Source organism: Rattus norvegicus, chromosome 1 (genome assembly GCF_036323735.1).
Source record: "Rattus norvegicus strain BN/NHsdMcwi chromosome 1, GRCr8, whole genome shotgun sequence".
NCBI lineage: Eukaryota > Metazoa > Chordata > Mammalia > Rodentia > Muridae > Rattus > Rattus norvegicus.
The window spans coordinates 52930609-53074787 of NC_086019.1; the positions used below are offsets into that span (position 1 = coordinate 52930609).

General features: G+C 38.1%; 1 protein-coding gene and 1 long non-coding RNA gene across 11 annotated transcripts; one reads left to right on the forward strand and one right to left on the reverse strand.

Annotated features, from left to right (window-relative positions):
* Positions 1 to 2903: 2903 nt before the first annotated feature.
* On the reverse strand, positions 2904 to 4060 carry Cahm (colon adenocarcinoma hypermethylated). Its single transcript, NR_132441.1, has one exon. It is a non-coding gene; the product is annotated as a colon adenocarcinoma hypermethylated (long non-coding RNA).
* Positions 4061 to 4748: 688 nt separating this feature from the next.
* Positions 4749 to 116730, forward strand: Qki (QKI, KH domain containing RNA binding). Of its 10 annotated transcripts, none has more exons than XM_017589896.3 (8): positions 4749 to 5383; positions 41195 to 41337; positions 54719 to 54835; positions 84645 to 84788; positions 105622 to 105709; positions 106797 to 107072; positions 109811 to 109885; positions 113661 to 116730. In XM_017589896.3, exons 1-8 carry the CDS (start codon positions 5242 to 5244, stop codon positions 113675 to 113677), a joined length of 1002 nt encoding a protein of 333 aa, XP_017445385.2. In that variant the 5' UTR covers positions 4749 to 5241; the 3' UTR covers positions 113678 to 116730.
* The last annotated feature ends 27449 nt before the right edge of the window (positions 116731 to 144179 follow it).

Here is a 144179-nt window from a genome sequence, read left to right on the forward strand (position 1 = left end):
CGGATAAGAGACAATACTGAGGGGGGAAAAAAAGACCACAGTTCCCGGGGAATTCTAATTTAACTTACGTTAAGCATCAGGTCTAGGCACTGACTTTGAAGGTCCGATGTGAATCCTGTCTCTAGGGTTGACTGACTCAGGGACCAGTCGCATTACTCTGTGAACCTCACTGTCTCCATTGTAAAATGGAGGTAATTATCAACTCAGGGCGCCAGTGTGGACTGAAATAACCGAAGTGCCTGGCTCCCCAGAGGACTTCTGTGAAGTCTCACACTGACCTTCTGGAAACTCAGTTTAGAAGTCACATATGCCACAATTACCAGGAAAACACATTCAGCCTCTAAGTTGTAGTACCGATAATGGCATTTGATTAAATGTCTGGGGATGACATAAGTAGTCATATCCTTTGCTTATAAAATGTTTACCCACATAGCTGTTTAAAATTAACACACTGAACCAAATGGTATCTGTTGAACATAGTAAAATAACCTAATCACTCACTCGTTCTGAGGTGTCTAGATCCTGAGGAGAAAAAAACAAAAGCAAAACAAAACAAAACAGAACAAAACATGAAATTACCCCAATCCAGAGGAGCGCTACTGAAATTAATGCTATGAGTCAGTATGGAAATTGGTCAAAACAGAGTGCATCTGAAGCTCAGTGTCGGAGTCCTATAATTAATAGTTATTTTTTACTTGAAGATCTGTCTAAATGTGGAATGAGAAGGTTAAATTACATGGCACAAGGGCCTGCATCCTGCTCTGAGTGTTTCTACCTCTCCAGTTTCATTTAGGGTCAAATGAGCAGAAACCTTACACTACCGGTTAATATTTAACTGCTGGGCAGGGGTTGAAGCTGGATGCTGGTGCTACATCTGGAAAGAACACATTAGCCCTCTAAAGGCAGCACAAATCACAGCCCAGCAGCCCAGGGAGCTGGGCTCCTCACCTTTAGAGATCTAAACACGCTTTAGCGAGAGGACTACTGGACCGAACTCTTGCATTAAAAACGAACAAAAGACAACAGTGCAGCATACACATGCTTGCACCCACACAGACACACACCAAAAAAAAAAAAAAAATAACAACTCTCCGGGGTCCAATCTACAAACATCCAAGTTTCCCATTTGAAGATGACCAGAATCCCCAGATCATTTCCAATGCTTTGATGATAAACCATTTTACCATTTAGGAAGATACTCAAACGTTTTGTGGAGTTAATTACACAAACATACCTAGATTTCTCCCATCCCTCCTTAAAGAAATTTTATAACTTAAATTATTTCTTTAAAAGAGTATTGGAACAAGGAAACCACTAAATACCGAATGTGAAGTTTTAGTTCATGTAGAAACTCTATGATGATAAAAGCGGAAGTGCTTGGAATACTGTAAGTTTTTATTCTAAATGTCAAGAGATGCAGTAAACTCCTAGAGCCAATGAAATTGAACAGGAAGTCCATTTCCACTCCTAGCTAATTAATGTGAGAGAGAAGAGCCGGTTTTATTGTTAATAGATGATAGGAGTTTTCACTGAAAGAGCTATTACAAGGATCTTCATATACCCGGTGTATATATCTTCATGTATACTTATCCTACTCATTTTGAAACTGTATTAAAATGTCTATAATAACAGAACTGAAGGACCTATAATAATCGCTGAGATTTTAAGCCTGGAGGTACACATCCCAACAGACTTTGTAGTCTACACTGTGTTGTGCGGATTGATACATGTCCACAGTGTGAAGAAGAAGGAGTGTGAGGGAGAAAAAGGTGGGAGCCTATAGATGAGTACCTGGGCAAGGTCAGTGACTCCAAAGGCTGTAGATGCACTTTCTGTACAGCCCTGGACTGCCTCCACCAGCCACTAAACTGTTCTTAGGCAGCCAACCATCTCTTCCCTCAAATATGGCTACTCTTGCCTCCTTCCCTATGTGTTGGGGGAGCACTGAAGAAAATGAGCCAGGTAAGTATTTGAACCTCAGGCATGCAAACTAGCACGTGACACTTCTTTTCGAACATGCAAGTCATGAGAGCCTACACAAGTGTTGTTGATGGGGTTAGGAGTTCTAAAAACCTTCAAGTCTTTACTCTGATGGCAAACACACTGACCCACAGAGCTGACATGGCATGAGGAAATGTGACAGAAAGAATTAAAAATTTAACAAAAAATAGAGGTGACACCTGGGAGTTGGAGTGGGGCTTTTGGGCAGATAGAAAAAAAATTCCAATGAGATACCAGGCCCAGAGTCCTACAGATGCCAAGCGTGTGTAGAGGTCAAGGCAGATTTCAGGGAGACCAGGAGTCCATCTAGTGAGCTTGGGCCAGCAACATGCAGGGGACCAGATCTCTTGGGGCCTAGCAGGTCTTGGTAAACTCTTAGGATATTTTTTCTTTACCTGAGAAATCAGGAAAAGTAAGTAGGGGACAAGATCCACATGTACTTGAAAATGTACCAAATGGCAACTATTTCCAAATGATGGGTCCACCAGGGATTAAGTCATGGTGAATGAATATTGCCTGACAGTTATTTTTGGTTCAACTACATTATAAAAAGTGGTTGGACTTTATGGGTCAAAAATGATGGAACACTGTCATGAATTCCAAGGATTTACTGGATAAGGTTGATAAAATTGGGGGGGGGGCACTCTGGTATAAAATATACATGGACTTGAACAGCCAGCAGGACTTATTAGCTATATAGTGCTGGGTAAATTATTCCGTTTACCTCTTCCTCTTCAGAGGTTTCCTCTTATGTACAAATCGGGGATGCCAGTATTACCTCAGGCCCAGGACTGTTGTGATTGACTGAGCTACAGAGGTAGAGCAGTTAGCACAGGCCCTATAAGTGTATCAACTTACAAAGGGGACTTTGCTTGCACAAGCACAGACAATGAAAAATAATTCAGGGACAAATATTTTTTAATAATATACAAGGAACAAACTTCTAATTTTTCTAGGTTTTGAAGCAACACTTAGAAAACGTAGTAACAGCTTTTTAATCAAATTATTCCATGCTTTTACATAATTTACTGTTTAAAGAGATAACTAGGTGAATAATCTAGAACTACTATAGTCATTGTTGAAAAATTCAAGTTATTTCAATTACACGTTAACTTTGTCCATCATTTGCTCTACTAATTTAATAAACGAGAAAACCAAAACCAAAACCAACTCGAACTGTAGTCTTTAAATGAAATCAAGAGTAAAGTTGCTTTAAATACCTTTGGCACCACACAAACTTCGGAATGCTCTTTAGAATTTGTGTAAAGCAGTTTAAAAAAAAAAAACAATTCGACAACGCTGCTTATGTTCACATTTAAAATACAGTGAGATGATTCACAGAAAATTATAGCCAGGGCCAACTCTCAAAATGGTTAATTTGACAATCTTGTCTACATTTTAATACGGCACGTTATAAAGAACTTGCAACAAAACAGGGATGATGCAGATTTAGTGAGTGACAGCTTCTATAAATCACAGGACTTCATTGCTGCAATTCAGAACATTGTTTCCGAAACAAATGTAACCCTCAGAACTCCCTCACCCCCATAGGAAGCACCTTTTCTGGCCCACTGCCTTTCGTTTATTTTTATTTATTTATTTATTTATTTATTTATTTATTTATTTATTTATTTATTTATTTATTTATTTATTTTTGTCAAGTAGGTAGAAATAGGTGTTGACTACTTGGTTTTCCCGAATGTGTGCTCACACAGGCTTCTTCAGCGAGCGGCCGCGCCTCCGAGGAGCCACCGCCTCCACCTCCGGACTGTAACCTGCGGTGAGGATAACGGAACCGCGCGTCACGCCGCATGGAACGGAGCCCGCCCGCCCGTGGGTGCGCACGCGTGTGCCATCTCCGCCCACGGTCCGGGGCCGCCTCGCAGCACACGGCGATGCGAGGCCCGTCACGCGTGGCGCTGGCTCCAGGGGAAACCTCGCTGGAGTCCCCACCGCGGAAGACACTGCGGTGCGGGCGCCTACGCCGACTCAGTCCACCGCCACCTAGCACCCCAAGCGATCCGACGGTCGGGTCCCTCGCCCCGCCAGGTGGGCGCCGCGCCAGAACCGTTCCGCCCCGCTTCTCGGTCCGCAGGCCATCGTTCCCCCACTTCCCCAACCCCAACGCAGGCGCGCTCCAGGCCCGCCCCTCCCCCCTCGGCGCGCTCTCCGCCCGGTGGGGCGGAGCGACCCTCGGAAGGGGCGTGGCCACAGCCCTCGACGCGCGCACGCGCTCTCAGCCTCACGGCTACGTGTCGGCACACGTGACGCCCACCCGAGAGTCCCCAGTGAAGCAACAGGACGTTAAAAAAAAAATTTTTTTTTTGAGGGGTAGCGAGGAAGGTGGACGAAGAGGTTTAAAAAAAAAAAAACCAAACTATAGTAACGCGCGCGGACGCGAGGCCCGGGCGGCGGCGAGCGCTGCGCGTCGCGGAGAGTCCCGCCGGGATTCCTCTCAGCCGCCGCGCCCGACCGCGCCCGCCGCCTCAGCAACAGCGCGCCGACGAGCCAGTGCCGCCGCCCGCGTCCCCCTCAGCCGCGACCCGGGCCCCGCGCAGGCCACCGCCGGCGCGCGTCCTCTTCGCCGCGGCCGGGCCCTGCACCGGCCGTCCCGCCCGAGCGGCCAGGGGCGGCGGCGGGGGGCGGGAGCGCGCCCAGCCCCGTAACGGCCGCCCTGCGCGGCCCCGCCCGCCGCCCGCCCCCGGCCCTGCCCGCGCCCCTCCCCCCGCCGCCGCCGGCTGCGCCGCCTGAACTGAGGCGAACTCCGCCGCCAAGTGAGTGAGGAGGAGGAGAGCCGCGGAGGAAGAGGAGGAGCGCAGTCGGAGCGCGGCGGCGGCGGCGGCAACGCGGAGCGCCGCGGCGGACAGCACCGCAGACTCGCGAGCTTCGGCGCAGGCGGCGCGACCGGCCGACGAGCGGCCCCCGGCTCCTCGCGGCGCAGCGGCCCCGCGCCGCGCTCGGCCCGAGACCCGCCTCCGCCGCCGGCCTCGCGAGGGGAGCCGCGCCGGGCGGCCGAGGAGCGGCGGCCGCGGCGCGTCGGGCCGGGCGAAAGTGCCTGCGGGGGGCGGGCGGGCGCGCGGAGCCGGCCGCCCCGGGGCTCGGCGCGGGAGCCGGAGCGGGAGCCGGCGCGGAGCGGGACGCGGTGTCCCGAGCGGCCGGCGGCCGGAGCTCGCCCCCGCCCCTCCCTCCTCTCCTCCGGCGGCGGCGGCGGCGGGCGGAGTGAGCTGCGGAGCCTGGAATATGGTCGGGGAAATGGAAACGAAGGAGAAGCCGAAGCCCACCCCAGATTACTTGATGCAGCTGATGAACGACAAGAAGCTTATGAGCAGCCTGCCCAACTTCTGCGGGATCTTCAACCACCTCGAGCGGCTGCTGGACGAAGGTGAGGTGGCCGGACCCGGCGCGGCGGCCCGGGATGGCGGGGCGGCGGGAAGGTCAGGCGGGCGGGCGGGCGGGCGCACAAAGGCGGCGCGGGCGGCTCGCGGCGGGGACCGGGCCGGGGCCCGGCCAGGCCCGAGGGCGGACCCGGGAGCACGCGGGGCTGCGGGGCTGCGGCCGGCTCCCGACGGCGGGGCGGCTAGGCTCCCCGCCATTCCGGCCATCCCGGCCGCCCCGGCCCGGCCACACGAGTCCCCGAGCTCCGCCTGGTCTCGCCCGCGGGGCCCCAGCTTAGCGGGCTCGTTTCGGTGGAGTTGTGTGGCCCGCAGTACCCGAGTGGACCCCGAGATATTCAGGAATTACGTAGGGTACGGAAAAGTAGTGCTTATGTGGCCGAAGGCGAGGACGAAGTGACAGAGCAGAGCACTTTTTGTCCTTTTGTTTGGGGAAGCGAGAACTGTTTGGGAGTTTAACTTCACTTTTTTTTTTTTTTTTTTTTTTTTTAGTCGGTGGTGGTGGTGGTGGGGGAGGAGTACGAAATACCGCGATGACAGACCTGAACGGAATCCGAGTTCGGAAGAACTGGGGCGGAGGGTTCGCTCCTGGCGTAGCCGCCTGCGTTTGCAGGGCGGGGAGCTGGAAGTTTGAAAAGACGGGGATAAAATAGAGCAGAAGTTTGCAGAAGCCGAGTTGGGAGCGTTGTGGGGAGCAAAGACTGACTGGAAGATTAATGCTGGTTAGCTGTGGAATTCTTTAGGAACTTCGCACAACAGCGATCTGGAGTGTTAGTTTCCAGTAGCTGTGGGTTTATGTGGACGCCCGGGGCGGGGTTCGGGGTGGGGGGGAGGATAGGACCAACAAGTCTGCTTTGAAAATCGAATAGCGAGTACTTTCGGTCTTCTCTTTTAAAGTCTCTGAGTGGACTGTTTAAAGGAAGCGGAAAACTATGTTGGACAGATGAACATGGATTTTAGGATCTTTAGAAGAATTTCGAAAAATTTCAGAGATTGTTGGGGCTATCTTGTGCTTAGGGAGCTGGCGTGTCAGGGAAGAACAAAAGACTCCGAGCTAAAAGATGGTTAAAGAACTATTTTAAGAGCTTCTGTTGGGTGGGGAGCCTTGGGCACTATTTAAAACAGAAAACATTCAGCTATTCAGCTATTACCCATGAACATAACATAACACATTGAAAGAGGCCTTTTTTACTGTTGGGTTAGCATATTTGTTAGTATTAAATTGCCTTGGAGAAAACTTGAGCTGCCCCTTTAAGGGTTTTTGCCTTTCTTTTTTGTGTTGGCATTTGAAAAATTGTGGAGGCAGAAAACTTTCTGGAATGTCCAAAAAAAAAAAAAAAAAAAAAAAAGCTGGAGTTCTTAAATTGAGTATTTCCAAAAGTGAGCGCTAAGGGGCGCCAGTTATTTTTTTTTAACCTTGGAAATATTTGGAACAAAATGGGTAGTCTGCTTAATAATCTGACCTATATTAGGTGCAGTTGAAACTTAAATTTTTGGATGACTTCATTTGTCATCCACAAATGTGATTAGAGTGAAAACACCTAATACATTGATATTTCTTCCTTGGCATTGGTTTTTGTGCTATTAGTATCAAATTTCTGAAGAAAAATTTAGTTTTTAAAACTTCAATCAAGGGAGAATTTCTTTAAAATGAACTAAAGCACATTCTTAAAATGCTTCCTATATGCAAGTGACTTAGTGGAGCTTATAAAAAGTTTGGATATGCTATAAAGAAAACTAGTAGGAGTTTTTTAAATTAGTTGTAAAGGCTGCCCAAGTGGTTCTCTTTCAGCTTGATCAGAAATAACTGCCTTAATTCGAGGTTGACATAAGTCTTTCAACTAGAAGAATTTCAATTATGTCATTTCTGCACAGGCTTATTTCTCTTGGTTAGAAATAGTAACCCCTTTGGGTTTTAAATGTAAAAGACAGCTAGTTTAGGATAACAATATTGAAAGTAATGTCTGGTGTCTCCTCTTCATGTTTTCTCCATCTTCACCGTAGTCCATTTGTACTCCGGAATCTCAGCATCAGGTCAGTGTAGAGATGACTTGGATGTTACGGGAGACAGCAAATTGACTAGGGATTGTGATTGTTTTCGTCAGACCAGAGAAGCTTGCAAGAAAGGGACTTGTCCTTAGTGTGTCATAGGCTTTTGACTCTACTTGTTAGTCTTATTGTAAATTTAATTTGACTTGAAAATACTGGTTTCTTAAGGGCATCGTAATTTTCTTGGTAGATGACTTAATTGTGAAAATTGGCAACTTGTCCTTTACCCCTTGTGGCCTCTCATTGTCCAAAACAAATTAATCATGACTTCTGTTTGTGGTTAGGGATTACATTTTACTTTGTCTGTAATGCTTGGAAGAAAAATTACTTTTACATTCAGATAAAACTAAGTTTCACTTTAGGGATTAAACTGTTCAGTGGTAATAAAATGCTCTCTGATAATTAGAAACTTTGAATGGGACTATTTAGCAATTTTATTTTAAAAATTCTTTTCCAGCAGTTAACCTTTAATATGGTTCCTATTTGAGAATTTCCATTTGGTTAGTTAACAAATTTGGGAATGAGGTATGTTGGTTTTTCTACTCGTTAAAACTTGAATGATACAGAAATTGTATATTGTTTCTTGCTGGCTTAAAGAAAGTAGCCTATAGTGCTTAACTTAGGTAAATCAGTCCTTGTGTTGTTGGCTGTTAATTCTGCTTGTGAGTTGTGTCAGTCTTTCATAGTTATCTTTAGCAGGATAGGTTTTTTTTAAAGTTAACAATATATTTTAGGCCAGGGCAGTCCTAAATAAAAGCTATAACTTGAGTTAATACTTGTAAGACTTAAAGGATTGTTTAACTAGAGGTGAGCAGAAGATTACAAATAGAATGTAGGTCTTAAACTACTTTCTCTTAGGATTTTAACTGAACCTCCTTACCATCCCTGGGATAAAGTTACGCAGATTATCTTAAAGACATTTCTTTGTAATGAAAACAAAACTGTTAGAGTAGTTGAATACAAAGCATTTTTAAAAAAATAAACATTTTGCAATTTAATATCGAAGATAGATGTGCAGCAGTAAATAACAGACAAATAACAAGTAGTGAAAAGCAAGAATGTGATACATGAACATGGCATTTCCAGTTTTAATTCTTTAGGCAGGATTATGGGAGGGAGGCTGCTTCTATGAAAATGAGAATGTGGTTTGGTGAAAAAGGGCAGTCTGAAACTTTTTATGGAAGCTGTCAGGAAAACTAGTTTATAATTCAGGAAAAGTAAACAAATGTTAGATTCTGCATGAATGGTTTAAAAATGTTTTTATTTTTGATAATCCTTTTTCATAAAATTTCCTGCTCTTTAAAACTGAGATGATTTTTAATTAAAATTGGCTTTGCTATTTATGTTTACCTTTGAGAATGTGTTCATTGTTGCATGTGTCATACCCCTGTCATTTCTCGAATTTTAATTATTTTCTTTTTGAGAAAACTTGTTTTGTCCATAAACACTGGCTTAAAACTTTGTATGACCATAGATACTGAGAGGACCTAGGTGTTTTACACTTTGCTAAATTTTTAGATTTTCTTTTTTTAAAAAGCAAACATTGTTGACAGTAGTTATTATTTGTGTCAAGCATACTTTACTTAAGGGGGTAGTTAATTTGTTTAAGAGCTAAGGCATTGCTTTAGTAATCCATTCGGAGTTGTAATAAGCTGCTACTTCTCACCAGTCGTTTGGACATTGATTCTGCATGTGCACTGCATTGCTCCAGAGGTGGGGTGGTGAGCTTCACTATGTTGTATAGTTAAGGTTGTCCTGTTAAACAGCAGCACAGCTAAGTTTATAGTAGAAATAGGTCTTTGAGAGTCACATTTCCTGGTATGTTTGCTATCATTGCCTTTTCTGAGATAAGTATGAGAATGTTAAAATAAAAATTCTGATTTGCATGAGAGTGGGTGTGTTCGATGATAGGGACCTTCAGAGCTGTCCCAGATCAGTCTTTGACCTTTTAGGTGGTTTGAACATTATACATCTCTGATAATTATGACCCCATCTCTCACTGTCCTGGAGCTGGAGTCTCACTAGTTTCCCATCAGATCAAGTAGTTTTTAGTATCTAAAAGGGAAACAAAGTCCTATGACAAAAATCTGACTAGTATAACCCCTTGTTGCCAAAGACCCTTTATAAAGCAGGGTTAAGAAACACCTTTTTCAGCTGCTGTATTTAGATGTGTAGTTTTCTTTTAGTTTCTTTTGCTTTTGGTACTAAGAGAATTAAACTATTTGATTATATGGACAGCTTTTAATAATCATAGGACCTGCACTTTGGTTTGAGAGAATCAGTTTGTTTGATGATGCTGTTATAAGGAAAAGTTACCCCTTTCTGTCTGAAATGGAATATTGGTTTTGTTTGTTAATAACGCAGAAGATAGGACACTGAGCAACTTTCTGCTCCTAGTATGTCAACTGCTGTGGGGATAGCTAACAATCTATTTTAAGGGTGCGGGATGGATGAAATGGATCCATGTTAGGAGGTCATGATTAGAACCATGTGCTGCTTTCTTTGCATGACTCACTTGATGATTTCGTTTTTCTCCATTTAGTTGACATTAAGGCAGTACAGTAGGGATTTTAAATGCAGTGTTTTCCTCCTTTGCAATGATCTCTTTTAGGAAATGTATATACTTTTTTTGTTGTTTTTTTCTTTTTTTCGGAGCTGGGGACCGAACCCAGGGCCTTGTGCTTGCTAGGCAACCGCTCTACCACTGAGCCAAATCCCCAGCCCCTATACTTTTTAAAAAATTGGCCTTTTTTTCATTTTGGAGGACTCATTGCTTACTTAATGTCCAAGGAATGATTTTTTTCAGCATCATTTTCATTTAATATAAAAACAAAATAAGCATAAATACTAAAATTAGTATAGTTTGTCATCTTAGTGTGGCTTTATTAGGGAAAAAGTTTATGAATACAAACCATTTTCTGTCTGGTGCTACTTATGCAGTTATCACCATTGGAACTTAGATCTGATTGTTTCTGTATGCCTTTTAGAAGTGATTCACTCCATGTGTACAACTCAACTTGTAACAGACACTTTGATGTTTAAATTTAAAATCACATCAACTTACATTCCTTTTGAATTCTAGTTTTTCTTTAAATGCTTTTAATCACAATATAGAAGTGGAATTAAACACTAATACTTTAAACACATAAAGCAGTTTTGTAATAATCAGTGAAAGCTTTGGACTCTTAGAGAACAAAGGTAACTGCATTTTCTTTCCTTAAAAAAAAAAATCTCCCTCCCAGGGGGAGGGGGGCTGGGATAAGGGGTTTATGGACAGGAAACCAGGAAAGGGGATAACATTGAAATGTAAATTAAAAAAATCCAATAAAAATTATCCCCCTCCCTTTGTAATATATATGTAGTAGTTATTCTGTGTTTAATATTGATTTTACTTTATTATCATAGATAAGGGTAGGAATTAGAAGTATAAAATTCCTTTGCTTATTTAGGGTTGTTTTTGTCATTATGTCCAAATGTCCATCCATACACAGAAACATGTCAGTGCTTATATTAGTCCTTGTAAGTTTTAACATTTTTAGAATTATGTAGGTAAGTTTTTTAGCCATTTGCTCTTAAAATCAATATATAGGCCTTGTATCATTACTGTTATTTTTATGAAAGAATTGTCTAGTTCAGGTTGTTTTAGATCCTGTCCAAAGGGAGTAGAGTGCTAGGAGAAAACATGAAAAGGCAGGTAATTCCACAAAATGGTCCTTTGTGGGTATGATACAAGAAGAATGCATGCTTGAGAGTGCTTGTGGATCTGTAAAGGAAGACACCAGGTGAGTGCTGGCCAGCATAGTGGAGGTGGTGAACTTAGAGGGAAGACAAGAAGCAGGTTGTGGAGGTAGTGATTAATCTGCTGGGCCTAAGATTGTAAAGGTTCAGGTTTTTAAGCCTTGTTCTGGATTTAGTACAAAACCAAATTATTATAGAGTCAGGGGCACGATCAGCTTGGTCAGTAGCAAGTTATTGGGAGCTAGGTTTATGATTTGAAATACATAGGACAAAATCCAGCAAACATATTTGTTACAGTCTTAAGAACTTAAGACAGTTCTTAAGACCTAGGAAAAATAGTACAGAATTTTAAGGGCTAGAGAGATGGTCCAGCAGTTGAGAACTGTCTACTCTTCTAGAGGACCAGGATTAATTCTCAGCACCCACATGATGGCTCACACCCATCTGTAACCCCAGTCCCAGGGGCATCTGACATCCTCTTCTAGCCTCTTTGAGCACTAGGCACGCACCTTCACACAGCGTATAGTATATCATGTGCAAGCCAGAATGCTCATACACACATAAAACAAGTAAAAATTAAAAATACTGTGGATCTTAAACTTCAATGTCATACTATTTACTCAGTTTCAAAAATCGTCTCGTACGTATTGTGGAAGAGAATATAGAAATAACACCAAGAAAGACATTTCTTGGATAAGTCTTAGCGGAGGGAAAATTAGTGCAAATCAAGTGATCATATTCAGAACTGTTAGGACCTGAGACCAGAAAATGTAGACATAGCAGTCTAGAGAGGGTGGGGACTTGCCTTTATCACAAAGCTCGCTCGTTGTTGTAGAGGTGGTGCAGGCCCTTCATTCTGTATGCTGACTTGTTTTATGATGTATGTGCCACTCATGCGAGTAGACTGAGAGGAAGAGAGTTCCAGTGTATTTCCACACACTGGAAAACTGTTAGAGCCTCCCTCCCTGTGTGAACAGAGGGAAGACGGAAGCAATTTTGCCACTTCTGTGCTATGTTGGACTTGAACAAATGCTGGTCAACTTCTTGGAGCTAGAATATATATTCTTCTTAAAATAGCTAAAAATAAGACCTTTTTTTGGGGGGGGAGGTGTCAGTTATTCTAAAAGTGAGAAATCAAAGGTATGTTTGGAGGATTTAAATTTACTTGAACTTTTCTGTAACCAAAGGATAGAGCCCCAGTTCTTAAAATATTGTTATACAAATGAATTCAGTGTTCATTTACCAGTGTTGCTATTTTTATTACTGTTATTTTTAGTAACCACTCAGAGGAAGGCAGTATTTTTCATTAGAAGATTTAATATAGAGGCTTAATACTGATAAGTGATTCAGGCCAGGAAGGTAAGTTTGCTTCACCTTTAGATCAGCGTGGGGCATAGCTCTGTTTTTGTTGTTTTTAAGTCAGGGAGGTAACTAAGAATGACACTCTATAAAGCAGCTGCTGTCAACCTTTAATATTATAGTCTCATGTGGTGGTGGCCTCCAACTATAAAATTATTTTGTTGCTATTTCATAACTAATTTTGTACTGTTATGAATCGTAAATATGCAGGATATTAGATACGTGGTCCTTGTGAAAGGGTCTTCCCATCTCCAGTGGGGTCATGACCCACAGGTTTCAGAGTCTCTGTGCTAAAGAAAGACGATTGTGAGCTGGGGAGTTAGGTGTGCCGCATTTAGTTACTACATCCTATTTCCTATACCAGTTTCTGGAGGGTGAGTGACTGTTCATTTGTAATTATATTAAAAAAAAACCCTTGAAGTAGAAGTCTTAGTTCTTTGTGCAAAGTAATTTTATTACCTAGATACAGTTGTATGCTAAGAATTGAACCTAGAGCTTCATACATGCTGGGCAAATGCTGTATCATTTGTTTTATTCTTACAAATAGAATAAACTCCTTTTCTAAGCAAAGTCTGTCTATTCTGAGGATATAAGATACAAAAGATTGCTCATATGAGAAGTCTTCTTCTATCAATATTTTTAAGTTTCTTCTGGTAGGAATAATCTGGTAGAGAAACCGGAAAGGCAGAGGAAGGTGCTTTAACTATTAGCTTTATGTTCTTGAGAGTCCTTAACTGGTAGTTTACAGGTACAGACCTGAAGTGTTAATTAAGTAGACCTTCTTGAGTAGTGTAACCTGGTCTTGGTAGTCTGGAATGAAGTGAGTGGGAAGGTATGCTCTAGGACAAAGGGGGACAGTCAGAAAGGTAGTCAGAAGGTGCTACTGTATTAGTACACAGTGGCACATGCCTGAGTTTAAAGTTAGCCTGATATACATAGCAAGGTCTAGGCCAGTCAGGGCTGTCTAACAAGAAAGACCCCGGAAGAAAAGAAGGATGAGGACTGGTGATGGCAGGATACAAGCTTTTCTTAGAACATACATATTGATTAGTTGGTTAGTTGGAATGGCAAATGCTTGCAGAGTAGTAGTGTGAACAGTAAGTGAAGTTTAGAGAGTAGGCAAAACCAGGACTGGATTGTGGTGCTTCTACATACTGGACTTGATAGTTGAATTTTATTCCAGGAATTCTTAAGTTTTGGACTTTTTGGGTATGTCATAGTGAACTTGTGCATAAACTAATAAAAACACGTCATATAGGTATATAGAATCAGGGTGGAAGGTTAAGCATTTGTATATGGTTGACTTATTACGATTCCTTTCTGGACAAGACTGGGGAACTCAAAGCTTCATAAGCCCTCTTCTGCAAACTTCAAAGATACTTTTCTGTTTAGACAAATGCTCTGACATTGTATTTTATCATGTCAGAAAAGTGAGTGTGTGTGTGCATGTGCGTGCATGAGTGCCTGTGTGCGTGCGTGTGTTGTTTTCAGCCCAATTTTGATCACTTAAGAGAGAATTGAACTTAATTGTTTTAAGTTGTGGGCTTTTTTGGGGGGTGGGGAGGAGACAGGGTTTCTCTGTTGTATCCCTGGCTGTCCTGAAACTTAAGAGATCCATCTGTGTTTGTTTCCTGAGTGCTGGGATTAAAGGGGCATTGCAACACCACTGCATGACAAAAATTGCACTTTTTAATTTTTTAAAATGAAAGTTGAAAAGAAGGAAGAAACTTTTGTGATGTCATGTATTAAATCAAATCTGTGTTAGCAAGCATAATGAGATTTTTTGAGCATTACTTTGCTGATATGTGTTACTTCTGCTTAACTGAATTGTCAGTATTGATTAAAATATGGTAGAGATACATTGATAATCCATTCTTAAAGTTTTATCTTTCAAAATTAATATTTTTTTTATTAGTGATACTACATTAACAAAAGAGTCACTACTCAGATTTCTGTAGTTGCATCTGGAGTGTTCTTTATTCCTGCAATGTCCAAATCAAATAGTTGAATCTTTTTATAATTTTAAATCTATTAAAATTTGGAAACAACTTTAAAAAATGCATCAACTTGAACTTCTTTATTGAGAAGTTGTTTCTTATTCTTTTTATACTTACTGTGTTGGAAATTATGTCTATATACATATTTATAATTTTGTATTTGTTTTGTATGTTTAAGACCAGGTCTTTGCTTTGTATATCAGACTACCCTTGAACCTACTGTGTGTGTAGTGTTTGAGTGGCCTCAAATTTGTGATCCTTCTGCCCTCAAACGTAGGAATTATATGAGTGCTACCACCTCACTAGGTTTAGGAAGTTAGATTTAAAAGGTAAAGCAGGTTGAATAATAGCATGTTTGGAATATACCAGAGGTGGTGGTGTGTGCTTTACATTGTATCACATTAGTAGAGACAATAGTTTCACTGTTGGTGAGACTCAGATTGTTATCTGGATTAGAGTGCAGAGGCAAGAGTCTGGGTGGTCCCTTCTGTAAAACTAAGGTTTTATTTGTTTTGATCAGAACCTAACTCAGCCTTAGGTTTGCTTTATGAACCATTTATACTAGGTTAACAGCTGCTAATCTGCCTGAATTCATTTTATGAGAACGTCCACCATGATGCTTTTATTACTCTAATATTCTTTCAACCAGCATCTTGGTAGTCTTTGAAAAGTTGAACTTTGAATAATAGGGTAGGTATTATTATTTGAAATAAAATCCTATTGGGAAAGCTATGTAGATTTCTCATTATTTAGCCATAGATTTGTTAGCTGCTCAGATGTGACTTTTATGTAAAACTAGTCTTTTCATTAAGGTTCTTTTCCATTCTGAATGGTGTTACGGACTAGTTAGGTGCAAACAATATTCATCATTGTTGGTGTCAGATCATTTTCAATCTATTTCCTCTGGATACAGGTAGGTACTATTCATTTTAAAGTTAGTCAGTGTGCATCTGCATTTTTGGTTTAGTTTTATCACAATTCTGTCCTTCTTTTTTCCACACCAAAGTAATATTTTTAAAATTATATTTTATGTTTGTTTATCTTGCCTGTATGTGTGTCTGTTTGCTACATGGAGGCCAGAAGAGTGTGTTAGACCCCCTGGACTAGAGTTGCAGTTTGGAATCATCATATGAGTGATAGGAATCGCCATCTGTGTCCCCCGGAAGAGAAGCCTCTTAACTACTGAGCCAGTGCTGCAGCCCCCAATAACATTCTCCATGGTGATATAATTAGTTACTTGATTCTTTATGTAGCGTATCGGAGATATTCCCAAAATCAAAATAATCTGCAAACCACTACATATATTTAAATTCTTACTCATTTTACATATAACAAATGTATGTTTATTGTCATTTCTAGTTTGTTTTGCTTTTATGTGTAGTGTTTTCCTTTTTTTAGTAGTAAACCTTAATCATCCACTTTTTTTTTAATTTTTTTGGTTCTTTTTTTTTTTTTTCGGAGCTGGGGACCGAACCCAGGGCCTTGTGCTTCCTAGGTAAGCGCTCTACCACTGAGCTAAATCCCCAGCCCCTAATCATCCACTTTTTGATGTCAACATTTACTGTATAAGTTCTTTTATTGTACTTTTAAAGTAGCTTTTTACCTTAAACCCAGCAGAGATTAGGAGAACAAATATCTTTCAAAATGAGAAGTGTGTGTATGCGTATATGCGTGCCTTGTGTGTGTGATCCACACTGTATTTTAAAAGGAGAATGTTTTCTCTTTAGACTAATGCTTTAGATCTTAGACTGAAGGAAAATATCTGGAGAAGAGTTTTTGGTGACAGTGAAAGTTCTTTACACTTTTAAAGTTGTATGATGTAGACAAACCTCCTTGGTAGAAATGAAGCTTTTTTTTTTTTTTTTTTGGTTCTTTTTTTTTTCCGGAGCTGGGGACCGAACCCAGGGCCTTGCGCTTCCTAGGTAAGCGCTCTACCACTGAGCTAAATCCCCAGCCCCAGAAATGAAGTTTTGAAGCTGTATTTCTATGTATTTGGAAAATCTTTACTGCAACCTTTTTGTCGTTAAGAATCTTTAACAGTAAGGAACTTATGTTCCAGCAGATGGGGATGTCAGTACACACAAGAGCATTTAGTGACTAAAATGTGTTGGGAAGTGACTTGTCAGAAAAGAACATTTTATCCTTTATATTATAAGCTCAGGAATAGGATGCAGTGTAGTTATTGTGCTTATGGTAAGTATGCCTAAGTTGTATCTTTAAAGATTGTCTTTAAGAAACTGTAGGTTGACTATTTACTGTAATTAGCAGACAGATTACAATTTTTTTCTGTAATGTCTTTTGCTTTTATATTAGTATTGAAAAGTTATTTGGGGTGGGGAACTGTGTTACATATGAGGTGCACATTCGCTAGTAATCTATGCTGTTCTGGGTCTCGAATCAAATGACTGCTGTTTAGTACTATCAGCAAACTGACCCTAGCTTACTGTTCTGTTACGTGAGGAGAAAGTTCTTTTGAGGATCATAGTTTATTACAGCAATAAAAAGTTATCAGCAGTTAAACCATAATCTTATCTCACTTTATTGCTAGAGTTTATAGCATTACAGGATTTCTTGTTAGTTTTTTTTTTTTATAAATGTTATATATTTTGTTGTAAAATGTGCCTTAATAGTTGTTGAAAAAAATTGCTGTTCATTACTGTTTGAGAAATGTGTGCTTTTTAAATAGTCACGTTTTTCTAGGTTATTATTGTATTTTCTTTTTTTTTTTTTTTTTTTTTTTTTGGTTCTTTTTTTTCGGAGCTGGGGACCGAACCCAGGGCCTTGCGCTTCCTAGGTAAGCGCTCTACCACTGAGCTAAATCCCCAGCCCCATTATTGTATTTTCCAGTTGTGAAATACTACTATTTCTTAGTCACTTGAAATTAAACTCCAAGTATAATGAGGGGATATCTTCTGTTTGTTTGTTTTTTTATGGAGACCCAGGAAGGAAGAAACTGAAATAGGAACTTTGGTACAATTATACCAACTTGCTTTATACTTGTTGATTTTCTATAGTGCTTACAGAGAATTGAATGCAAAGATTGTCATTTAGGAGCAGGACTGTACTTCTCTTCAGAAGAGAGCAGAAGAGTAGGTGAGAAAGCTCAGTTTTCATTGTGGCACACATGTTAATCCCAGCACTCAGAAGGTAGGCAGAGGCAGGAGGTTCTCAGCCTCTGCCTTTGCTGCACTTCAGCCCCCCATGCCCCACCCCCCACTCCCCATCCCCATATGGTGAATTCCAGAATGGCCAGCACTTAAGTAGAGAAATTCTGTCTCAAAACAACAACAAAGACAAAGATGAGTCTGGTGTGCATATTTTTAACATTGTTTCTTAGTATGTGAACTTTTGAGAAGCTTCAATCCTTTCCTCTTATTAATTAAGTTGTTGGAAAGAACTAGACAGATGTGTTTTACTAACAAATATTCCTTAGGAAACGTTTTAGATATATCTGTTAAAAAGTGAAAAATCACATATAATTAATAGGTACTGAGTTTTGGTGGTTTTCCTTCTACACTTTATTAATGGATATGATAGAATTGAGCGCCCACTGAAATACTAGCTAGCCCTGTGTGTTTCTTTAAGCGCGCGCGCACACACACACACACACACACACACACACACACACACACACACGTGGACGCACCTCTGACCTAAGCATTTTTTTCCTGTCTTCTAGCTTTCAATTTTTGTTGTTATTTGATGTTGTCAAAGTTATTAGTTACTGAATTTTTTTTTTTTTTTTGGGTGGTAGTGGTTTTGACTTTTTGGACATGCCACTTTGCTTTCAGGATACGTGTGTGTGTGTGTGTGTGTGTGTGTGTGTGTGTGTGTGTGTGTGTGAAATGAATTCCAAAGTCTTTAATAAGTCCCAGAATGCTCTTATGACTAGGTTAGTGAATTCCAAACTCACAGTTTGCAATGTATTTAAAATGAAGTGAGTATTTTTGGTGTATTTAATAGAAAGTGATTATTATGATGTAGTGTTTTGAATTGTAGAGTACTCTATTTCACATACTAAGTTTTAGTGACTTAACATACAGAAACTTGACTAAAAGTATGTGTAGGATATTATGGGGGATATACTAGAACTTCAGAATCATTCCATAGTTATTGATTAGTTAAGGTAACCTAAACAAACACAGAGACTTGTACTAGAAAGACTACTATAGATTGGGAGGTTCACCCGAGATGGACTTGGACCTGTTCTCTCTTTTTTTAATTGGGTATTTTTTAATTTACATTTGAAATGTTATCTCTTTTCCTGGTTTCCTGTGCATAAACCCCCTATCACATCCCTGTTCCCCCTGCTTCTGTGAGAGTGTTCCCCACCTACCCACCCACCCCTTCCTGCCTTCCTGCCCTGACATTCCCCTACACTGGAGCATGGAATCTTCACGGGACCAAGGGCTTCTCCTCCCATTGGTGCCCAACAAGGCCATCCTTTGCTACATATGCAGCTGGAGCCATGGGTCTGTCCATGTGTACTCTTTGGATGGTGGTTTAGTCCCTGGGAGCTCTGGTTGTTTGGTTGGTATTGTTCTTATGGGGCACACCATTAGGATTTGCTGATGGAGGCAGAGGCAGGAGGATCACAAGTTGGAGGCCAGCCTGGGACCTGATCTCAATGGACAAAATTTAAATGGTATAGGAATATACACTAGATCCAGGAATAGTGTCCTTGTACAAGGACATTTTGAATTAAACTTTAAATACTTGAGGTTTATGCTCTGACCAGGAGACAAGAGAGCTATTTAAAACTTTTCCTTTCAGGGCTCTTAGTTGTTTCCCACTTTGATCTACCACTGTGTTTCTGCTTTTAGCCTAGGTTTTCTTTAGTTGTATGAGCATTTGGTTACAATGCAATCTCTTAATGTGACAGGCTGCTGTACTTGATACTGCTGTTTCTTTCTCCCTTTCCGTTTTCTCTTTGTTTTGTTTTGTTTTGTTTTGTTTTTGTCTTGTTTTGTTTTGTTTGAGGGGGGGGTGCTGGAGTATCTTCTTAACATTGGGAGAGTGAGGGAAACAAGAGTTTCATAGCTGGCCCCAAAGTCACTGTTGTAGACTATAAAAGGACTTGGTATAGTGGTAGGTAACCTGTCATCTTAAAGACTTTGGGTTTAATCTTCTGCTCTGCAAGCAAACAAGTTTAGCCTTTATGAGTTTTATAGAAATACTACAATTCGGAAGTTTTGGAATTGGAAGGAATTTTGAAACTCAGTCACAGCTTGACTGTGTATTATACATATGTATAGAAAACATGAATAAATTTTATGGTCTAAACCTGCTCTCAACTTTTTTAATGCTGCAACTCTTAAATACAGTTTCTCATGTCGTGGTGACCCCAACCATAAAATTTTCATTGCTATTTTGTAACTGTAATTTTACTACTGTTTGGAATCCTAAGTATCTGACATGCAGAATATCTGATATATGACCCTTGAAAGGGTCATTCAACGAACGCCCAAAGGGATTGCAACCCACAGGTACCGTGTCTAGACAGTGCTGGTTTCAGGAAGAGTAGCTAAGCTGTCTTTTTGTAGAAAATACTTAAGTTATATTGTTAGCAAGTAAAAAATACCTTTAAGCCTGATCACTAAGAGAATTTTGTTATAACTATTAATTTATGCTATTTTCAGATGTGAAATCTCAATTATTTTACATTTTATTTTGTTACTTGTCATATTTTCCAAGTCATTTTAAAAAAAACATTTCTTCCAAATAAGAACAAAATTAAGTATACAGTGCACAGACTCACTATCATTAAACCAACGTTAAACCAAAGACAAAAGAGTCGTTTGCAGTTGCCAGCTGTCTACTATTTACAACCGGTTGTGTTGTGTTTTGTATTGTCTGTACTTTGTGGGCTAGGATGAAACTTCTCCCCATCTTAAAAAAGCGATGTGAGGGCTGAGGGTCTGTTTTGCTGGTAGAGTACTGTCTTCATTGGTAGACCACTTCCCTTGCACATTCAGGGTACTAGGTTTAATTTCCAGTAAATAGAAAGTGAAGTGTGTTAGATAGGAAAATAATTAGGGAAGATAAAGTAAGATATGAGTTTGAAAATCCAAGGTTAGTTTAGGTTATAGAAAAATTGTATATTATGTTGTGGTAAGGAGGGGGTATGGTGCTATTTTATTTTTCACTTCATTTTCATCTGTATGAAATTTGATTTTCAGGTATAAGTTAGCTGAATACCACAGAATATAGAATAGCAAGTTAGGGTGTTATATAATAGCTACTAAAGGTGTGTCTCAAATCAACTTTGAATGTTGAATTATAATTTACTTTGTGGTTTAATAAAGATGGCTTGGTCCCTAAAGGGGAGAAAGAACAAGACAGTGCTGGACAGAGTACTGGTAATAAAGAAGAGGATCTTCAATGTGTCCTGGGGCGCACCACCCCCTACCACCACCACCACCCCCCTACCCCCCGCCGCAATTTGGGATTTTCGAATATGTTGTACAGTAGCCCAAGCTGGTCTTGAACTTCTTCCTGGAATCATTTCTTTAGGTCCTTTATCACAGATGTGTTTCACCATGCCGAAATTTAGTCTCTTTGGTTGTCTGGATTAGCAACTGACTATATATACAAACAAAAATTCTTAAATGTTAACCAAGAGAAATACTTTGTTATCAAAATAAAGTATGTATGTCTGCATGTGTATTTATAAAACTAATGTCAATATTTAGGAAATGTTTTCAGTGTTCTGTCTGTGTACAATTTAGTTTTGGAAAAATACAGTTCACCTAAAAATGCTGATTAATACTAATTTAATGTTTGGCTTATAGTTATTAAAAAGCTAATGTTGACTTTTGTTACAACTTATCTTATTATTTACTATTTTCAGCTTTCTTTCCCCTTAACATCTTACTGGGTGCTACAGATATAGAAATGAATGAGATAAAGTGGTCTGGAGAGGACTTAACAGAACCATGTCCAACTTTAAGGAAATACCAGATTTTCTAGCAGGAAGATGAAATTTCTTTAAAGGACATATATTTTATAATCTGTTAATAGCTCTTACTAAAGCTTAACTGAGTATGAGATTTAGTTCTTGCCTTCTCTGCACATTCTAAAGTGAAAAAACCAAATATGTTTATATGAAATTTGAATTTTTGACTTAATCGTTAAATGTTTGACTTAAATTGTTAAATGTTAGTTACATAGCTAATCTTTAAAATATTAAATTTGACAAATTAGTAAGATTATTTTTCTACATGTATTAACTAGTTTAAATGTAACTATTTGAGAAGCATTTCTTGGGGTTGGGGATTTTAGCTCAGCCGTAGAGCGCTTGCCTAGGAAGCGCAAGGCCCTGGGTTCGGTCCCCAGCTCCAAAAAAAAGAACCAAAAAAAAAAAAAAAAAAAAAAAAGAAGCATTTCTTTTCTGATATCCTTCTTTCCCAAGTATGAAAAGGAACTGTCAGGTAGAAATGTTATATAAATATTTGACTTTGACTATTGGCTCTGTGCCCAGATGGTAAAAGTTAAACTCTGAATCAAGCCATGTACTTGTAAACAATGGGATAAAAAGATAAGCATATAATTTTCGAGTGCCTAAGAATAGTGTCATTTTATTGGGCTTTGGGAATATTGTACGCATTGTCTTCATCTTGTAGTTCTTTATAAATTTCAAGTTTGGCAGCCTGAAGTATATATATAGTTCCTTGGTAGAGCACCTGCCTGTCAGTACACTAATTGTGGTTTCATTCTCTGTCATGGCAAAGTAAGTTAAAAAAGTTTAAGATTGAAACACGAAAAACTGAATGTTTAGTTACATTTTATCAAAAAAAACCTTAAAGCATGGTATTTCCATAGGATCCAGTTTTTGTAGGTTTCATAGTTGTTAGATTTTTCTCTGTGTGAGAGGCTGTTGGAGTAGCTTAAAGAAGTTAACGTCTATGTGGATGTGGTAGTTGCCTTAAACGATCTTGCTGTTAGCAGTGAAAAATGTTTTTCTTACAGTTTTTGTGCAGCAGGCCGTGGAATAAAGCACATTTTTATAATAAAGGTGATGAATTTAATCACAAACTGGCAGCCACATGGAAACTGCAGGCCTTGATACCAGGAGAAAATTGCCTATAAAGCAACTCTTGAAAGAAGAAGCTTTAAATTTACCCACCCATTTCGACATTGAAGAGAACATAGGAATCATAGGGTATTTTGCTTGGCCTGCTTACTTCAGATGAATGACATTTGATTTTTCTATTTAAAAGCTAGAGACAGTTTAAAGTTCCTTCAGTTTAGATGTAAGGCTTTTGTTTATAAACTTTTACATTTTACTAAATATTTCTAACATTGCCTTTTTAGTACACATATTCCTCTTACTACTGTGCCCTGTATTTTATGTTTCTTCCATATTTGAGGAACTGCACTGTGTATGTGAGGAACTATACCTAGAAGAGATGGAAATGCAGGGCTTATAAATGATTAATAGAATGCATCAGTTGTTACTTTAAAATTTTTTTTGTATTCTTTGAAAATTTTGTGTTGTATTTTGGTAATAGTCACTGCCCTCCTCCATTTCTTCCCAGCTCATTTTGTATCCATTCAATTTTCTGTCATCATTATTTAAAACCCCATCGTGTTCTGTAGGTGTCATTGCTGTTTTGGGTTGTGCCTAACTAATTTTTTTTTTTTTTTTGGTTCTTTTTTTCGGAGCTGGGGACCGAACCCAGGGCCTTGCGCTTCCTAGGCAAGCGAGCGCTCTACCACTGAGCTAAATCCCCAACCCCGTGCCTAACTAATTTATGGTATAAAATTAGAGCAGAATGATAGAACTTGTATTATGGGTAATCTAGGTTCTTATTTTGTTTTCTCTAAGTGATTAGTGCTTGTCATATCTGAGGAATAATCCAACTCTTGATTACATTAGAAGATGGGCATTTCAGATTCAGAGAATTATTTGTAGCAAATGAAAACGAAAACCCATCTGTAGTGGGCTTGGTCTAATGTTGTTTGTATTCTAATATTAATTTGGGTCCCCCAAAACTGTTTGCACAAGAGAGTCCACATGTTATGACATCGAGGGACCCTGCCTCCAGTTAATTTTGATTGGTAAATAAACATTATTTTAAGAAGGTTATTAGATTTTGTGAATATTATATTTTTAAAATATATACCCTTGATCTAATTGATCATATTTTCTGGGCAGTACAGTTTGAAGATTCTATTTGTGGTAAATTTGTTCTCTACAGAGTTAAAGTTCAGTTTTTAAAGCAGACATTGAAACTTAATATTTGGTGATTAAACAATAAGGGTAGAAGGAAGAAGAGGGCACAAGTGTCTGTAGTCAGGAGACCATTTATTGAAGTTGTAGATTAACTATAAAGATATGAAAAATCAAGAAGGAATAGTGTTTCTTTTAAAAATACCAAAAAATGAACCAGTAATTGTATCTTTTTTACTGAAAAAGTGCATTTAAGTAAGTGCTGAGTCTTTGGAAGAGTGATTGTATTACATCTGTGTGAAAGGAGACCTTAGCATGTAATAGTGAACATAACCCATCTTACCATCACTGAGGTTTGCCCTGAGGGCAGAGTGTAAACAAGTCAGTGCTGCAATTCCATCATCAGTGACACATTAATACTTGGTCATCTGTTTTACCTGATTTTAGTAAGCTGTGGCAACTTTAGACCTTAGATAGAGCCAAGATTAATATTCCACTTGTGTGAACTCTACTGTACCAGATAATTGATGTATGAGAAGCTTTATTTTTACTTTGTGACAGAACTTTATTTTATGATTTTACATCCAAAATGAAGCCAGAAATATTGGCCGGCCGGCCGGCCGGCCGGCCTGCCTGCCTGCCTGCCTGCCTGCCTGCCTGCCTGCCTACCTACCTACCTACCTACCTACCTCTCTGTCTGTTCATCTGTCCATCTATCCATCTATCTGGTTATTTGAGACAGGGTTTCTCTATGTAACCCTGGCTGCCTTGGAACTCCCTCTGCAGTCTTTTTTTCTTCATTTTTCTTTTAATAAGAGATTTTATTATCTTACGCCAAATCAAGTGTGGAACACAGTTATTAGCAACAGTTTAGTTTCAGGTTCTCGATGCCAGAGCTAAAGCATCTCAAGTACCTAAGGTCTTGCGTTGTTGTGAAAGCATTTTGGATTCTTGTTTTGAATAGTCATATAGTTCAGGTTGTTCACAATCACAGGGTCCATGGTGTGCTGTGAAGGGAAGACAGTGCTTGAGTAAGATTACAGCTTCATATCAACAGTATCAGATGGCTTGTTTTGTTTATTTTAGGTAACCATTTTAAGGTTTTTAGTATGTAAACATACATTGCTATTTTATTATACAAATGTACTTTATAAACTTAAATATATACTACAAACTGAAACGTTAACCCCTACCCTTCCTTTCCCCCATGTTACTAAAATAACCTTAGAGTTAAGAAAACTGATTAAATAAAGTCAGAACCTGGAGCAAAAAGCCCTGACCCTTTGAAAAGAGTAAGAAAAGTGCCAAAGAGGGACAAAGAGGGTGGAGCAGAGACTGAAGGAAAGGCCATCCAGAGACTGCTCCACCTAGGGATCCATCCCATATGCAGACACCAAACCCAGACACTATTACTGATGCTAAGAAGCACTTGCTGACAGGAGCCTGGTATAGGCCCCCCCCCCCCCAAAGTCTGCCAGAGCCCTGACCAATACAGATGCTTGCAGCCAACTATCAGACTGAGCACACGATCTCAATGGAGGTGTTGGGGGAAGGACTGAAGGAGCTGAATGGGGTTTGCAATCTCACAGGAAGAACAACAATATCAACCAACCACCCCCCACCCCCAACACTCCCAGGCACTAAACCACTGACCAAAGATACACAGTGACCCATGGCTCCAGCTGCATGTGTAGCAGAGGATGGCCTCAGTGGGAGGGGAGGGTCTTGGTCCTGTGTGTCGGGAGTGGGTGGGTGGGGTAGGTGGGGGAGCACCCTCATAGAAGCAGGGGGAGATGGGAAAGGGGGTTTTCAGAGGGGAAACTGGGAAGGGGATAACATGTAAATAACATAACCAATAAAAAAAAAGAAAAAAATTAACACCCAGATAATAAAAATGTGTGCTGTTACATTTTAAAAATAGTTGCTAAAGAGACCATTTGCCCTGAATATTTGGGGCTCATTTTTAAAGGTTTATTTTATGTATGTGAGTACACCATCACTCTCTTCAGACACCAGGAGAGAGAGTCAGATCCCATTACAGATGGTTGTGAGCCACCATGTGGTTGCTGGGAATTGAACTCAGAACCTCGGGAAGGGTAGTCAATGCTCTTAACCGCTGAGCCATCTCTCTAGCCCCGGGGCTCATTTTTAATAGGCTGACTCTGTGGGGTTTGTATTTTAGTGGTTTGTAAAAAGTAATGATTGTTGGGTATATAGGTAACATGACTTTGCTGTATTATACCTTTGCTTTCCTGTTCATGACTCATTTGTCAATAGAATGTGCTAGATGGTTTCTCTAAGTATTTAATGCATTATAATTTACTGTAGCAGTGGATACAGGTCGAACATCCTTAATCTGAATATGCAGAATTCTCCAAAATTCAAAACTTTATAAAGGTTGATATTTTCCATAAGTGGAAAATTTCATACCTGTTTACCATAAAAATTGGAACACGCTAAAAATATAAAATAAACATGTATAAGAAATACTTGAAACATAAATGAATTTCTTATTTTGACTTTGGTTCCATCCTCAAGGCAGTCTCTTAGTCAATGTGCAAACTTTTTTCCAACATCTATATAGACCTAAAATCTAAATTATTTTTCAGATAGTTACTAAGTGGATATTCAACCTGTGCTATAGACCTACTTATCAAAATATAAGTCTCTGGGAGACATTTTATATTCATACAGCAGTGAGTAATATTATTTGGGAGTGTATGCACATAGATACGTGTATTTATCTTCTTAAACACATAAACATAGCGTCTCGATCTTCAGTATTTTTTTCAGTGGGAACAGATTCATTTTATAGATGAAAAAATGATATATATTAAAGAGATAATGTGCCTTTGATAGTTTATCCATCCCTCACCGTTGGTTATATTTATCACCATTCTGTCATTTGGTAAATTTTTGGCTAGTATGATGGTGTACACATTTAAACCCTGCATTTCAGATAAAGAGGCAGGTAGATTTCTATGAGTTGTAGGATATAGTCTGGTTCATACTTAGTTTCAGGCCAACCAAAGCTACATTGTGAGACTTTTGTTTGTTTTTTTAATTAGTATTTTGCTTAATTTGTGAACTGGTTGTTCAGTTATGAACGTAGTTAGAACAAGTTTTTCTCTTTTCTTTCCTTGTACTTCCTAATGTGCACTGTGCATAAAATATTAAATTGTCTTAAGTTCCTAATTACACCTCTAAGGATAACTTGACTGTAAATGGCTTGATTTGACAGCGTCATTCTGTGAAAAAAAAAAAAAACAACCTTTTTTTAAGGCAGAGAGGTGTGGTATCTACATGAGATTCAGTCAGGATTGTGTTGTTCTTTTCTCAAGAGAAAAAATACTCAGTATGTTATTTTTGGAAGATGGACATTGGGTGTCTCTCAACACACTCTTTACTCCATTACTAATGATTTTCATTTTAAAAATTACACACACACACACACACACACACACACACACACACACACACACACACACGGTGTTTTGTGTGTATGAATGTCTTACCTGTATGTATGTTTATGGAGGCCAGGAATGGCATCTGATCTCCTAGACCTGAAGTTACAGACAGCTGTGAGCTGATGTATGGCTGCTGGGAATCAAACTTTAGTCCTTTGGAGGAGTAGCTAGTACTCTTATTAATTATTGAGTCATCTCTTAATATTGATTTTCTTAAGTGAGTTTGCCTTTTATGTTTTGATACTTGGTGCACCACTTAGTGATGCTACTGACAGCTGTGCGTTGGCCTGGCTTTGAGAGATTCCACCATCCCATATCACTTCCCTGCTTAGAAATAAACATACGGGGGTTGCTAATGGACTTCAAATTCCTTTACCCAACGAAAGCTTGTAGAAGGGCTTGGTTGTAATTACTGTGTGGTAAAGATTAGTCTCTATCTAAATCACACCCTATAGTCATCTCCAATTACTGGACTTAACTAGTTATCCAATTTCCAGTGACAATGAAGTCTTTTTTTTTTTTTTTTTTTTTTTTTTTAAATAAAAGAGATGGCTTCTTTAGCGTTCAGAGCCGGGGGCATAACCCAGAACACCAAGCTTTTGTGTCTTATTTTTATTACCTGTCAACCTATTTTCATGGAAGCCAATTCTTAACTTCTGGAAAACTGTAGACATAAGTTCCTGATTCCATACTAAAAATATTCAGTCCATACTAGCTGAACATCCAATTTATTCCAGACATGTATAAATATTTGCTGTTCAAAATAAGTTTTTCTACTGAATTTATAAGTTTACCCATAGAGTGACCTCAGGTCTTAATTATATCATTAAACATGGATGAGCTGTGCAAAAAAGCTTAATTGACAGCTTGAAAGGGGCAGTTGTGACTTGGATGAGTATCTTTGACACAGCCTTCATTCCAGCTTTAATTGTAATTTGCATATGCCATTCCTTGCCTTGGTATCACAGTCTTTTTATTCCCTAGATTCAATTTTACATCTCTTCTCTTTCCCCATTATTTTCCCTTTTCTCTGTCTGGCTCATGTTACTGGTTTTCCTACCCATAGCTACTTGCTCCAGAAACAGTCAAATTTAGTTTGAGGCTGGAAAAGTAATGCTGGAGATGGTATATTGTATGAATTAAAGACTACAACTTTAGAGAAAGTCCAGCTTTGAAACCTGACTTTCAATTAATTGTTAAATGATTTTAAATAAAAATATCTAAATTTCATATCTCAAATACCTAACTTTAAAATCATAAGAATAGTTCTTAACTGTAAGGACATGTACCTAACCACACTATAAGAATAAATCTCTCATCTCTAAGATAGAATTATTAGGAAGATGTATGGGAAGAAATAAGGCATTTGAGATAGCAAATTCTAAGTTCTGTGCTGTTAAAACTACCACTATTCAAGTTTTTGAATTCCATTAGCATCTGGTTGTGAAGTGTAAATTCTTTTCAGGAAAGGTTTTTGAGTACTGGCAGAACTGAGTAGAGTAGTAGTAGCTGAAAATTGGCTTACAAAAAAAATTAACTGTAGGGGCTTGGAGAGAAGGAACTGACTTTTGATTTCTAGCATCAAAACGGAAGTTTTACAACCATTTTTAATAACATTTCCTGAATATCAGACACCATCTTCTGGCCTCCACAGACAGCAGACATACATGTACTGCACAGACAGATATGAAGGCAAAATACTCATACAATTAAAACTATTTGAAGAGCTGGAGAGATGGCTCAGCGGTTAAGAGCACTGACTGCTCTTCCAGAGGTCCTGAGTTCAATTCCCAGCAACAACATGGTGACTCATAACCATCTGTAATGGGATCTGGAGCCCTCTTCTGGTGTGTCTGAAGACAGCAACAGTGTACTCACATAAAATAAATAAATATTAAAAAAAAATAAAAAAAACTGCTTGAAGAATTAATAATAGACTACTGCTCTGTGGATCCACCTCTTGTGCAATGTATGATGGGATTGCTTTCCCAGGTATTTTGTTGTACATGTGTGATTTTGGAACCTCAGTCCTGAACATGAAGGATACATCAGAAAAGGAACTCTAAGTTCACTTTCTTCTCTGAGATCTCAGTTTCCCCTGAGTAATGAAGTCTAAAAGCACCTCCTACTTATATAGGCTACATGACCCTATAATTAACATACTACTTGTAGGTATAAATCTCTCAGATTATGCTGTAGGCTCCCTCCCTCCCCCTTTTGCTATAAGCCTATCCTTTATGGTTGATCTGTCTTGTCAATTAGGAGTTCAGTAAAAGATAAGATTGTTGTTATGTGACATTAGAAAGTAGTTGATACTTCTTTGAAAGGCCATACCTCTGTACTTTGCTTCAACTATTTTTTGTTAACATGGATTCTGATACAACAGAAACTATGTCTGTATTTTCATAATCCATTTGCCTATGGTCTTGACCTGAGTGCACTGGTATCTATTTGTTAAATACATGTTTGAAAGTTTGCACTTAATCTGGTTTGTGATCCATTAAAGGAATTTAGCATTGCTGTCATGAACATATACTCTTGTCAAACCTCATAAATCCAAAATAAAGAGAACGAGCTGTGCTGAGAAGAGCCTTTATGTTAAGGAAGAGACCAACTTAGTCAAGCTTATATCCATCTTTGATGCTTGGGTGAAGGTGTTACGAGTGTAGCTTGGTTTATTTTCATGTGGTAAGTGCGTTGCTGAGATAGCTATGCCTGGAACTAACTAGTGTGGTACAGGTTGAAGTGGTGAGATATTAATATGTATTCTGAAAACCATAATATTTGGGGACATGGAAGTATGAGGATGAGTTTGCCTGTTTTGAAAGCAGGAGAAACAAAACTTATGAGCCAAGACTGGAGTTTGATTTCAGATGTGTGAAATTGCCATGCGGAGGAGTTGGATATGGCTGGAGCTGTGAGGGTAGTGGGCTTGATTAGAATATTCTTTACCAGGTTTTTTGCTGGGCTGTTGTGTTTTATTTTATATTTTAAACAGTAGCATTTACTGTTCATTTTGATAAATTTAATGTTTATGATCTCAAAAAGTTGTATTCTGTATTTCAACTCTATTAAAACTGGTCTCCAAGACTGCCATAGTAGAAGGTATACTTCAGGAGACAATAAAAGTGTAGTAAATGCACTTCTTCCAATAATGCAACTTTATGTAGATTTTCTGATTCCTTAAACTAGCTGAGGTTTAATTAGGGGGCTTTCACTGTATTGCAGTGATATTTGCAGTTTCAATTACTTGGATTTTTTGAGGGCAGTATTGGCTTTTGTCACAAAAAGAACTAAGATTTTTGCTGACATATTCACCTTTCTTATCTAATGTTGCTGTTTGTTGTAAAAGACCTTTATGAATGTTGTATATATTAGATTAAAAAAAAAGTATGCTTAAAAATTCCTTTTAGTTTTTTTCATAGCATGAAAGAGTGCTCCTGTATTTGGGCTTCTATAACACTCATGTAACTTTACATTGATTCTTTTGTTTTTCATGGCATTAAGGTGTGCATGTAATAAAACCCGTGGACACAATTACTATTCTGAGCCTTTTCCTTCCTTGAAACTGCATCAAATTGGGAATACAAATAAAACAGGGTAAATAAAAGGAAATAACTGTGTAGATAAAGTAACCCATTATTCCCCAGCCATCTTGAGAGTACTCGGAAGGTGGTGTTTTAGTTTTGCTCGGATTTTTACGACCTTGAGTGTTTTGCGATTTTTCTTTTTTTTTAATTTTTCTGAAGGCAATAACCTAAGAGTATAAATGTAAAGGAGCCAGGGGGCGAGAAAGAGAAGTTGCACAGTTAAACATTTAGCACCTTTAGTCAAACTTTGGGAACGATTATTGTGAATGACTTTGATTTCCTTAGTTTAGCTGGTAATTTTTTTTTTACTGACTTGGTAAGTTAAATGTTTTATTAGGTTAAGATGTTCTTATGACCTTAGTTTTATGAATGTTCCCTCCCCTCACTGGAATAAATAAATCTAAAGCACAAAGCAAAGACTTCTTAAATTTAATTCTCACTTTGAAAAAATTTTAGATTTGTAAAAATGTGGAAAAATAATATGGGAGTTCATATTAAGTCATATATAGCCATAAGTAGAACTGTGACCAGACAATACACCATTGATGTAGTGCTGTTAAGTGTTCTGCAAGTCCTACTCAGATTTTAAAAGCAGTCCTTGCCCTTTTTACTTCATGTACTTAATTTTCTTCTATTCTCTCCTTTCCCCTTTGATTTGAATCAGGGTTTCACACAACCTAGGCTTTTTTTTTTTTTTTTTTTTTTTTTTGGTTCTTTTTTTTGGAGCTGGGGACTGAACCCAGGGCCTTGCGCTTCCTAGGTAAGCGCTCTACCTCTGAGCTAAATCCCCAGCCCCGGCTTTTTTGTTTTTAAACTCACTGTGTAGCCAAGTTAAGTTCCTAATCTTCCAGCCTCTACCTTTTGCATGTCCTGGGACTATAGGACCAAGTCCAGCTCATGCACTTTTACTCCTCTAGATCCTCTAATTTTGTGGTGGTCGGTCCTGTCCTGTCCTGTCCTGTCCTGTCCTGTCCTGTCCTGTCCTGTCCTGTCCTGTCTTCTTTTCTCTCTTTTTTTCTTCTTTCTTCTCTCTTCCTTCCTCCCTGTCTAATGACTTGGGTACTTTTAAAAGCTTTTAAGTATTGAGTTAATCTGATTTTTTTTTAATTAAATGAGTAGATTGAGGTAGATTGAGGTTATGTATTTTGGCAAGAAAAACACACAAGTACTTTGGTGCATCAAACTAGGAAGGGTGGTGAGTATGTGTGTTAATTTTAATTGCTTAATTGTGGGGAGTTTTGATTGACATAATTCTTCACTGTAAAGTTTCTTTAATAGTACACCTTATCCAGTGTTGTTGCTCATTGATTTTAGCATAAAGCTCTTGGATGCCATTATTGCTATAGATGGTTTCCTACTAGTAACTTTAAAAAACAATTTTATCTTAATTTGACAGTTATTAATTGGAATCTATAAATCTCTTTTCCTCTGTTGTATTAGTTGTAGTTTCATAGTACAATACGCTACTGCCATTATTCTGGTCAACAGTAAAAAAAAATTAGAGATGGCTCAGAAGGTAAAGGCACTTTGCTAATAAGCAAGTCTCAAGCCTCCCTGAAACTCTGGAAGGAGAGAATGGATTCCTGAAATTGGTATTTTGACTTAGAGATGTGTGCAGGATGAGCATCTGTGTGTAACAATGAACAAGTTTAAAAAGAAAAAACAAGAGAACCAGTTTTGAAAAAATACAGATGCTCTGAGGTGGTGACATATGGCTTTAATCCCAGCACTCAAGAGGCATAGGCAGGTGGGTCTCTGAGTTTAGTGGTGGCCAGAACTACATAAAGAAACTCTCAAAAAACAGAAATGAGCTTGATTAAAAATTCAATGGTTTATAATAGTACATTTTAAGACTTTTTACTTGCTATGTCTTGAGTACTCAATTCCTTTGCTTGTAGGTTAGAAGGAAAGAGTTAATAAAACTCTAACACTGTAGTGTTACGTTTAAACCTGGGTTCTTATGTTAGTTATCTTCTAATATCACCGACCAACCTTATGAGTTATTTATCTTAAAGCTTCATAGAATTGGAATTGCATAAAATTCTGGAGAACTCGGTGAACAGCAGGGTCATTTTTATGAAATATTAATTGACACTTATCATACTAAACTAACCATTTATTTTTCATTGTTGTTAAATTGAAAGAAAATTAAGCTTTAAAGTGAAGAAAACTGCGTATCTCAATTTAAAAACCTGGTTTTCATTTTTTGAAGGTTATTTTTCATTTCTGTACTTGTCTTTCTAATGACTTATGTTACCTCTCTGTACAGAAGCAGTATTTGCTCACATCAATTATTTTAATTATTCAGTGTATGTGGGCGTTTGGCTTGTATGTATGTCTGTGCCACCATGTGTATGCCTAGTGCCTTGGAAAGTCAGATTTCCTTGAACTGAGTTTGCAAATGGTAGTGCTCTGACATGTCTTGTGGGTGCTGGGAATTGAACCCAAGGGCTCTTAACTGTTGGGCCATCTGTCCATCCTTTTATTAATTGTTTATAAAATTAGTTTCTATCATAGCTATTCATTTTAATTCATTCATATTATGAACACAACTCATTTTACCTACTTGTTCTTCCATTTTTCCCTGATGATCCCTCTTATCTCCACTAATAGTCACTTGCAACCTACATGTCATATTTATTTCTTTACAGCTAAATAAAACTTGTCTTTGTCTCTGTCTGTGTGTCTGTGTGTGTAAAATAAATTTTCTTTATACATTTCATCTGTTGATGTCTGGATTAATTTCATGTCTTGGCCGTTGTCATTAGTGCTATAGTAAAAATGGGTGTGCAGATCTCTGTGGTACTCTTATTGATTCTTGAAACATTTTAATTTTAATTATGTGTAGGTGTGTGCATCTGCAGGTGAATGCAGTTGTCTGTAGAACCCCAGAGACATCGGATCCCCTGGAGCTGGACTTACTGGTAGAAGTGAGCTGCCTGACCTAGGTGCTGAGAGAGTTGAACTTCAGTTTTCTCGAAGTATAGCAAGTGCTTTAACTACTGAGTCATCGCGCTCCAGCTTCTGACTCTGCTTCCTTGTGGAGGGGAAGCGGGAGAGTGTGTGTGTGTGTGTGTGTGTGTGTGTGTGTGTGTGTGTGTGTGTGTGTTCATTCAGGAGTGGAATAGCTGGACTACACAACATTTCTGTTTTGAGCTTTTGAAGATTCTCTGCAATGATTTCAGTAGTGCCTGCAGCATTCCCATGAGTGGTGTATGAGGGTCTGTCCTTTCTTGATAGCCATTTGATTGGAAGTAGATGGAATCTCAATGTAGCTTTTAGTTTCCTTCAGGGTAAAGGTCGTTGAACATTTTTTTTCATATATTTATTGGTAGTTTTTATTCTTGATTCCATCTGCTCATTCTTTGAATGATTTGTTCTTTTGATGTTTAATTTTTTATTTGTGTGTTTTAGTTATTAATCTTCTGTCAGATGTATAGTAGACAAAACTTGTCTCTCCTTTCGTAGGCTGCTGCTGTTACTTTTTCTCTTTGCTGCCCAGATGCTTTTTAACATTATGTAATCTCACTTGTTAATTCTCATTATTTATTTCCTGGGCCATTGGTGTCCTTTTCACAACATTCTTGTCTATTCTTGTACCTTGAAGTGTTTAACTGTAGTATTTGAGAGTTTCTGATCTTACATTAAGGTCTTTGATCCACCTTGAATTTACTTCTGTGCACAGAATGGAAGATAGAGATCTAATTCCATTATTTTACACGTGGCTATCTAGTTTTCCCATGACTTTTGTTCAGAGTGCCTTCTCTAATGTATGATTTTGCTTCCCTTGTATTTAAATTTATTTGCTCCAGCTTACAGATGTATCTTCTTAAAGTAAGCACAGTGAAGTGATACATTCTATGGACTTTCTCTACTCAAAATGACTAAACTTCTTTTGTAGATGGTAAATTATGAGTTGGGTTTTGTTGATTGTTTTTTATTTATAGGACAGCATAGGAAAGAGCTCTGTTAATCCTAATTATATATGGCTACATAACAGCTAATTCTTTAGGATATAAATAGATTTCCAATATTGTTCTAAGATTTAGTAAGCATCATGTTAAGGAAAATTCACTTCTAAGATTTTAAATATTAAACCCTTACTTTACTGTTTGTATTGACTGTGTCCCAGTAATAACCCATCAAAAAGTTAATTGCAGGTAGCAAATAATAGAATCTATTTAAACTTGTGTAGAAGGCTGACATACAATGTTATAGTAACATTTTAAAACCTGCATATAATCAAAGCATGTATGTGTAAAATATTGGCTATTAATTTACTCAAATCAATGAAAATACTAATTTAAAACTGAGATGGTCATGATCAAGTAAATTATAATCTTTTCATACTTTCCTATATTTCTGTGTATCTAGGTTTATTCTGTTAAGGTATATCTTGATGTATTTAAGTGTGATGCATAAAGAAAAAGTAGATAGCTGCCCAGATAAAATGTCTGTAATGTTAGTATGTCCAGTTGACCTATTAGAATCAGTTATCACAGTAGAGTGCAAAAGACATGCTTTATTTGAAACAATATATATTTTAAACTTTAAAAATATGGCATTAAGACCTGAAACTTTAATGCATCTTGTTTTTCTGTGTTGATTGTATACCATTAATTGCTTTGTTAATTATTAATAGCTAGTACGTATTTTATAATAATTTTCTAAATTTCAATTTGTTGAAAAGTCTCAATCAGAAAGTTAAATAGAGCTGTTTTTATTTTATCAAGTCTTCTAGTATTACATTATTAAATCTATACATTTATGACTACTTAATTTTTTAATTTAAATTTCTTCAGTTCTATTTTTCTATCTGATATTTCCTTATGTTGTCCTTGATATTGTCATTCTATATATTGCAAAGTAGCTATTCATGTAGCTACTATAGTCATATACCAATACAGTAAAAGTGATAGGAAAGAAAATGGCAGAGGCAAATAGTGAACTGAAATATGAGACATGGGAATAATAAACCTAATTAGGTACACTGAGGGGAAGAGACAGAGATGAGTGGAGATGATTCAGTAATAGCCAGTGAGAAACAATTCGGCTCCCTTGCTAGGAACAGAAATAACTGACAGTTGGGCTTAGTTAGAAAAAGAGAAAAAAAAATCAAGATTATTAAAGCAGGGATGTGGAAGATGACTGACTGTATTGTAGATGGTACAACGAGTTCATCTTGTAATCTTAAACACAGATAGTTTTGTTCATACAGAAATTTGAAGGAGAAAACCTAAATGCTATAAAGATGAAGGTTTGATTTCTGAGTTTAAAGACACAAACTATAGATTTCCTATAATGCAGACCTGGAGGAAGGTGGAGTGTGTGTGATAACCTATATCTGTACTCCTCAGCACTTAGGCTGAGGAACGACCATTGTGAGCTGGACGCCACCCTAGGCTGTTAATGAATGAGACAGTGTAAAAAAAAAAGGGCACCCCTATGCCATCCCCTACCAGATTAGATAGTGTGTATCTAGTGTTGAGATTTTATCAAGTAGGTAGTTTGTAAGTCGTGCAGATATTTTGATGTACAAACTAGCAAAATGTGATTTATGAAATTGCAGTCATCTTGACTGAGAAATCAGTAGTAAATCAGCAGATTAACATCATTTTAAGGGGTATGTGTAGTAGAAAATAAACAAGAAAAAAAAGGAAAATGTTTGCTTTGCAGTTGTGGAGAGAGGGTAGGGTAGAGTCTTGCCACAACCCCACTAGCTACGTGAGCACTGCTTGTAAAGCTGACTAAGGATTAGTGTTTTTCACGGAAGGAAGTAGATGTTACTCTTCATGCTTCATCTTTTTGTCATGGAATGTTGTGAGGTTTTATAATTTTAGAGAAACTTTAACTAATTAGATTGTGTCTAAATAAGTAGAAGGGAATAAAAACATGTTGGGTGGTTTACAGGTTACTTGAGTATCACAGATTCTGAGCATTTATGAAGCTCCTAAGTGTCAGTGAGTGGTTGATGTTTTATGAGTGGGAGTTTTAGCTCAGAAGTGCTTACGACTTCAGAGTTGTTTTTAAGAAACTGTCTTTCTTAATCACTTGAATATTTAGTTGGAAGATAAATACACAATTTAGGAGTTACTGTAGTAGAAGTTTTAAATACTAATGGTTCTGAACTTGGATCCTTCTGAACCACTGCTGTAGCTTGAAAGTCATGTGGATGTTTGCAGAGTGTTTCAGCATTATGTCATATTTGACACAAGGGAATGTATACAACACAGCTGCTGTGAGTCATTCGTGTACATTATAAATGAACCCACCATTGTGTATATGTCCTGGCCAATATGGATAGAATCACCGCAAGTTGTTAGGATGTTAGTAGAGTCTCTGATTGTTAGGACTTAGGGAGCGAAAAGTTTTGAGCAGGAATTTGAAGGAAAAAAGTGGAAGTCTAAAGAATTGGATTCAGTTGAGCTATTCAGTGAGTTGTACTTATATGAGGCACTAATATAGAGAGATTAAATAAGAGACTTATCTCAAATCATAGAGTTATTGTAAGAACTAGAATCAGATTTTGTTCTGACTGGAGTATTGTATTTCAAATTGCTTATGCTATTCTGGCTAGAAAGGTAGTGACTTTCTTAGATTCAGTGATGAATTAGTTTGTAATCTGGAGGACTACAAGTGTGTTTTAGTTTTTTTTACATTCCTGTCAGCACTATCTTGTGCATATTTTTATACTATTATTAGAGATGTAAACCTTAAGACTGAAAAGTCAGGTGCAACACTCATCTTAGATATAACGTTCTTTGTAGGCTTAGAGTCATGGCCTGTGCAGCTTTAATTTGGGACCTAGCTTGTCCTCCCTTCATTTCCCACCCATGTGCTCAACACAAGTCCTTACTGAAGGTCCAGGTTCTAGGAGCTCAGACCCAGCGGCTGGCAGATACTCACAGAACTTTGACTTGCTCATTAAAGAATTGCTCAGGTTCTATAGAAATACAAGTGAAAAGGCTGGTGTGTCATATTAACTAACTGGATGATAGTGTGTAATAATGTTTGTTTTATTTGTAGGAATATTTTAATGCCATCCTAACTGAATTTTTCTAATCATTTATAGTTGGTTCTCTTTATTTTTCTAAGTTTGTTTATCTGGAAAATACAATTTCTTTATTCCTTGAACTATTACATTATGACAGTTTCTTACAATAGTAGATTATCCTAAGTGAGATCAGTGAATTTTGAAACTATCTTCAGAGAAGTTATTTTGCAGTAAGTGGCAGTTAACAATACATAAACACTCAGACTACAGAGGGCTTAACTCTAAATAGGCTCTGCATATCATCTCAAGGCTCAGGGAACGTCCCTGAGGTGGGGTGGGGTGGAAAGACGGTAAGGGCCTGGTGTGGTGATAACTTCAGGGGAACAGTTTTCTGACACAACAGAGCCCTTGCACATCTAAACTTGGAGCACTTGTGACACCTTAAGCCAGACAGAATCCCAGAATAGAGGGAGAACAGTGGAGCCAAATCCCATCACAAGTTAAGGACCTATTGGCATTCGGTAATGACCAGGGCAAGCCCCACTCCCAAGAAGTAGTTGGGTAACACATTGTATTCGATGTGTTAAAGAGAAAAAAACAAAGCCAAAAACAGAGAAGTTGGGTGGATAGGGAGATTGAATCCGGGAGGAAGAGGAAGAGGAGGAGGAAGAGTCTGTGTGTGTGTGTGTGTGTGTGTGTGTGTGTGTGTGTGTGTGTGTGTGAGAAAATATCAAAATGAGTTGAATGAAATTCTCATAGATAACATAGTATTATTTTAAAATACTAATTTTTCAAATATTGAACTCTAATGCAATAGCAAACTGCCCTACTCTTGAGATTGACTCCAGGGCCTTGCACATGCCATAAGCACCTTGCCACTCTACCACATCTCTAGCTCTCCTCTGTGTTGTGGTGCTGCTGTCCTTTCTTGATTATTTAGAATTGCTTTTGCATTTATAGCAGCAAACGTCATTCCCCCACCATCCATCTCCCATCTCAGTGCTGAGAATTTAACTAAAGGTTTCCATCATGGCTGACTTACATCCCCCCACCCTCCACTTTGTGTAGTGCCTATTTTTTCTTTCTTTCTCTTTTAGCTTGTCAGTCCTACTTAGAGATTTTCCACCTATATTATATGCAAACCAGATGTAGTTTATGATTTATTTTTAATAATGTAAGTGACTGTTAGTATGTGCACTTGAATATAGGTGTGCCTGGATGCTAGAGGTGTTTGATCCCCCAGGAGCTGGAGGTACATGGGCTTGTTAGATGCCTGTTGACTGTGCTGGGAACCCAACTCAGCTCCTGTAAGAAGAGTACATGTTGTTACCCACCGAGTCCCTGCCCCCAGGCCCTATGTGTGAATGAATATGCATGTGTATATTTTGTCTGCATTTGTGCTAGTATGCCATGTGTATGCTTGGTGCCTGAGGAGCTCAAGAATGGGGGTCAGTTTCCCTAAAACTGGAGTTAAAATTGTTAGCTCCTGTGTGGGTACTGGGAAATGGAACCTAAGTCCTTTCCAAGAGCTATAGGTACTCTTAACCATTAAACCATATCTCTAGCTGAATGGTTCTCAACCTTCCTAATACTGTGACCCTTAAAACAGTTCCTCATGTTATGGTGACCCTCAACAATAGAGTAGTGTATGTCACCTGTGTGCTGTTTTTTGTTTGTTTGTTTATTTAATCTACAGTACACTGTAGCTGTCTTCAGACAGACCAAAAGAGGGCACTGGATCCCATTACAGATGGTTGTGAGCCACCATGTGGTTGCTGGGATTTGAACTGAGATCTCTGGAAGAGCAGTCAATGCTTTTAACCACTGAGCCATCTCTCCAGCCTGTGTTTCATTTTAAAGGGATGATATTAGTGAATTTTTATTATGGTGGTATGCTTATGTCCTCGCAGAATGGGTTACTTTGTGAAGAAATTTAAATGATAATAAATTAATACCAACCAATACTTTTATTTAGGGACACGAACTAAAGAATATTTGTGTAATTTTAATTTAATTAAATATTAGGAGTATAGAGCGGTTAGGAAGATGTTGCAGTCTACTTTTAGCTAAATCTAGTATACTTTTTGATTCTATTTGCTGGTCATCAAAAAGGAAAATGTGTAATTCTTAGAATGGTTAAGATTTTTATAACTTAATTAAGAATACTTGGATTGTACCTTTTTCTTGTGGTTTTTACTGAACAAAATTGAGTTAAGTAAGTAGTTAGGAAAATTGTAATGCATTCATATTTGAGAGTTTCTTAATATGACTACTTTAAATTGTTTATTTGAAATACATAAGGTATTTACTGAAGTGGAAATTTTCTCCTTTTTCTTAAGGAGGCACTACTCTATAGAGTGGAGAGACAGTTATGTAGGGGTTAATCCAATTAATAATGAAATACCTTATTGTAGTGATGTATATTCCAGTGTGCAAGTCTATCTGCTGATAATATAGCTGAAACTCATTAAATATTTTATGGAAGAATCTATTTTCTTTGTACAGTTTGATTTATTAAAATGCAGTTTTCATGTTTTCCCAAAGTACATTTAATACCTAAGAATTATATAGATTTGGGGGGTAAAGGTCATTGATTTTTGGTTATCTTTGCTTTCTTCAATTCATATGTTTTTTGTTAACCCAGTGTGGTTTGTTTTCTGTTACCATCCCTTGAAACTCCTTTGATTAGTCCTACCTTAGTGGTCTAGTGGTCTAGTCCAAGGCACCATCCTTACTGCCTATTTGTTCCATAGTGTCTGATCACTGGCTTGCTTGCTACTTGTCTTCCTTTGCATCTCCTTTTGTGTTCTTATTAAGTGCTGTTTTTCCTCTTCCCCTCAGGGTTCATTCAGTTGTGTCAGTCCAGTCTACTGTTTTTGTTTTTTTGGTTTCTGTTTTTTCTTTCTCTTAATGGATTTAACTGCTAAATGTGTGCACCACACTCAGACTTTGGCTAAACTTGCTATGTATTTAGTCTGTGAGCATCTTGAGTGCATTAACGATATCTAAATCATTTCAATAAAGTGGTGTCCAGTTTAAATCTTACTGAGGCTCATTATTTATGAAGAATAAAAGAGCCTTTTGGTATTTTGTCTTATGTGTTTTTATGGCAGTTACATAACTAAAACTATCATTTAAAATGACTGGCCTCATTTTTAAGCTTGAAAATATTAGGTAAACTAAATCTATATGATTATGTTCAAAAGTCTACTCTGTAGTTAGTTTTGATAAGATGTGTACTTTGGCTAGTATAAATTTGATTTGTGATGGAAATGAAGGCTATCATCTTGTTAGCAGGCTCAATCCAGAAAATAATAGGATTGTCCCACAGCTCCTCAAGAGTTAACATTTTATCAATGAAGCACCCCTCTCCACTTTCCAGGATTAGCACGAATATTTTTTGTCTAACACATTTATAATTTTTATTTTTAACAGAAATTAGCAGAGTACGGAAAGACATGTACAATGACACATTAAATGGCAGTACAGAGAAAAGGAGTGCAGAATTGCCTGACGCGGTGGGACCCATTGTTCAGTTACAAGAGAAACTTTATGTGCCTGTAAAAGAATACCCTGATGTAAGTATATTCTGTTGTTTTGATTGTGGTTTCTGCTTCATATAATATGTGAAGAGATAACTTTTTAGTAGGTGTGTACGTATTATCAGCTGCTTTAAAAAATGGTGTATGAAATTAGAAATGAGAATAACTTTATATGGCTAATTAAATGTTTTCTCTTTAAAGTATATTTCCATTTAAGTTTTGCTATGTCACTTTGGGAAATAATCATGCTGAAAGCTTTGGAATTTCAAAAAGAGGTCAAGAATTGTGGGAGACTTTTGTCCTGAATCTTAAAGATGAAGTGCAACTCTGATAGTCTTCAATCTGACCACAGAATCCATAGCTTGAACCATGTCATTCTTTCTGTATGTGAGTGATGTTCATTCTGGTTGCTCCCAACTCTCAAGTTTTTAAGGATTCTTTTTTTTTTTCCCACATCTGGTTTTATTTTCATTTTTAAATATCATACACGAATATCCATGCTTTAGTTACAAGATTGTTTTCACTGAGAAGAGCAGTAAACTTTCTTCTTTTTCTCTCTGTGGGATTGTATTTGTCTTTCTGGTCTGATTGCTCTTTGCCCCCAAGTGTTAGTCAGTTGCTCAGCCAGTCTGTAGTATCTTGTTGGAAATAGTCTCTTCCTATACTTGGCTGATTTTGAAGTAAGTACCTCCAGGCTCTGCCTTTTGTTACAAAATTCTATATAATAAAAGTGATTGTATTTCTCTGCCTTCATCTTGAGTGATTTTTTTTTTTTCACCTCACTGTATCATACTGGCCTTCCTTTGGCTTTGAGAATAAGTCATATCTATTCCCAGCTTTAGGATCTTTATGTCACTTAGACACCATTCACTGTGACTGGATGCTGATTTTACTTACGCGTGGTTGAGTTTAAATATCACTTTGCAGAGGCTTTCCCTGACCAGTTATTCTAAAAGCCGTCTGGTTCTGTCTATCTCCACCCCTTCCCCAATTTGTACCCCATACTCTTCACATCTGTAGTACTGTTATCTGTGTTTTCTTTCTCTTTAGTACAATAATTCTCAACCTGTTGGTCATAGCCCTTTTGTAGGGTAGTGTGGGGTTCTGAATGACCCTTTCACACAGGGTTGCATACCAGATAATTGTCATTACAGTTCATAACAGTGGCAAAATTACAGCTATGAAGTAACAACAAAGATAATTTCATAGATAGGGATTATCACCGTATGAGGAACTGTGTTAAATGGTTGTAACATTAGGAGGGGTGAGAACACTGTCCTAGCAGAATATATATATATTCCCCCCCCCCCCCCCCCCCGCCCAGAGCTGGGGACCGAACCCAGGGCCTTGCGCTTGCTAGGCAAGCGCTCTACCACTGAGCTAAATCCCCAACCCTGTCTAGCAGAATATATTGATCATAAGACAAGAACCTTTGTTAATTCACTGCCATCATTTTGTTAGTCACCATGTGATACTGGCACATAATAGCCATCTACTTCTTACTGACTATAAAGGAAAAATAATAGCTATTGTATTTGAGAACACTTATTGGACACAAATGAAATAAAGAATGATTCTAATGTTAAGATGTTTTTTAGGTCTGCTAGTTGTTATTCAGATATTAGTTTGTAGATTGAGTATAAATGTCTTAAATTGAATTAATGAGGGATGGGTTTTTGGTATTTCACAACTTGGATTTTTTTAGTGCAGCTTTCTTTAGCTTATACATTTACTCTAGTCTTATAAGTAGTTTTAATTGCAAATATACAAACAGTTTAGAGTAATTTTGCCATAAGGCTTTATTGAATGATTGTGGGGCATTGCAGGCAGTTATATAAGATGGGACCTCCCCAAGCCTTGGAGAGAATATCAGTGACGGGGTTTTGTGGATCTCATCTGGAGAGCCTGGCTTTCAAATTCTTGAAGCCATCCAAAGTTAATCTTTGGCCTTTGCATGAATGTGCATGTGTACATGCATGTGCATGTGTACACATGTGCATACATACTGATGTTCCCAATAAGAATTAACTAGTCTCTAATTATTCTATTTTTCAGATACAGAACATCTTTTATGTTTTTCAGAGCTAGTTGACATTTTAATTGTATAATCATCAGTGCCCAGAATGCTGCCTCATATAAATACATAGTGCAAAGCAGTAGAAGTAAAAACCCAGAACTCATTCATCAATTAAAAAACTTTTAAAAATTTTATTTTTATATGTAAAGCTGTGCTTACAGGCATGTGTGTAAACTACAAGCATGCAATACTTGTGGAGGCCAGACGAGAACTTTGAATCCCTTGAGCTTGTGTGGTTGGTTGCAGTTGTACTTATGTAGACCCCATCTGCAGGGACTAGTGCGCGCATGATCTGTGGAAATCATTCCAGCCAGTGTTAGAGTCTGTCTTGTGTGGGGACTAGTGATGGCAAGCAACCCTTTCTTGTGCCTGTTCAACAAGAGATTTCTGTCTTCTGTAGAAGGGACTATACTTAAGATTTTTGCTTGTTTATTTTGAAGGAAAGATTTTTTTGTTACTTATTGTTTTGTATTATGTTCTGAACATTGTGTTCTGGATATTAATTTTTTATCTGTGGACTAGTTGCAGGTATTGCTTCTTAATTTGTGGTTTGCTTAATGATTTGTTTCCTGTGTGTAAGTTTATTTTATTTTACTTTGTTAACCCCATTTAGGGTTGATTTTTGGTTGCTTGCTTCTCTCCCCTTCCCCCCACATTATATGTAAAAATCATGGCCAATATCAGAACTTACTTACTTTTTATTTCCCTATTATATACACATATATATGTAGGTAATACACATATGTATGTAGGTAGGGGCAGATGTACGTTGTGTGTACATGCATGTGGAGGGCAGAGGTTATATCCTATGTCTTCCTTGATTGTTCACTACCTATTGAGGCATGGCCTCTCATTTGAATCCAGAGGTTGTGGATTTAGCTAGACATGAGCACATCAAACTCAAGAGACCTATGTCTGCTGGCCAGTTGCTAGATCACAGTTGGAGTAATAAATCCATCTAGTTTCGAAAAAGGCTTTTGCAATCCTCCCTCATACATTCTGAGCAAATAATTTACATGCTGAACCATCTATCTACCTCTCAGGGAACTTTAAAACCTTACAATTTCAATTCAAGTATTTACTTCTGACTTGAACTTTAATTTTTGTGTGTGGTGTAAGATGAAGATCCAGCTTCTTTATTTTGGATGTGGAAATCCAGGTTATCGGTGTGTGCACTCAGACTGGTTAGTGAGGAATTTTCTTTGATATCTTGTTGTATGTAGATGCTTGACATTCTTACGCTAGTTATATTATTTAACCGTTTATACTTGTGTTATTTCTGAGCTTTATTAGTCCTCATGATTTTTTAAAAAGTCAAGTTTTTCAAAGTACTTTTTCTGTTTCTATGAAAAGTAGAGTTGGGATTTTGTATAGGGATGTCATGGACTCTGTAGACCACTCTGGTTAGTGGGCACATTTTACCAGTGTACACACTTGGACTCATTAGGATGTGATAGCATTCTTTTTGATGATATGTGGAATCACTTTCTTAAATATTTTTCTCTTTGTATGTGTTTTTAATTTGATGTAATGTGTATGAGTGTTCATTTTATTCACACACAAGCGCACGCGCGCACACACACACACACACACACACACACACACACACACACACTTGTGTACCACATGCTGCCTAGAGGAGGTCTTAAGAAAGTGTCAGCTTTCACTAGAACTGGTGTTACAGATGGTTATGAACTGCTATGTGGATGATGCTGGGAACTGAACCCAGGTCCTCTGAAGAGCAGCAACAAATGCTCTTAAGCACCGAGTCATGTTTCCAGCCTTTACTTTTTCTGGCTATTTATTGTTAATGCAGAGACAAGAAAACGGATTTTCTTTTTTTGTATGCAGTTTTATATTCTTCAACTTTTGGATTTAGTTTAAAGTTTATTTATTTTTTTAATAAAATCTTTAAAAAGTTTCCAATAGAGAGAAGATCATATTCTTTGCAAAAGAGACATTTTAATTTATGCTTCCCCCACACGAATTAGATACTTTAAATTTCATTCTCTTGGCCTAATTAGTCTGGCTGGGTCTTCTAGTGAAATGGTGAGAATGGGCATCTTTGAGTTGTCCCTAGTTTTAAAAGAGAAAACTTCAGATTTTTTATCCATTGAATGTCATAGTGCTTGGAATTTTTTGCATCTTTCTTCATCAAAGATAACTAGTTTGAAAGTTTTGCATTTTTATGTGTTCTTATCTAGCTTTGGTGTGGAGTAATGTTCTTAAAGTAAAAACTTGAAGGAGTGCTTTTTGTTTAGTTTTGTAGAAAAGTTTGGGACAGATTAGTTCAATTCTTTGAATATTTGGAATTTTGTATGGTCATTATGCTTTTCTTTATTGGAGAGTTTTGAATCGCTCTGTAATCTTGTTCTTTGTCTAGATTATTCATAGTAGTCTTTCATTTCTCCCAACTGTTTCTTGCTTCACTTGTCTCCTTTGGAGGTTTGATTCTCCGGTGTAAAGGTTTGTCAGATTTATTACACTTGATCTTAGGCAAAAGGCCAAGAAGTGATATCAAATCTATTAAGCCTTTGAAAAGTAACTTCTTAAATCTTTTCAGACCCTATTTTATTTATTTCTATGTTCTTTGCTTTTTTATATTTAGACCTGTGGCACCAACTGTTTCAAGTGGTCTCTTACTTATTTTATAAAGAATTAAAATCTCACAAATTTCTTTCCTATGAGAATGACATCAGCTTCATTTTTTGTTGGCAATACTTATCAATTTTTTCTTCCTCTGATTTCAGCTGTTTGGAGTATTTTTGAATGTTTGCTTACGTTTGACTCTGTTAAGTTTATCTAATCTGAAGATCTGTAAAATGCAAAAGATTCCTCCCCCACCCCATGGGGGGGATGAAGGGAGTGGCTTAATTGATACTTGAAACTTTCTGGATTTTTGTGTTTTCAAGTTAGGGATACTCTCCCTGTTTACAGTTTTTTATTGTCTGAAAATATGTTTGCTCTGTGTGTGTGTATGTGTGTGTGTGTGCGTGCGTGTGCGTGCGTGCGTGCGTGTGTGTGCGTGCTGCGTGCGTGTGTGTGTGTGCGTGCATGTCTGTGTGTGTGTGAACTTAGGTGACTGCTTCTAACTTCAGAAATTACCTACAAGATTATCATACAGCTTTGCTAAGAGCTGTGAGAGGAACAAGCAAAATTGTTGAGAGGAGGGAAGACAAACCTGTCTGCAGGGTTCAAGAACCCTCCGGGGGTCACAGAGAGAAACTTGTGTCTATTACTGTGGGATCAATGGAGAGAGGGGCCGCGAGTTTCGGGTAGTAAGGTAGTAAGTATGACAGGAAGAAAACTTAGAAGTACCGACAACACTTTGAACTTAGGTTTGAATAAAGGCGCAACAGCAAAAACAATGCTTAAGAAGCTTGTAAGGCTTGTGTGTGTTTTCTAACACACGCTGTAATAGATAATCTCATCCTTGTAGACTTAATTTTATTTTCTAACCTACATAATTTGCTTCTAAAAAGACCTGTCTTGCCCAAGTCTGTTTTAAATGGTTTCAGTATTTTACTGAGTGAAGATTTGTCTTAATTTAGGATATCTTAATTCATAAGCCAATGTAAAGTCTTGTTCTTAAGCCCGGCATGTCGATGCACACCCTTAGTCCAGGCAGTTGATTGGCAGAGGCAGGTGGACCTTTGACTTTGAGTCCACCCTCGTCTATTGAGTGAATTCTAGGACAGCCAGGGATATGAAGAGAAATCCTGTCTTTTCTTTTAAATCTTTTTAACTGCTTAGTAGTTTTTCTTTGTAGTAGGAGTTAGTTTTAGTGTCTTTACTTAAATAGTTTGGTAAGAAGCCTTTTAGTACATAGTACTTGGAGTCATAGGACATAAAACACAAATGTTTACAAATGACCAATATATCCAATATATGAATGGTTTATTAAATGCTTATGTTGTATAAAGTAGCCCTTTCTCCAGGAGTCTTTAGCTACTAATTCAGAATTAACATGAATCTATAAATGAGATAAGACATACTCACTTCCCTGTACCCTCAAAACATTTTGATATATTTATTTAGAAATTTTTGGCTAAAAAATTTAATCCAGGTAAATACTTACCCAAAATAAGCTCCATTGTTGTCTAGATTAGAGGTGACCCGGTTTTGTCTTCTTTGATAAGTACATATACATGCATTCTTTTGATTGCAATAAGTACATATACATGCATTCTTTTGATTGGGTATGTTTAATTTCTGCTGCTGATTATATGGCATAAAATGTAAGGATTTGTAAAATATCTAGTTAAAATTATAGAAATGGTAGATAATGGGAATATAGCCTAGTAGTAGAGTGCTTGCCTATCATGTGTGAAGATCTTGGTTTAATTTCCAGCAGTGCTAAGATCATACCAGTGTTGATAATAATAAACAGGCTAGATATTTATAAAAAACGACTTTTATATAAAATAAACATCTTTTTAATTTTTTTTAAAGTACGTGTCTATGGAAATTGGGGTGTGAGCACATGTTGTGAGTGCAGGTGACCTCAGATTACAGAAAAGAATGTCTGAGTTCCTGTTGCTGGAATTAGATAGTTTTGAGTAGCCAGACCTTGGTGCTAAGAACCAGACTCAGGTACTGAAAGAGCTTTATTTGCTCCTAATTGCTGAGCTGTCTCTGCAGCCCCCAGATTATCTCTTGTACAAAAAAGCCACCCAAAATTTACATCTACTTTTATAACTTTCAAATCTAAAAATTTATAACTTTTTAGTTCCAGAATTTTAAGCAGAGATTACAGTCTAGTGATTCTTAAAAGTGATACTGAGATGAGATGCTTTTGGAATTTCAGTTTATAATCAGTCATTTATTTGGATAATGTCTCACAAGGAGGCTTTATTTTTAATTGTACTCTTTTAAGGAAGTTTCTGGAGTTTTCAGTTTATAGTTTGTCACCTCAGAAAAATCTTATATTTATTTAAAATGTAGTGAGCAAAAATATGATTATTAAACCTTTAGAAACTAACATGCCACTTGGTAGAAATATAATTGGTGAGCTGGAGCAAAGGTCTGTAGTTAAACAGTAAGGTTAATGAGTATCTTTTTCTTTCTTTTTTTTTTCTCTTCTCTTTTCTGTCTGTTGGCTTTTCAAGTTGCACTTGGCTGAGACTGAAATGATTTTCTTTGAAAGCATTTTGACATTGTTTTAATTGAATGAAGCTGCAGAACTGACATGATAAATCAATACAGAACAAGTTTTAATGTAAGGCATAGCACATTAACCTGGAAATTGGTTGCAATAGACAAAGCAGCTGCTATGATTAAATTTTTTTCATTCCTGCTTAAAACATTTTGGGAAGGATGACCTTGACAATTCCAATTGCATTAGAATACTGATGGTATGCACTTTAGCATACTTATGGTATGCACATTAACATACTTGAACTATTTGTTGGTTCATGAGTACAGTAGTAGTTGGTTTTTTTAGGATTAAGAAAATTGTATTTGTTATGGACTCAATATTTCTGTTTTATCTGTTTTAACGATAATTTTAAAGTTAAGTAATAATTGTACGAATTAACTTTTTCTCTATAGTCTTATAGCTGTATTTATAGCAAAAGATACTTATGTCAGAAGAGTAGGATATGCATTTGTTCAGTGGACAAATAGTGGGGTAGACCAACTGTCTTGATAAATGATGTGTGTCAAACTTCCTTAACTCAACATGCTAGAATAAAATGTCTTTATAAGGGCTGGGAAGATGGCTAAGTAGGTAAGATGTCTCTTGTACAAGTATAAGGACCCAGGTTTGAACCCCCAGTACCATGTACAGTTGTGGCAAAACCTCATATCTTTAATCCCAGAACCTCTTCTACATGGAGGTAGGAGACAGAGACAAAGAGTATTTGGTACTCACAGGACAACTCTCCTGGTATACATGGTTACAAACAGCAAAGAGATACCTGTCTTAATTTGGAAGATAACTTACACCCAAAGTTGTCATCTGGCTTTTATATTTGACACTTTTATGCACACATATGATGTGCCTGTACACAAATATCCCCCTATCCCCACACATTTATGCACTCAGACAGATAAAGCATGTTTCTTTCATCATACATTTTCAGACTGTTTTCCTATGTTTGATAAATAATTTTTTTTAAAAAATGAAAACTTTTAAAGAACTTGAAAAATTAAAAAAATGCATATCAAATTTAGCCAGAACCAAAGTATATATCTCAGTAAACTTCTTGTATACAGCTAGAAAGCCATGGAGCACATTGGATTTAACACTTTCACACGATTGGGTCAAAGATATGGTTAGAGTACAGCTGTCATTGAGGAATAGCTGGCAGGACTGCTGGTTTTGAAAAGGGCCTATGCAGACCTTTGAGCAAGGAAACTTGCTTCTTTTTCTTCAATTACTCACATCTGTTTCATTACTTATTCTTAGCAGCTCTTGAATACATGAGCTCTTGAATACATGATCTGTTAATCCAGTTTGAAATTGTAAGGCCTGTTCCATTGAGACACACTACAGCTAAGCACGGTGTGTGATGAAGTACGAAGGTGACTGTCTCTGTCCAGGCTGTTTTAGAGGGACAGGCATGGGAATATATAACTAACAAAAATGAGGGGCTTGTAGATGCTGGAAGGGCTTTCTGGGGTTAAACACGGGGCTGCATATGACTGATTTTTCTTGTGATGTTTCTTCTCTCCTCCGCACTACTCTGTGAAGTTAATTCTGAATCTGTTCAGAAAAGGGACAATATATAAAAAGTTATCCAGAACCACAGGTATTCAGTGCCTACTGAGAGAGAAGAGAAGCACTCTTTCCTAGGGATGTTCTCCTTAATGGCTCATGTTGAATGGTCAGCCCTGAAAAAGTACATACATGTGAGCACTGAATGGAGACAGCATAGAGAGGGAGAAGGAGAGAGAGAGAGAGAGAGAGAGAGAGAGAGAGAGAGAGAGAGAGAAGAATATATTAAGGGAAAAGCCATGAGTTTGAGAGTAGGGGCACACAGGACTTGGGGTGATGATATATTCCTGAATTTAAGATGTAAAAGTTTCAGGTGATTTTAAAGCATGCAACTTCAAGGAGAGTCAACAGGTATGTAGCTTATAGAAATGCTAATAGGAAAAAGAAAACAAATAGATATCCTGGTGTGTTAATTTCCCCCTGCTATGAGAAAGGGAGGCAGGGCAGAAAAGAAAAAGGAACACAGAAAGGTATGATATATAGAAAGTATATATTAGTAAGAAGTAGATAAAAGTCATGTAGTGCAAATGGGATCAGTTAAAACAGAAAAATTGATAGATTGAAAACATTTATTTTGATATTGCTTATAGGAATTTAATTAAAATACAAAGAAAGGTTAAAAGTAATATAGTCAAATATACAGTATGAAGTCAAGCAAAATTTTTGTGTCCATATTAATAGTAATGTAAGATTAGTGGCAGAAAGCTATTAAAGGAAAATGAAAAAGCCTATTTCATAATATAGATTTTGACATTTGTACGTGTCAAATAACTTTTAAAGGCAGAAAACCAAAATAAAAGGACAAGAAAACTTAAGTATAGGTCAGTGAGAGAATACTTGCTAGCATAGCTGAGGCCCCAACTGCATCTCCAGCACAAGAACAAGCAACAGGCCTAGTCATCACCTCATCTTTAATCACCCACTTAATATTTGTAAAAGTTTGACTGGGAACAATTATGGAGATGGCTTAGTGGGTAAAGGGCTCACAAAAGCATAAGGATCTGAGTTTGACTCTCCATTTTCCGCATAAAAGCCACATGTGGTAGCAGTTAGACTGGGATGGTCAGATTCTAACCCAGCAGCCTAGGTGAATGTGAGCTTGGGATTCAGTAAGTTACCATGTCTGAGGAAATAAGGTAGAGAGCAATAGAGGACACCTCCCTATGTTCCGCACATGTGCATGCATAGATGAGTGCACGCGCGTGCGCACATACACACACCACACGCCACACACACACACACACACACACACACACACACACCCACCGAGTTTATTTTTAATTGACTCTATCATGTGTTGAAAAGCATTTCTGAACAAATATTCAAAGTTGATAATTTATATAGTTTTTGTTGATGTTTCTTGTTTTTTTGTCTATAGCATAGGAACCTAGAAATCGAATCAAAGATAATTGGGAAATTCTTACATCCTTGAAATAAAAAGCCATTATATATTTTGTAGCTATCAATTTACTTACCGTGACTTGAATGATAATGAAAATACTTCATAAGCCAGCCTAGATCTATATGTATATCACGAGGAGGGGGCAGGAAGCCTGCAATATGGAAGTATCCATTTCAGGTTTGGAAAACCAGCGGATTAAACCTTTCAGGAGGAGAAGAGGGAATTAAAAGCTAAGAGTAGATATCAGTTAAAAAAGGAATGTATGAAATGAAGTGAACCAAAATGTCATTTTAATAAGCCAACCCAAAAATGGCAGTTTCAACAAGCTGTTTACTGAACAAACCTTATGATTGAGTTCATTAAAGCAACTGTAGTTGTGACTGTGGTTCTTAAGGTAAACACTTTGGTCTTCTAACATCTAACATAGCATTTCTATTATATATTGTTCTTTAAAAAGCAAGTCACAACGTTATTCTAGATTCTAGAAGTTAACACATTTATATTGCAAATAAAAAGAAAATGATGAGGTTAGAGGATTGTAGACTTTTAAAAAATGGATCTACTCCAAGAAGCAAAATTAACATCAAAATTAACAGCTGATGTCCTGGGAGAATAGATAACTAATCAGGGATGAAAACCCTCACCATCGGGCTTCAGAGATGGCTTAGTGGTTGAGAGCCTGAGCGGTTCACAGCCAACCATAACTACAGGTCTAGGGGACCAGACACCCTCTTTTGTCTTTCCTTGCACCAGTCCTGAACATGGTGTACAGAAACATGTAGGCAAACTCTCATACACACTGAAATAGAAATTTAAAAAAGAATGCCTTATCATTGTAGATTGATAAATACTTAAAAAGATAAGTCTGAATGTTTAGGCGGCTAGAGACACATTTCTAAGAATGACAACTACAGTATATCAAAATTGATAACACTAAGGTATACAAACATTGAGGTTAATAAAACTGAATCCATTACCAGTGAGTTCTAAAGGGAATTTAATGAGAAATAGCACTAGTTTCATATAAGCTCATCCAGAGTTGGAAACATTACAGCATGTTTGGAAGTCAGAATAACCTTACTGTCCAAACCTGATATCTTAATTATGACAGAAGAAAATTATAAACAAGTTCCATTCCTGAATTTATTTTAACTTTTAAAAGAATTCTATTCATTTTTATTTTTATGTGTATGAATGTTTTTCCCCCATGTATGTCTGTGTACCGCATGCATTTCTGGTGCTTAGGAAAACCACAAAGAGGGCTTTGGATTCCCTGGGACTGGAATTACAGACAATTGTGAGCTGCCATATGGATGCAGAAAATTGTACCTAGGTCTTTTGGAAGAACAGCCAATGCCAACTGCTGAGCCAGTGCTCTTGTCTCAGTCTCCGTCTCCCTCCCTTTCTCCCTCCCTCTTGCCTTTTCCCACTTTTCTTCCTCCCTCTCCCTCTCTTAAAATAAACCACTGAAATGTTGGGAAACTGCATCTAGTAGGGTATAAAAAAGGAAAAATGCATAATGACCAAGTTGAGTTCATTTCAGGAGTATAAGGTTGGTTTAACATTTTAAAAATTAGTTATAAAGGGGTTGGGGATTTAGCTCAGTGGTAGAGCGCTTGCGTAGAGAGCGCAAGGCCCTGGGTTCGGTCCTCCACTCCGGAGGGGGGGAAAATTAGTTATAGCCCTCCATGATCTGTATGGTTAGCTTACCTAGAACTTTGTCAGCCTTGTTCTTTTAAGCTAGTAGCAAGTTGAGAATGATGCACATTTGTGAACTCAAGGTGTGCTGTGTGAGTAGTAAAGAAAAATATGTAGTTGGACAAGAAAGCATATGACGTGATTTGCAAGTGACAATGCTACTTACATAACCACCACATAGAACCCCTTCCCCCAGAACAATTATAAAATTCAATAATCAAGAAGGAGCATTGCTGGGTAAAAGGTTGATAACAAAAACTAATTATGTATTCACATACTGGAAATAGCTAATTTCTAAAAAACTTGCAAGCATATAGGAAAACTTAATGTTTTAGGAATAGCTTAAAATAATAAAGGCACAATGATCAAACCTTTTACATTCTTGAGAGAGATGTAATATGACCTAACTAAATGAATAATTTAGGCCATTATTCATGGTTTTGAAGTTCCGGTGGGGTTGGTCTCAATGCATACTCTGGAGGGTATATAAAATATTAATGAAATACATGCAGGAAGATGGCAAGGAATAGCTAAAATACTCTTGACTACACCCACCAATTAATCTAGAATGCTATAGCAAGAATAAATAGATTAATGGAACAGAATGCCCCAAACACTGACCTATGTGTACTTGTGTACAGCTCATGGCATGCTCTGAGAAGTGTGTTGTCCGACATTTGTTGTTAGAACAGCACACAAGATACTATAGACCTAAATGATACAGGTTGGTCACTCATGAGATGTGGAAAATTTAAGATGTATAAGTGAGGCTGATCAGGTATAACATTGCATGCTGTTCACAGCAAAGTAGTTTTTACCAGTGAGTAGATGTATGCCTTTCCTAGTGACCTTTAAAATTGTGTAAATTTAAATAGCAGGAGTTTCTGTTAAAAGCTGCTGAAGTTTTGCTTGTACAATTACTTTTGTCACTTTTTTTTCATAGAAAGTTTAGATTTCTTGCCTAAACTTGTAGAACTATAAGTTAAAGTAGGAATGGAAAAAAAGAAAGTCAAATAAGGATGTATAAGATTGTTTAAGGAATGCCATTTTTAAAAGTATGCTCAAAAGAGTTGTATAAGTAGCACAGGGTAGAATCCTAGTTTGAGTGTTCATGTACTAGCAGCAATGTGAAACTGTCACTTACACACTTGTGTCTGGAGACAGAATTTTTCTTGCAGGATTCTTTCCCAGCTATCCTTGTTAAAGGATTTATATTTTGTAGAAAGGATTCATGGTGTGCATGGTATCCAGTGTTGTGTTAATTCTTTACTCTGGCTGAGATTCTGTGTTGATGAAGAACTCAATAAATGACTTTCTTTAGCTAGATCATTCTTTACAGTTTATTAATACATATGAAAATTCCGTGTAAAACAATGATTTACATTCACCTGGCAAGAAATTAATGAGTTGTAGGTTTTAATTCTTGGTTCATGTTTAAAGGAGACAGATGCATATGTATGCTTTCAGATAACTTTGACATAACTTTCAGCACGTGAGTAATTTATATTATCTTTCCCTACAGTTTAATTTTGTTGGGAGAATCCTTGGACCTAGAGGACTTACAGCTAAACAACTTGAAGCAGAAACAGGATGTAAAATAATGGTCCGAGGCAAAGGCTCCATGAGGGATAAAAAGAAGGTAAGTCCTTGATAATAGGCATGTCTTCCTGTGAGTGAGTGACTTGCTTTTTTTTTTTTTTTTTTTTTTCCCTGTTAGCAGTTGTCTTAGTTAGGTTTCTACTGCTGTGAGGAAACACCATGAGCAAATAGCAAGTTAGGGACAGGGTCCCTTACAGAGCAGGGACCTGGAGGGAAGCTGATGCAGAGGTTATGACGGTGTGTTGCTTCTCATGGTTTGCTCAGCCTGCTAAGAAAATCCAGAGCCACCTGCTCAGGGATGGCACCACCCGCTATTGGTTGGGCCCTCCATCATTGATCACTAATTGAGAAAATTCCTTACAACTGGACCTCATGGAGGCATTACCTCAACTGAAGCTCCTTCCTCTCTGATGACAAGCTTGTGTCAAATTGACACACAAAATTAGCTAGTACAATAGTCAAGTTCCACATCTTGTAGATGTTGGGCATAATCCAAAATCCTTAAGATTTTAAGTAAGAATTTTGGAACCATTTTAAGACATTATCATGTTTTGGTGGGTTTTTTTTTTTTGGTTTTTTGGTTTTTTTTTGTTTTTTGTTGTTATGTTTTGTTTTTGTTTTTTGTTGTTGTTGCTTATTATAATTCAAGAACTTTGTCACTACAACATGATAACATGCTTTGCCACTTATAACTTAGAACCACCTATAAGAATTTGACTACTGTATTTTATGTAAAAATATGGCACTAAAACTTGGGGGGTAAGGCAGTGGTATTTTGTTTTTGTGATAGAGCCCCAGGGCCTTGATTTATGCTGACTGCATAAGCACTCTACCACAGAGGTCATCAGCAGTTTTTAGATGGGATCCCACATCCCCAGCAGCATCCCCTCCACACATTAAAAAAAAAATTTTTTTTTTTGAGAAAATACCTTGTTATTTAAGCTTTTTATCATTGTATCTCACTTTCTGGAGGAGGGTTGTAGACATAACATTGTGTTCAGATCCTAAAGTATTTATTTTGATAAACCCTAAATGAGATTGACCAGATGAGTTGGGGCAGTTAGTTTTAGCAATATTTTTTCTTGACTAAAGATGGTTTTCTAGAAATCTTATTTTAGTAAATGAATCTGCTTCTATGTTTAGCTCCTAAAACCACTTCTACTTTATTATTATTATTATTATTGTTACTATTACTACTGCTACTGTTAATAGTGATTGTGTGTTGTGTGTTCAAGAGAGGGAGAGAAAGGAGAGAAAGGGTGGGGATTGTTCTGTCAGTCTCGTCAGTCAGTTGATGCTGAACTATTTGCTTTAAATATTGTTGTTAGGAAGAGTTTATTTGCCTTTCATCCGGAATATTATATAATGTAGATTGTTGAGAATTATCTGTCTTTGAAAAAAAAAAGATTTTAAGTCCTGTGAGTTTACTACTATTTATTAAAAACGCTTTTTAAAAAAGTTATCAGATGGTAAATCTGGGGTCAGTTTATGTTAGGAGAATTTGTGGATTTTTCAGAAAGAAAACCTCCCACCAACATTTTGTGACTTGGTTGTGGTGATGGTGTCATCTGAACTTCAGAATCTGACTGCAACTGCCCCGCTGTTGAGCACAGAGAATGGGCAGCTAGGAGATTTGCAGCAAAGGCTTTGCTCATATCTTTAAATAGTGCCTTTTATATAGTTAGAAAATATTTTGTGGGAATTATGTTTTTCCTAGAACGTCTTTAGATGTATTTAAATTTTTTTAAATAAAAATTTTAAACAAACATTCAGAATTAGGTGTGTTGTAATCTTCTGAAATTGGCTTTCGTGAGTGAGTGACTGTAGGTTAGTGACATTGGCCTTGAACAGTACTGATGTAGTTTACTAACGAACATTGAATGCAAAGTTTTGACAATTTAAGACACACTGATTTTCACCAAAAAAGTGGTTTATGTCCACTAGTTAAATTATTTTTTAAAGAAAAATACTGCTGCTTCTTTTTAAGTTGCTATTAATTTGAGTTGACCTCATTAATCTAACTGTGGTCATACAATACTCAACAGATGAGAATTAGAAATTGGAATTGTGTTTTAGACATGAGTAAAGAATATTTTCTCTTGTCTTGGCAGAATGATAAAGAGTGAGCATTACTCAGATTGCTTAGGTTAGCGTCTTGATTCTGCTGTATAGCATTGTAGTGAGGGTTACATGAATTTTAAGTGCAAAGTACTTAGACCAAGGAGATGGATATTAGCAAGTACTCAGATAAAGGATAATGACAGTTTATTTTGTTTTAAACTACAGGCTAAAGGCAGTGATGAGAATATTTACTGTTGCTCGTCACTTCTGAGTATCCCGTGTCATTGTAGGGTTCTCTCTATTGGCAGTTTCTAATTCTTAACCTTACTAGTAAAGACAGTTCCCACACTTTACTTTCTTCTTTTGTTTGTTGAGTTATGAAACTTGAGATTATACATGCTATATGTGTGTGCATATGTGTTATATATAATATATAACACATGTGCCATACATATACAGAATATACATACATATACATTATATTCATATAGAAAACAATAGTAAAATAAATGAAAATACCTGAAAATGAATTGGGCTGCAGAATACATTTTCAGTGTTGTTAAAATGTTATAGATGAACCTGTTAACTTGAATTACTTCTGTGTGACTAATATTTTCATTTTTTCAAAGCTCACCATTTTTATTGACAGCTCTTTTTTTAAAATTAATCATTCCATTCATTTATATCTCAAATGGTATCCTACTCCTGGTTACCCCGACTAATATTCTTTTATGTCTTCTTTCATTGTGCTCTGCCTTATGTATTGTGTCAGGGTCTTTCGTCTGAACTCTCCACCTTACATATTGATTCGTGCTCTTCCATTGGTTGGTGGAAGCTAGTACACTTAGTTACTTGAACAGCTCCAGAGACTCTCTGTGTCTTCATTCCTTGTGTATTAGGATTATGAGTGGATCCTACAACTGCATGAGTTACATGGGTTCAGAGGGTCCAAACTATTCTTCACTCTTGAATAGCAAATATTTAACCCTCTGAGCCTTATTCCCCAACCCTGCTGTGCTTTCCAAAGTGTTGATAATGGAAAGGGAAGGTGTTTCCATTTGGTACTTGTCTGTTTAGTAAAGGACATAACGAATAGGTAAGTACTGACATCATCATCATCATCATCATATAAGAATGATAAGTATCTTTTAAAGGAAATTTATATAAAGTACAAATTGAAAGTAGTTACAAAGGAAATTCGTCTAGCTTTAATCCTCTTTTCTATGCTAAAATACTAACAAAGCTAGTTAGTAACCTTAGTTTCCTTATTGCTTCATGTACTTGGAGCAAAAATGTTATGATAGAAATAGTGTTTGTTGACTTCATCCTTCACAAACCACAACACATACTGTCTTTTATGGAATTTCATTGCTATTTGGTGAATACTTGTCATTGAGTAAGACTTAGAAAATGATTTAACATTAATTAATGACTAGCCCTGTAGTTCCAGTAGTAAAAGAATGATGTAGATGTGCCTCTCCTTGGCTCCCTGTTGAAGGTTTGACAAATAGTAATGATTGCAAGGTCTATATGTTTTTGATATTCCTGGAAGATAGATAGTAGCATGTAATTCTAAGATCCTGGTTTAAGCGTGTGAGTTAATATGTCAAGTTTTCAAGATTTTCATTTTCTTACTTTGCTCATAATTCATTATTATTAGGCTTACCAGCACTGGTTTTTGTTTTGATGTTTTAAAATTCAAGTAGCCTGCAGGACTACTTAACAGAACCTATGGGCAGGAACTGATAGAACTTAGAATGCTATCAGGAATGTCTTGTGTGTCCTGGACAGCATATGGATGGCACTATTTCTGTGCCTTCTTGTCTGAGGCTGAATATGCTTGTGGTGACAGCATCGTTAGAAAATATGCTATAAGTGAAAATCAGCTACTTTGTGGTAATTTCATCTGATTTATTTTGTGCACTTTTCATTAACTTTTTTTTCAATATTTGACACTTTTTTTCAACTAATCTTGGTTTTATCATTTGTATTTTGTATGTGAGGAAACTTTGTCAGGGAGATTGATTGATTTACCAGAAAAGTAGTAGTCAGAACTTGAAACAAAGCCTGCATTATATCATTTGATGTGCCACGTTTTACTCTAAGGTGTTTCCAACAGCAACAACCACAGAAATGCTGCAACATATGAAGTTAGCCAATTTAACATTTTATTAAATTCTTTCATGTTTTCTTACTTTTTCATAGGTGACAGTACTTTCATACTGTCAGACCACCTAGTACTCCTGGTAGTAGTAGATGTCTAGGGACTTCTGACACTCATAATCAATAGTCGGGTCTCTAGGGAGCACTTACTGATATTATATAATTTGCCTCAGTTTGAGCCCTATTTGGAGATTATATCAGATCACAGAAGTTTTAGGCGTGAACTCCACTGTAGAAACCTAGCACAGCACACATTTGGTTTCTGTTCATCTCTAAGGCATTTTTCTAGTCTCCCTCTTGTTTGGCTAATTTGCTAGAGTGACCTACTCAGAATAACATTTTAATTAGGCTTGCCTGTTTGCTATTAAAGGATATTGAAGGGATACCCGTGAACCACCAGCCATATAGAATGGATGCCCAGAGTGAAACATAGAGAAAGGTAGAGTTTCCATGCCCTCTTCTGGGAGTGCTACCTTCTAGGCTTTTGTAGTTGTTGAGCTCCTTAAGAGTTTTCATGATGCATCTCTGGGGAATGACAATTGCTGACATCATTGGCTGTTAGTGATAAAAATCTTCTTTTTTTTTTTTAAATACTTATTTATTTTATGTGAGTACACTGCCACTCACTTCAGACACACCAGAAAAGGGTGTGGGATCCCATTACAGATGGTTGTGAGCCACCATGTAATTGCTGGGAATTGAACTTAGGACCTCTGGAAGAGCAGTCAGTGCTCTCAACCACTGAACCATCTCTCCAGCCTCAATAAATTCATCTTTCGTTCCCTTTCCTTTCCTATTTCTGGGAACCAGAAAACGTCAGCCCTTTCAGTTAAAATGATGTTGGTTTCCATGGAAACCTACTCATATGCTGGGACTGTCCCATAACCTTTAGTTATCAATTACCCCATTAGTATATAAAGATATTAAATGAGAGCTGTGTTGCCAGGAAATGAACAGATGCAGATTATTACTTATTTGAAAACTCCTAATGATGGATTTAAAAAATGAAATACTCAAATATGTAGTGGGGATAGGACCCAATATGAACAGGAAATTCATTTATGTTTTATATATCTTTCACATCTACCCTGAAGGTAGTATGTACAGTTTTGTGCTCTTTATTTGCTTTTTTGACTACCACCTATCACGTGTTGGCAGTTACAGAATTTTTTGTTTATAACGTGTTAATGCTCAGAAATGTTTTAGTTTTTTACAGTACTTGATAATAATTTCTAAGTAGGGAGTCTCAACTTAAACAGTAATTCCCTTGATATTCAGAATCCTTCAAAGACTTAATCTTAAGTTTTCTAATAGAAAAATTATATTCTTGAACAGAATCTACAGTACTAGAGAAAGTAGTTTTAAGTTATAGAACACAACTGTCTTTTGTATATAACTAGGTACTTTGAAATTTTGGGGAACGACAGTTATATATACTATGGCAAAAAAAAAAAAAAGCCTACTTCCAAAAAAGGAAGTCTTGGTGGGAATATTTTTTAGATTTCTATTATCAGTCTATAAATCTATGACTTCTTTTCCTGTCATAAACTAGAGGGAACAAAGTGTCCAAGCCTGTGAGTCTCTGCCTCACACCTCACCCTGTTTAGTCAGATATTCCCACGATTGACTGAATTTGAAGTTGATGAAGCTGGGTTAGGTAAGTTTGTCCTATAGGAGTTTGCAAACTCAGCAGTCTTAGAGTCCTGCTCACAGTGAAGGAGGCTGTATGGTAGGTCTGCCTGTCTTCTCGGACTGCTAATAGTGGTGGCGGCTCATAGTCCCAGCCTATATCACTCTATGCAATACCTGACTCAGGCTGTGTGTCAGCCTCAGGAGCTAATGAGTGGCACTGTTCTTGTCTCACAGGTTTTGAGGTTTAAAGGGATATAGTAACACATTCATTGCCCTATATTGAGTAAAATACTGCTCTAAATAGAAAACCAACTATCTCCTTGGGCAAATTTAGCTGTGTCATGCCATTTCCTTTGGAATGTGGGGTTTGCAAGTCAAAATCCACACAAAACTGCTACAAGCTTTAATTTTTCAAGTTAGCCTTGGCGTTTTTGTTTTTTGTTTTTTTTTTTTTTGATGTGTATTTGACTATTTGTCTTTTGTAGAGCTGTGCTTTAAAAAAAACTAAGGAAGTACAGTATTTTGTGACGATAGAGGTATATTATATAATAGAAAACATAATACAATTTTTGAATTTTCTCTCAAAGTATTTGGTAGAACATTTATAAGATCATTTCTAAGATAACATTCTTAAATGGTCATATCTAGCAATTTATTAGAGTTATTAACTTTTTTCTTCTGCTTTTTATAAAACTTATTTTCTAAATATATAATACTGTATGAAAATTGGAAAGTGCCACATAAACTTGAATCATTGTTGCTAAGATTGGCAACCGGAATTGAATCTCTGGAACTCTCAATGGTGAAAGAAAGAACTGATTCTGGCAAGCTATGCTCTGACCTCCACACATGGTCACATTCACACACACATAAACAAACACTAAATATAATTAAAAACCAAAGCCATTGTCCTAGAAACTACTTTTGACAGTTTGGGGATGTTTTCTAGGTTGTTCAAATAATTGTTCATATGTACATACCTTTTATAGACAGTAAAGTGGATCGTGCTAGTTCATAACTTTAGATTTCTCCTGCAATATTGTAATCAGTCCTTTGACATTTTACCAAATAGTTGAGCTATATGCTGAGGGTTAGGAAGGTATTTCCATACGAAATACTGAGTAATATTAACAGTATGCACAAACTAACATTTCCTCCATTTTTAGGGGTCTAAGAGTTGAGGTCTCTCTTTCTCTCTATCTATCTATCTATCTATCTATCTATCTATCTATCTATCTATCTATCACATTTTTATATGGACTGCTACAGTTGTCTCAGCATTTGGAAGAGGTGAATTAGTTTAGCTTGGGATTGGTATATCACTTCCATTAGTTCTCAAGAACTCTTATGGATTTGCTAGTTACATTTTCATGATGGACTAACATTTGTCTCTGTGTCAGTGGCCTTAACAGCTAGTGGCACAATTATCTAACACAAAGACAAGTCCAAAGAACTTGTTTTATTGATTCTGCTGAGTACTCTGTTCTCAGTAAATAATACCTTAAGCACAAGTATGAATTTTTTTTAACATCTTTTCATTGTGGAAAAAATTGAAACAGCAGGGCAGTCAGCTGCCTAATGGACTGTCTCCCAACCACACCAGCACTTCTTTCAGCAGGGCATTTCTCATTGCCCTTCCATTTCTCCCCACTGCATGTTAAGTTACTTGAGAACTGAATTCTGGACATAAAGTGTCAACTATAAATATTCTATTAATTAGCTCTAAAATAGACTCAATAATAGTAATTGTTAATTTTTCTTTATATCACCAAATATGTACTCAGTACTCAAAGTTCATGTTCCATAAATGTTCTTTTAAAAATGCTTGCTGAAATTATATCCCAGGCTAGGTATGTTAGCATACCCTTCCAACACCAGCATTACACAGGCAGAGAGAGGCACACACTCTGCCGGTTCCAGGGCAGCCTGGTCTGCACAGTGAGACCCTACCTCAAAACAAAACCCCCACAATCCATAAATTACATGCATTTGAATGTCATCTACATTATGACGGATTGATTGATTGATAGAACCCTTAAGCCAGTGTTTCTCAACTTATGGGTTTTGACCTTTTTGGCAAACCTCTATCTCCAAATACGATTCATGATAGCAACATTACAGTTTTGAACTAGTAATGAAATAATTTCATGGTTGAGGGTCACCACAACATGAGGAACTATATTAAAGGGCTCAGCATCAGGAAGGCTGAAAACTATTTGTCTTAAGCCATTCCTTCACTCACCCCATTTTTCCTTCCTGCTGTTTATAAAAAGGACTTACTGCATTTTAAAAACATTTATTTGATATATTGGAGTGCTGGGGAATGTACTCAAGATGTCTTATAGCTATACTTGATTGTGAATTTTTTAAAAGTAGAAATGGGATTAATTAAGAAGAAGGGTGATCAAGACAGGTAAGAAGGTAGTGGTGCATTTCCTTAGAGTGAGTGGCAGGTGAGGTGGTGGAGGAGGAAGGAACAGGCCTTTATGTGAGGGACTATAATTTGATTGAAAATTCAGTAGTGGCTTATAGTGTATGTCTTTTAAGCTTGTCTTTACATGTAGTTGCTAGTTTATATTTAGAAAAGAATTATAAAAAGGTAATTTTGATATGTGTGTGTAATATATAATATTTTTACTAATTTCTCCTTTGTATCACCAACAGAGTTACTCTTCTGTGTGTTATGTAGAAGACTTAGCATCTTTTACAGGCATCAGGGATAAAAAGCTAATTATATATAATTATGCCTTAGGTTGGGTAAGTTTTGATTTTTCTCAGAGAGAAAAAAAGCTGCACTTTTTTTTGGGGGGGGGGAGCTGAGGACCGAACCCAGGGCCTTGCGTTTGCTAGGCAAGCGCTCTACCACTGAGCTAAATCCCCAACCCCTTGCACTTACTTTTTGTACCTTATTCCTGCCTTATCATCACACTACGGTCCACCCCTTCCTTTATTGGCTATTATTTTTGGTTACTTTTTAAAAAGAATGTTTTATACTTTTTTTTTTTTTTTGACAATTTCACGTAAGTATATATAACTCGGTCTTATTGGCCCTGTATTATCTCTTTTTACTTAACCCAGTTCTCTTACCACATCCCTTTGCATGTTAATGTCACTCTTTAAAAATGTATTTATTTTTATATTATATACATGAATGTTTTGCCTTCATGTATGTCTGTGCACCTTGTGTGAGCTGGTGTAAAAAGCAGAGGGTGTGTCAGATTTTCGAACTGGAGCTCTGGATCATTGTGAGTCTCCAGGTGAGTGCTGGGAATTGAGCCCAGGTCCTCTGGAATAAACAGCAAATGCTCTTACCATGGAGCCATTTCTCCAGTCCTCACCTTTTTTTTTTTTTTTTTTTTTTTTTTCCCCTAAAGGACTTGCTCACTGAGGTAGATTGGTGTTGCCTACATGTCAATGGATGTGGCATCCTCCACAGGTGTGTGGGCAACATAGTCAGTGGCCATATTTCTCATCTATTGATTCTTTTTTTTTTCCTTTGGTGACAGGGCTCTCTCTATTGCTGGTTGCCCTTGAACTCACAGAGAGCCACCTGCCAGTGCCTCCTGAGTGCTGGGAATAAGTATGTGCTACCACACTGGGCCTAATGATAATTTTGACAAGATGAATTAGTGAGTAGGAACTGTTACAAGGTTTTCTCATTTAAGTGTTACTTTTTAAGTTGAATGTGCTTGAATAGTAGTGCTCAGCTATGATGACAGATCAGTTGCTATAAAACTGAGACTAATTCTGCTCCTACCTAATTTGGCTTAGAAAGAACCTGACTAGGCTAGTTAGTCTTAACCATCTTTATGGTAAAAATTGAAATTTCAGTTCATAATACTATAGATGATTGTTACTTAGTTGTTTTCTTTTTAAACCTGTTAACTCTTATTAACTCTTGTAGTTAATACCATCTTCTAAGACTTTTATCTTAAAATAACTTTTGCCAATAGGCTGCTTGGTGTTGACAGTTAGTAAAGATAGCTGTGTGGCTTCACAATGCTTGCAGACTTTGCTGTTAAAAAAAAAATCTAAGAACTAGTGGGTTCTCTCATAGGTTGAGGGTTTTATGGATACTAGATGATGAATTTCAAGAAATTAGAAGCAAGGTGAGGTGCTTCATCTACCATAGTAGAAGGTTTGAGGTACAGTTGGAGAAGCTGTGTTGGCATTGAAAACAAAGTTGAATGCTATGTTAAATTATTTTCGTTTTGGAAGCAGTTGTTTAATGTTATGTTAATTAGTTAAAAAAAATAACTTGACAGCATTGGAAGAGATGAGCTGAAGAGGCAAGTCACAGATGATAATGAAGCCCAGACAGCCCACTTAGAGATTTTACCCTTGTAGTAACGTAAGATTCATGTCTTTGAGTAGTCAGTTCTCTGATCCCTTTTTAGATAGAAATTTTATATTTAGTTGGTTAATAATTGATACATTTATAAGGTGCAGTATGGTATTTTAATGTGTTCATACAATTGCCATCCAATTAGGTCCATGTTTCTTTGTGTTAATGAAAATATGCTTAACCTGTGCAGAAATTTCCCTAGCAACTTTCCTCACAATAGCTCCATATTGGAAATATCCCAGATGTCATCTTGCAAGGGAATGCTTAAATTGGTGCACCCCTCCTCCTGGTACACATAAAAATCAGAGTGAGAATGAAGTCACTGTGTGTAGAAAGGCCACGCATACTACATGGTTTTTTAGATGACATCTTGAAATGGAATGAAGTGTTTTTAGTCATGAAAAGGAAACTAGGGTCTGTGTGCTGGGAGAGTTCTATAATGTGATTACAGCAAGGTCACTATTTTGAGAATGATTTTATAGTATAGTTTTGTTTTGTTTTTTTTTTTAAAAACTTTTAACAGTGGTAAGAAACTTTTGTTGTTGTTAGAACTCATAAACACATTCTGTCATTCCCTAACAATTAAATATGATTCCTTAAGCATCACAAAACTAAAATTAAACTCTTAGATCCATTAAAAAGAAGAAAGTAAGCATTCAGGATCTTAGCAGTCCCCTAGCTTTAATATAACACATTAAATTAATAACACATCTCTGTGTCTTAGTGTCTTTTGCCATAGCCCACAGTGCCAGTGTCTTAAAGGTGTCTCTGTAGCTGAGAGCTCATAACTTGATTTACTGGCTAGTTTTATGTAAGCCTGACACAAGCTGGGTTACCTGAAAGGAGGGAATCTCCCAGATGGAGGGCATTTTCTTAAGTAGTGATTGGTGGAAGAAGACCCAGGCTGTTGGGGATGGTGCCATCCCTGGGGTGGTGGGAAATGCAGGCTGAACAAGCCCTGGCAAGCAAGCCAGTAAACAGCTGTCTCCATGGTTTCTGCATCAGCTCCTGCTTCCAGGTTCCTGCTGCTTGTGAGCTCCTGGTCTCCTTATTTTCAGTGATAAACTGTTGTATGGAACTGTGAGTGAAATAAGTCCTTTCCTCCCCAAGTTGCTTTTAGTTATGGGTTTCATCACCCTAATAGTAACTCTTAAGACACTTTGATCATCCTGTATTTTTTGATCAAGTGAAGACACAATGTCTCATTGAGCTTTGGAAGTGGTTGGTTTTTAAAGCAGAAAGAAGCCTACTGTATTAATCCCTGTAGTCATATAACTGACAAATGGGACTTTAGGAAGGAAGGTCTGTTGGTCAGGTGATATGTGGCTTGTCTTTCACATTCTTCCAAAGAGTAAGCAGAGAGGTGAGGTGAAAGAGGAACTAGGTGCTAGTCTGTGCCATTTATACCTCATTTCCTACAGGTTCCAGATCCTTCCCAGTGTAACAGGTAGAGGGCTAGACAAATGTTCATACACAAACCTTTCAGGGAATATTTCAGATTGAGACCTTAACGTTTATTCTTCTGCAAAAGACTAAATCAATTCTCTTCAAAGCATCTGAGGTTTTAAAAACACTCTTAAGAAAAATCAAACTCACTGGAGACAATCTCTTTGTTAAATGCAGTAAAATTAGCTTTCAGAGAAATGGACTTTTTAAGACAATTTAACCTTATTTTAAACTTTGTTAGCAGATAAAATTAGCCAGTTGGAAATGCTGTCAAGCTTTTGTAAGCATGCTTGATTTAACCTGTTTACAAGTATAGTATAACTTGTGGCATCATCTCCTAGTATTTCAAGGCTGTCAACTAGTTCTTATGGGGTCCGTTTTTGCTACTTTATTTTTTCCTAATGTGTGTTTCAAAAATAGAAAGTAACTTTAGAATACTGACTAGGCTATTCAGCTTCATTTCTGTTACGTGCTTACCAGGGGATCATGGACTCCGAGGATTTTAAATAATTATTTTACTTTGATGTACAGTTGTTAAAATTGTGAGACCGTTTTTAAGCAGTAAAAAGATGAACCTAAACTAGAATTTCCTTTGTTTGTTAAAATGAAGTAACATTTTAAGTAACCTATAAAACTTAAATTATTCTGCTATAGATCTAATTGCAGGATAAGTTAATTGTCCATGTCTGTGAAATTAGACATGAGTTTCGTAAAGCAAGAGTCCATTTTATCACTAGGTGCTTTTAATGAGCATTTTAAAATTAAAGCTTGAGTGGATTACAGTCAGTTAAGGAATATATGGCACGTTTTCTTCCTAAAATGTCCTGTTTCATAGTGACAGAATTGATAGGAAAGTGCCACTTGTCTATATCATGTGCTGTATTGCTTGACTTTCCTATCTATAATCCTGCAATGAAGAACTTCAGTTAGAAAACGTCTTAGCCATGTTAACAGCATATTTATTGTTAGGCAATTTCAAATCTGGTGAACCACTCAGTCTACCCTAGTAGTTGGATTTTTTTTTTAATTTAGTTCTTTAGCTGTGAAATACTTATGTTATAATTTCCTGTTGCTCTACTTTTTTTTTTTTTTTTTTTTGGTTCTTTTTTTTTTCGGAGCTGGGGACCGAACCCAGGGCCTTGCACTTCCTAGGCAAGCGCTCTACCACTGAGCTAAATCCCCAACCCCTCTACTATTTTAAAATGACCTTTAAGACAGATCAGATTGTCCGTCCATCCATCCATCCATCTGTCTGTCTAGGGAATTGAGAGAGAGTTGAGCAGTTAAGAGCACCTACAGATGTTGTAGAGGAACTTACTCCAGTTCCTAATGCCCATGTTGTATAACTCACAACTTCCCATAACACCAGGGTATTTGTTGCCCTTTTCTGAACTCCATAGATGTTACTACTCTTGTGCACATAGCTGTGCATGCGCGCGCGCACGCACGCACGCACGCACGCACGCACGCACACACACACAGAGAGAGAGGGGGGGGAGAGAAAGAGAGAGAGGGAGGGGGGGAGAGAATTTAAAAGTCATGATAAAAATAGTATTGATAAAAATACTTTTATCAAATTCTGAAGATTGTGTTATATCTTTACTTAGACTTTCTGGATTCAAATTTCTTTAATTTTTTTTTTATTGTATTTTCCTGCTTAGGCTGGTTCAATCCACATCACAAACAGCATTTGTGCACTGTATTCTTTAGTCTCCTATTTAAAAATAGGCTATTGGCCTTCATTCTAAATTATTTGATAGCTTTTCTGTTTTCTCATGATTAAAATTTATGCCACCTGTTTTGGTAAGAATATTTTTAAAAGTGATTTTTTTTCCCTTTAGTATCATTTAGCAGTTAAAAGGGTAGGCTTGTCTCTTTTTGGTTTTGATAGTGAACATTTCGGTCAGTTGGTTAAGAATTTTGCCATATTTTTTCCCTATAGCATAAGGTTACTTTCTCCCCTTTAAATTTATGGCTAAGGATAGTCTATTTCTTTTCTCTCCCAAGAGACATTTGCCTAATGGTTTCAGGATTGGTTATGACTTGTGCTCAATTTTTGAGATTCTATTTATACTTTCTAGTTAATGATAGCACTTTCTGATAGGCTAAAATTTTTTCTATAATCTCTATTTTCTGTTGAGTTTAGAATTTGTATTCACCAGTATCAGGTCTGCTTATTTGATTTTACTTTATAAGGTAGGATGGTATCAATTCTATTCTCATGTACTTAATTAATTTTGCCCTGTAAAACAATTTTAATGACAAATCTTTGAATTGATTATATACTGGTATAGTTTACTTGTTTCAGTATAAAAAATTATAAAATTGACTTGGTAAGTTCTTAATTTAGTGAAATTTTTATTAACTTAATATTTATTGTTTTTATATAGCTACTGAGCATGGGGGGAACTTACTGTCTAGGTAGGAATTTACTTAAGTAATTTTATTTCGCCTAGTTTTGCTACATTTATATCCCAATTATCTTGGGAATAAAAGACATGATTTGTTTTCAAGTAAACCGATGTTTCTTAGTCATTCCACCTCATATTTTGATGGCATGTTAAACAATTTTTTTTTTTTTTTTGGTTCTTTTTTTCGGAGCTGGGGACCGAACCCAGGGCCTTGCGCTTCCTAGGTAAGCGCTCTACCACTGAGCTAAATCCCCAGCCCCACATTTTTTTTTTTAAATCATCATAGGTCTGAGGGGAGAGAAGGGTTACATTTCAGTTTGCCCAAAATAGTCTAAGCTATATCACTGCTGTGATGTAATTGTCAGTAGTTTTCTTCTTTCCCAGAGCACTGGGTCCTCATTGACACTTATACAGACACTCACTAATTTAACCTGTCACGTTAGAAATGGACTCTTACCATCTCATCAGTTAATGGAATTAACTGAAAGCCTAAGATTTTCATGTTAGGTCTGCCTTAAATATATGCTCTTACTTTTTCATTTATCTTAAAATTTCAGTAGCAAGTGTAGCTGTTTAGAAAAACTTCTGGAATTTACTACACATTTAAAAAAAACAAGATTTATTTTGTAGACTACTATGCACTGAAAAGTTTGCAGTGAATAACTTATGTTTATATAGACATACAAAAGTAAGTGGTAGAAGAATTTTTAAGTAAAGAAAATTTAAATATATTCTCCATAGTGTTAGGAATCATTTTGTGGCAAATAAACATTGATAATTGTCAAATAAGGTTGCTGGTAGTATTTTGAAATAGTGCATTCTGTTGTAGTCAAAACTGAGGTACAGTAAATCCACAGAATGATGTTATACCCTCTACTGTCCTTAGTTTCCTTAGTTAAACTGCACCTATGACAATCTCTGCCAAAAAAAGTTCAACATTCTTGATGTTTGTCCCTAGTCTTCAGATTCCCCAAATCCTCGAGTGCTGACTTTGTATAGTTAGAAACTAGTTTATGTGGTATACTCAAAAAGATATCAGAGGCTTCCCAGTTGCTGTTAAAATAGTAAGTTTTTGTTTTCTTTCCCTCCCTCCTCCCCTCCCTCCCTCTCTGGTAAAATACTAGAATTCCTTCATCAGAATGGTCTGTGGCACTGTAGCAGCGTCCATGAGAGTGGGTGGTTTAGGGTGAATAGAAGCTCACTGCTCTTTCTGAGGCAGTTTGCTGAGGTCTGTGCTCGATTAGAGACTCTACTGCTGTTATCCTCCACAAAAGAGAAACATGATTGAACAGATGGGAGGAACAAATATATTTCCTTATTTCCCTCCTTTTACGAGCAGGACACCTCCTGGTAGGTCCAGCTTGTTACTCTTTATTGTACATTACGTTTCTCATTCATGAACTTGGCAACAAATCCAGACCATCCCACTATCTTACGCATGACTGTAAAAATGAAAGCCCACAAAGAGAGGAAAACTAAGCAGTTGCATGGTTCAGTTGAAGTCCTCAGTGATGACAGATGCATAGCTCTATTTGTACAGGAGAAATGGAATCAATTTCCACTGATAACATCTTGTATTTTTCAGGGAGTCTGTATAGCAGATCTGGAAAATGAATGCTTAGCAGTCCAGTATCTTTTTAACTGGGCACTTTGAAATAATTTTAAAATTGAAAGAACTCTATGCTCATTGTTCACTTGATCTCTGGTGTGTATACAAGCCTTTACATTCTGGGCCTGTTTTTGCTTTTGGGAGCACATATAAGAATAAGAAGTCATTGTCATGAGATGTAACTTGAGACAGAAAGTACACAAGTTTGTGAACAGCAGCATCTCAGATAGCTTCCCATTTGGGAGATTGATGTTGGGTAGAGGTCTTTTAAATAAAGTCACCAAACACTAGAAAAGGGACATTTAAATTTGAGTTGTGGATGGACACCAAGGGTGATGGTTGGTGTCCACAGTAGGATCTAAGAATGAATGAAGTTCGAGCAAATGCAGAAACATTCAGGTGAGCATAAAGTGGAAGTGTCTGTGATAGAGTGTGGCTGGAGAAGAAAGGAGAGGGATGGGTGTGCTGTGTGTGTGTTATGGGGGTCCTGACAAAGTGTCTGTCCATAGTATTGCCTGTAGAAAGCTTAGAGAATTTGACTATTATTGGAAGTAGAAGACTGATACTGTTGAATATAAATTTTAAAGAGTTCTTTGGAATAATGGAGAGTACAGTTGAAGAAAGGGAATGGATGTGTTAGGCTGTTGTAGTTACTGAAGTGGGAGATGGAGCCTTGTTTCAGATTCATTTTGTTTGAACACTTTGAGACTATTTTGACTTTTACTGGATTTCCAAATCTAGTATTGGTCTCTAAATAGGCCTCTTGATTTTGTTATTGTGTTGGCTTACAAAGGTTGTATTCTCCCAGAGTAGTCATTTACTTTGATTTCAGTGAATTGTGGGCATAATTGATACTTATTTTTTCTAAGGTCTTTTTTTTGTCTGGGGTTGGGGACTGAGTAGCTTACTGATAAAGCCTTTTCTAGAATGCACCAAACCCTAGTAGGTCTAATGTCTCTCTGTGTCTGTGTCTGTGTCTGTGTCTGTGTCTGTGTCTGTGTCTGTGTCTGTGTCTGTCTCTCTCTCTCTCTCTCTCTCTCTCTCTCTCTCTCTCTCTCTCTCTCTCTCTGTCACACATATAGTCTCACTGTATAATTTTAGTCAATTTCTTACTTCCTGAAGTGTAGGAGTGCCAGGTAAGTATAGAAGGAAGACTTAAATTACAGTTTCAGAGGGCTAGGCAGATAGTTCAGTCAATAAAATACTGGAGAATCTTAGCTTAGATCTCAGAACCCACCTTAAAGGGGGGCAAATAACCAGGACATAGTGGCATAAATTTATAATCCCAATCCTGGGAAGGTAGCAACAGGAGGATCCTTGGATCTCATTGACTCCTCACTCTGGACTGTTGACAGACCCCAGGTTGGTGAGAGACCATGGCCCGAAAATACAAGGTATGACTGATATATCAAGAAAGATACCCAAAGTTGTTTTCCTATGTACACACACAGCATGCACACATCGTCCACACATATGTGTTTTCACTCATAGAACAACTTTACTATAGCTTAACTTAGAAAAAATGAGACAGTGCAAAGCCAGCACCACTTTGAATTGGAGTTCAAGTTAAGCAGAATTGATATTTGAAAAGTAAAAGTGAAGTTATTAATTACCATGGTATAAGCAAAAAGGGAGGGGTATTTTGTAGATAATATGAGTAATCATAATAATTATGTAGCTCATGCATAAGTTTTCCTTTTTGATCTTCTCTCCAAACTGCACGATTCTCTACATTGTAATGTGAATTTACAAACTTTTAAATGGTTTTCAGTCAAGTGGCTAGATTATTTAGTAGTATTTTATGGCATTTAATTAATTAATTATTATTATTTTGCTCTGTATCTATGTGAACGGTATGTTTGTACCATGAGGTGCGTGTGCGCGTTTGTGTGTGTGCCTGCCTGCCTGTCTGATTGTCTGTGTCAGCAGATAACTTTGGAGTTTGTTATTTTGTTTTGTCTTTATTTGGGTTCTGCGAAACCAAGCTCAAGTTGCCAGGCTTATCTGACAAGCACCTTTACCTGCTGAACTTTCTTGCTGGACCCAAACTTTATTGTGGTTTTCTTTTAGTGTATTAATTATTGGCCTCATTTAATAGGATTTTTTTTTTTTTTCCAGAGCTGAGGACCGAACCCAGGGCCTTGCACCTGCTAGGCAAGCGCTCTACCACTGAGCCAAGTCCCCAACCCCAGGAATTTTTTTTTTTTTTTTTTTTTTAAGGCAGATTTGTGCTCTGTATCTCAGACTAGCCTGGAACTTACTAAATAGCTCTTGCTGGCCTCAAAGACAGTTCAACTTACCTTTTTATTATGTTTAAATTATAGACATGAGCTAAAATAATACATATCAGGCTTTAAAATTGTACATTAAAAATTAATTTTAATAAGTTTTATAGCAAGCTGTACATTATCCAACCTCAGTAACTTGGTGTTGAGGCTAGGCTCTTTTCTCTTTGGTAATTTTCCATGCTCCTGAGTACACATTTAGGAAGTCACCAAAAGAGATGGCAGCTGCATGTATTGGGGATGTTTATGACATTACCAAAGGGGGTGGGAGAGCTGGAAGCAGAGATGCTTTGAGACAATAGTTGGTTAATGAGTTTGCTTGTATGTGCAAGAGAAGAGAATGGGCCTGATTGCTCACAATTTGAAGCCTGAAAATGTATTTTTCTGGATCTGTGTATTTGCATATCTAATTGCTATGTAATCAAAACTAAGTGAACTGTAGCTACTTCAAACTTTAAAATGAAAGGCAATCATCCTTGTGGGGAGGAGGGAGGACCCCTAACTTGTAAGCTAGCCTGAATATTAGCATTATAGTCCTCTTGTGCTTAATTATAGGTGTCTGGCTGAGCAGTAAATGTATGCTTGTGTAATAGAGAAGCAAGTGTGACTCTGACACACCAATGGAGCTTTGCTGCAATAGAGCCTGGGCTTTGAGAGCCATTACTATGTTATCTATTGTGTGCATTGGTGATGTGGGATGGTGCCAGAAGGACTGCTAATTACCTGCTTTTTTATATGGAAAGCAGTGGTTCCACCAGTGACCTTACTACTAAAACTAAGACTTCCTATTAATCAGCTAGAGTATGCTTGGGTTTTTTGGTGGAAAGAATTCACACCCCCCTCCCCAAGCTGTTTTCTGACATCTTTGCTTTTTGTTAGCCCTTTGGGGTTAAAATCTGTTTACCATATTATGAGTCCTTTGGGTTATTGTAGATTTTCCTTTTCACTGTATTATTAACTTGAGAGACAGTATATTCTTAACATCCTTAAATGTCTTTGAAAGTTCTATAGCCACTAATTTCCAAGGTTTTCAGACTAATATACGCTCTTTTTATATTTCCTCATTGAACTCAGACATCTAACACAGGCTTAAAACATATTTTAGTTTCAATTAGTGTCAAACTAGTTCTTTTTTTTTTTTTTAAGATTCATTTATTTATTATATATAAGTAACACTGTATCTGTCTTCAGACACATCAGAAGACGGCATCAGATCTCATTACAGATGGTTGAGAACCACCATGTGGTTGCTGGGATTTGAACTCAAGACCTTTGGAAGAACAGTTAGTGCTCTTAACCACTGAGCCATCTCTCTCCAGCCCCAAAACTAGTTCTTCGTCATTCAGTCCCTGAGGAAAAGATAGGTTCAGCCTGATAACAAAGTCTTCAAGATTCAACGATTTGGGTTGAGCCAGGGAACTACTGAAATGTCTGCAACCCCATGACCCCAACAAAACAAAACACCATCATTTTAAGCATTTCCTTATTTCACTTAATTCTATTTTGCCTTTTAAAATGTTTATTCTAAATCTAAGAATTTAGGATTATTAAACTTTGTTTTTAAAAACTACTTGCTTTCTAATTTTCTTCTTTTCAGGGAAAAAGATTTATTTTTTGTACATTGTTAGTGGAGTTAACAGATATTTTTCAGAAGATACTCCCGTGAAGTTTTACCTTATAAATTAAGACTTAATTTGTTGAAGCCAGGCATAGTGACATACACATTTAATCCCAGCAACCTGGAGACCGAGACAGTAGATCTCTTGAGTTCGAGGCCAGCCTGGTCTGTATAGAGAGACCCTGTCTCAAAGCATAAGATAAAAACATACCATGTTAGTCTGTTGTGATTTTTGTACTTCTTTTTAGTTAGCATTATTTTGTGAAAACAGTTTACAAGGGAACAACAATCAAATTCGAGTGTCGTGGAGTTCTGTGGGATTTGGCTTGAGGCCATCTCCAGCTGTAGGAAATGCCATTGAACAATCAGACCCTTTATATATCATGTGGTTTTTAATTTTTGAAGAGTTACCGAATATCTGATCTATTTTTTGGTTTTTACTTGAGCTTTTGCAGTTGTTTCAGTCTTAAGTAATAATTTCATCAAAAGAATGATTTTTTTTCTCTATTCTTTCTATAATACATCCATATTTTCATGTAAATACTTGCTATGTTCTGTAATCAGTTACAGGTTTATCTCACAGTAGTTTATTTTCAGTAACCTCTAAGTCCTGCACATGCATGACAGACACATGGGTGACACTTGGAAATTTAATGTATTGCGACCTTTCATATGCTGTGCTTGAGCCAACCCCTGGGTTTAAAAATATCCTGTTGAATTAATTTGTTCTTTTCATAAGTACTGCTCTTTCAGTACTGTATTTTAAATTATTATTGTTTGTGTATGAGCATATGCACATGCCTGCCTATGTGTGAACACGTGTTCCAGAGCATACACACATTTGGCACATTTGTGGAGATTAGAGGACAACTTTCATGAGTTGATTCTTGTGTTCCACTGTGTATTCTAGAGACTAAACTCAGGTACCAGGCTTTCATGGGTACCTTTTTTACCTGCTGAGACAGACTTCATATCCTTAGTATCTTTCTTTTCTTTTTGTGTGTGTGGGAGTATATTCATGTGTGCACATGTGAAGGATTAGGTGACACTATCCATAATTTCATATCATGTACCCCAATCCCACTCATCTCTCCCTGTTCCTTTGTGTTCATCCTCCACCCTTGCAACTTCCCCCAAAGAACATAAAATGAGAGTAAAAATACAAAAACAAACAAACAAAAAACATCTTGCAGTGGAGGCTGTAGTATGTCACAGTGCCACATATACTCTTCTGTCCACACATCTTTATTTGCTAATGTTCATTGCAATTAGTCTGTTTCTAGGCTTCTGATTTTTGCTACACTGTCATACTGGATCGTTATGGGGCTAATCTTGGATTCCCTCTTGTTGTGTTCTAGGGAGAGGTACTGTAGCTTTAGATCTGCAAGACAGGTCCTTTCGTGTATTCCAGAAGATCATAAATGGGATAAATGTTGGTATTGTAGGCATAACTACTGTGCCTCTCCCCAGAGGTATTTCAAAACAACTGTCCTAGTATTCTGATAAATTGATATAGGGAGAGATAGACAATACCAAAAGGAAAATAAAAACAATTAAATCTCTTGAAAACATAAATCTGATAAATGGTTGAGCTTTACTAAATATGTATTTGAAAAGAGGACAGTGGGGTTGGGGATTTAGCTCAGTGGTAGAACGCTTGCCTAGCAAGCGCGAGGCCCTGGGTTCGGTCCACAGCTCCAGAAAAAAAAAAAAAAAAAAAAAAAGAGGACAATGGAGATTTCCTATTGTAGAGAACTAAGCAAGGGAAGGGAACCATTGAGAAAAATGGGGGTTTGCATACTATAGGTGCAGATCAGAGTTCGAGGGGCATCCACTTAGTTTCTAGCTTCTTGAGTCCTGGGATGAAGAGATGCATCAGGGACATAAGACAAAACAGTGGAATAGGAACAGTTTATAAAAAAGTGTCCCAGGAATGGACAGGCCCTAGAATGCTGGGGAAATGCATGTACAACAGCCCTGGGCCATGCGGTTCATTACCATTAACCTGCATAGGACACATCCAATATGTATGTCTAGGTTTGGTTTTGTTTTTCCTACATGCTCTTTTTGTTGCTTGTAGGCCAGGGTGGTCCCAGCCATGTTTGTCTTATGGCTTCTTTGATGTTGATGCTGCTCTTCTATTCCTCAGATGGTCTAATAGACACACACTTGACATCCAAGAAAACAGGAAAATAGATAAGCCTGGAAAAAATGTTTTAAGAAATAATGGCTTAGAACCTCTGTAGTTGTTGATAGATAAATAGGCAGGTTGTAGAAGCCCAACCAGCAGCATATAGATTGAACACAGAATGTGGTGTACACCAAGGTGTACAAGAACAGATCTCTGACTCCAGATACCAATGGCCAGGCTTATCCAGGTGTGGTTTATGCTGAAGCAGGAGCATTATGAATGTAAGTGTTGGTAAAGTAGTTAATGTAATAGATCATTTAATCTTACAAACATTGCCTAGAAGCATAGTTTAAAAGCTACCGAGGCAAAGTTAAATATAGTCCATGTATATTCATATGTATTCATATTTAGGAAGACTCTGCTTCAGAGTGAAATCTTGATGCTTTTGAATATTTGCTTCCCATTCTTTTTTCCTGAGGGCCTTCATTTTAGCTTAGTTTAGCTTCACTATCTGTTTGTATTGCATAAAAACATCTTGAAGGCAGACAGAAATGAAAATTATACATGAAATATTAAGTGACTGATTTTATTAACAGAAAATAAATGGGAAGAGAAAATGACTTCTAAATGTTAAAAGTTAAAAATTTACCTACCTGAATTATCTAACCAACAAAAGCTGCATTTTAAATGAAAAGTGAAATACTATACAAGAACTGATTGCCAGCATATTGATTGCATTAGATAATGTGAATGAGTGCTCTTTTAGGCTAAAAGAAAAATGGTAGTCACTGAAAATTGGTTACTGGCTAATACTGGTAATAATAAATATTCTGGTAAATTAAAAAACTTCACTGGATACATTATGATTTCTTATAAAAGACAATAGCTATTTAATGTAGATTTCTTAAATTATATCAATGTATATATGGACCTTTGTGATTATAAAATTTCTATATGTTATGTGAAATAACAAAGTAAACATAAGTAGATCATGTACAGTTAAAATTTGTATTATAACCTTCTTCCTCCATGATAACAACCATAGAATTATTACTAAGAAGTTTAATTAGAAAGCTACCAAAGTTAAAAGTAAAATACAATTATAGAACATACTATAACAGTGAGCCTAGAGAGATGGCCTAGTGGTTAAGAGCGCTTATTGCCATGCAGAAGACTGGGGTTTGTATTCTCAGCACTCCATGGTCACTCGCAACCACTTTTAAACTCCAGTTCTAGGGTATCTGATGTCTTCACACCTCTCCTATTTCCTGTGCACACATCTGGTAGAGACACAGAACTAGGCACACATGCATCCATTAAAAATACAATATCTGAATGCAAAAAACATAACATGCTGCTGGATCTGATATGGTAGAGAAGAAAGTAGGGAAAGGAAGCGTATGAACAGCAGAATAGTTGCACAGGTAGACTGTTAAATGGAGAGCTGTAGCTTTAGCCCTGCTCCAAATTGCTTGAATAACAGTGGGAGAAATACACCTCAGAGCAAGCATTGAGGTTGCTCTTACTAAATCTCATCAAGAGATATATCATCCATAATAGAAATTCTGTGAGATTGAAAATACAAACATGGAAACAATATTTCTAGAAGGTTGCAAGCAGGTGTCTGTCTCTATTGATATAAAATAAAATACTCTCAAAAGGAAATAAAGGAGATTATTTTGTAATGGTAAAGGTTAATCTATCAGGATAATGTAACAGCATAAATACAACTCTATACATGAGCCTAAAGAAAGTAAATATAGGCACAAACAGTAATTAATTCCATAACTAGAAGTAGGGTTTTTTTTTTTTTTTTTGACTGAAGAGGAGATAAACTTTATTCTACCACCTTGTTCCCCCCGCCCCCCACCTTGGCCTTCTGGACCTTGTTAAATATTACACCTAATCGTTGGAAAGTTTATATTTTCTTTTTCATGCACTAGAATGGAACCTATACATGTCATAGGGTAAGAAAAGATGAGAATTGTGTAACTTAAACTTTGATCATCAAGGAATTAAATACCAAATATTTTGAAAATAAGTAACACAACTCCTTATGACTCATTGGCCAAGACATGGAGTCTTGGAGGAAACTAGAAAACATTTTTAGTTGAATGTTTGTAAAGAATACAAGGCAGAAAAATGTGTGAGGTAAAAACTTGTTTAAAGGGGACTTTTATTTACATATGCTTTACAAGTTTAGAAACATCAAAAATAAAGGAACTAAGTTCAGTGTAACTAAAATGGAACTGAGAAATAAAAGATGGAAGCTACTGAGATTGAAAAAGGACAATAGAGAAATGTAATGACACTGATTATTTGTCTTCCAGACTATCAGTGTAATAGATGAAACTAATTAGGCTGATGTATACCAAGTAGAAAATACTGACAACCAGTGTCTAAGAAGATGAAGGATATACTAGAGATCCTGTTTATTAAAAAGTTCTTGAAGGAATGCATGGCATGAACAACATTTTGAGACAAGGTGTCATATAGTTCTGTGTAACTTTGAACTCTTAATCCTCTGTCTCCACCTCACAAGCTCTGGATTTTAGGTTGTGTGCCAGGCAGCTCACAACCACCCCTAACTGCAGTTTTCAGGGATCCAGTGGCCTTGTCTTTAATCTATGGGTACTCTTACACAGATGCATGCACATAAAAATTAAAAATAATAATGAAAGAACACAACATAGAACAGAAGATAATTTAAAACTCTTTTCAGACTTGATTCTTTATATAGAAATTTCTAGGGCATGATAAATGCTGTATTTACCAAATATGATCACTGAGAAACATGTAAAGCAGAAAGTACCAGAAGTAACAGGAAGGTACACACATTCATAGTGAAGACAGACTAACACCACCACACTGATGAACAGTGAGCGAAGTTGGATGTTGGGCATACTCACTGCATCTTTGTTCTATAAGAAAAATCTTGTCAGATCCAGGAGCCTCAAAGTTTGTGTTCTAGAAATCAGCTAAAGAATGGAAAATTTAGAGTGTCCCTCAAAGTGGGACTTCATGAAGAAGAAACACTAAAGTAGATGAAAAGCTAGGAAAATAAAAGCAATAAAGAACAAGCTCGGATAGGTATCAAATTTATTGAACAAGGACACTGAAGGTTAACTTATAAAGGACATTCCTCTGAAAATTAGCAAAATCCTAAGCAGAAAACAGAAATAGCACATTTGTTGTCTTGAATAGCAGTGTCATTTTAAACAGGTTTTTCCTAGACTTAGTCTTTTGATTGTATTCTGTGGTAAAAGGAATATATCAGTGTTCACAGTTTATTTTTATTGTCATGTTTTTATGCCATAGTAGTCTGTGTCTCTTGTGTTTGTTGATATCATGTAGCTGTAGAGGTAAATTGGTTAAAACTCTTTGGCTCCCAGAGGGTACGCACCTGCCTAAGAGCTCTCTGGACTCATGAATAACACACACACACACACACACACACACACACACACACACACACACACACACACACACACACACACACACGAGACACACGACAGCTAATTTTGATATGCCTTAACTAGTTCAATGACTGGGCACTTCTAAACCTCCCTGTAACTAGCACACATTAACCTCCAGTATTCCTGGTATAACACCTTCTAAATCTATATTTTATCTTTGCTGCCCTGTTATCTTTTGGGCAGCCTCTGCCTCCTCTATCCCCCCTAAATAGGGCCACTTTCCCTTTCTACCTACATTGCTGGATGATTTTTCTCCTGTAGCTCTTTTTTTGTGGGGGTGCTGAGGACCGAACCCAGGGCCTTGCGCTTGCTCTACCCCTCTCCTGTAGCTCTTAAGTTTGATCCCTCTCCCTCCAAGTCAGGGCAGTTCTCCTGTTCTTATCCCTCTCTCCCTTAGACCCTTGCCCATGCAATCTAAAAGTCCCTCTTCCATCTCCCTGCCCAGCCATTGGCTTTAAGGCAATTCTTTATTACCAGTCAAAGTCAGCGGGGCGCAGGGACCCTCAGGTTTGGAAGTGGCTTTTGGGAGCCAAATTAAGACAAAGCATTAGAACCAATTCCCAACTTAAAACAACTTTAAGAATGATCATATTTCCTCCCTAGCTCTTGGAAGTTTGTTGTCAGGAACTCTAAAAATGTCTCAGGTTTTTTTTGTTTTGTTTTGTTTTAATCTTAATTTTACCTAAACTTAACAAGTTAGCTTGTTGCCACAGTTTCACAGATGTCAGTAGAGGACCAGTGCTTCCTGAATTAGAAGCCAGTCTTTCTGATTGATGCAAAAGCAAGAGCAATGTCCTCATATTTGCAGCAAGTCCCTGAGTCTGGTGTGCAACAGTAACTCGGAAGGCTATGACACCTGCTTCTGTGACTGTCTTTGTAAAGAGGAACATTGACCAGGGACCCTAAAATAGATAAGATTGTCCTACCCCATCATCTTTCAACAGCATTCTTAACATCCTCTGTGACTAGAAACTGGTTGAAGAGATGGCTAAAAATATTTAAGGTATCTGGTCACAGCAGCAATGGTTAGGCAAGAAGGGCAAAACTGACACCCTTCAGCATTAATAAGACATGTCAAGGTTCAAAAATGTTGCTGTGTTACTTAAAAGAATGTTTTAGAATTTGTCCTTGAGATCACTGAGTGGGTGAAAGCGCTTTCTGCACAAATCTGATTGTATGAGTTCAACCCCTGGAAACCCATAGTGGAGAGGAGAGTGGATTCTCCAAAGTTGTTTCCTGATCTCCCTTTACCAGATCTGGGACATGCATCCAACATATACATCATATACACAATAAATAATAAATGGAAATGTAAGAATGAAATGTCTTAAAATAAGTACAACAAATTGAAAAGTACAGTGAAAGATTTTAGAATTATGGGTTTGAAAACATGTACAATGTTTTTGTTTATAGAATACTTTCTGTAATGATGTTTTTGATAAAAACGTATCATTCCCAGATTTGTTTTACTGACTTTTTCTGTTGTAAGTGTCCAATTTATAATCTTTAATGGCCCCACCATTCTCCTTCTCCCTTTACCTTTCCTTCTCTCTCTCTCTGTGTGTGTGTGTGTGTGTGTGTGTGTGTGTGTGTGTGTGTGTGTGTGTGTGTGTAAGAACATGAGGCTGGGTATCTTTTTCTTTAGGTATCCACCTTATCCATTTATTTGTTTGTTTTATTTCATGTTTATGGATGTTTTGTCTGAGTATATCTGTATACTCTGTGTAGTGTCTACAGGGGACAGAAAATGTAGATCTCATGAGCCTGAAATTACAAATAAGGTAGTTGTAAATTGCCATGTACTGGGATCAAACCAGGTTCTCTAGAAAAGCAGCCTGTGTTCTTAGCCCGCTGAGCTGTCTATCCAGTATTTATTTATTTATTTTTAAAGATAGGTCTCTCACTGACCTTGGAGTCCATTGTTTGACTAGATTACCTGACCATTGAGCCATCTAGATCCTGTCTGCAACACATGCTAGCACTCCCTCCCCAAAACACATCTTTTGTAGAGTGCTAGGGATCTGACCTTAGTTTCTGTGTTCACAGAGCAAGCATTTTATTTGCTGAGCCATCTCCCAGCTCTAATGACTGTTAACTTCTGATGACATAGCAGCAAATAGCGACTTTCACATTGTTGGAAAGATACATTTTTACTTTTATAAATGTCTTTCAGTTTTGTTCTAGGAAATAGTTGAATTAGTTGGAAATAGTTTAGACCCCTTAAGTGTCCATCTTTTTTTTTAATTTTTTAAGGCAGTACTTGAATAGTGGCTCATACTAAGTTGAATTCTTTCCCTTTGAGATACTGTTGATACATCATGAGATATTTCACAGTCTGTGATGTGGAGTCCTTTGGAAACTGATTCTTGACCTTTAGAGTCCTCTACCTAGCCTGCATGGAACTAACTGTTGAGTTAGTACTTAACGGGATGCTACAGCTCTCCAGCAGTCTTGAGCCCTGCCTGCTTTACTTTGCTGGACTCTGAAATTGCTTTCATTTCCTATCTTTAGTGGCCGAGACTAAAGCTGTTGAGTGCTCGCAAGTGTTGGCAGTTGCAGCTGTTCCCTGTCCTCTCACCATTGTTAGTTCTCTTCTCCAATGCCTAATTTCTAATAGTTCGGAATTGTTGCCTCATATACTTGATTACTTCAGATAGAGTAAGGAGTGAGCATTGTTCCTGATTCTGTGTCTTGGCTACAAATGAAAGTCTCTTATACATATATGAATTTAGGCGTACAGGTAGTTTTCCCAAGTGGATATATAAAAATAAACAAAAATACAAATTTTGGTGATAAGTACAGGCATTCCTTAACATAAAAATTTAAATTTAAAGTTATTGTCACAAAAGTGTTTATGTTTTATGTTTGCCATGCAAATGATTTCAGGGTTCCCAGTTATTTGATCCAGTGACTCTTTCCCCTCAATGCCCATCATGATGCATCTTGAATAAAAAGAAACAACTTATACCATCATTTATTAACTAGAACTATCTTAAACTGAAAAAATTTTAAATAGAAAGACTAATATTTATTATATTTGTATTCGTTTGAGTACTCTTCAGATTCTCCAATGCATGGAATTTACTTTTTAATACAGTTCTGCCAAGATTTATTGTTGTAAGGAATGTGGTGTGATCTAGTAATGAAACAGATAGGCTTTGGGCTACTAGTTAATTACTGTTTGATTGTTGCTGTTTTTCTTTGAGTTCTAGTTAGCTCATTATGACTATATATCTTCAGAAGCATATGCCTTGACTATGTAGGTGTATTTTCCTAGTGAAGTTACTAATAAACCAGAATCTTGTACTTGTGTACTTGGTAAATCTTATTTTCGTCTTCATTATTTGTCCTCAATGTGAAAAATAATAGGAAAGCCTTATGCTAATTACTTCCTTTGATAGTAATTGACACAGTAACAAGCTAGTGGCTTTTTCAAGAAAGGTCTAACAATGGGTATTTTTGTTGTTTGCATCTGATAATTTGCTTTATGTTTGGGTAGCAGTTATATTTATGCTTATATTCCTAAATTGTTTTCAAGTTTAAAAATTTGTATATTTATAAATTATATAAGTGTACATGTGTCCGTGCGCCCTTATAGTTTGATAAGACTTTCAGCATGTACATGTATCCTTGCATGATAATCAGAAGCTAGCAAAGAAATGACATAGATGGTTCTCTATGAAACATGTATTTAGGACTTAATACAATGCAAGAATGGACTTCATTTTTATTATTTCAAAATTTTGTATTCACACATATACATATATACATATACACATATACACATCAGATCCAACACGCTAGATCCCCCTTCAGTTCCTCCAACATAGCCACATACATTGACCCAAAATTTCATGTTCATCTTTTATTTTTTTAAAAACTTACTAAGCTTGTTTAGTGCTGCCCATATGTGCGTGACATACGCCAGCCACTGGAACATGCAACAGCAGTGGCCACATGCCCAAAGAGGAATGGTGCTTTCTTGCCTAGCAGCTTCTCACTGTATGTTCATTTTAAAAAGTAAAAGTCACTGGAAATATAATTAAACCAATATCTAGTCGTTTGCTGTGGTTTATTGTTTACACTTACTACTTGGAATACAGCAACCAGTGCTTGCTTCATTTACATGATGAGATCTATTTTCAAAATGCCTATTCTAGTGTTGACTGGAAACCAGTGTTATTTAAACCTACTAAAATGAACGGAGGTATCACTAAATTGGAGGATGAAAATTTTGATTCATTTCCCACATTGGCAGCTTATTTGTGTGATAACTGCTAAGTGACTTGCTGAACCTTGATTTCTCTCATAAGTAAAATATTGATGTACTATGCTTCTCAGGGTTACTCATTATAGTTAAAAATGGTACTGCATGTTTTCTAGAGTATCAATACTATCTCTTGTGATTGTTTTGGTCACTTTTATTCTCGGCTGGATATATAATAAGTGCAGCATGAATGTCTGTGGAGTTCTCATTTGACTGACTAGTCTCATTGCAAGGCTTTTGTTTACTGTGGAAAATAGTTGAAAGGTTTTATACAGTCATCCTAGCAAAATAATAGAAACATGGCTATAAGTAATTGGCACTAGGTGCATGTCATAAGAGGTGTATTTTGTCTTTGAAAAATAGTATTAGTAACATTGGGTTTTTTTGTTTGTTTGTTTTTTAAAGGAGGAGCAAAATAGAGGCAAACCCAATTGGGAGCATCTAAATGAAGATTTACATGTACTAATCACTGTGGAAGATGCTCAAAACAGAGCAGAAATCAAGCTGAAGAGAGCGGTTGAAGAAGTGAAGAAGTTACTGGTACCTGCAGTAAGTAATTTTCATCTTTTGAATTATTGTTTTATCTTTTTAGATTAACTCGAAAATGTAATGTTAATAAAGGTTGGGTTGTTATTTGTTAGAGATTTTATTTAACCACAAATATAAAAATAATGTGTGGCCCGCTAAATATATAGTGTAAAAGACAGGATTGTTCAAATTCTTAACCAGAAATTCCTGGTTATTTTTTTGAAGGAAGTGATGTGGTGGAGAAGCAACTCTGATTAGCCTACTTCTTAAAAGACACAGTCAGCTTTTAAAGACACAGTCAGCTTTTAAGTTGCTATGTTGTAGGAGAAGAATCTAGATTTAGCCATCGGATGTTAAAAGTTTTTGGTTTGATTGTTTTCTGTTTTCTTTTTCTTAAAAACGTTAAGTATGCTGGGCATGGTGGCACATGCATGCAGTCCCTCCCCAACACTCAGGAGGCAGAAGCAGGCAAATCTCTGAGCTCTAGACCAGCCTTGTTTACATAGTTAGTCTAGGACAGTCAGGGCTGTGTAGAGAGATCCTGTTGCAAAAAACACCAAACAAGCAAAACACAAAGTAAGGTTAAGTAATCTGTACTGGAGGAAAGAAGAGTTTGCTCATACGCTAGGTTCTCTCTGGTATGTTTTCTTCGGTAAATAAGTTAATGTGGCACAGTAAAGCTTTCTTATTGAATAGTAAAAATCTGTTTTCTTATGGAAAGCTGAGTTTTACTGATTTCATAGGCACCAATCCAAATGATTTTTACACTTATCAGCTAACAACCACTGATAAAGGTCATATTTAGGAATCTTACATAAGGCATTGAAAATAAACTTTGAGATTGTTATCTCATTTTACATCACACCTCTTTCCGTTCTTTCAATTTTCTTCAGTCAACTCTTCTTCACATTTTTTATATTGCTGCATAATATCAGAGTACTGTTTTTTTTTTAAATGGGAAATGAGAAGAAAATGATTAACATAAAAATATTTCAATTGGCTGCTCTTAAAGAAGCTAGGAAAATGTATAGTGTGCTGTCACCAGAGTCATTTTGTGGCTTCCATGAATGCACTTGGGATCTGCTGTTGTTTATATCCCAGCGATCTGCTCTTTATTGCCCTCAGAGTCCATTTTCTAAGTGAACTCATACATTAGAAACATGTTCCTATTCATTTGACAAAATTGATTCCTCCCAAGGAAAATTTGATGTGCATTTTATTGATAGATACCTAAGGAACATGTAAAGATTGTTTGCAAATACACAGTTAAATCTTACCCTCTTCTCTTTCCTTGGTAGTTGTGTGGTCTTGAAAAGCAGTGCAAAGGGGACTTATGGGTATTTAGTTTCATAGACAGGAAGGTTATTACAGTGCTGTGTATCTAACACGTGTTTAATGTAGCAAAAAGAAAGTGGTCTAATAGTTTACTATTTACCCATTTGATTTTTCTAGCCATTGCTTTTGTAATTTACTTTTATTCTAAAAGATATTTTAGAAAAGAGCATTGATTTAGAAGATTTTTAGTGAATTCTAGAACATTTTGGCCTCTCTGTTTTCTTTAATTTAGTGGGGAAAAACAAGTGGTGAGATAAGACTTTGGAGTACCCACTCTTTCATTTATAGAATATCTTGTTGTTCAGTGCGCCTGACTTGAGTTTGGTCCCCAGGTTCAACAGTGGTGGGAGAGAACCAATTTCTGGAAGTTGTCCTCTGACTTTCACATGAGAGCTGTGGCATGTTTTAGAATATTTTCCCCTCTACTTCTACAGAGGTCCCTGAACACAGAAGTGAGGGGTTTGATGGAGACATTCCATTTAGGACTGAGTGTCCCAGGCAAGGGCTCACACTCTGTACATTGTTCAGTTGTGTGTCCCTTCTACTGATTACTTGTTCCCTTCTACTGATTCTTGATAATGGCTAGGCATGACACTAATCTATGAGTTTAGCTGAATGCCATTAAAAGTCATTTTATTGTGGCATTCTTTTATCAGAACAGTAGTATTTGGATTTCTGGTCTCAGGTTCCTGGTCATCTGAGGAATGTTGGGCATGGGTTCCATCTCATGGAGTGGACCTTAATTCTTCTTAGATAGTAGCCGTGACTCCTGTAACCCTTGTGTCACTCTTGCCCCAGTGTATCTATAGGCCACCATTATAGATGAAATGTAGTTGGATTGGTGTTAACCTGTCTCCTCTTGCAGTGTTCAGAGTCCTTTTAGTACCATGATCACCAGTCAGTAGGGGTAAAGATTAAGTAGCTTTAGCACTGTATCCTAGTTGTTGGGGTTCTGTGGAGCTCCTTTACCAAGAACTCAATTATATGTAATGCATTCCAAAGATTGGATGTCTCATTTGGCCGTGAGAGGTGTGTGCTTGGTACTTTGTCTCCCTGTTATTTAGTGATGCCATTTGCATTTCTTTCATATATGTATATATTTTATAAAGCTTCTACTATAGTAGGTTTCCATACTAGCCCTCAAGTGACCCTGAGTTTTAGCTGTTTCTTCTCTTCCTCTCTTATCCTTTCTGTTCTCCCCTCTTTGTATCACTTCAGATGGTTTTCAGTTCTTTTGTGTTAGAAGTCTTTTCGCTGTTTACAAACAATAAATTGTTAACTGTAGTCATTCTGCTGTTACAAAGCACTAGAGTTTATTCCTTTCATCTAACTGTAATTGTACACCTCTTAAATCTCCCACCCCTGCCGCCACGCACTCTTCTGTATCTGTATTCTCTATCCTACTTTCTGGGTCTATCAGACCAATTATTTTAAACTTCATCATGTGAGGGAGAGCTAATAACAGTGTTTATTTATATTAGCTGTATTTGTTGAAAAGAAAATTCAGAAATTTAACTAGAATTAGAAGACTTCAACCTATACTTGAATTCTGATGTTAACGTTATCTGTTTATTTTCTAAGTGCATATTTTAGAAGCTAGAATAATTTTTCTAGTGTGACATTATACAACTACGGTTTTCTGTGTCGTGAAAGAGTCATTAATAGTGTTATTCGTGGTTTCCCCTAGTGACATGCTTTAAATGCCATCATACGTACGGCTGTGCTGTTGTCAATCAGTTTAGTAAGCCTTTCTTGCTTATTAATAGCATCACAGATAATATCTTTGTAAGGAAATGTTAGAGGCTGTCTGTCTAAATATTTTAGAATGTTTCCAGAAATAAAATTAACATGATTAAATATGTGTGTTTATATGCATAGATTTATAACAATACTTCATTGAGTGCTTACTTATTTTTGTGAATTGCTAAGGCACAATAAAGGGGATAGAGAACCATGGATACTGTTTTAGTTAATGATTACAAAATGCTTCTTGAAGAGATGATTTTGAGAAATACCTAACTGAAATGTGTAGTACAACTATTTGCTTATCTTAGTTTTCTCAGTTACCGAGAACAGAAAATGCAGTGGCCCCGAGTCTTGTTTGGAAAATACCATGGTACCAGGCAAAGTTGAGGGAACTGGAGATATGTGTGAAGTAATTGGGAAGTAGGTTAAGGGTTGTTGGGAGAGATTGAGGATAGGAATGGCATGATTTGGTGCCTGTTTCAATGGACTCTTTTGGCTGCTTAGCTAGTAGGCTTTGAAGGCATTTTAAAAGCTCAAATGCCACTTAGAGTGCATTTAATTCAAGTGCTTATTCAGAATAGGTCATGGCTAGATACACAAAAATTGTTTGGCCTAGAGTCAAGGAAGATGGAGGTGTTTGATGAAGGGTTTATTTTGAGGGCGAAATTAATTGATGGGAATTTTGGTTAGACTTGATGTAGTAAGATATGTGATGCCTTACAGCAGTTTATGCTACCTTTTATTTACATTGTTAGAAGAGAAACAAAGAAACTGGGTTTGGAAATGTGAAAATTGAGAAACCAGATGATGAGTTGTTTCACATGGCAATAACAAATGGGAATTTGATGGGAATATGGAGCCATCATATCCCAAACACTTAGAGCCACAGGACTGGAAGTACATATCATCATAAGACAGGATTAAAATTACTCCTAAGTTACCTTTAAGAAATTTGTACTAGTTTAGCAGAAAATGCCTGTTGCCTAATGGTCTCAAACCTGGGTGCCCCCCCAGGGTTTAAATCCACAGCCAAGTTCATTAGGAAACTATGAATAATTTTGCTTTGTTTGGTTTTTAGCCCTGCTTGGCCTGGAACTTGCTATTTCAAGTGCTGAGAATTACAAGCTAATGCAACAACTTCTTTTTCTTTCCCCTCCCTCCCTCCCTTTTTAAGTGATACACTACAGTCTCTGGTCTCATTGTGGAGGGCTGTTATTTACCTTATGATATCATTTAGGGATTAAATTTACAGCTAAAGCCCACATTTGTCTTGTTTTTGTTCTTACATTTGGCATCATTCTTTTCTAGAAAGATAAAAAGGCAATTCTGTGCCCCTTTTTGTGGAGAAAGCTGAATCTAAGGAATGTGGGGTGAGGTGTGGAACATTGTCAACATTGCTTCATCTGAGCTTTATAATTAAATGGAATTAAGCGTCTTGTTTGGTTTTATCTCTGTTGGTGTTTAAGGTTCATAAATATGACAAACATTATATCCTCACTTCTTGTGATGCAGTTCTAACTTGTCTATTTTTGAAAAATTTAAATGTAATAATTAGTAAATCACATTTGGTTTTGTGTGTGTGTGTTTTAAGCTAAAAAAGTTATTCTGTGTGTGCATGCAGGCAGTGTTCATGCATTTAAATGTGGGTGCAGGTAGGGAGGTGAGAGGACAACCTTAGGTATTGGTCTACACCTTTAACCTTGTTTGAGTAGGGTTTGTTGTTTCTGCTGAGTATATGAAGCTTTTTGGAGTATGAATGTCCAGGGATTCTTCTGTTTCTGCCTCCTGTCCCCACATAGAAACATAGGGAATACAGACATGTGCCATAATATTCAGTTTTATGTGAACTTGGGGGGTAGAAACTTGGGGGATGCATGTGTCCTCCTGCATGCTCAGCAAATACTTCCCTACCTTCTGGAGCAATAGCCAAAACCCAAAGGTGGGTTTTTGGTTTTGGCTTGAGTGTGGGTTTTTTTTTTTTTTTTTTTTTTTTTTTTTTTGAGATGGGGTTTTACTGTGCAGCTCTGGCTCTGAAGACTCTCCTGTTCTAGAAGCTTTGTCAAAAGATCTTCTTGCCTCTGCCTCCACAGTGCTAGGGTTGAAGGTCTGTAGCATCAACAGTGCTGGGCTTAAATTTGGGTTTAAAAACAACCTTAAGTGGATTTCATTCCTTCTGCCAGTAAGCATACAACAAACAATATACCAATTTCCCCCAGAAAATAGTTCAGTATTGAAATCTAACTGCATAATCAATAAAGGTTTTGCAATGACCGCATATCATTCATAGAATCAGATATTTGGACGACTTATTTTGTAGGGAAATAATGTTTTTGTTTCACATTTGTTTTGATAGATTACTTTAATCTTTTAGTTTTCTAATTTATTAATAGACTACGCATTAAGTAGGCATGAGTAAATTTTCTCATTATATATAGTATTTTTATCATATGATCCTGTATTCATTGTCTTCAAGTATCTACTACAAATATACTCAAAAGTCTTTGGAGACTTATCCTCAACAGAAACTGTTGATAATTCTGTCCCCTTTCTTTGAGGGTAGGCAAAAGTAGGGTTGGGGAGGCAAGGTCTCCCTGTGTAGCCCTGCCTGAGCTCAGGATCCTCCTCTTTCAGTCTACCACCCTGAGTTCTAATGTTAAGGCCTGAACCCATCATGCTAGACCTCCATAATTCTGTAATACACCTCTCTGTTCCTTTGGGGTGGAAGAGTATCCTCTCTTATCATTTTCATTCCTTTTAAAATGTCGAAAATCATTCAGTTTTAACATTTTAGTCAAGGAAAACTCAAACTGTACCACACTAGCTCCTCTGAAAGTGGAAGAGGAGGCGAGCTGTCTCGTTTTAAAGTCTTTGCTGGATAGTACAGTTTCTTTTGACATTTTAAAAATACTAGGATTTTGGGGTAGGTTCATGTACGTTTCCTAATGTATCTTGTAAATGGGAGGAGGAATTTTGTCCTCTCAGAGCCTAACCCTGTGATGATAGAAAGGTGGGTACTTAATTATTGAGTTATCTACACAGCTCTGAAAAACAGTTTCAAGGTACTGGGTTGCCATAGCAGATCTTACTGTAGGAAGATGCATTAAACAGAGCTTACATCCATAGGAAGAAGCAATGCCTTGTGTTAAGGATTAATAGTGGTAGCATTAGTTTAGGTACATTATAGAAGAGCATTAATATTAATTGGAATTATTGGGATATAAGATAATTGGCAAACTAGTTTTCTTGATTTTTTTTTCCTTTTCCTAAATGGCCTTTTAAATAGTTATGATAACTTTTGCAAAATGTTAAAGGCATTTTATATTTGCTGGCCAATTAGGCTCTGGGCAAAATGATTATTTACAATTTTGATTTTCTAAAAATTATATTAGTAATTGTATCACAGACATTTCATAATGTTTTTAACATGTTGAGCTATGTTCTTAGAACTAGAAAACTTGTCCCCTTTAAAAATAAATTAGTCTGTTAATAAATTTATTGGGGGGCAAAGTTCTTAAAGTCTTAGCACAGCACTCATCTATTTACAAGTCAACTACAAATTCTGAGCTGTGGAGTGATTCACGTCCATGTAGGACCTTCAAATTGTGTTTTATATTATCTCACAGAAAACTTGCATATTATCTTATGTATTTGTTATCTCATGTATTAGTTATTTTTTTGTTACCATGATACAAACTAAAACTGTCTGAGAAATCAACCTCATCAGATAAGCCTGTGTGCATGTCTCGGGGGTATTTTTTTTAGCTGTGGTTGTTGTAGGCATGTGGTAGTACGAGGCATGTACCTGAGCAAGCCAGTAAGCAGCATTCTTCCATGGTCTGAGTTCCTGTCTGGTGTACTGCATTGGCTTTCCTGGTGATGGACTGCAAAGTGTGACCAAGTAGTTTTCTTCCTCATGTTTGTTTTATTCTGTGTCTTACCACAACAGAAACCAAATTAGGACATCTCCCAACTGTGTTATTTTCTTTTTTCTTTTACTTTTGCTACATTAATGTTTTTAGCTTTGTTTGGCTTTTTTTTTTGGTTGATTGGTCTTTTTACTTTTGTGGCATAGTATCATGACCTGTTTTCAGTTCTTGGTATTTTATGCACCTACTAAGATAGTTTAGGTTATGCCTTTAAGTTAACCCAGCTTCTTGTCTCTTACTGGGTTTCTCAAAGTTTATTTTACTTTAGTTTTGAGTCATATCAAATACATTTTTCTATTTGTGATGTGCCTCTCCTCTTTTGTATTAGTGTAGCAGTAAATATTAAAAGAATCTACCAACCCACGCTAGAGCCGGCTCCGGTGGGCCACATGGCATCAGTGGGGTATTTTCATCTCAATCAGCAAAGCGTCTCCCCTACTAAACTCCCACGCAGGCTGCCTTTCCCTACTATCTGAGCCCTGCGGCAGCTGCCCTCTTGCAACTCTTAGGAACTTACTTGCAAGGCAGGTTGCTGCCTATTTCACTGCTCTCTTACTGTGGACTCTGCTCACATTCCCATAGTCACAACTCCCAGTAACCTGTTAAAACCAAAACTCAATAAGCTTGTAATCTAGCAATCAGATTTGTATCTTAAATTCTCATTCCACAAAATGTCCACACAATAAACTTACAACCAGTTGATAATAATATAAACTGACCACCTAGATAAGACAAACTGTCTATAAATATCCACCCCTTATGAAATATTCATAACTACCTGTGGCCATTTAAGGCCACCTGGATCTGGGTCGTCCTTCTCTGCCTCCATCTTGGTTCTTTCTCTCTTTTTTTTCTATCTCCCACCTTAACAAAAACTCTGTCCCCACCTTTTTCACTGCCCAATCACAGACCTTGCCTTATCTTGTGCCTGTCTTTACCTGCATGAAGATAAAAATCTACATATTAGCATAAAGGCTTTTACATACAAATAATCACTATATTAATATTCAGAATTTCCTCTTGTTTTTCTAATATCCTAATAGTCAAAATGCTTATCATAAAGTTCATTTATAATTCCTTTTTATCTCCGTAAGGCAGTAGGATCTGTAATAGTACTCTTTTTCATCATGATGTCAATAATTTGTGATTTCATTTTTCTTGATCAAATTCATTAATCTTCTAAACTTTGATTTAACTTCAAATTTTGATGTTTGTTAACTTTTCTCTTTCTGTTTCATTAACCTCTGCTTTTCTTCTGTTTTATTGGAACTTAACTTTATTTGGACATTTTAAAGTAAAAGGTTAATGATCTGAGACCTTTCTTTAATAGATAGAAATAGGGTTATGCTATATATTACTTTTCATTTCTAAGTGTTTTCTAATTTCTCTTGTTGTATTTAGAACTGTTCTTTGTATCTCATTGATTGTTTTAAATTTAATATTGCTCTTGATGAATACATTCTATGCATTTGACTTTTAAAATATGATTATTACACTTTTATATTATTTAATTTGTTAAGTAGGTTTAGGGCACTATACCTCACAAGTATGTCTAGGATGGACTCTACCTCTGAACTGCACCCCCAGTCCTCATTATAGCCCAGTGATATTGTCTGTTTTGGTGAACATCTCATATTTACTAAAAGTATCCTTGTATGTGGACGTATATTATGCAGTAATTGGGTCTTTGGTTTGTAAGTCTCATTTAGATAGAAGTTGTTGTGAATAGATCAGTCTTTTCATTAGTTGTAAAGATTCTCCTCTGTGGCACTGAGAGGGCAGATGCACTTGTTGCACACAGGCATGTATCTCTAACAGAGAAAACCTGTCTGAACGGGGTTTGGCGTTAGTGTTTATTGTCTGTATGGTAGCAGCTTTCCTCTTGTTGTAATCTTGACCTTTATTCCCTCCTACCCATACTTTGGGCTATATGGCTTTATGGTAGAATCCTCCTCCTGTTTACTCAGAGGTGTTTTGAACTTAAATATGAATGAGTTTTTAATATACATTTGATTTTTTAGAAGCATTAGCATTAATGGAGATCTAAATAAATATGAATTAAATAATTGGTTTTAATATATTACTACAAATTTCCAGCTGAGGAATTTGAAATTTTAAGCTGTACTGATTAATCAAGGAATATTATGAAATTTGAAAATATTTATCTTAGCAAAATCATCTTAATTTTCTTTTTAGAAATACCTGTTATCACTGTCATTGAAATTGAGAAAAAATAAAGAGAAAAGAATCTTTTACAATAAATATTTTCATATTTCTCAGGAGTTCTTTGCTTAATGTCCTATGGATTTAACTCATGGTAAATTGTTTTAATTATAATCTGAAAATAAGTTCGAAGAAGTAATATTGATAGTAAGAGGCATCTGGATACTGAAATAGGTTCTTCTTCAAGACATTCTTAAGCCAGATTGCCAATGCACTGCTGCTCTTACATTTAACTTCTTGGCCAAGTACTAGTAACTGAAGTGTATGGCATTTTGGCTTTGTTTGTTTTGTTGAGAAAAATAAATTAAAAGATGTTTAAACATCTAACCAAAATGGATGTGGTTGCTGATAGAGCAACAGTGAGAGAGCTTGTGAAGAGGGTGTTTCTCTCTGTGTTCGCTGCCATTTCATCTGAATGGGACTCGGTGCAGTAATTAGCAGTCTCTTCAGAGTGTCAGAGCAGAATTACCATTGTGGTGCTTAGCTGTGGGATAAAAGGATTGGATTGGGTCAGCCTGTCTGCCAAACTAAATGAGTTGCCATGGGAATTTTCAAATGTTTGAGGCATTTACTTAGAGCAATTTGATGGGTTTGAATAAACTCATAAATTGCAGGTTTAGAAAAAAGAAACTAGTCCTATAGATGAGCTCTTTGTAGAGGCCTATGGCCTCATAAATTTTTGATGAGAATGAATTGATGCCTGCTCACATGAGGCCAGTTTATTAGGGCTTGTGTCCCCACCCTCAAGCAAATGCATGATAAGCACATTTAAGGAAAGAGGTTGTTTGACTTCTCTGGAGAAGAGTGTGACTGACAGTTCTGTGTTCAGCACTGCAGAGCATTGTGGGAAGAATACTTAGTTTTTATAAACAGTGAAATAATATTTTAATTTAAAACAGTGTGTATAATAGATAATATATTTTTGTACCTACTTTACTCTAACAAAGGTTAGAATAAAATTAAAAATTTTTGGAATCAAATGTGGTTCTCAAGCTGCAATAAAGGGTATTATTCAGGTTTCACGTGCTTGTTCTCATAATGTCAACTTTACCCTGTGTCTCCAAAGAATTGTATGTTAGCGTAACTTTGAGTAAGTGTCCAAAGTGCAGACCATCACTTAGTGTGTAGGATGCCACTTGTCTTCAGGATACTAACCATACCAATCAGTTCCAATGTGATATTTTTATCTATTTTTTTAGAAAGACATTCAAAGATGAAGTATTTAAAATTTCAAGGCTGTGTAATTGATTCATAAAATAGATAAAGTACTATGGGGAACCTACTGTAAGTACTGTTTCATGAGGAAATAGTAAAATAGTATAGCAATAGTAAACTGGATGCCTGAAAATATTCTTGCATCTTTCAAAATACACTATCAGGGAGACACAGTTATATTAGGAAAAGAATAATTATTTAGTTGATAAATGGCAAAGTATAATGTTTTTTGTTAATCTTTATTGCCCGGTGTTGAGTTATATATTGGCATCTTCTGAGTAGCATTTTGTATTCCTAATATTTTAGTTGACCCATTGATGAAACTTAACTCAGTGGCAGATAAGTTTTTAAAGGTATACTTGAGTGTAAACTAAAGACCCTTAGAGGAGCCCTCACCAGACCTCAGAGTTCCTATAGTTCCTATAGAGTTCCTTAGAATCCAGTTGGCATAAGGCTGCGTGTGCTGTGTGTGAGTCCCTCTGCTGTGTGCTGCTTAAGGAAATGTGACAGGACAGAAAAGAACCTACAGAAATTGACATATACTGCCTGGTTTTCTTTTCTTTTTAATTTCTAAAGTAAAATTTAATTCATTTCTGATTCAGTTATCTTTTTATACCATTTCACTTTTAGTTGTGTGTTCTACTTAGGGCAAGAAGAACTAGAATCAAAGTCGCACATAATTTTCTTAAGTCATTGGCTGTTAACAATCTAGTTACTGTTTGTCCTGTAATGCTGTCAGGCTCATGCTTCTTAAAACAAGTGAGAGCACCCTTCCACACACTTGCAGTTTTGTACCTGGTGAAGCTCTGTGCTGTCGTTCAATGTCTTGTCTGTGATAATACTGAACAGCTTGCACAAAGAGCCATTCCTGTAAGGATTCATTGAAGGACATCTCATCTCGACATGTGCTTGACAGATTGGCAGTTAGTTTAGATAGCTTATAACTAAAGATTGGAGCTGTTAACAAATAGAGAATAATGATGTTGGCTATAGAAAAACAGGGCAGTGTATTCTTTTAGAAAAATTTTATGAATTATATCCAGTACCCTGTTTTCAACTGTGTATGGTGTGCCTCCCTCCGAATTTACATGTTAAACTTACTGTATAGAACTTCATATGTGGTTGTTACTTAAACAATATTTATACCCCATCTTTAAATAAGTACCACATTGACTAGGTTAATTTGAGTTCTTTTACACTTAACTAAATGTATGATATACATACTGGTTTCTTTATTTTTAAAAAATATTTAAAATGTATTTAATAGAAGAAACAGATGAATAATTTCTCAGTATATCTCCTATAGTTCACTTGTTTTCATACCTCCCTTTAATTTGTTTGCATGCTTTTCTGATGGTTGGTAAGTAGCCTCATGTTCCTTGTATTTAGGTAGAATATTTGTGGACCATACACTGTGTTAACACCTTTGAAACTGAATTTGACAAAACTAGGAAAATCAAGTGTCTCCCAAAAATTTATACTTTTTAACTCTCATTTAACTTTTTGTGACATTTCATTTTTAGTATGTGATACTTTTATTGAAATCATTCATAGTAAATCTAGCATTTTAATATTTATGTTCAGATAAACATTGTAATTTGAATTCAGATAAGCTTATTTGGTAGCATTGGTAGCATTATTTTCTAATTCAGTTTTGATAACTGAGTTTTAAATTTAATTCAGAAGTGACTTTCAGATTATCCCATTCATTAGTAACAAGATTCCCTTATGGAAATTAATTTTGAAACCATATTAATGAATTGTGAAGGTAATTTTATTTTATTGTGCCCTTATGGGGACAGAAGACAATTACTTTTTATAAATCAAATACGTCAACTTGTTTTTAGTTAATCCTTCAAGCTTTATATTGATAATAGTATATAAAATCTGAGCAAGTTAGCAAATTTTCAAGTTAGCTCACTTTTTTGATATTAGTGCTTTAATGAGTTCTGTGAGATGATGATGACATTCTCTACTAAGCAAAGGGAGCTTTGATTGTTACACTTAGCAATTACAACAACTGTGTATGTGGCTAAGACTAAGAGCAGCATTAAATGACTGGAAACCTGTTGAGAAACTACTCTGGTGCTGCAGTTTCCAGCAGAGAGAGACTCTTACTCACTAATACAAATGAGAAAAGAAAAAAGTAATTGATTTTTTTAGTTACTTTGTTTGGTCATGTGGTGTCCACTAGAGAAGTGTTACACTTTCATTGAATCAAATGCTTTCCAGGGTGATCTCCTTTTACTCTTGCTCCAAGATAATCAGATCTGTGCTGTGTGCAGTTACAACTGTGACTAAATCTGAAATTCCAGCACAAACTGTTTTTTCTCTGTCTCTACCTGGACACCATAGAGACATCTTAAACATAGTATTTCTATAGTTCGTCCCTCTCTTATATTCAGTGATTTCTCCTTTGCTTTCTGTATGAATGACAACTTTATCTAAAGTCCTCCACTTTCATTCATATCTGATGCTTCTAATTCTCACTCCTTACTAAATTCTCCTTTGACTACGTCCTTTCTGTTGTCATAGCTCAACTGTGTCTTTCTTATAGTTCTTACAGATAGAGCACTCTCGCACAAGCCCCACCTCCGCCCCCGCCCCCCTCTGTTCTACCAGTCCAAAAGTTGCCTTGATAGTCTTGCACTGTATTCTAGAAAGTTGTCATCAATTTTTTGTAATTACTAATTTTCTTAATTACTTTTTCTTCTCTTTTCCCATGAGTTCTCAAGAAAGCAGATTTGGGTCTGTTAAAGTATATCCTTTAAAATATTGTCCTATAATCAATTTTTAAAGTTTCAAAGACTATAGAGTGAAAAATATCTGATACTGTATTTCATGTAGATACAAAGCTAGGTGTGGTAGGGCACACCTTTAATCCTAGTCTTCAGGGAAACTGAGTAGATCTTTCAGAGTTCAAGGCCAGCCTTGGTTGCAAGATTAAAAATTAACCAAATCAAAATTTAAAAATACAGTTATATGGTAACTCTTACTGGAAAATGCCTATTTATAATAAAATCTAAGTTGGAATAAAAGTATTCAATTCTCTTAGGGTAAATTACCAGTAATTTTTAAAAACATGATATAAATTTTCTTAGATTTGGAATAAGAATGCCTTAGTCTGTTTGTAGGTCCATTTGTAGTTTAGAAATGATTTTAAGGCCCTGGCTATGTTCTGCTAAGCAGAATTATAGTCATTCTAGCTGTATATGGTGGTGTGCACCTTGGAACACCAGCACTGCAGAAGCAGAAGCAGGAGGAGCTGGAGTTCAAGACTAACCTCATCTTCATAGCCCAGAGATTACTGATCATTTGCTCAAAACAGGTCACTGCGTGTGTGTAAAACTGTTTGAGACAAGCAACCTCCCTTTCTTAGTGATTTTATCAAAAGTCTCACAGGGATTTCCTGTATCCTTGGTATGCCCCACCTCTTTTAGAATTTATGTGGACACTTACATAACTTAAACATTGTTCTAGACCTTGAGGCCATACTGCTGTCATCTATGGTTTGCAACCTTCAGTGGCCCTTTTTGTTAAAATAGTGCTTGAGTTCCTTTTACATTTGTTTGTATACACAGATTAATAGGTTAGAGGTCAACTTGCAGAAATGGTTGTTTGTTTTGAATATAGGTCATCATGCTTGGCAGCAAGCATCATAACTAATCAAATCATCTTACCAGTCCTCCTTGATTTCTTGTACTTTTTAGTACTTTAGAAATACTTTTTAAGCACTTTTTTCTTATCCTTTTCTGTTTTTTTGTTTTGTTTTGCTGATAATAGTATGTTACTAATTTCATAGGTTCATTTAGTGTCACATTGATTGACATGCTGTATTATATAATGTCATGAAGAAGTCTCAGATTACAAACTAGACATTTCACAGTGTGTACAGTTGTGGCCAGACACAGGTAACCTCATATAATTTTCCCCTTTAAAGCATTACCCTAGTGCTGCAGGCATCACGTTCACGGTGACATTGCTCCAGGCCTGAGTTTGAGCTTGAGCTCTAGACTTGACACATGTTCTAGTAGCTAACCTAAATGGTTCATCAGTTTGTTTGATGGTTGCATCAAGATGCATTATTTACAGTGGTATGTAGTTTTCCACTTAAGAACTTGAGGAATAGCCAAGTGTGGTGGTGTGCATTGTTTAATCCTATTACGTAAGAAGCAGAGACATGGAGATTTCTGAGTTTGAGGTCAGTCTAGAGATTGTCTCAACAAAAAGCAAAAAAAAGCCAACTTCCTGCCCTTCCTCCTCCTAATAGTAATGGGGACACTTTGGATTTCATAAATAAAATGTTGTTCTTCCTAGAGGAATGTGTTGTTTTCATCCTAAATTTGCTTTGTTCTTCAATTGTGACTATAGCTTTTGTTGACTAAGGAAAGTAAATGCTTCATTAAAACAATGGTACATTTTTTTTTCCCTTCTACTTTTATTGTAAAACAATGCAATCAGTGGCAGAGCTAGTACTGGTGCTGAGTGCTTCACAAGTTATTAAAATCAAATGAAATAATAAATGCTTAGTTCTGCGTACACTGTAAAATAAACTAAGGCTCTTTGCATGAGAAATGTTTAATTGGATGATTTTTCCCGACCAAGGAAAGTTTCAGCAGTCTTGGACCAAAACGACAGTATACAAAACCCAGTCTTGCCTGACAGTGCAGTCAAGTAATGTTCAAGCCTCCCCTCAGAAGTCTTGTGAAGTTTTAAGTAACTTTTCTGTTTGTGTTGAACCACATTCCCAACTGTGCACAGTGAAGTGACCACTAGGCTGCATGTTGGACACACTAATAGATACAGCATTGTTTACACGTGGGCTTGAGTGTTTAAAAGTCTTCTGGTTAGATAAGCGTACTTCATGGCTTCTACTATAACTTGCTGATAAGTTGTGGCCACTAAGACAGGTATTACATTTAAGTAGAAAGTCAAAGGTACTAGAAAATAATAGGGGAAGCTTTTTCCTTAACACTTTGACTCATGAATTTACTAGTGAAATAACAGTTTAACCTATGTTCAAATTGAAGACTTTCTGCAAAGATAAGCAAATTCATATGACCAGGTGAAGTGGTGACACTGCATTCTGCAGGAGGTTTCTCAGTCAGAAGACAGGCAGTTTCTTTGGTGCTCAGTTTGTGAGGTTCCTCCTTTAGTGTTAGATTTAGCACAAAAACTGCATCCTAAGATGGCTTGTTGATCATTTCTAACAATTAAACCAGAAGATTTGTAAAGGATCCATGTGAAAGAAGGAAGAAAGTAAAAGCAATTGGGATGGATTTGTAGTTTTATCATCAATCTTTGTGGATGAGCTTAGCACATACAGTTAATCCCCCTTTAAAAACTTATGTTTATGTCAATTTTTGACAGACTTCTATCTGTGAAAGCCTGTCAGGAGACATGAAGGTTTTGAAATCAAGGAAAGTTTAAATGATCTAGAAGAAATAATTGAGCATGACAGTCACTGTTCATGTAAACTTAAATTCACAGAATGGGATTGGTGTTGTAAGAACAGGATATAAACATGGTCCCAAAAACCAGTCTGGGAAATTCAGGTCCCGTGGAGCGGTGGTGGTAAGCTACTCACTTTCCGTGTCCGTCAAAAAAGCATGAACCATCGTAGGGTACTAGTTCAACAGAGAACTTAGGAGTCAGCTAAAGAACTCTTGCACACCGGAGGAGAAAGAAGACAGGCATACTATAATACAGATTTAGAAGCAGTTATAGCCCCAGGGCTAGAAGATGAAACATAAGAGATTTTACTATTATTAGATCTTAGACTCTGAGAAAGTTCTATGCAACATTGGGATTGAAGCCTCTGATGTGTTGCTGTTTAGCCTCTGAAACTTAATGGAGTTAAGTGGACATAGCATAGCAAGGGAAAGTGCTGTTATTAAAATGCCTTGTAACTTAAAAAGAGACTATGAGTATGAGACTGAGGTAGGAATTATATAATTATGTTTTAATTTAAAAAATGAAAAAATTCTTATAAAATGCCATCTTTTTTCCTCTACTCATTACATTGACTTTTATTTCTCCCCAGTCTCATATAAAGATTCCTCATTTTTTTATGAGACAGTCAGGGTCTCTTCCCCCCAACTCCTACCCCCAGACCCCTCCACTCTATCACATAAACACAGAGAAGGGAATTTGGGGGAAAGTTGTTTAGGAAATATTTACCAGATCTGGAAAAGTAAAGCTGAACAGGCACAACAGCATGTGTCTTATGTGTAATCGACCCTCCTTTAAACAGCATAGATCTCTGAAATAGGATTGCGAGAGTCATCAGATGAGTCTGCATGTGTAAAAGTTGTCCAGTTTGAAGGCTCTTGAAAGATGATAGTACGAGATGCTTGTAAGCAAGAGCTTGTTCAGTTCTGAGGCTGAAAAACACTGTAGTCCATTCTAAGGGCTTTGAACTTGATTTGTTGTTGTTGTTGTTGTTGTTGTTGTTGTTGTTGAAGAAAACATTGGAAATAAGGCTACAAGAGAACTGTCTCCACCTACCATGTAGATCGTAGCATTGAGCTCAGGCTGCCGTGCTTGGCAGCAAGTACTCTTACCCCTGAGCCATCCTAGCAGATTTCAGCTCCCGTTTAACCCACTTACAATATTAGTAAGTAAATGTGATTTTCTTCAGTTTTTTAAATTCGAAGTCTTTGATGAATTCAGAGATATTCTCTAAAGGTATTGTGGTAGTGTTGAATGTGGTAACTGCAGAATACTGCTGTAATGCTAAGAGCCTGAGGGCTCTGACTCAGGGATTCTGACCTTGTAGAGAAGTTAATCTTGGTGATAATGTATGCCAGTATCGTAGCTTTATTATGAAGCATGGTGCTTAGATGATAAAGATTTCATATCTCATTCTAATAAAGTAAACAGCATTTACCTTTTCATACTTTTACAATGTTAAAACCCTTTTAGTCTCAAGGTATTTGACCTATTTATTACTTTGACATAGCTTGTCGACAAACCTGATGGCATGCTGACAACTCAGTGTAGCATATGCTTACATTTAAATATATTTACATACACTCACCAGTCTGTTATTCATTCACAATTCTAAAACATTCAGAAAATTGTGTTTTGCAACCCTTTATTCTATTTAGTATATATGTTTTGTTATATATAGTATAGATAGGATTGCTGTAAGAGATTTCTCCAGACACCAGTAGGGAGACTATATTATCTTTAGTATATTATCCTTTTGCAAATCAAAAAAATCTCTGACCTTAGGATGCCATGAGTTTTAAGCAACTGTTAACATGTTGAACCTCTTCTATCTACTTCAAAGGTGGTGATGCTGTTCTGATTATCTTTATATTATTTTCATTTTATATTTCCTCATGGAATTCATCTGCCCTGTGACTTAACAATACCACTGCTAGATACTTACCAAAATAAGTTCAAGTTTAGATTCACAACAAAAGCCTGTGAGTTTTCACAGTGGTTATATTCATAGTGTATTCTCAAACTAGAAGCAAGCAGAAGTCTATAGAATGAATAAACAACAAAGCACTTCCTGGCCATTTAAACATTCTGCTGCGCTACAGACAGCGTGGATCAGTATCATAAGCTGAGAAAATTGGAACTTCACTGAATTGCATGTGCTACCACCATCCCCTAACTTCTGGAACTGAAAAGCTGTACTGTGCTTTAAGAGAAATCACACTAATGTTGGTGCTTAAACTTTACAAGATTTTGCTGTTAGATGTGGCTATGTTCATCATCACTGGCCAAATGTTTCACTTTAGATTTTGGGGCGTCACTGCCTATAAATTATCTCAGTTTTTAAAATATTAAAGGTAAGGTAAATTAAAAGTAAAATATTAAGGAGATTGAGGATATAGCATAAAGTGTAAAATACAATTTAGTGACCTGATTCAGGTTCTTAAGAGCAGTTTTCTTTGTTATCCAACCCCCCCCCCAAATAATTATTACACCTGATATAGATAATGTTGGTTTGATAAAATACATTGTAAAATATCTACAAGGTCTATAACTTGTGAAGATGCTGTATCTGACCAATTCTGAGAAGTCTTAGAGAATAACTAGATGAGAGCCTTTACATTATGGGATAAAAACTTTTTAGCAAGTAAATATGCTAAATTTCTGTCAAATGGGGCAGTAAAGTTGAAACAACCACTTTCACATGGGAATAATTCTGTCATGTCCTTTATTATCTATATTGTCTTTTGTAGCTCTCTTTGAATAAAGAGATTAATAGGTGTAATAGGGTCATAAAGATAATAAAGCCCATTTTGGAATGTGACAGTTTGGTTTTAGATTCTAATTCTGCCACATAACTCCTTTGGTGGGGGACGTCATAGCATATTGGTGCAGTCTTCTACTGTGGTCATAGACTAAGTTATTGTTACACTGTCATTGTGTGGCCAGCACTTGCTGGCTTAGCGGTTTCTACCTAACCCACTGCAGTGATTGCTCTCTGCCCAGGTTTAGTGTTCTGGATCCTACATAGGACATAGGCACGTGTACATACATTGGTGGGAACACATGGGTTTCTTCTACCATATTTCTCTTGGCTATCATCCCCATAGTTGACATGAATCACTTCATAATCGTCATAGTCATAATCATAGTCATAATAATAATACCAACAGACTAATTCAAACATGTTTCCAAGTGCATCGTCTCTTTGCGGTTTCTTTTTAGATTTTTGATGGAGGTAAATTTGTCCCTACTACTTGATAGTCTCAAAGTTGGGCAACATCTTTTTTCACTCTGACTAAAGTATATCTGTTGCTTTTTATTTTCTTTTATAATTTTTTTGTATTTCATTACTATATAGATTAACCTCAAAACAGCTGTTGATAAATTTTAACTTGTAGTATTAATTTTTAATGAACAGATTTAGGAGCTTTGATACTAACGAATCTCAACTTCCCTTCTAATAGTAACTCACTTGTTTTATATTTAACCAAATAAGTCATATTTATTTTTATATAAACTGATGATGGTCACGTAATAAATAAGTAACAAATACAAGTATCTTCATTATTCTATTGCAAAGGAGACTTTCAAAGTTTTCAGTAGTACTTATATTTTTCTTTAATTCTCTGTGGTTTATTAAATACCCACTCAGCAATTCTGTTTACTACAAATTACAGTATACCAATCCCTATTCTAAAGATCTTTGTGTCAAATGTTTCAAATATCAAGTAGACTAAATATTGTATCAAAGTGCAGAACACTTAATTGTATAATTTTTAAAGGACAAACTTGCTGGTACTTTCTCTACCACTTTAGTTAAAACCACTTTAGTTAAAAACTTGTGCTTTGGAAGTAAAATCACAAATTTGATTTCCATACCAATCCTTAAAAGTAAATAAGTTCCAGTAAGGTTTAGTGGAATGTACCTTTAATTCCAGCACTTGGGATGCATGCAGGGGGATCTCTGTGAGTTCAAGACCAGCCAGGGCTTGAACTTTAAACAGGGCTTTTGGAGGCCTGTCTCAAGATAATAGCATCATCATCATCGTTATTGGGTTAGTGCATGGGTATTAGGTAGTGATAAATAACAAAATTGAAGCTATTCTAATAGAACTTTGGGAGTGGTAATATTCAACAATTTGTGGCTAAAATTATAAAATGGAAGGGTGGCTCCTGGAGAAGGCAGCGTTTTGTTTTGTTTTGTTTTGTTTTGTTTTGTTTTGTTTTGTTTTAAATTGAAGTGGCTGTGAATACGTAGGGCTTGGAAAGGGAAGCATGTAGGAACATGTAAAGAGCATTCAATAGGCAAATGGGAAGATACACGAAGTCATTAACGGAGTTAGTTTGAGTTGCTGCTTTACAAGATATGTGTGAAAGAGCAGGTTAATTGGCTCCCCTTGAGATGGTAGTTCAAAGAGGGTTTAAATCTTTGTTCAGATAGTATGAGATCAGTGTAGGGTTTAAGATGTGAGAATATTGCAAAGCATTAAGTTAGAAGATGTGTTTGGGAAAATTTATTTGGCCCTTGGGAGTAGATTGGACTTTTAGATTGGGTATCTACTAAATGACAGACACTACTGTCAGCTGAATTCAATATTTGAGTAGTCTAGCAATAATGAATTATTAAAGGTAGCATTAGTTAATGGAAGAAGGTGAACCAAGGTGTGGCCATCCAGTTTACGTTCTAGTTTTAGTGCCCCTTTCACTTGTAAATCTTTCCTATGTTGGTAGTAAATTATACAGTGACCCTAAAGATAGAGGGCCGAAGATATACTAGTATTTGTAGTTAGAATGAGGAAAAAAACAAGAATAGTAACGTAAGAAATCAGGAATAAAAGCTTAGAAATTCAGTGATTGCTAGTTGACCTTTGTAGTTCAGAGTCACATGGTATACATTTTTTAGTTGTGATGTACATATACAGTCTCAAATACTTACTGCTCTTGTTTCCCATGTGCAGGCTGAAGGAGAAGACAGCCTGAAGAAGATGCAGCTGATGGAGCTTGCAATTCTGAATGGCACCTACAGAGACGCCAACATTAAATCACGTAAGAATGAGCCTGGGGCAGGATTATAGCTCCTGGTGTGTGCGTGCGTGCGTGCGTGCGTGCGTGCGTGCGTGCGTGCGTGCGTGCGTGTGTGTGTGTGTGTGTGTGTGTGTGTGTCTGTGTGTGTGACATTAGTCAAAGGACAAACTTTTGAAAGTTTTTTTTATTTGAAGTGTAATGAAATGGCCCTGCTGCTGCTCTGGTCTTTCCTTTCCCCTGCTTGCATGTTTGCACTCGTGTTGTTCGCTATTAAAAGTTCCTATGCAAGTTCAGAGATCACTGAGGGAGAATGTTTCAAACTACGTTCTCCCTTTCATGGATTGTGGCATAATTTTATAAGCTGTGTGAGAGAATAGTTGCTGTTTTGAGTTGAGCTACGGTTTACATGTCATTTATTTGAACATATTTTGAGCAAGCACACACACACACACACGAATAATTTTAAACTTATAATCAAATTTCCCAAGATAGGCAGCACTGAGTTCAGCAGTGCTTGCTGTGGTTGGCTCTGATGTACTCTTTATCGTCATGGAGTTAGCAGTAGGGCTGTTTCTGCATTCTCTTCCTCACGCAGCAATCCCTAGCATGCTGGGAACACATGATGTCAGTGTTGACTTACCTGACTTATCCAGGGAGCTTTCCTTGAACAGAGTTGTACTTTGGAGATACAGTGTGTGGACTCAACTCCTGCTACTTTGTTGCATCTTTTAATTGGAATGTTCTCTTGTGGGGTTTTTTGGATGCAGTTTAGTCTCTCAAAATGTTGTAAATGGATATATCAGCAGAGATAGGAAAAGTATAACATTTAATGGACTTGATCTTTTTTTGATTTTTACAGTGGGTTTTTATTTTTGCATTTGTTGATCATGTTGGGGAGAGGAAGCTGACTGCACTTGGTTGATGTGCTTTGGCATTTCCGTGTGGTCAATGCATGTACTAATGATTTCCTTTTATTTTTCTTCTTTTCTGCTTTTTCCTTTCTTTTTCCTACTTCCCTCTCATTTCCTCATGTTTTATTACTGCTATCCCTATACTTCTTTCTAAATTTCTTTGCTTACTGTAGCAGCCCTTGCCTTTTCTCTTGCAGCAACTGCCCAGGCTGCTCCAAGGATCATCACTGGGCCCGCGCCTGTCCTCCCACCAGCTGCTCTGCGTACACCCACGCCAGCTGGCCCTACCATAATGCCTTTGATCAGACAGATTCAGACCGCTGTCATGCCAAACGGAACTCCTCACCCAACTGCTGCAATAGTCCCTCCAGGGCCTGAAGCTGGGTTAATCTACACACCCTATGAGTACCCCTACACGTTGGCACCAGCTACGTCAATCCTTGAGTACCCCATTGAACCCAGCGGTGTGTTAGGTGAGTATGATTTCTGTCCTGAGTGATTAATGCATTCCTAAATTTTGGCACCGCAGACTTTGAAAGGATATTTATCAATTTCAGAAAGACATTGTAAGTTTTAATTAGCAAAAGTTGAAAACTAAATAGGTTTTATTTCAGTTCCTCACTAGGGTTCTCCCCATTAAGTAGCGACACCTTAATTTGGGTTAATTTCCTTTAGTGTCTCAGGATCACTGTAGGGAAACTGGCCATGCATAGTCTCAGTGAGATGTTTCTTAGGTGACTAAACTTGTTCCTGAGTTTTATTTAGGTCATTTTTGCCCCATTATCCTAATTGACAAAGTTCTACCTCCCAAAATGAGGTTTATTTTGTCTCAGATTGCTTGGTGAATTTTAAAATTCTATCAATATATTGATATTTTTATTAAAAGTCTGTTATTTGTATGTGTTTAAATATTTATGATCACCTGAAGGATGCAGTTGATAGTTGTAGTTTTAAGGGTTTTCAGCTTATATCTTTTAAAGTCCTGGTCAACATGACCAGTATTTTATAATTTCCATATGACTGTGGATTAGATGATCACATACCAACTTAGTAAATTCAATCATGTTGGAGGCAAAAATTGAAGTCATATAAATTCATGCGTTTACATGATCAAAAAGCAATATTCTTGAAAAAGACATTACTGATGCCTTTTTTTTATAGAGTGGATTGAAATGCCAGTCATGCCTGATATTTCAGCCCATTGAGTTGCTGGATGAAGGACTAGAATACAGCAGCTGTTATAACACGACCAGTCAATGTGGAAAACAAAACAAAAAAACAAAACAAAAAAAAATGTTTCTGTGCAACCCCACTGTTTTACCAGACAGAATCTGAAACCTTTTTGTGTATGACCTTGGTGCTGTGTGCCTGCTGTTGACTCCTAGGACTTTGATCTTTAAAGGTTCCCTCCTGATCCCGGCTTAATATTAATTTGAAAATCTTTAATGAACTTGGACATTGAGATTTAAACTTGAAAATTCATTGTTCATTTAAAGAAAGCCACAATGCTCTGTATGTTATCTGTGTGTGTGCATGCACTTAGGTGCCTTTTGTTTATAAACATACATTTTATTGTACATGTTTTCTGTCTAAATCATTGTATAAAATAATTATAAGTCAGAATTATACCACAGAAATGTTAGTAAGAGGCTGTGTTCTGTTGCACATTACTTGAAGCATTTTTAAAAAAAAAAATAACATGTAACCTATAACCTTATTTAAGTTTTCCTTTCTATTAATACTCTGTCCTGTGGCCCTGTGCATGCTCCTTCCCCAGAACTCCTCTCTGCTGCACTCACAGCATCTGTTACTGAGGAGTTAGGGCTCTCAGCTTCCAGCTGCTGCTCCTGACTGTTAGTGCAAGAGCTCCTAGTTTTGCAAGATAGAATTACATTTCTATGCAGTCTGCTTATCTAAAATGAAAAATAGGTTTTCAACCAGTTTACTGCTTAGAGACAGCAAGAGGCACTGCTGTAGAATTTCCCCATTGTAAAGCAACATGTTGTTTGGTTTGGTAAGAATGTATGTGTATATGTGTGTGTGTATACACACACACAGACACACACACACACACACTTGAAACCAACACTATTAAGAGCAAAATACATATGCAGATACCCAATTAACATTGTCAAGGTTCTCAATAAGTACCAAGTAAGAAATTATTATTATTATTATTATTATTATTATTATTATTATTTCTTGCTTTGCCACCTAAGCAGTAAAACTATGATATTTCTCTTTGGAGAACTGAGGAAATTATTTTAAATTCCCAAGTTATAGTATATTTGCACACAGATAACATGCATGTTATGTGTCAAATCTCACATTATTTTAAAATAAGCAGTGCCCTTCAAAACAGATGCAGACATATGTGTTGGTGGTAGTGAGGAGATTGGTATTAGCATCAAATCTTCATTGATGACTAATGTTTAATTCCCTTCCTTTTATCTTTAGGTATGGCTTTCCCAACGAAAGGCTAAGAATTCAAGAACGGTCTTAACCGAACCCTCATCAGATCTGAATTTAACCAATGCTTAGTCTCAGCAGCCTCCGGGACAAACCTTAGCCTAGCAGTCAGTGACTTACTTGCACTTTTTGCACATAGACATAAAGTAAAATGATGCTATTAATTTGGATTAGTCTGTAATACTACAAAGCAACGGTAATTTATAAAGGAGTGTATAGAAGTATACTGACTGCTAAGTGTACTGTACTGTTTGCTTTACTAATCACCTAATTCATTGCAGTTCATACTTATTGACTCAAAAGTTTAAATCCACAATCTGTAGGCTTTAAGAGTTGCTTTTAAAACCTTTTTTAAGTAATAAACTCTGAAAGTTAAGGTAGCAAATAATTGTCAGTATTAAATGTGGCAAGTAGTCCTGCTGCAAGAAAGGCACTTCAGTGACTATGTGACTAGTAAAGCTCAGACACGTCTGGTTCTAATAGAGCTCGTGAGATACTGTGACCTGGGGACTGTAAATGAAGGGGTGAAGTAGGTAGAAGGCCAACCTGTTTGAAATGAATGCAATATTGATAGATACATAGACATGACATACTGCAGTTGATTTTAAAACTACTGTGCCTTAACGTGTTTCTTAAGCTTTTGTAGTAAGTGAACATTTGAGATCCATTTTGATAAACCTGCTGTCAATGTTTCCCTTATGTATGTTTTCTAACTTTGTCTTGGTAATTGCAATTTAACTAGGTGCGGTGGCTACTAAAGTTCGAAGGCACGATATGCGTGTCCATCCTTACCAAAGGATTGTGACCGCAGACCGAGGTTAGTTTAGTTCTGCAGTTCTTGTTTATAACCAATGTGCTGGGTGTCCATAAAGTTTGCAACACCACACCTGATGGAAAAATGTAACTGTTTACCTGCACACCGTTTTCTTTTCCTTCCCTAAATTAATTTAATAATTGATTTAAGGTTGGTTTGGTTTTATGGTTTTGTTTATGGTTTTGTTTTTTGGTTTGGGTTTTCACCCCTCCCCATTATATTTTAATTTATTAAATCTTCTATTATGATTTATTCCAGCTAAAACATAAACTAGTCAATTTGGGGAACTATTAAATTTTTACTTTACCATAGCAATTTTTAATAATAATTGTTGTTAAAACTTTCCCTTTAATTATTCTGAAGATTTCTGTTGGTACTACAAAATGAATTGAACAGATGATGTTTTTAATGAGAGAAGTAAAAAAAAATTTGCTTCCATGTAATTTTGGAGAAACTGAACATTTAGTTTCCATTTTTTCTATATTATAAAACATTGAGCCACTGTATAAATATGAGGGTATACATGTCAAGTACTTAGCTAAAAGCAACAGTCAGGACTGTGAAGATAATTTTCATCTAGGTGGATACTTTATGAATAGAAAATGAGTTCCCTCTTACTCTATTTTCTTGCCAAAACGGATCCTTTGAGTTTTGTCATTTGCTGCTAAAATATAGTACCCGAAGGTAAACTCCCCTGAAGTTCTGTGGTATGTGAGATCCAGCTATTTGGATATCCTTTCTGACTAACCTGTGACTGGAATCAAGTCTTCATTTTTCTCATTTTCATATTTGTAACTTGTGCCCTATATATGCCCTGGGACCCATTTTTAAATTATTTATGCTTATTTGAGGAGTGATAGTTTCGGTTTTTTGACATTGAATTGTGTTTTTTTTTGTTGTTGTTGTTGGTTTTTTTTTGTTTTTTTTTTTTTTTACCTTTTTGTGTGGTTCTTTTGTTTTTGTGTTTTTAATTGCAAGATTGGAATCCCAAGCATAGTAGACATTGTTACCCTACTCTTGAATAACCACCAAAATAAATACTGCACACAATTGCTTTTGTATATTAGAAATAAAATACCCTTCCAAAGACATCAGTGATCTTTATTTAGTACCATATATACTAAAAGAGTCCTGAAAACTTTAGCTAACATACACATTTTTGTAGTGGTTATTCATTGAACCAATCTGGGGGCATATCCATAACAATAATACCACATGCAGTTATGCCAAGTGTGAGCATATCAACCATTCTCTCAGAGTCACATAGAGATGAGGAAGTTAGATGGGTCAGGTCACTTGAGATGTGGGCAGTCTCATACATAATTTGAAGCTGTATCTTACTGCTAAAGTCTAAAATGATTATCTTACAGAGTGTTTTGATTGTGAAGTAATTTTCCCCCTTTAGGGTTTGCTTTTTTTTTTTTTTTTGGGGGGGGGGGTCCCGTGTTCCTTCCTCTTAGATTTTTTTTTTTTGTTGTTAACACAATAATCCTTCCTCACTTTGTACTCCAGAGCCTTCAGACAGTTGAAAGTATTAGACCAAGATCTTATTGTATTTGGAAAATGACAACACATTCCATGCATGGCTCATCTGGAGCTGTGTTTATTTTGATTAGTTCTGTTTGTGTTAAAAAATGCAGTGTCAGCAAACCGAAACGTCTTCATCCCCCTGCTCCTCCATCCCTCCATCCCAACCTTTTCCTTTCTTTTTCTAGAAACAGATCACTTATGCATGCACATGATCACCACATGTACTCACTGGGTCTAAGGGCGAGAACCGAAGCCCTCGACTTACATTATTTTATGATACTACTGTTTTTTGTTTTTTTATTTTTTTATTTTTAATCCTTTAAGGAGAAGAGTATTATTAGCATTCATTTGATGCAAGGAAGCAGCCCGAGGACAATATAACCATGTAACTATATGGGAGCATTTAGAGTAGTTGCATGGTTGACAAGTATCTAGTTGCTTACTAAAACAAACCCACCTCCACACTTATTTCAAAATCAGTTTGAAACTTAAAGACCAACTGACTTTATAGTTGTAGTGAACTATACGTGATTTTGCACAGTTGACATACCTGTGTGTACTGTAGGAGTCCAGGACATGGCAGAGGATGTATTTTTAGATGTACTGGATATGATGATGTACTTTGTTAAATAATCCAGACTCAAACGTAATCAGAAATTATCCAAGTAATGATTTGACAAAAACCATTACTTACAAAAATTTAAGACTTTGGAACAGCGTTTTTGGTTTTGTTTTAAATTTAAATAAAATTCTGCTTCCTTTTAAGAAATTCAGGGAAGATTTGATTATATTGAAGATACAATATTTTTGTAGTATTTATAAACTGTCCTAATTGATAGACTATAGAAACCATTTTTGTCATACAGAGGTAAATAGGTCTATTATATAGAACATTTAAACCTTGTGAACATTACACCTACTAGGTTTGATTTATGAAGTGGCATAGTATCTAACTTGCACTGAGCATCTTTTCATTCACATCTCTCCTGCCTTTGTCTCAATGGCAACAGTACAGAAAATTCTGTCAAACCTCAGAATATAGTAGAAATAATTAAGCTGTTGAATGAGTCTTAAACATTATACTACTGTTAAGTGGACCAAGTTTGGTGAAGTAGAATGTGAGAGGCTGATTAAAGAAGGAGCTACTCACGGACATTTGGAGTGATAACTTTTCCACTTGAGAACTACTTTATGTTTTACTGTAATTTTTTAAAGTTTTTTTTTGTTCTTTTTTGTTACTTTGCAAAAGAAAATAGTATTTACAGGTGGCTTCTTTTAAAATATAAAAATATAAAGCAGGAATGTATATGAAATGTCAGATTTTATTGTATTTGCAGAGTATTAGCTTTGAAATTGAATAAAGAAAGCTGTTTGTAGTTTTAAAAATGCCTTCTTGGTATCAGTTAGAAATTTCTTCTATTTTTTATGTACGTAGAGTTCTTTGAGGTATAGAGTTTTAAATGCAGGATTTTACAGTGTTTACATGCAAGTGCATTTTATAAGTGTTCTTTATGTGTAAATTAGTATTTTCAACTGGAAAATGTTGGCTGGTGCAAAAAAGGCCTGGCCTTTTTCTGGTTCCCATGATGTTGCCTACACTGCTAGACTACAGTATTGCTTTGTATCATGAGGCCAAGAATCCCATGTTGTTTGTAAATAGGATAATTGAAAAAGCAATAAACATTTATTGAACAAAAGAAACTTTGTTTGGCCCAGAGTTTATGTTGAACCAAATTGTTCATAGCAATTTAAATTTCCTTAGATTCATTTCTGTTAATCATCAGTTATTAATAATCACATCCATCATTAATAGTTGCTTTATTGCTTGCATCTGAGAGAATACTAATGCTTAATAGCAGTCAGATACTTAATAACTGCACTGACTGTTGAGAATTCTTTATACCAAACCTGTTCATCATCGTTTCCAATTTCCTTCATTGACTGCTACTAACTATTAGTTGTTAGCTGTATTTTATTTCTATTTTTTCTGTTAACAAGTTGGGTTTTTCAAATTATTTTTTGTGGGAGTGGGCTCTTCTTCATTTGTTCAAATCATGATATGAAATTGTCATGATTTTTATTGTATTCTGTAGATGGTGTCAATCAGTTTGTCAGAATTCAACATGCTTTTTTTTATTAGTTGTGATTAGTTTTCATGTTGTCATTAAGCCGTCACTAGCTGAAACTAATCTCTTCTCTATCTTTTCTTTTCTTTTTTTTGTTTTGTTTTTTGTTTCTAACCACCCAGCCGCCACCGGCAACTAACCTATGACCTTCTGACCTCTGAACTCTTCACCCAATGATGACCTGACCATGCCTGCCTGCTGATCAGTTAACTGGTAATCGCCTTTGCTTGCCTGTCGTCAGTGCAGCGAGCTGAGGCACTTGTCCGTTCGTCTTACCATCTAACCAAACAAAAGACAAAGAAATTGTCCTCCAACTCAGCTTTTCCCCCCCTGTTTGGGTGAAAGTGGTTCTAGAACCTGCACTGAATAGTAGTAAAGCAATAAGGCCCGATTCATCCCACAGCACTGATCATCTTTCAATGCCCCACCCCAAGCGAACGGTAAGAAGGCCTCTCTTAAGAAGGGGAGACAGATGGCCCTAACTACTCAGTGACAGAGGCAGTTACTGTGAGAGACTTGTAGGAATCCTTTTCTTTCCTAGCGAAGTCAAAGCTCTCTCTGAATGTACTGTGTGACAATGCATCATGCATGAACCTTCGGTCAGGGACGTCATTGGGGAAGTGACTTCAAAAGTATTCAAAATTTGACATGCTGTTTGTTTAGTCACTACAGTGCCCTCAAAGGGCAGACATTGCAGCCTTTTTATATTGCCTGCCAAAATTTGAAGTATTAGAACAAAGTGTGCCATGAGAGAAAAACTTAACAAGGAGTTTTGAAAAGTAATGCAAAGAACAAAACTACAACACTATTTTTAAAAAGTTGAGTATCTGAGTTAAAATTTTCAAATCTTTATTTTACACCACTTAAAATTATACGAGAACAAGGTACATGCATTATGTGTCACATTACTGGGCAAACTGTTCAAATATTTTTTTTAAACCTCCCTGTATAGAAAATATCATTAAGGATGTAAAAGCCATGCTTGCCTATTTGCTGTATACATGTAATGAAATTGTAGATAAAGTGTAGTGCATTGAAACAAATGAACAAAAAGTAGATACTTTTACTATACAAGGGTGCTGGTGCAGAAAAAATATATATATTTTTGGAAATGTAGCATTTTATACTTTCAAGTGTTATAAAAAAAAGAAAAAGAACAAAGAAACCCTTTATTTCATTAAATGATTTTTTCTGGTGGTTGTCAAGAAACAAAAGACCAAAAGAGCCTTTTTGTCTTTCTTTTTTATTTTTTAAGTATTGGAATAAGTCTAAAGAAAAAGAAAGTGCCTTATTTTCCTTCATGGTCATTTAGTCAAGTGTCCTGTAAGATCAGCTCCTCCCTCAGAATAAAGTTACTGCATGTTCCTCCCTCGCCCAGTATGTGAAAGGAGATATGAGGAGAGACAAATGAGTTGATGGTCTAAATGATAAGATTTGTGTCACGTTATCTTGATGCCAGTTTGCCAAATCTGATACTGTGAAAAAAAATTTGATAGCTTTTCTAATGTCTGACTAGTAAATTTTAAAATGCCATTCTTTTACAAATCATAATTGAGTTCTTTTAGTTATTACCGTCTTCAGTGTTAGCCCAAAGAATTCTGAAGTTTAGAAAAAAAATTATGTGAGATCTGAACATCAGTTTACAGACAAAATTAAATTAGAACTTTATTTTATTTGGAGAAGAGGAATACAATGGATTTTTTTTCTTACCAATTAGAAATAATCGTAATGCCTAAAAAACTTTTTCACAAAAATGAATCTTTGAAATTTTTTATTGTTGAAAAAGTGTTAAGTAACCTAAATTTAATCAGCTATCTTATGTAGTCCATCTCTGCTGGCTTCAGTAACTGCTCCTAACCACACCATTTTAACTCTGAAGGAATGTGGAAAGCCTGCATCACAGCTACACTGGATGCTCAGCTCCATTCCTTTTCCTCTTGAGTTTCTCTCTTGAAAGTCACACAGTTTTGTAGTTGAAGCAGTTTGTGTGCATATAAGCCTGCATATAAACACTTGAGTTAGTAAGTCATTGAACTGCCCAGTACCAGATGTGGCAAATCTCAAGTGATTGTGAACTCCTGGCTCGTCAACTCATGCCCTCTTCCATACCCTCATGGCTTCACAGTCAAGGTCAGCAGGAAGCTCATTGGCCACCTTCACGGTGACCTCTCCATTATTCTGTCTCACTTGGAACCATTTTCAGTTTATTTACTATGCAATAGACAGTCCTTGTTTGTACTCAGCTTTGGTTTAATGTACCACTGCTTTGTCTTTCTGTTACACATGTGGTGGTTTTGATTTATTTACAATATATGCTGTGCCATTTTGATTTTTATTTTGGTTGGTTGGTTGAATAAATATGCGACACTCAGAACACTTGAGGTGATAGTTTAAAAGAAAAAGAACAGTACCAGTATTTGATCCAGTCTCATCTCAGCTGTGTTATACCTGGACATTTTAGATGTTTATCAAAGGTCTTTTATGGGGAAGAAAGTAAATGTGTAAACCAATAGACGTGTGACGTTTATGAGTAATGCTGGCTCTGAACAAACTTCTGAAAACTTAGTTGACAGTGTTTTGAGTCAACTGAAAAAAGCATGACTTTTGGAATCTCTGAATGCCTTGGTTCTCAGTATTATCACTCTATTGAATTTTTTTCTTATTAAAGTATGTAGTTTTTTAGACTTTTTTCCTGACAGTATTATGTAATTTTTTGGCGTGGGTAGATGGGAGTGTCGCTTGTATGTTACCATACAGCTGACATGTATTTTTTGTCTATTCTTTATTATCTTAGTAGTTTCATGCTGTGTATGTACCATAACCAACCTATTGCCTATGAGAAACATGTAAGATAATGTATTTACAGCCATTGTTACAAGTTTATAATGTATTTTTCTATCTTGTTTTATATGTATGTTATATAACATTCAAAAGAATTTTTTTCTTGATTGAGAAAAGGATACAAAATGCAAAATCCACAATTTTGATAACTGAAAATCGCCAATTGTTTTGCAGTACTTTATTATATTGGTGTCTTGTCTTTCTTGGGCTTTTAGTTAGCTAATGAATGAATACGTTAGACACTTCTGGGTTTTAGTTGGGATTTTACATAGCTTGCATTTAATTCTTTGGTTCTTTGCTGTTTCTATTAACCCATAGCATTATTTTAATAAATGTTATAATACCAACCTACTAACTCTGGACTATGTCTGTTTATTAACCTTTACATGTTTAATGAAGATAAACAGGGATAAATAAAGTCTTGAGTTCCTGGACTAACACTGAAGAACGTGACCACAGATAACATAGTGTGACTTGTTTTCTGTGTTGTTTGTCAGCTGACAGTTGTGCACACTACTGCTAAAATGGCCTTTTACCACGGAGGGTAAGTGCCAGTTAGGATGGGAGCAGGGTAGCATTTGCCAGGCAGTCTCCTAGTCATGCCACTGGCCTTTCAGCATCTGCATTACTAATTCCACACTTTATTTTTCCTGCTCCAAAATAATCACCCTCTGCTCACAGCATAAAGAGTCAAGATATTTATTGTAATGATACACACCTTGAGAGACCAGTTTGATTCGTTTTTGAGCCTTTTGCCTACATTTCTGTGATTGGGTCATTTTCGGTCTCATAAAGTTAATAGTCAGTTGATGTTTCCCGTGTTGTTTAGCTAGCTGCTCCTATTAGTGTTGAGTTGGCCTCTCTAGGCCTGGCAGCCCCATCCTGTCTGTGCCCCGCCCCCTCTTAGTGTCTTGTAGAGCTCATCCTAGGCGGCTTTACCTTTACCCACTTCAGGAACAGCCTAGACAACTACATGGGAAGAATGGCAGAAACAAACACTGTAACCTGAAGAGAGAGAGAGAGAATATGAGAGAGAGAGAATATGAGAGAGAGAGAATATGAGAGAGAGAGAATATGAGAGAGAGTGTGTGGGTGTGGGTGGGTGGGTGGTGAATTTATAGCAGATTTAGATCCTTCATTCTACCGTGCTTCACTTGCCTGTGCTCTGTAAAGGGACCTCTTCCTCAGCACTTAAATCCATTGTTGTGTCAAATGGACAGTTACCTTGTCTGGGGAAAAAACTCTTAAGATGATCCAGAACAAACCAAAAAAAAAAAACCTTCTTAGAATGAATTTTGCTTTTGTAAGTAATGGTTTATGTTTTGAAATGTGGTTTAGAATCCTTAAAATTAAGGGCTGAAAATTAACTTTCTGAAAGAATATTGTTAAAATACTATTCTGTGCATATCTGAAGCTCAAAACAGTGAGACTGGTTTATCTCTGATCACTTTTGGTCCTGTACACACAGAATATCTCTGATAAGAGAAGGAGACCGCATCATATTGGGTAGACAGGTTCCCATTGCTATAACAAATATGCTTAGTGCTCCACGAGTGTTTTCAGAGGCTGCTGCTGCTACACAAAAGCCCCAGTGGTAATTTGTTACAACTGTTGATGAAGAACTCGTGTGTCGTTAAATATTCTCTGAAGACTTGTGCATTCGGTCTCATCCTGTTTTCAGTGAGGGCACTTGATGTAAATATGTAAATATGTCTCATTGCTACCATTCCTATTGAATATATTGCTCAAAGAGAGTCCCACGTACAGATAGAGTGGTATGCCACATTTTTATATAAGTACAGTAATAATAGACAGCCGAACGATAGATAGGAATGTTCTAGTGTCACTTTCTTAGTTGACGCTCTTTGGTAAAATGATTATCAATAGACTGGCAATATTAATGTACTTAGTAAAGTAGTTTTCTTTTTCTTTAGGCAAAATATATAGGAAAACATGTGAAAATTATATTCACTTCATTGTACATGCCTATGTGAGGGAGTTGTTGGAATGCCCTGTTCACTAAAAAGAGAGAGAGATGATGATGATGTTTGTGTGCACACGAGCGGTGTCTGGTTAAGTTGATGGGTATAAAGGATATGGTTGCATGTGTATGGGTGTGCATGCTGTTTGCTCGTGTGCCTGGAATGGGATGCCTGACTACTCCTTGATGACAGCTAAGTGTTAATATCATTCTCAACCTCTGAGTTCTTTGGTGGAATGAAACACGTTGCCAAAGTTATCAGTTAAGTAAAGCTTATTTTCTGAAAACCTCTTAGTCTCCCACATTTTTAAAGTATATAGGGTAATGTGCTTAATCACATTTAATCGTATTTTTGTCACAAATCATTTAATACGCTTACCATGGAAATAACCCATTTTATGGACATATCAGTTTAGACATATCCATGGTACATGGTAGTACCTGATTTCCCTGTATAAAGTTGCCTAGATTGTAAGTTGTCTTTACTTTAAAGAGGCTTCACAAAAGTATATGGAGAGCTGGTGCTCAATGCTGAATCAAACTGGTCAAACTGAAGCACAGTACACTCCTCATTGTTTCTGCTGAACTAATTGCCAGGGGTTGGGAGAGGAGAAGCAGCAACTAATCCATGTAGGCAGATGTGGGCGGGGGGGGGGGGGGTGCTGTGTGTAGCGACTGGACAAAGTGAAGTTCAACATTACTTGAAGTTTGCTATCCCCTGGAGAGATACCGGCCAGCACTGGGACAAGTCTCAGAACCAGGGTAAAAATTAATTTACATCTCTTTAAAGGTTCTATTATTTATAAAGTTTTGAGCCAAATATATCTATTGTAGGTTATATTGGTATGTATAAAAATGTTGAACTTGTAGAGTATATATAGGAATAGATATACATGTATGTATGTGTACATGTATATATATGACTATATATATATTCTCACTATATATATGAGTAGATGTTCCTGAATTATACATGAATGGGAAACTGCAAATGACTGTACACAACATACAATAAAACAACTGGACAAGTGCATGTGCTGCATCTTCTCAAGCCAAGAATCAGCTGAAAGTGTAGCTGGCTCCCTGTCACAGAGAAATACCAAAGTAAAGAGCATATTTTTACTCCTCCTTTAAACACTATGCAGAAAATTAGACAGTCTCACAGCACTGATTATAAGAAGAAGATTGGTTAACTTCTGTGGTGTTTCCCAGCTGGTCTGTGCATCCAAAACACTGGCATGCTGATCTTTAAGAAACATTGGTATAGGTTGGGGATTTAGCTCAGTGGTAGAGCGCTTGCCTAGCAAGTGCAAGGCCCTGGGTTCGGTCCCCAGCTCAAAAAAAAAAAAAAAAAAAAAAAAGAAACATTGGTATGGGTTTTAGGTAGTTTTCTAAATGTAAGAATTCCTGGAAAAGGGCTGAGGATGTACCTCAGTTGGTGAAGTTACTGGCTTAGTGTGCATTCCTAGCACCATTACAAACAAAGAAGCTTTGCTTACTAAATGCTGGCCTCGCTACTTTGTGAAAAGCATTGATGTTGTAGGTACTTTGTACAAAGTGGAAGGATCACTAGGGTCTCTCTCAGTAGCTTGACACCATTAAAGTTTCCTCTTGACATCTAAAGTTTACAGCTGTTTGTACTCTAAGGTAACCAATTTTTCTTGTTATACTTAGAGGCTTTGTCTTCCAAGTGCTCACTAGAAGGGGTGTCCTTTCTATATATCTCCAAAGGTAGCCAGCTGGCAGCCATGGCACCAGGTACATAGGTGGGTACCCTTGCACTTTTGATGGCTTAGCACCCATTAAAAGTCAGGTTAGGTTTTTCACCAAACTTCTCTTCAAAGATCACATTCTCTCAGTAATTACTCATAAGCTGAAAATAGAACTTTTGTTTTCCTTGTCCCAAAAGACATCTCTGTTAACCCCACCACTACTCTTTAGGGCACCTAGAATCACACTCATGAGCTGTGGCATAGTCTGCCCAGGTCTAGGAGTATGATTTGTATCTGCAGACACTACCCTCACTACACTGCCTTCTCAAAAAAGGGGGCCACTAGCTTATTTACCAGGTGAGATGCTTTCCCTGCAACCCATAGTAGAAACAAAGAACCAAAGCTGTCTCTGGTCTTCAATGTGTGTGCCATGGCATGCAAAGCTCACACACATCACGAAAAGTATTTCCAAGTCACTGTCACTCATAGAGTTTTTGTGTCATAGTGAAGAACTGAGTGGCATTTGGGATTTCCAAAATTATTGTTTTTTCATAATATCAACTAGTCTTGTTAGAAAATTGGGTGGGTGGCTGGCTGGCTGTATGATTTCATGAAGTGTTCACCTCTTGGGGTGGCAGTGTTACTGCTCTTTGTTTTCTCTATGCCCTTCTTACATACTGGTTACTTAATTCAATACTGATTAAAACATTTGGGAACAATGAGGAGAATGTTCACAAGAAACTTTTCTTGCAGAACTGAGTTAATCCTAAAACTTCCAGACTCACCCATTTAACTGCAAACTTGTGTGGATTTTATAAGGAATGCAGTGCCTTCGCTATATTTGAAACATGTTTGAAAAGCTGCTTTTGTACTGTGAAATTCTAAGTAATGCAGCCTATAAAATTGAAACAGGTTACTTTAAGAGTATAAAGTTGGTTTGAACACATTTCAAGCAGATGTCCAAAAGTTAAGGATTTCCGGTGGAAATGTGAAAATTGAAATTACTGGGTGAAGGGTAGCATGAAAGATCTGGAGCTAAGGTTTAAATTGACGTCTCAGGCTGACAGGTGACTCGGCAGGTGAAGGTACCCATCACCAAGCTTGAAACCCAGGTAGTGGAAGAAAACTGACTCCCCAAACTGTCCTCGACCTACAGATGTGCTGTGGGGATACGCACACAAGCGTGCTCACACACAAACAGGCACAAACATACACACTGGATATCTCAGAAAATTAGCTCAGCAAATCAAACATACTAACTAATCCTTACTCTGAATTAGTTTTTAGGTTTTGGTTACTGGCAGGACAGTCAATTTCAGAGGTTTAAAAAAATGAAAATATATCTAGAAGAAATATATCTAGAAGTAGTCTGCCTCAAGTGAGATACTTAGTTCCATGTTGCCTCCTCACTGTTTATAAAAGAAGCTTTGTTTCATGGAGAGAAAGGAAACTTTTTTTCCTTTAACTTTTACTTTTCTCTAAATGGACACAGAGTTTTGTGAATTTTCAGTCACTGGTGGACATAGCTTCACCAATGAGTATTCTGCACATCGTCATCTGATTTAAAAAGAGCCATTTGTTTATGCTGAAGCTTTCATCTGGAAATAGCAGGCCAGCCTGTGCATTTTCAAAGCTCTCCTGTCCGGTGACTTTCTCCAAACTGAGTGGTCCACAGTTTACACACAAGGGAGGTTACAAACCCCCTTCAAAGGGAGCCCCAGTCTAAACCGTTGACTTAGGTAATCTAACAGTTACAGAAACTATAAATTGCTAGAGCACACTAATGCTTCATTCACTACAGCAAAAGTGTGAAAACCACAACTGGTTTGGGGTGATAAACCTAATGCTCAGAAGTTTACAACTGAACGTGTAACTGACCATGTGTGTCTTCAGATGTCTTTGAGCTCCAAGAGGGTCCCACAACTGTTTGCAACAACCAAAACCATTTGATTCTGACTTCATGAGAAGCCATTAGGAAATAGAGAGAGGACTCCAAAAGTATTCAAATAACTTGACTCTAAGCATGGACTAGCCTCCACTGGAAGTGAGATGCCAGACAGCAGCTGCAAGGGCCATGGTGGTAACTAAGCTGCTTTCAGGATAACTCTTCTTGTCCACTAGAGAACAGAAAAAATGGGGACTTCCAGAGGGGCTTCACACAGTTCATACAGTGTGCGATTTATATAGCACTATATTCCCTGTGTGAGGCTTGGCTTTCTTTGGACCTAAGGAAAGATTTTCATCTGAGTTCTTTCATCTGGGTATCCATGTTTCTCTCCTACTTGGTACCTTTTGGTAATGTAGGTATTCTAAAGGTTAGTTCAATACCCTTTCCCCCATGCTTTGAAAAAAACATGGGATTTGTAGGATGGCTGTCAAAGTTTAGGTTAACTAAGAGCAGACAGCAGCCAACGGCACTCTTGACAGCAGCTTAAGGAAGAATAGGGTTATTGGGACTCCTGGTTTCAGGACCATGATCAGGTGGTTCAGGAAACAGGAATAAAAGCTGGTGGTCAGCTCTTTTAATTCAGTCCAAGACCGCATGGACTTTAGGCCTTCTCAATTAGCCTAATAGAGAAAATTCCTCAGACACATATATGCCCAGAGGTTTGTCTCCAAACTGATCCAGGTCCTCTGAAGTTGATGAGTTCACGCTCACCATTTACCCTGTTCTGGGCTTCACAGCAATTCTACTAGAGATGAATTCTGATACAGCAGTGTTTTAGCTACATAGCCCTTGTCCAGTAACAGCTCTTCTCTTTTCTGACTGTAAGGCTAATAAGTTCATGAGTCTGTCAAACAAAATATAAGTAATTTTAAAGCTTATTTCTTGTTTACAGTGTTGAACATAGAATCTGGGTCTTGAAATGCTAGTTGAACTCAGTACTTTGAGCTACATCTCCAGCCCAAAACTTTTTGAAGGGGTGAGAAGTACTTGTCCGTCACTCAGAATTTGCAGTTAGAAACCTGCATAAGTTATCTGAATACTTTGAGTCCTAATCTGTCCACATGTAGGAAGTATTAATCTGTGTTCTGAGTTAACTAATCACATATAACTGCAATGTCAAGCCTCACAGAGGCTGGGGATATGGCTCAGAGTACAGTGATTGCCACCCAAGTGTGAGGACCACAGTTAATCCCTAGCACCCAAGTATATAAATGCCAGGTGATAGTTCTACAGTCCCAGCGTCTGGGAGGTGAAAATGGGATCCCTGAAACAAGGTGAGTGAGCTTTGGTTCAAGGGAGAGCTGCTGCCTCAATATGTAAGATGCAGAGAGACCAAGAAAGTAACGTGTCATCCTCAAGTGACCACATGCATGTATACCAGTATTCATCTATGCATGTGCACGTGCATTTAAAGGGGCTCCAAGGCATATCCCATGAGTCAAGTAACTGACATGTTTTGTGCATGATTCTTTTACACATTCTGCAACCTTCTGAAGTATTCAAGTAAAATCTACACACACACACACAGGAATGGACACCACATACACAGGTTAAAGATTTCTCATCTTTAAAAGATATGCAATGCCTACCTTACAGGGCTCCTAAGGGTAGGTTGCATCAGATCATTGATTTGACCTTCATAGCATGCCTTATAGCTCCAAGGACCGAATGTGGACATCTGCCCTTAACCTCTCCATTCTGCAGTTTCCTGGTGCTGACTTGAAGACCTGCAGTTAAAGTGGAGTCACTATAGGAGAAAGGAAATCATATCCTACATTCATTCCTATTGTAAAAGGATTAAACATGCTTTCCTAAGATGCACATGCATTTAAAGGGGCTCCAAGGCACATCCCACGGGTCAAGTAACTGACATGTTTTGTGCATGATTCTTTTACACATTCTGCAACCTGCTGAAGCATTCAAGTAAAATCTAGCAAACCTCTCAGATACAAAGTTGTGACTGCCTTAGAAGTTACTACTGTGTGATTAGTTAAAGCATTCACATGTGTGTATGAGAAGATGTTTTAAAAACATGTAAAATGTAGGCATCCCCCATGACTACATTCAGACACATTACCAGACATTTCTTCTGTTGGATGACTCGATAATATCCAAGTATGTATGCTAATATTTGAGCAGTCACCAGGTAGACACACTCCAGGTACTAGCCTGGTGCCTTTGGACTCCCACCAACAGCCTTGCATGCTGAGGTGTTGTGGACATGGACTGTACCATCACCACTGTTTTGCCCTACATCAGTGACATCTGAAAGTTGTTTGTAAAATCTAATGGAACCCAAGTAAAACTCAATAAGCATATTATAGGGAAGGAGCCTCCGGTCTTCATAGCATGTTTCCTGGAGCCCAGAGACAAAGGAAGACCTCACTATCTTTTTGTCCAAACATTATTGGCTTACCAGGAAACTGATAGGTGTGCTTCTTTCTATGGTCAGCTTTGGGTGCAGCCAGGGTCTCCCCTGAGAAAGACAGTGATCGAGGGGGGCTTGCTGAGTTAGTCTTCCACATGGAGAATAAATAGTCCTGCCTGAACACCACCTCCTCTGTGGCTCTTTACTTCATTGTAGTACAAACTTTGCTTCATTGTTTCCACAGAATCTAGACCAAGACGCAGACCTTAGGAGTTAGCTGAGTTTTTGAAAGCACCATTCACTTTGTTCTGGGGATGATCATGCACAGAGCAGGATAGGAGCAGGATAACACCTCTGACTGAGCCCCTTTGAGTAACTCTGTACAAAAACACAATCACTCCTTGGAGTGTAGCATAAGGCTTTTGAAGAATTTAAAGAATCCTGTTGGAGGGAAACTACAAGATTGAAACTGAGGCTGGAGTACAAGGTCGGCAAAGACAAAATGAGTAGATTGAATGAATCTTCCTTGCTGAGTGGCTGGAGGACAATGAAAAACAGAAGTGGATGGTGTTGAGATGTTTTACTTATTAACTCTTACATTCCTGGATTTACAGAATATACTCTCACAGTTAGACAAATGTTGGAAGTGTGTACTTCTCTGAGTAGGTTAGGAAGTTTGCAAGAAACTAAGAGCCTTGCAGTGCATTATAGAAGTTTCTGTGATCTGAATCTAAATGATAAAAAGGAGTGGAGAGATGTCTCAATGGTTAGGAGTGCTCATTGCTTTTGCAGAGGACCCAAGTTTAGTACCTGAATCAGGTGGCTCACAGCTACCTGTGACTCCAGCTCCAGGAGATCTGACATTTTCTGAATGCCATAGGCACCTGCACTCATACCAACAGAACTAAAATTAAAATATGGGAGGGGATAGAGAGATGGCTCAGAGAGGTTAAGAGTCTTTACTGCTTTTACAGAGGACTCAGATTCAGTTCTCAGCATCTACATCAAGGTGGCTCACAAATGCATGTAACTCCAGTTCCAAGAGATCTTACACTCTGGTGTACACAGGCACTTACCTGCACACATGTGCCCAGAAACTCATTCTCACACACATAAATAAAAAATTGTAAATAAATCTTTTAAGCATTGTTGGGTGACATGACTTCCTTCAGTCTTGGTCATGCCATAAACTTCAAGAGCAGATGAACCAGGCTTCATTCTGAAGCCACCCAGGGACCTCAACCGTACAAACACTCCAAAACCAAGTGTACATTTTGTGGCTAGGTCTGAAGATGAAACACAGCTGAAAGGAGTGATTAAAGAAATTGCTTCCTGCCAACAGATGAAAGTGTTTTAACCAAAGGGCCAGCAGAAAGTCCTTTAGTCTGAGCTCTAGTAAGACCTGGCTCAATGAAGTCGGACTCACACCACATGAGTTTTTGCATCCAGAGAAATATAAGAAAAGTGAAATGTCACATGCTAAGATGGGAAAAAATAGCAAGCAAGCAAGCAAGCAAGCAAGCAAGCAAGCAAGCAAGGTAGGTAGATAGGTAGGTAGGTAGGTAGGTAGGTAGGTAGATAGATAGATAGATAGATAGATAGATAGATAGATAGATAGATAGATCAATCAATCAAAGAACTTGCAAAGCAGACAAGCAGTAGCACCCCTAGCTGAAATTTCAGAAGGGGATAGCAGAAGTTGTCACCCTGAGATAACATCACAGGAAAGTTTCAAGTACACACCAGAGGACAAATTTGTATTATACAAATGTATAAGTTATGTGCTGAACTACCAGTTGTAGCTCAAGAAATATTTTTAGAAAAAATATTTTAGGGAAAACAAAATTGTTTTGTATTGCAAAGTGCCCGAAAGAAAATGGAAGAATAGAAAGAGAAGACAGATTTGAAGCAAAGGAGGGATAGTGTAAATGCTGGTAAAAGAGGTTAGAGAAAGGACAAGTAAAGTAAGGCCAAGAAGCATTTGAACAAACCTTTGAACAGTTTTCAGTCCCGAAGGAAGGACATAGTGAATATGACAGACCTTTAAATCACTAATGCAGCAAGCTTCCTGAGAGGTGTGGTTGAAATTCATTCGGAAGGACGGTCCCAGAAACTGCCTAGGGGAAACAAATAGAGGGCTCAGCTCTGCGGGGTTGTGTTTTGTCAGTTTGACACAAGCCAGGGTCATCCGGAAGAGGAACCCTCAACTGAGAAAGTAACTCAATCAGATTAGCCTGTGGGAAAGTCTGTGGAGCTTCTTGATTAATGATTGATGTGAGAGGGTCCAGCCCACTGTGGGAGGAGCCATCCCGGACAGGTGGTCCTGAGTTCTATAAGAAAGCAAGCTGGGCAAGACATGGAAAACAAGCCAGTAAATGACGCTCCTTAATGGCTTCTGCTTCAGTTACAGTCTCCAGATTCCTTCTTGGGTTTTGAGTGGGAATGTAAGATAAAATAGTCTTTTTTCCCCAAGTTGCTTTTGGACTGTGTTTCACCACAGCAATAGAAAGCAAACTGAAGACAATGCTCCTCCCACTCACATGTCATCAGAACCAGAGGATGGGCATCTGGACCCAATAAACAAAACTGCCTCCCATGTGTACCAGATGCCAAGCTGGATATGGTGTGTCAGCAAGACTTTGGGTCATCTGCTGAAGGTGGTGCTATTCCACAGCCCCCCTCTTACAACTAATTGTATCTGTAGGAGCATGCTCTCCTCAATAAACCATGGGCTTCTGTTCCTATTCTTTTTCTGCTGAGATGGAGATGCTGAGAACTTAGAAGCCACACCTAACTGAGCCTAGGTCTCTGTGCCCCTGAATACTCACCAAGAAGACAGCTGCCAGCCTGCCTGGGAACACTTAGGCACTGTTTGTTTAAGCCAGTATGTCATGTTTGTGTGTGTGTGTGTGTGTGTGTGTGTGTGTGTGTGTGTGTGCACGTGTGCATTCGTGTAGTATGTATACATGTTCATAGGGGTGTCAGAGATCAACATGACATTAAGTACTTTCTCCTTCCTTTTCACCTTATGAGGTGGGCTCTCTCACTGAACCTGGACTGGCTCGTCGACTTGGACCCCAAGGATACTTCTCTCTCTGCCTCTCCAGCATTGGGATCATAGACTTGTGTAGCCACATCTGGCTTTTACTTGGTGCTAGGAATCCAAACACAGGTGCTCAAACCTGCTAGGCAAGCCTGAACTATGTCCCTAGACCATAAGTAACTGTGTGTTTGGTATAATGGCTAGTGGTATTCCAGAAACATATATAGTGTTCTTATTTCAATTGGTTACTATGACAAATTCCATGACAAAATGCAACCCCAGGGAGGATCCTTTATTTCAGCTTACAGGTTATGGTCCATTATTGCAAGAAGTCAGGACACGAACTTAATCAGGAACTGGAAACAGAAGCCATGGAGGGATGCTATTTACTGGCTCCTGCACATTTTCATGCTTAGTTAACTTCCGTATACAACCCAAGACAACCTACCCAAGGAATGGTGCACCCACAGTGGACTGGCCCCTCCAAAGTCATTTACCAATCAAGATAGCCCCAACAGGCATGCCCATAGACTAATTTTATCTGAGAAATTTCTCAATTAAGACCCTTACCAGATGGCTCCAGTTGACTATTAGGAATCTAGGACACATGGTTTCATGAGAAGTGGGCAGATAATTGAGAGAGAGTATTCGTTTCTTATGGCTATTGTCATATTGTCTTTCGCTCTAGAGATGAGAAGCTGGCCTCCTTTAGAGCCAGTATGGTTGATACAAGGCTTGGCATCTTCCTGTTTTATTCTCTCTGACTCTGACCCTCCTGCCTCCCTCCTATTAAGACCTTAGTAATGATATTGAGTCCATTGGATGCTGTGGAATAATCTCCCAGTGCAGATTACCTGAAGGAATCCCATCTGCAAAGTCCATTTGGTGCTGTAAGGTAGCAGTCGGGAATCTAGGGTTAAGGTGTGAGCACTGCTGAATGGTGATGTCATTCTGTCTCCACTGGTGAGACAAAGAAGCATGAATGAGTGAAGAATGGTTAAAAAAAAATAGTGTTTGTATATTGTGTGAAATAGCACGTGTGTATGCACAGAAACAATTTCAAAGGAGAAACTTTTAATAGAATGATTGGAGGCAGAGGGAAATGGAAACATACTGAGGCAAATAGTAAGCTAGTTAGCTTCTCACAGCACACAGGAAGCAGTATTAATAAGGACCTATTCTGTAACTGCATGTGTTTTCTTCCAGTTTGAATCTTAGTCCCCTTGATATGAACAGCAGGTAGTAAGCACGTGGATGGGGATTCATTTCCTGTGAGTCCTCAATAGCGCCGCCTCCATGGAGCAGCGCCTGTGACCCGCTCTGGCTCTGCTAAGTGAGGTTTAGAATCTTCCCTCTTGAACTGATACACAGGGTCCCTCTGATCGCCAAGCCTGACTTCTGTCTGTTGTCAGGTAAAGAAAAGAGTCTTGTCCAATCCAGAGGTCCTTTAGAGATGAAACTGAGAAAGCTCGGCACACCAAACAATTCCAAGAGGGCCCTTGGGGTGGAGGGCTCTGCAGTTGGACTCTGGATGTATTTTTATGCTCTTTCCTTGAGATTCAGACTTAGAAACCAGGAGCCAGGTTACAATATGAGAAGTTTTTCTTTATTTTTAATTTATAAACATTTTAAAGAATGGCACATTTTTGGGCAGGAGAGATGGCTCAGAGGTTAAGAGCACTGTCGACTCTTCCAGAGGTCCTGAGTTCAATTCCCAGCAACCACATGGTGGCTCACAACCATCTGTAATGAGACAAAACACTGTACATCATCATCGTCTTCTTCTTCATCTCCACCTTCATCAATTAATAATAATAATAATAATAATAATAATAATAATAATAAAGAATGGCAATTTTTTCTTCTCACACCTGAGGAGAAAGTATTGATGCCTTTTGAGGAGTAGATTTGAAAAGGATTGGTTGCTTTCATGGGGACAGGGGTTAAGATGTTGGTGTTATGCAGTAAGGTCATGAACCCTTTAACAGACCATGGCTTGCCCACTCCCAACAATCAACAACTCGTGCCTGCCCTTGAGGATCAGCACCCTTAGAACAGGAGGACAACATGGCACAGTCTCACTGCTATCCCCTGCTTCCCAAAGGTCTCACAAACTCTGAAAGCCGAGCCGCCAACCGGGAACCAATTCATATTCAAGCCACTCCATGTCACTTAGTTTCTAATTTGGTCCTCAAAATGGCATTATTAATCAAGGCACACTGGCGTGCTTCTGGAGTTGGTGTGATACTCTTCGTGTCTGCGTGGTGGCTCTCCATGAAAGTTTGGCTGCTGCTTATGAGTGTCTGTAGAATGGTTGCCCCATTTCTCTCACCCTGGGGAAGAAACTGAATAGCACCACTCTGTAGCATGAAATAGAGCTCTCTAAGTGAGATCCAGATGACAGGCGGATCGGTGTCTTCCTAGGTAACAGGTCCGTGCTTTGTTCCTGGAAGGGCAGGCTTTCCTGTTGCTACCCTTCTTTCTTTAGTATCAGAAGTTCAGTTTTTGTCATGGATGAGAACTAACAGGGCCACAGAGATTTAAGGATCTCTCATGTTTTATTCACAGTTCCCAACCATCATTCCGTTGTTGTTGTTTTCTGTTTGACCTTTGTTCTAGTTTCATTCTGTGCTGATGAAACACCCTGACCAAAAACAATGTGAGGAGAATCTTACTTTCCAATTGCTGTGATAAAACACCATGACCAAAGCAATTTTATAAAAGACATCATTTAATTTGGCCTTATGTGGAGTACAGCTTCTCACTGTGCCAGCTTCCTGCAGGGCCCCCAGCCTCTACTCTTCTTGGGGTTTTCTCAGTAGCAATTTTGGCTTTATCCTGGCCCGTTCTTTCCCCGTCAGCCTCCTCATTTTCTGTCTGGCTCTGATATGGCTGTGAGCATGTGATTAACACAGAGCATGCCTGTTCAGCATTTGATTCTCAGGTTATAGCGAAATGGAAGGGTAGTGCTCTTAGGTGGAATCAGGTGCTCACAGTTGGTTCCCTCATCATGCCTTGGAGAGAAGGGGAACATGTATTGTGAACAATGCTTTCCAGTCTTAATGAGGAGGAGGCATGGGTATGACCAGTGACATCAAGCATGTAGCTAGTAGGGTATGATCATCAGATTCAATGACAATATCAACCTTTAAGCCATAGAGCCATAGGCCTTCTAAGACCTGTTATCAAGTCCACAGGCTAAGAAGTTGCCAATTCTTCCCAGTCTCCAACAACACAGTGCGCTCCAGGGCAGGACGTGCCTCTGAGTGAAGGAAGCCAAGCATCTCTCAGGCTTCCATCACTTGCCCAGATGACTGTTGCCTTCCAACATTCTGTTGGCACCCAAGTCTTCAAAGTTGAAGAACTTCATTGAAGTAGAGTTCTAGCTGCCTTCTGAGCATCATCTGGGGCCAGTAAGATGCATACTTGGTGATGAGACCACTGTAGCAACAGCTCAGAGAGGAGAGAGAGAGAGGGAGAGAGAGAGAGAGAGGGAGGGAGAGGGGGGGAGAGAGAGAGGAAGAGAGAGAGAGAGAGAGAGAGAGGAAGAGAGAAAGAGAGAGAGAGGGAGAAAGAGAGAGAGAGACAGAGAGAGAGGGAGAGAGAGAGAGGAGAGAGAGAGGGAGGGAGAGAGGGAGAGAGAGAGGAGAGAGAGAGGGAGGGAGAGAGGGGGAGAGAGAGAGAGGAAGAGAGAGAGAGGGAGAGAGATTCGACATTTCTGTGCTCCCCCCAGTGTATTCCTGTTATCCGTGAGCCTCTGAAAATATGGCTTGCTCAAGAAAGCATTAGAGCTGAATTATCATTTATGTTTGTCACAGGGGTTGAAAGTGTGTAATGAGACTCCAGAGTTAATGTTTTGTACAAAGCACTTAGGAGAGCCAGGATGAAATTGGCTCCGAGTTCTGATGGGGCGTTTTAATTAAAGATAGTGTCTAATCAAGGGTGGAGCAGAGACTGCTTAGAGAACGCCAGTTCATTGTCCAATCCACTGGTGCAGAGATGGGCAGGCAGCCTCTGTGGAGATCCTGCTGCCAGGAGGGAGGGTGACAGTGAGAAACTGGGAGCAGGAGAAGGGCTGAGGAGCCTGGGCCACCTTGGGCCACATGCATGTGGCTGTGTTTGCAGCCCGTGTGTGTCTATGCCCATGGTTCTGTGAGCATCATAGAAATATCAGTAGTTCTACCCGCAGATCCTCATGAATACTAGTTAATTAGGTCTGGTCAGAGCCCCATGTACATCCCCTAGCTGGTGTGCACAACCCTGTGAGCCCACAGTAAACTGGAAGTTACCCTCTTAACATACAACTTGCATCAGTTTTCCCAAAGGATGATGCATGAAGGACCTTGCATGAAGCTGGATGAAGAGGGAACATCTGTTTGCTCTTCTGATGAACAGTCATGCGGAGACCGAGAACTTAGAGTTCTCCTGTCTATAGTCCTTTAACCTCTGAAGTGCTACGCAGCACATGATATCCTCCGGAGGCTCGAGGAAGCCTATGCCAGCTCTTTGTCACTGATCACACTTCCCTTCCCTCCGTGCCCTCAGGCCCAGCCTAGCCCAGTGTGTATCCCAGATAACGTTGCTTACAGTTTAACAGGGAGGAGTCTTGGACAGGTGGGCACACAAACATGGATCTGTAGTGACTTTTGCCTTTGAGGCTTCTGGGCCATATTCTGGCAGCTCTATGTCTATGTTAGCATTTCAGCAGGAGCCAAAACACTTCTGCTGTTTTCTCTGGGCCCCGCTAACAGTTTGTTCTTCTTGCAGGGAGTTGGCTCAAACAGAGGGTGGGTGGCCTGGGCTCCCAGCACTCCCTGCAGAGCTACCTAGAGAAAACGCATTAATGAGACACGGAGCCAGTGTTTGAAGAGTGACCTGCCTCTGAGAATTGATGCATAAATACCAGGCTAGGCAGGCAGGAAGCACCCGACACCAGGCGTTTGCTCGCTTTTCCTTAGTGCTGTGTGGCTGTAAGGCCGGGCTAAAGCTTAGTGAACTAATTGAGTAAATTAAATGAATGGTAAGGATTCCCACACTTATCTAGGAGACATAACATGCAATTTATTTCTTTTCAAAGTTCCTGTACACGTATGGGTATTTACCTGCCTGTATGTGGGCCTGAGCACCACATGTGTGCAGCGCTCACAGAGGCCGGAAGAGGACAGTGGATGCCTCGGAAGTGGAGTTGCAAATCGCTGTGAGTCACCACATGAGTTGCCTAGAATTGAACCTGGGGCCTATGGAAGGTCAGCTAATGCTTTTAATTGCTGGGCTGTTTTCTCTAGCCTCCAACAGAAGGTTCTAGATAGTCTGTGTGATTGGTCCAAGACTGTCTCCAATCAAAATATACTCTGTTAAAGCTTTAAAATGCATTCTTGGTACATCATGGAACAAGGAAATCACAGGGTTTCAGTAATGGCCTCAAGCTTCTTGTTTGCTGGGATCAGTGGAATGAGCTAACGTGAGTTACAGGCAACATCTCTGTGGGTTGAACTTGTAGTCAGAGATGCTAGTCCTATTCCTGGGTCCCAGTGGCAATGACCTGCTGTAGGAGGCAGAGAAACTCCTCAATATCCAGTGTTTTTCCACTCTGCCAGCTCCAAGTGGTTCTCTGGCTCCTGGCGCTCTGTTCTCTTTGCTCTGGGATGTATACTTTCTATTCAAGTATTTATTTCTCCTTAAAATGCACATCCCCCTGAAACTGGTTTTAGCCCATGCACACTCTATATTTCCTGTGAGTTAGGGTCCCCTCCCTCCCTGCAGTGGAAGCTTGAGGCAGAGGAGGAGAAAAGATGAAGACATGGGGACCCGGTGGACCATGTGCCTTGAACCTGGGTGCGACAGCCTTCCACACATGCTTGTTTTCACGCTGAGGTTGTAGAATTTTCTCTCTGGGGCTTCAATCTTACATTTTAATGCATCCATATAAACCATGTTTTTTCCCCACAATTTTCTCATTGTTTTAATATAAAGAGCCAAATAATATTTCTGTCTTCATGCATGATAGTCATTAGCTGCATTAGTTAATAACAGTCTGTCATCCAGAAAACCAGTTGGCATTTCATTTGGGGGGGAAATGTTAATAATTAAATATAATCAATAGTGGAATTATCATTCCAGCAACTCTCTCAACCTGAGAAAGATGTTGTCAATTTGCACTTAGTGCTAATACCCTTTAGTCCATTAACAGCCCTCATTTTAACAAGCTTAATCATCTTTAGAGGTCTCCCTTCCTCTCCACCCCTTTCCCTTTTTTTATTGCTTTGCTCATATAAATGCTTCCACAGTCGAGTGACGCTGGATCGGAGACTGAGTGAATGCTTCTAACTTGATCACAGCCTTGGGTACGCCTGCTGGGAGGGCGGTCTTGTACCCATCCATACTTGCAGCCAGTTACCCACTTTGCAGAAAGCGCAGTTGGTTAAAAGCACATAGATCATACCGTCTCTGTGTCCCACTTCCAAACAACTGTGTCTTATTGCAGCCCACTTGGCATCGGTCCCTTCTACTTGTTTGGCTCTGTCTTAAGTCCAGAATGGATGAATGTTAGATTGAAGGTGCTCCAGAGACTTATTTGGGCCAGTTCCTCCCTGTGGCATGGCCCTGTGAAACACCACAGCATTATGAAGATGGCATTACTCCCCTCTCCTCCCCTGATTGTCTTTACATGCCTGCTTGTTGGTTCCTACAGCCTTCATTCAAACTATCCTGAAGGCCCAACCCTCTCCCATGGACTCCTTTCCACCTTCCAAACATAGGGTCATAGCACCGATGAGGCTAGAGATGCCGAAAAGAACCTGGACTTCAATCGCTTCCCAAGATGCATTGCCATGCACTTCCTATGAATGAAAGGGAGGTCCAGCTCTCTGGATCTGTCTCTCTAATCTTAGTCCGCTTCCGATTGTCAAATTAGTTAGATTGTCTACATTGAGCACAGATAAAACTTCCCTACACTTCAGTCAGTTCTAGGGAGCATGTGACCCTCAGCTCCTGACTGCTGGGAAGGGCTGACAGCCATGATGTGTGCACAGCATCCGCATGGTGGACACTAATTGCAGGTGGAGTTCCATATCAGAATGGTATAGCTCTGGTCTCTGCCTAAAGGGTGCCTTGGAGGAAGGTGCCAGGCGGAACTGCAGCTTCCTGCTGGGTTTCCCAAAATGGTCTTTAATAAACCAAATGTAATACAAGAAGAAGAATGCAAAAATCGAACCTCTCTCTCTATGAGTGACTTTAATGTCTCAGGTGACATTAAATGTGCGGTGGTGGTGGTGGTGGTGGTAGCGGCGGCAGTGGCGGCGGCAGCTGCTGACCTGTTCTGCTCAGTGCAAGCTATTACCAATGCCTTCCTTGCAACATATGGCCTGGATCCTTCCATAGCCCTTCCTCTGCCATGTGTACTGTCCCAGTCACTGTTCTATTACTGTGAAGAGACACCATGATTAAAGCAACTCTTACTGGGGGGCATGCTTACAGTTTCAGAAGTTTAGTCCATTGTCGCCATGGCAGGGAATGAAGCAGCACGCGTGATACTTGAGCAGTAGCTGAGAACTATATCCTCATCTATGGGTCAAGAGAAGAGCAGCTTGACCCGGCATGGAACTTTGAAAACTCAAACCCCACCTCCAATGACAAAGTTTCTTTGACAGGGACACACATCCTAATCCTTGTAATCCTTTCAAATGGTGCCATTCCCTAGCGACTAAGCATTCAGATGTACCAGCCTATTGGTACCATTGTTGTCCAAACCACCGTTCCTACCCATCCAGCCTCCAGGCGAGGGAGCTGTGGGGCTGGAGTAAGGGGGAGGGAAAGGATAAACCCTCTCACATAAAAAGTAGACAAAATGCATGGTGCATAAGGGATACAGGCTTATGACTCCTAATCTTCCCCTCTCAGCAGAGAACAGAAGACCTGTCCAGCCCCTTCTCCTGTGTTTGGAAGAGTTCAGAAAGAACACATAGTATCAGACACTTGCTCACCTTGAAAAAGAAAACCTTATAGATTTTAGTTCCAGACGGTCTTCCTCTGAAGGCAGAAGGCTGAGAGGGTAGGAGAGTCCCATGCACTCATAAACTAAGCAGTCGGCGCTTTTGATCTTCATGCAGGAAGGAGCCCATGTGTCTTGAGTGTGTAACACAGTGGGTGTGAATTTGACTGATGGCTCTGAGCAGGTGGGGTCTGAGATTTGCTCGCTGCAGATCAGGATGCTGGTGTGGGAGCAACGGTAGTCATATCTGTGACAACAAGAGAATAACGTCTAATAAGAACAAATAGATGAGAAATGTCAGCTATTACCCAAACCTGGGTACCCACCCATGTCAACCTATTGCGTCACTGACTTGTCACAGAGCTGACCTGAGCTGGTCACCTGGAGAGACAGCTAAATCTCATCGGCCAGGCCTCAGCTGTGGGCTTTGCTATTCAACCAGTTCCCAGGCCATGTGGTATCGCTGAGTTGGTGACTACACATGGAACCCTGTGATCTATGTCAATCAAATCCCTGTGACGAGTCTATATGCCAGCAGCCCTAACCATGGACAGGGTTGAGCGACTTGTCGTTTTCCTGGCAGCTTGAGTCTAATGCTGAAGCAGCTTCCAGTGATGGGAACAGTGGAACTGTTTGCTCTGGGTTGGATAGGACTTCATGGGACGCAACCCATAATACTTACTAGAGAGAATGAGGAGCTCACATGGTGGCTGGCACAGCCTCACACCGCCCTTTCCATTCCCAGGGTTAGATAAGTATCAACAACTGACTGGAGCAGGGCTTCTTGGTCCTCTCTGAGTTACCCAAGGGACCTCATCATGGTTATGTGGCTGCCTGTGAATCTCTCATGCTCCTCAAACTCTCGGTAATGAATATATTCTTGGTAATGAATATATGTTGACAGAGCTCCTCCTTGGTTTGTCACTGTTCTCTCCTTCTGGGGTCAATAGATGTTCCTTGATAACGTCCCAAGAAAAGTCACATGACACCAAATGCTACACATGACCCAAACAGCCCATGAATCCAGTAGGGGTAGATTTGTACAATGTCTCACAGTGAACTGCCATGGACCTAAGGTTTTAGGGAAACCACTACAGGCCAACCGCTAGCCTCAAACATTGGAAGTGATGGTGTCCTGGAGACAAGTAACAGTGTAGGTACACACTTCAGCCTTCTGACACGAAGATCGATGAGTCCAGATGATGATACTTGGGTTTTGTTCATTTCAACAAAAGGATTATGGAAAGACTCTGCCGGAACTAAAGAAGTGTATTCTATTTCTTTTTTGTATTTGGTGTGTGTGTGTATGTGTGTGTGTGTACATGTATGTGAGTCGTTTGTGTGATGTGTATAGGTGTATATATGTGTATGTGTATGAGATTGTGTGTGTGTGTGTGTGAGTATGTGTGTGTATGTAGTGTGGCTATATATATGAGTATATTTGAGTGTGTGTATATGTGTTTATGTGTATATATATACATATATATGTATGTATGTGTGTGAGAGTGTGTGTATGTGTATATACACATGTATGTATATGTGTATGTGATCGTGTGTGTGTGCACATGTGGGTGTGACTGTATGTATGACTGTGTATATGTGTCTTGTATATGTGAGTGTATTGTGTGTCAGTGTGTGTGTATGAATATGTATGTGTGTCAATGTGTGTATATGTGTATGTGTGTCGTGAGTGTGTGTATGTGTGTATGTATGTGTGTGAATGTGTATGTGTGTCTGTATGTGTGAGTGTGTGCAGATTCATGTGGATATCAGAAGTTGATATCAGGTGTCTTCCTCCATTGCTTTCTGTCTAAGTTTTGAGATAGGATCTCTCACTGAACCCAGGATTAGTTGACTAAGTTGGTTGGCCAGTGAACTCAGGGGAGCTACCTGTCCTCCGCTCCTTAGTGCTAGGGTAACAATTAAGTACCATTGTGCCTGACTTTTTATGTGGTTGCTGGGGACCCACATAACTCAGTTAAGTCAGGTGCTCTTGCTTGATTGTCCAGATTCTACTGATTTTCACAGCCTCCTGTTCTCTTACTGCATCTTGTCACTCCTTGCTCACAGCTAGCTTTTGGAACACAATGGCTGGCCATTGCCAGCAAGCACATGGGCTGCTCTTTTTCATGTTCTCTTCAAGTGTCTTAGATTTTAAATGGTGTTGAGTGAAACTCTAATCTCTACCTTGGTTCTAAAACACCATGAAGAGAACTTCATTTTGAAATCTAACTAGCAGAATGGTCTTTTAAAAAATGAACATTCCAGAAAATTTTGGAGTTGTGAGAGTGTCTTTCATCCATTATAAATCTGAAACCCAGTATCCAATGAGGTTTCTTGTTGACATGAAACATTTATTTCTAGACTGAATACTGTCTTCAGACAGTAACAAGTGTTTCCTCTGTCTTAAACAATGACAACTAACTCTAGAAGCTCTGTGGATAACCTGACCCAACTTTTTTTCGTGGCCCACCTTGGAAGCAGAGGTGATCTTATTGTACTAGCTGGTTTTGTGTGTCAACTTGACACAAGCTGGAGTTATCACAGAGAAAGGAGCCTCCCTTGAGGAAATTCTTCCATGAGATCCAGCTGTAAGGCATGTTCTCAGTTAGTGACCAAGGTTGGGGTGGTGTTGTCCCTGGGCTGGTAGTCTTGGGTTCTATAAGAAAGCAAGCTGAGCAAGCCAAGGGAAGTAAGCCAGTAACATCCCTCCATGGCCTCTGCATCAGCTCCTGCTTCCTGACCTGCTTGAGTTCCAGTCCTGACTTCCTTTGGTGATGAACAGCAATGTGGAAGTGTAAGCTGAATAAACCCTTTCCTCCTCAACTTGCTTCTTGGTCAGTCATGATGTCTGTGCAGGAATAGGAACCCTGACTAAGACTCTTACGAACACATGCATGCCACCTAGAGCTATGAAGAGGCTCAGAAAGCTTTCCCTGAATATGCAGCACAATGGCACAAATATGTCTTGAGGTACCAAGGTACATTGGAAGTCATAGTAGTCAGACTGATTGGCTCAAAGACAGCAGCCACACGGGTTCTTTTTTTCTGACTTATAGGACACAGGGCCAAACAAACCACGATTTGCCAGATCTGCTAAGTTGAGGTTATTTTGTGCTCATGTAGAGGTAGGAGGGAGGAAGAAAATATGTCCCCAAGGATGGCCTCCATGTTATGGTCCAAGTTATCTAGATTTTGTCACAGTTACTATGTCTCATGCTTCTACCAAAAGAAAAGTCATCAGCAGAACAAAAGAAAACGGAGTTGATCACTTAATAGTTTAACTTAATAGTTGTTTTCTGGCTGGAAAAAAAGAAGCTCTAGAGTAAGAATTTACCTAACAAATATTAGCAGTTATAAAAATGTTCTGTTTAAGTCCCAGTAGTTACCACATTCCCCAAAGGATACAAATGTGTCAGGCAAACAGGTCCTGCAGCTTCCGTGTGTCCAGTCGTACAGTCAGTGGCTACACAGGTCAGGCTTCAGGAGACAAAGTTTGACACACTTCAGGAGAGGACGCCTATGGCGATGTTAACAAAGGCCCGTGCCTCTTGTTGGAAGGGAGTTAAAGAAAAATGTTCCTATTGACATGATTTCTTTTTGTCCAATTTTTAGGTTTGGGGGTTTAGGTTTGTTGGAGGTGCAGAATATTAGGGTGGACCCCAGAGGGTCTCCTTCCCACTGCTCAGTTCCATCTCTGCCTGGCAGAATGAGGACAGAGCACGGAAGCAAATTAGCATGACCATGATTCTCTTCTGTTCTGTGCTGAGCCTATGCTGTGCCTTGTGGGACAGCTGTCAGAACAATAGCCTTTAGTTCTTTTTTGAGACTCTGGGCTCCTCTGACGGTGTTGTGGAAGCTTTGTATTTCCTCTCCAGGAAAACACATACATACCCAGACAGGGTTAGAGGGGAAGAATTGTAACACATTTTAACATTGCGTTGGGGAGGGGGAAAAAAACCCTCTGAATCTCATATGCCTTTCTAGAACTTGGATGCAAACTGATGTAGGCACTAAGATGTATATAAATTGTGGTCATCCATTTTCTATTTGCTATCACTAAATAAAGTACCTTGGGTACTTTTAAAGTGTATCTGGCTCATGACTCTGGATGCTGAAGTCAAAGGCTGGGTGTCTATTCTGGTGAGGACCTCATAATGTATCCTAAAAGTGAAAAACAAAACAAAAACCCAGAAGAGCAGTGAGATATGGGGCACCAGACACTCGGGGCTGTCTGGACTTGGGGCTGCCTGCTCTCAGCCGAGCAAGCCCAGCCTCTTACAACCTCATCAGCTCCAAAGGTCCCTTTCCAAGGATCACCACAGTGGCAGCACATTTCCACGTGGCTGTGGGAAAGGACAGAGCATACAAAACTATAGCACCACCAGGTCACCCAACTTGTATTGATTTCTGTCACCCTTGTTTGGGGTCGTCCCGTTCTTTTCCCTTGCGGTGTCTCTTACAGTGTTTCTTCTAGCGACACTTCCTATGTGTGGGGACCCTTATCTGCAGATGTCTGGAGGTATCCGAATAATAAATCAAGTGGTCGTGAGTTCATATCCATCTTCCCCTACCTTTTGAAGACATCAGTGTTCTGCCTTTGGCAAGCATAAATTCTGTTGCTTTAGTTGGCCAAATGCTGTCCTTCATCATCAACAAGATTTCCTTCTCCCATTAGTAACCTCTGTGAGATGGAATAGCCTCCAACATGCTCTTCCCGGCCTTTTGGGACTTTTTCATGTTTGCGTGGGTGGACATGTTTCACTTGTCCTGAAGAGTAAGTGACGTGACTTCTCTCACAGCTCCTTCAACATAGGCAGGCTGTTCTGGCCTTCAGTGACTCTCTCTAAGAGCTGTGCAGCATTGACCTCAGTGTGGACTCTGATATCGTGGAGGGTCCTTTGGTTCTGAGTACAGCTGTGCATTTAAATGCACATATGGAATACATGACCTCTCCTTTCATAGTGTTTGAGGAAGGGTGGCGTGAGGTTGAGCAGATGCTCTCATTATGATCTTAATTGACCATGAGACCTCAGTCAGCGACGCGGCAGGTTAGAGTCTGTCCCTAACCTGTGGGCTTCTAGGCTGCTTACATACTACAGTGCTGGAGACCTCTGAAAGAAGAACATTACTTAGACCCATAGGGGAAATCAACTGTGCCTGCCCTGTCTAACCTGCTCCCTGCCATGGGGCTTCTGTGGCATAGAATACCAGTTTTCATTAGCCTACCTTTGGCAGCCCCAGCTGTGTATTGCTGTAGTTGATCCAGAAAATTATCACCTTTCGTTTGGGCTCCTTAGAAGAAAACTCAGAAGACAGGTTCAAAGACCTTGTTTACCCAGACCAACTGATTGTTAACATAGAAAATGCTTCCTTCTCTCTTTATATATAATATACACCCCTCTTTAAGCTGTATCTAAGTAATTTCACAAATCATGGATCTTTATCCTTCACCACTTGGAGTGTATTAGGGTGTATTTCCTAGGAATACTCAGACTCTCATACAAAACCACCATATAATTACCAAAAATCCAGGAGTTGAATGACTACAGACACTGCCGTCTAAGCCACGGTACAATTTCACATTCAAATTATCCTAACATTGACTTTCAGCTACACCTCCTTTAAGACAGAAATCTAATCCAGTTTATGTGTTCCAAGAATAATGCAGCAGAAGAACAGTACAGTATTCTGATTCTGATTGTTGTAATAAAGTGACAGCTTCTTATTTGAATGCTTGGCTCCTAGCTTTTCTCCTCTATGATATCACTGCGACTTCCTCTTCTCTTAAGCGTTTGCTCCAAACACTTGGGTGATTTTCTTAGGAAAAAACTGACAGGTTCAAGCATGCTCGTCTTGTACCAGATGTCTCCAGCCAATGACCACCCTCTTGAAACCACCATTACTCTTCAACCCTAGAGTTTCTCTTCACTGTCTACCTCTCTCTTTCATTTTTAATGACTTGAAGATTGTTTCTATCTTCATAACGCTTATAGTTTGGAGGAAGCTGATGTACCTTTAGATCCACAGTACAGGTCGAGGTTATATTGGACTGTAAGTGGAACTTTCCTGGGAACGATTACTGTTCCCTGGACATACTGACCTAATATGGCTCAATGTGTGCTTTTCCTAAGAGGAGAGACTTGACTTGCTCACTCTCCCTGGTCATGACCAAGAATACTCATTGCTTCAAGGGCCAATACAGCTATGCTGCCTTGGGAGGAGTCTGACAGGCAAGGAGAGGGGAGGTAAGCAGAAGGCTGATACCGGTCATGACTTCTCTACTGAGCTTCTGATGCAAGATCCTTAGTTTCTTTGTCATTAAATCTAGCTCCAAGTAGAATCTGTTACATGCAGCTCAAGTTGTCCATCAGAAATGCATCATCATCTCTCTCTCCCTGGTGACCTTCAGAATATATGTCCATGCCCTAACCCTCAGATTCTATGAATGTAATATAAGTAGTTAAACTGTCTCAAGATGAAGGCTTCCAGGATTATTCACAGGGTCCCTGAATTCAACGGTAAGTATCGTCATGAAAAACAAGAGACATGACACAAGCATGTAGAAGGTCACACAATGGTGGAGGCAGAGGCCAGAGCAACACAGCCCATGCCAGGGATCCCCTAAAGCTACCAGATGCTAGAGGATGCAAAGAAGGCTTCTCCCTGAAAAGGCTGGGCAGCCATCAGAGGGAGTGCAGTCAGCTGACGTCTCAACTTTAGGTTTCTGACATCTAGAATCCAAAGCTGTTGTTTGTACTCATTGGTCATTAGAGTATCTCAGCATGAGAGACAACCACATCAACATTTAGACAAATAGGGCTAAGACAACCCCACCCCCACCTCTGACTCTACTCCATGTACATAGCTCACTTTGGTACTCATATAGTGTCCAAGCAGCGACAGGAGAGCTACGGTTCCTTTGTGGAAAGTCCTGTGGTCAGCACCTTGCATGTTATGTGGCCAGCCTCGGATAGTTTTCTTCAAAAGTCCTCATGGTTTCTCAAGACCTACGGTCTGTGTTGAGGCTGTGACCTCATCTTTGGCAACGCTTTTATAGGAATAAGGGAAGAGACAGATGGGGATAAACACCACCTCCATGGCACGATTTTTTTTAGAGGAGATACTCAAGGACTGCTATGCAGAAAATTTTTTCAATAAATTAATTTTACAGACTTTTAAGGGATAGCTTTTAGATTAATGGAAATATGATGGATTTAAATGCAGTCCATTAAGTCATTAATTATATTCTTGCCGTGGCATCCTGTGTTTAATGGTACCAGTGCCCACAAATACAAAGAGGAATGACAGGAGGAAGCTGTTTGCTTTACTGTTTTGGCTGAGCTGAGCCAAATGCTTAACAAGTTTTAGTCTGAGTAGGGATGGCAGAGCTAGGGCTCTGGAAGAGAAGGAACAGCAGGGAGATGAGGGGACAGGGAAATGGGAGCATCCCTTGGTGCAATGTGACACATGGTCACTCAGAGTGAGAATGTGCTCCGTTCCTGGCTTTCCTTGCTTTTCCTCGTTCTGTTTTGCTTCAGTCCATTAATCAGTCCTCGCATCCCTTTGCTCTGGATTTGATCTCTCCCCATTGTCCCCTTCTGATCCCTCACCACTCCGTCTGTTCTAATTCACTCTCGACTTTCTCTCTGATCTTAACACTCTTTTCTTGTCTTCCTGGGACAAGGCTCTCACTGCGGCCTGAAGCCTGACGCTCATCCTAGAACCCTTGGAAAATTACAGATTGCTCCTTTATGGATAAGAGAATGGGGACGTGGTCCTTTACTTTTGTTGAAATCCCAATACCCTGGTGTGATACTTATAAGGACATGGAAACACCATTACGGATCAGCATTAATTAAAATCCTTTAATTAGGTGATTAGGTCACGAGGAGACAGGGAGATGGCAGTAGCTTTCTTATAAATGCTGTAGCAGGACGGCCATGAGGGTGGTGCTGATAATGAGAGGATGATGCCTCCCTTCCTTCTAGCCACCAAAGAATCAACATCACTTCCACCCCGTGCTGCTGCACAGAGCTGAGGGTTACACCCTCAGCCTCACGTCTATCTACACCGAGGCTTGGACTCTTGGTGCCTTAGGGGTATGGCTTTTCCTTACTTCCTAATGGTCTTTTCTCAAAGAGCCAACGGAAGGGATCTCTACCTGCATCTCGATCCCCATTGCACTGTCAGGTGTTTGTCCAGGAATCTCTCGCCTCCTGCTGCACTAAGTCCCAAGCTTGAGGCTGAGTACTTTCAACATTGACATTCATCGTCTTACATGTACTCACAACTGCTTCGTAGCTCAGAGGAGAAATGGCCTTTCCTACCTTCCAGGGAGTTCCCTCCACTCACAGTCGGAACCTCAGGGCCAGCCATTCCCTCAGCAAACACTTTGCCTGTCTTCTCTCTCCCCGTGTCTTTTAGATAGTTTCTCTCTGACCTTTCTTCACCCTTGGTCCCCTCCCCTCTCCTGCTGTGGCTTTCCCAATATTTCCAGCCTTTTCCACTGAAGGTGAAGACCTTCAGGCCTCAACTATGCTGATGAGTTAGCCTTGCAGAGGGATTTCTTGCTTGTTGATACAGAATGGATTCCAAATACAATAGGAGCCTGGCTACACATTCGGGATATGTTAGAAAGTTATTGGTTTGATTTCCCTATTTCTCCTCATTTTTGCAGTAGCCAAATGGAAATGCTCTGTGTTATTTATATTTAATCCCACTCCTGGCTGGGTCCTTTGTGTGTGTGTGTGTGTGT

Bases quoted from the DNA above. Each gene is read 5' to 3' on its own strand.
- Qki (NM_001414465.1), top strand. From the start codon at position 5,242: ATGGTCGGGGAAATGGAAACGAAGGAGAAGCCGAAGCCCACCCCAGAT. The intron at 84,789-105,621 runs GTAAGTAATTTT...TCCCATGTGCAG, and splicing joins AGAAGTTACTGGTACCTGCA to GCTGAAGGAGAAGACAGCCT. The intron at 107,073-109,810 runs GTGAGTATGATT...CAATTTAACTAG, and splicing joins TGAACCCAGCGGTGTGTTAG to GTGCGGTGGCTACTAAAGTT.